Genomic DNA, 144179 nt, shown 5'->3' with positions numbered 1-144179 from the left:
CCTGGTGTGTGCTGTCCTTGACTTTCCCTTCCCTGGTGTGATGTGGTTCACTGTTTTGGGTTTGTGTTATGAGTTGCTTTAGTGTTTAGTTGTGTTGTTTGTTTCTATGTTTTAGACTGGGCTGCCAGGTGTTGTCAATGATAATTAGTAGGGGTATTTAAGTGTGTGTCTTCCTCTCCTCGTTGTGGCGACATACCTCCTGTTTCCACCCCCCGTTCCTGTCCACGTCGTGTTGCACTGTTGTCATTCTAGTAAGTGTTAGCGTTTTGTTGTTTTGTATTGAGAAGTGTTGTAAGGAGTTTCAGTGTGTTATTTGTATTCCACTTGGTTCTCCAGTAAACGTCCCTTCTCCAAGCATCGATCCTCATTTCTGCCTCCATTCCCTCTCTGCAAACTGTGTTCTAACTTTCATTTAGCAACCCCATCGTAACAATGGCACTGCTGTAGCCATATGTGATGATACTCCCAAAGCGCACCCGTCGCCATTTGGCGCTGGCCCGCAAGGAACTGTAGATAGGTGGCCCGGTCCCACCCGCTGTGTGTAGCCAACTCTGGACCCGCTAACCGTGCGGGCAGGGCGTTTCGTGGAGTTGGGACATCGGTCCCTGATACAACCCACGAGGCAATCGCACCCAAGGGGGGACCCCGACAGAAAGGGCAGGTTTGATACGGGAGAAGCTGACATCATACCAGGTGACAAGAGCTCCCCCACTGAACACCCCTCCAGCATGGACCGCTGAGGGGCTGTTCTGCAGCTGGACATGCAAGGTGTGAGGACCCCATGGGTTCCTACACACCGTAGCCCTGCAGTGATATTACTACCACCCAAATCACGCGCGGGCCAGACCACTACCGGGCTCTCCGGAGTGGGAGGCACTAACGTGATACCCGGCCTGGCGAGGGCGAGGTTGGGGAAACCCGCGCTGAGCATTCTTCCGAAGAGGCCTTGAGTCCCCCTGCTGACAACCTTTAAAGGTGACAGACGTAACACCAGGCTCCCCAAATGCAGACGCAGAACGCGTGGCGAGGGAGCTACGTGACAGCACAACATTCTCACGGACAGACCCAGGCTCAGCCATCAACTGGGTGTCAGCCCCTGTCCCCATGAGAAGCGAAACGTGGGGCCGCATGTGCTTCAATGAAGACCTGCGGCCCGCAGCCAAAGGAAACAAATCAGAGCCCCTTTTCCGCTGGTGTTGGGGGAGGGAGTGATCGGAGAGCGGGCTGCACACAGCAGGACGGTGACGGTTTCTTAGGCCGTGCTCATCCAATGTAGCCGATCCCTCGGCCGCCAAGGCTGTCGGCCTTGTGGACACCTGTTGACGTATAGCCCAGTGTTGGTGACAGGTATACACAACTCGGGTTGTTAGGGTCACGTCATTCACAAATGGGTCACGTGGTGTCGTAGTAGTAAAGTCAGCTGTTCACCGGCGTGTTTCTGGGACAGTAACATTGAGGGAGTGAACGGGGAAGTCACACTTTGCTGACCGCACGTACGCTACACTATGATGAATCAAACCGTGACTCATTCTATTTTATGATACTATATGAACTGTTTTAACTACAATAAACTAACCAAACACAGTATCCTGGATCCGTGGTTATGTGGCGAGCGGCGCGTCTGGCAGGTACCATTATTTCCCCGTGTTAGTCTCTCGGTGACTGCAGTATGTTTGGATAGTCACCATACATTTGTCAGCAAAAGCGACACTGAACGAAGGATTGGATCCACGAAAGGTCCCGATAAGTCAGAATTTTTTTGGACGAGGAGCAAAGGAGCAACGCGCGCATGTAAACAATGGGATGATCGCACGCACGCACGCACAAAGGACCGGACCGAGCCAGCATACGTCAACGGATTTGCGGTAATGTAACCCGACCCGTTGCGCAGTGTGGACCCATGTTGGTTCGTTTGGAACTATTTTGAGCTGGTTCTACCGCTGAGTGGAAAACTGTTATTATGCTGAAACACGCTGTGGATGTGTGTGCGCGCCCCGCCGGGCAAAACTTCTATCATGTGTGTGTGACAACAAACAATTAACGTGCGCTGCACTGCACTGCTCTCTTGCTGTGGCTGATATATGTAGCGGGTTTTGCAAATGCATTGGACATTGGAATTGGATTCTCATAACTTGTGATAACTTTCTTGTGTATTCAAAATGAGTGGTTCAAATGTTGGGAAACAGGACAAAGAAAAGAGAAAAATAACTCTCACTGCAAAAGCTCTTGCAAATAAAGTCGAATCACTCCAAATTCAGTTAGAGGCTCATAACAGGCCTACTGAAATGCAGCAGCATGAGGTTGCAGAGGAGGAAAATGAAGAACATGGGGGTGTGGGAAATGTGGAAGTGACGGGGCCTCAGTTGCACAGTACTCGTTATGCTCAAGAGGATGTTCAACCAGGGGACAGCATATCCAACCATAGTAGCAAGAATTATGGTTCAAGATCTTCTAGATCAAAGGTTTCCTCTAATGCATCCACACGTCTCAGAGCCGAGGCCAACATGGCCGCCTTAATGGCTCGGCAAAAGTTGCTTGAACAAAAGCATGCTCTTGAACACCAGGAAGCTCAAATAAAGAAACAAGCAGACATAGCAAGGCATGCTCTACAGCAGTGGTTCCCAACCTTTTTCCCCCCAGGGACCCCCAAACATCTCTGATGAAATTCGCGGACCCCCTCCTAATAAGATACCATAAAATATTTTTTTTTTTTCATTTTAATAACAAACTGCTTATACACAGGCATATGCATCACAATTAGACCCACTATGCTTCTTTGACTTGTGCTTTCAATCAACAAATCTCATCTTGCACCATATGCATTTCAAAATGTTTGGCCAATATTCAAATGCTGTATTCATCCTCTCAAATCAGGCCCTAATGGTGAACGGTTTGCATTTATGGAACAAATCAATGCAACAAATTAAACTAAATATGAGACAGGAAATTCCAATCAGTAGCAGAGAGAATCTGTCCTAGCTGGGTTTAATACCTTTTTTTTGTCATTTTAATAACAAACTGCTTATACACAGGCATATGCATCACAATTAGACCCACTATGCTTCTTTAACTTGTGCCTTCAATCAACAAATCTCATCTTGCACCATATGCATTTCAAAATGTTTGGCCAATATTCAAATCCTGTATTCATCCTCTCAAATCAGTCCCTAATGGTGAACGGTTTGCATTTATGGAACAAATCAATGCAACAAATTAAACTAAATATGAGACAGGAAATTCCAATCAGTAGCAGAGAGAATCTGTCCTAGCTGGGTTTAATACCTTTTTTTTGTCATTTTAATAACAAACTGCTTATACACAGGCATATGCATCATAATTAGACCCACTATGCTTCTTTGACTTGTGCCTTCAATCAACAAATCTAATCTTGCACCATATGTATTTCAAAATTTTGGCCAATATTCAAATCCTGTATTCATCCTCTCAAATCAGGCCCTAATGGTGAACGGTTTGCATTTATGTTGAATGAAGTAAGAATCCACTGCAGTAAAAATATCCTCACCTCGAGTGGTGGTAGTAAGGTTGACTGACATGAGAATGTCCTGCTTCAGATCCTCATTTTCAATATATTGCACATAAACGATGAGCACAGCCACGTCTGCGACAGTTGTAGTTTCATCAAGTTGTATGGCAAATGGACCCTTTCTAAGCTTTTCTGACAGCTGCTGCTCGCAATCACTTGACATCTTATCAATTCGGTCTTTCACTACATTGTTCGAGAGTGGTACTGATTTTAGTTTATCCGCCACCTGTGGGCCGCACAGTTTCTAAACCATTTTGATGCAGGCTGGTTTGATGAGCTGCTCGCCAATATTGTGCGGTTTCTTTGCTTTTGCAATTAAAAGCGAACACTCAAATGAGGCTTCGGTAGCCTTCTGTAAATCACTGCCACCCCTGCTCCACGCTACTCTAACATCAACAGGCTTGTTCGCCTTGAGAGACTGTTCTTTCCTCCGAAAAAAGTCTGGATCCTTCCCAACGGTTTCTGGGTGCTTAGACGCCTGATGTCTCTTCAGCTTGCTGGGCTTCAGGCTCGAGTTTGCCAACTTTTCTCCACAAATCACACACTCAGGTCGTTTGTCTGGTCCCTCAGTGAAGCCCATGGTGATGTAATTTTCGCGATTGCTGTAGGTCCTAACTTTTTTTGCAGATGAGCTGCCGTCATCTCCTTTTCGTTTATCACACATTTTCGCCTCTGGCGGCTGACTGCAGACGAGCCGAGAAAGTTAACTAGCGTGCTAGGCTAGCTACAGAAAGTGATACAGTCAACTGATTCGCGTTTTAGCGGCTACCCGGTAGCCTACTGTTAACGTTCAAAAATCATGTCTAGATGTTTATTTATTTATCTTTATTTTTTATTGTAGTGGAGAGACTATTCATGCTTCTGATGATAAAAAAAAAAAAAAAAAAAAAAATCAAAAAAAAGACCTCAAATCATCTGTGGTCTGGCGGACCCCCTGCGCCCCCTGGCGGACCCCCAGGGGTCCGCGGACCCCAGGTTGGGAATCACTGCTCTACAGGACCAGGAAGCTCATATAAAGAAACAAAAGGAACAACTTCGGTTGGAAATGGACATAGCTGCATCGGCAGCAAGGCTGAATATTCTGAGAACGTCTGGGTCAGGGGTGTGGAGTGCTGCTTCTCGTAAATCGGATGGAATGGAATCCTACTTTGAAAAGGGCCTCAACATTAATGCAGAGACATTTCTATCACACAAGGATGGAAGAGGACAACCTGCATATGTTGAAGGCACACGGCCAAAGCAAAGGCAATATGACGGAGCCAAATACCTCCAGAAGCCCTCAGCACTCACACAGACCCAGACTGTGATCTCAAACGCTACAGGGTACCCAGCGCTCACACGGTCCCAAAGACTACATGGCCTCCATTGTCTTTGCATAAAGACATACAACCTGTTTCCAGGAACAACAGCAGTGAGCAGAACAACATAATGTCTATTATGCAAAAACAAAACGACCTCACTTCCATGTTGGTGCATCAGCAATGCATTGCTTCACTGCCTAAAAGAGACATCCAACCATTTGAAGGTGACCCTCTGCAGTACCATGGCTTTATACAGTCCTTTGAACAGACTATAGAAAGGAGGACTGACAATGCTGTTGATTGCCTGCACTATTTGGATCAATACACCAGGGGGCAGCCTAAACAACTAGTCAAAAGTTGTCAACATATGACTGATGGCACTGGATATGCTACGGCGAAGGCTTTACTCCAGGAACACTTTGGGAACGAGCACGTCATAGCATCCGCTTACATGGACAAAATCTTTGCATCGCCAGCTATTAAGTCGGAGGATGGGAAAGCCTTACAAGCATACAGCCTATTCTTGCGCGGATGCTGCAATGCCATGAAAGACGTACATAATCTATGTGACCTAAATACATCTGCAAACATGCTTGCTGTTATCAAGAAGTTGCCCTACAAGCTGAGGGACAAATGGCGAACAGAAGCATGTAACATCCAGGAAAGACATCGCAAACGTGCTATGTTTACTGATATTGTGATTTTTATTGAGCGGGAAGCGAGAATCGCTACAGACCCTGTATTTGGAGACATACAAGACGCTCCAATGACGGGGGCTTTCAAGGAAAGTGGCAGAGCTAGACCTGTGCCTCGTCTTCAGGCTAGAGGGAGTAGTTTTGCCACAACGTTCTCCACAATTGAAAGGGATGCTCATTGGGAAAACAGAGTTATGGATGGATATGAGGAAACTTGTCTTTTCTGCAAAGAGGGTGGACACACACTGGAGTCATGTACTCTATTGGAGAGGAGAGCTCACAGTGAGAAGATGGAGTTCCTGAAGGAGAATGGAGTTTGCTTTGGATGCTTGTGCACTGGGCACATTAGCAGAGAGTGCAGGGAACGTCTGTTTTGCAGGACATGTGGCTCACGACACCCCAGCTTGCTTCACATCCACTCTAAGGAGAATGGAGATGCAGAGAAAGGCAGGAGCAACTCAGACAGAGCAGTGGACAGAACTCTAGTCGAGATCCATACCGGTGGCCTTACTGGGGCCGGTGATCAATATTGCAAGCTTGCCATCGTACCAGTTAAGGTTAAATCAAGCACAGGTCAAAGGTCAGTGGAAACCTATGCCTTTCTAGACCCAGGGAGCTCAGCGTCCTTCTGCACAATGGGTCTGATGGATAAACTGGGACTATCTGGGAGTAAAACAAGGATCCTTCTACATACCATGGGCCAAGAAAAGGTGGTTGACAGTTGCACTACATCTGACTTGGAAGTCACTGGATTGGACAGTGACCGATACTATAAAATACCAAAAATCTTTGCACAACATCAAATGCCTGTCAATCGAAGTAACATTACACAACAGCAAGATCTGGAAAAATGGCCTCATCTGAAGCATGTTTATCTGCCACAGATAGATGCAGACGTGGAAATGTTGATTGGTCTGAACGTTCCCAGAGCTTTAGAACCACTGGAAGTCATCCGAAGTGTGAATGGAGGGCCATATGCAGTCAATACGATGCTTGGATGGACTGTAAATGGACCAGTTGGAGGAGACGACAGTGTCATGGCAGCGTTCGGAGCTAGTTCTGAAAGCTCGAGCAGCACCAATAAGATGGAGTATAAACGTAAAGCTCATCAGGAGGTGATCGACGAGGCCAAGCAGGAGTTGAAGACACAGAGAGGAGAGAACACATGGCTCCTCCCAGAGCTCGACCAACGTCTTCATCAGATACAGCAGGAGACCATCTTCAAGACCAAGAAGAAGAAAAGGTCAAAAAAGATCAAAAAGGAGAAGAAGAGACAAGAGGAGGAGAAAGCCAAAGCAGAGGCCATCCAACAGGCTGGTCTGCATAAGCTGGAGTTGAACCCATACTGGAAAGATGGAGGGAGTGGTCTTCCCCCAGTGCATAAGACTGGTACTGCAGCACATAAAGCCTCAGTAGAGAATATTGGAGGTGTTGGTTGGTTGAGGAAGAGTTTGAAGAGGATGAAGGAACAAGCGGAGAGAGAACAACGCAGCCTCAGTGACGTGGTGTCTCAGAGATATGGATCCATGGAAAAGTTTCAGAATCGACTTCCAGAAGCTGAGAGAGCAACACATGGAGAAAGGAGGAGAGGAGGAGAAAGAGAGGACAGAGAGAAGAGGATGGAGGAGGAGAGAGGAGGATGGGATGGAGAGAAGAGGATGAGGAGGGACCCCATACAGTACTCCACGAAGTGGAATAAATTCTCAACAGTAGACATCTCGCATACCTGCCACAATTACAGGAACGACAGAACAAGGATCAAGCGGAACTTCATCCCCGGTGACATAGTGCTCAAAAATGGACGATTCCGCACCACGGAATTCCTGAATCATTGGGAGGATTACAGAGACGATGCCAGACAAGATCGGACCTGTGCGAAAGGTCTGGATTAAGACGCGGACCCGCAGCTTTCCCTATAGACCTGTGACAAAGATTTGCCTTCTTCAGGAGTCGACAGTCATGAAGGCTTTGTTTCTTTCTCATGATTTTGGATTATTTTGACTTTTTCGTGACTCTGACGTTTGAATTGACTTGACTTTGGTTGATTTAAGAAGAGTATCAAGACCTTATATCAAGACCTTATGTATGAACTATGAACTCCTTGCGCACAAAAAAAATCGAAAAAAAAGACAAAAAAATTGGAACGAAATTTGTATTGTGGTGTTTTATATTAATTGAAGTATTGGTAATTATTACTGTGAAATGAGATTATGTAATAATTAGGGGCCGGTATGTTGGTGACAGGTATACACAACTCGGGTTGTTAGGGTCACGTCATTCACAAATGGGTCACGTGGTGTCGTAGTAGTAAAGTCAGCTGTTCACCGGCGTGTTTCTGGGACAGTAACGTTGAGGGAGTGAACGGGGAAGTCACACTTTGCTGACCGCACGTACGCTACACTATGATGAATCAAACCGTGACTCATTCTATTTTATGATACTATATGAACTGTTTTAACTACAATAAACTAACCAAACACAGTATCCTGGATCCGTGGTTATGTGGCGAGCGGCGCGTCTGGCAGGTACCATTATTTCCCCGTGTTAGTCTCTCTCTCTCGTGACTGCAGTATGTTTGGATAGTCACCATACACCCAGGGTACCTCAGGCGGGGGAAACATGGCCGCTGGTCGAGGGCCTCGCCATAGTCGCTGACGAGGCCGTGCTCTCACCTCTGGCTGCATGGCGTGAGGCGGTGTGGGGTCCAAGTCAAATAACGCTGGCTCTGCGCTGTCATCATACCTCAATGACCGCTCCTACCAAGTGTCATGGAGAGGGACCCTGTCGGCCACCCGCCCCCTGCGGACGGGTGTCCCCCAGGGCTCGGTTTTAGGACCCCTTCTCTTCTCCCTCTACACTAAATCACTGGGTAACATTATCACGTCTCATGGCTTCTCCTACCATTGTTATGCCGACGATACTCAACTTTTCCTCTTCTTCCCTCCCTCAGATATCCACGTCTCTGAGCGGATCTCGGCCTGTCTGTCCGACATCTCCGCGTGGATGACGACCAACCATCTCAAACTGAACCTAAGCCAAACAGAATTGCTCCACCTGCCGGCCAAATCCTCCCCCCTAACCGACCTTTCAATCACAGTCGAGAATGCAGCTGTGACTGCGTCCCCAACCGCCAAGAACCTTGGTGTTGTCCTCGACGACCAGTTGAACTTCTCTGCTCACATCGCAGCGACGACCAGAACCTGCCGATTTCTCCTGACCAACGTCAGAAGGATCTGCCCCTTCCTGACAAAAGAAGCCACCCAACTCCTCGTCCAATCTCGTCATTTCCCGCCTCGACTACTGCAACGCACTGCTCGCTGGCCTCCTGGCCACTGCCACTAAGCCTCTTCAACTCATTCAGAACGCAGCGGCCTGCCTGATCTCAAACCTACCGAAGTCGGCCCATGTCACCCCACTTCTTAGGGACCTGCACTGGCTCCCCATTGCTGCACGAATCCGCTTCAAGGCCCTCGACCTAGCATACCGTGCGGCAAAGGGAACCGCTCCCGCCTACCTCCGGTCAATGGTCTCTAACTACACACCCTCAAGACCCCTACGCTCTGCATCTTCTGGCCGCCTCAGACCTACTCCTATCCAAGCTCCGGGAGGGTCATCAAAGAGAAGTCGCCTATTCTCAGTCCTTGCCCCACAATGGTGGAATGAACTACCCACCCCAGTTAGGACAGCCGAATCACGTCCAATCTTTCGCCGTCGACTAAAGACGCACTTTTTCAACCATTATCTGAATTAAAAAAATAAAATAAAAATTATCTAACCCTAACTAACCGTACTGTCATGCACTTGTCCTAATAAACTAACCTACACTGTAGCACTCAACACTTTGATGAACATTGTTACTCAGCTGATAGAGGTGTGCCCTTCCTGATGACTTGTCATACAGAACTTGTAAGTCGCTTTGGATAAAAGCATCAGCTAAATGACTAAATGTAAATGTAAATGTCTCCTCTCCTCATAGGACTACAAACAAAATGGCGGCATCATTTCCTCGTGTCTAATTCATCAGGTTTCTGTTGGGATGCGCCAAAATATTTATACACTCATATTTCACTAATAACACTTAAAATCATTGGTAAACAAATGTAGTGCTGAAAATATACACTTTGACTGCTGTTTTGATAGGGTTGATAGGGTCTTTACTCTTAGCTACATTTGAAAAAGAAATGCAACATTAATTAATACGTTCTTTACGTTCTAGTTATGGCATGATATCAATCTTGTACCGGTACCAGACCGCTCTGGCTTAAGTGGTTAAAGTGGGGCGTGAGACCACGAAGGCGAAGACCAAGGGGTCCTCAGTGAGTCCGAGCAGAGCGCTCGCTATACTCATATAACTATGGTTATAGGATAACCGTATGTTATATTATCGTATAGCTTACGCTCTGCTCGTAGTGGAACACAGGAGCTGAGCAGAGCGGAAGCTCGACAAATGTACCCGCTGAGGCCCCCCACAACCATCAAAACCGGGGAGAACCTGAGCCCCCGGACCCCCCTAAAGGGTGACGGGAGGGAATCGGATCCGACTGTGCGAAGAGGGTTTAGCAACTCAAACGCACAGGGTGAGCAGATCATGGGACTTACCTTCACACAGAAGAACCCACGACTACACAGGCGCGCATCCCACATGCCACTATGGAACGAACGGGAAGGGAAAAAAACCTGTTACAATCCCTAACATCACAGGGTCAAGGTCAAGAACCCAACCCCGTGGCAAGGCCGTAGCAGTGGAGCGCGAAGGAGGACCCAGCCCCAGGAACAGCCTGAGGGTCAGGACCCCCCCGGAAAGGGGGCCTGGTGAGGCCAACGATGCCGCAGCATCGAGACCCCACCAGACGGTCACTAGTGACACCACCCCCCACATCGCCAGCATATCGGACAGGGCCCAATCCAAGAGCAGGCCCTTCCCCGCTACAGCACGCCGCCCTGAAGCACTCCACAGAGGCTACACCCCTACAACACAGTGGGGCCAGGCAGCGCACCGGGGAGACAACCCCCAAAGAGGTTGATCTCTCAATCCTGGCAACAGGTCAAAAGCATAACTCGACCTGTGCCCGGAGCACTCTAGACTAGACAGGCGCCTAAGGGGTCTACTGAGAACAGCACCCCGGCGGAAGGGGCGTTCGGTATGCTGTGCACCATGTCGCAGCCTCCACAAAAACCCGACCCCCTAGAGAGGCAGAGGCAGAGAAGGCTGACATGATTGGCAGACGCCATGAAAAGTGCGGGGGCACACTCGCAGGCAGACAGGGTCAAGCTTGGCCTAACCCGACACACCGCTATCAACACACCAGGGAACCAACCACCTCCCTATGTTTAGTTTAACAGGAGGCGGTTTTTCCTTTAACCACCCCAAGAAAAAACTCTGAAACACTACTACGCGTATACACCGGCTATACAGCAGTACAAGCGTTTCAGTTTTCAAGAAGGGGTTAACCTAGGCCAACAGGTCGACGAGAACGAGTCCGGACCTGGGCCCGGCGGACCGGGACGTACACAGGGGTGCCAGAGGGGTACAATAGAACCACCTCGACAACCCCCTCCCAGCCCCGCCAAGCAGGGGAAGAGAGGGGCGAAAAAGAATGGAGAAGGACCAGGCTCCTTAGCACAGCACAAGGTACAACACAATATGGACCAAGCAACAGTGAAGGATAACACGCAGTGACATAACCACGAACACACCTCCATAACATCAAACCCTGCGACGCCCTGGCCAACCCGGCATTTCCCCCCTGAAAAAACACAAAGTCCTTCAGGGTACCAGAACAGCAGATCTGCGTCCCGGCGGACAACGGGTTAACTGACCTGGTCCGGCGCGACCAGAACCAGTCCCGTGTCCTAATCACGCCACCATCCCCGTGTGTCGATCTAAAACATCACAAAGGGCGCCACCATGGCGGTTAGGTGGCCGAGCGGAGATTGCGTTCGTCACCAACCCCGGAGCTGTGAGCTGGATTCGCCTGTTCGAATCCAGCTCACAGCTCCGGGGTTGTCACCAGCTTGGCTGGCCGTCTGCACCAATACAATTGGCTGTATTGGAGGGTGGGAGAAGCTGGCGGGGTGGGTCCGGGTCGTTGTAAACAGCGACTCCTACAGTTCGGTCGGGGCGCCTGCTAAGCGCGGATAGGACTTGAGGGGGATAGTGTGGTCCTCCCACACGCTACGCCCTCTCGATGAGAATCCGCGCTGCCAGGTGAAAAGAAGCGGTGATTGGCTGGACGTGTGTCGGAGGAAGCACGTGGTAGCCTCCACTCTCCCAGATGATCTGACTGTGGGGGGGTAAGTGCGCAGCGACCAGGAAGGGACTGGGAATTGGCATACGACTAACATTGGGATGGGAGAAAATCGGAGGAAAATGGAGGGGGAAAAAAAAAAAAAAAAAAAAGGGCGCCACCAAGACAGTCAGAACATGAATGCACCGCGCCCGGTGGCCCCTCCGCCAATGCTTAGATCTATTCCGTCATCTCCCCCCAGAGATGAACGAGAATTCGTCGAGACTAACCTAGTACACTGGCGCTCGGAAGAGATAAAATCTCCATCCTAGTTGCTCCATAAAAAACGCTGTTTCCATGATGAGCAACCAAGGCGCGCCAGCCCATGCGTGGTTCCACACAGAAGCACCCAGGGCCAGCACTATGTACATGTCGAGACCCAAAACACATCAATGGTAATTCTAACAAGAACCCAGATAACGTTCCCTTCAAGCCACCTGGGACGAGCGGCAGGAAGCTGGCCAAGAGACACAGATATGGGTCCCATATGATGCGTCTGAGGGGGTAAAAAACCTGTCAACCCTGCTCTGTATAAAAGAGAGGAGACAGGGAACCCCCAGAGAGACCTCCCACGTGAGTAATAATTGAAAAGATATATGTAACATTGAGCTACGTGACCAAAAGCTCAATACATATGCAACAGAGCGCAGAGCAGAAAACAAAGTTTCCACGCACCGCATAACTCAATCTTGACAATAACAGCGGTCCACAACATGGAGCCTGAAAAGAACTCACGGAAGCCACACAACCAATAGAAACGCGCCCAGTGACGTACTCTATGGCGGGGGGAATTCCGTGACCCACCTGCCCAAATATGGCGTGGGACCAGGGAACCCCCCCCCCCCCCCCTCTCCCTACCCTGTGACGCGCTGACCCAACAGCGTGACAGGAAGACCGAAGAACAGGAGGTCCAACCCCCTGGCCAATCAGAAAAAAGGGGGGCAGGGTTTATCAGTTCACCCCCTTGTGACCCCATACCCCGGATACAATGAAAACAAACAAGCAGCGATGATACCAGTTTACCTAGCATGCTACATGAAAAAGCGTATATCCACTAGGATAAGCTCAACCATCTGCACGCCAGCCACAGGCGAACACGTCACCCGTGTTTATGTACTTAACCAAGTAAAGAGAAACACAGACGTTTAAAGAGAGGGTCAAAGACCTCGGTACAAGCTACATATATGATTACTTCTGTAGGCTAACACTCTAACCTGGTTGTAGACTCGATGCCATGTTTCCCAAACGTAACAGAATACACACAACCCCCTCAGATAAAAAAGGTAAAGTTCACTCTTACTACTGCAAGAAGAACACAGTCTTCTTCATGATGAGGGAAGACAAGTCTTTCGACCGAGTGCTAGCCACAGGCCTTGCTAAGCACACCAGACCACAGCGACCAGAACAATTTACAAGAAAACTGTCCTACTCTCAAACACACAACCCCACAGGTAGGTGAGGGTTTATACATCGTATCCCCAATATATAGTGAATAAACACACAGTTTGTAACAAAAAACAGTCCCCCACCAGGAGGGCCCTTTTATTTAGTAACAAAAATTATATGTTGGGGAGGGGAAGGGGACAGGGGTAAACAGGGGAGTCACTAGCGGCGCCTGCCGCGTGCAGCGCGGTGTTTGCCCTCACGGGGAGCCGGCCCAGAGGAACGGTTCTGGGAAGCCTGATCACGTCGATCCCTACCGTTCCCTCCAGGCGCGGTGCGGCTGGCTGCGGCGGACGAGACACTCCCTCCACTCCTGGCCTTCATCGCCGAAGGTCCAGTAGCGGCGGCGGTGGTGGCGGAGGCAACGGTCGCGGTCCTCTGCCGGCGTTGCTTTTTCCTTCCATCACCGGTGGCATCGGGTCGGGGGAAATAGGGTTGGAGCATTGAGAGTTCCTCCTCCATCTCTCTGCAGGCTGCTGTCATCAGCTGCATGGCCGACTCGAATAGCCCAGCATCGGAGAGGGGGGCCGTGAGCAGGGGAATCCTCTTCTGTTCCGGCACCCGCACCTGCTCCAGCCAAAGGTGGCGCTGGGATAGAGTGGCCAGGGCGTGCTCCTTCCCGGCGGCTATCGCCTGCAGCTGGGTAAGGTGCAGGATGGCTCCAGCCGCCTGGGCGTGAAGATATTGCTGATGGTCATCCAATACCGACCCGCCCGCCATCATCCCCGACATGTAGCGCGCTAGCTGCGCGATGTTGGAAGTCGCAGCTAGGCTCTGAGTCGCGGCGATGTACACCTGGTCACTCCAATTAGCCATCTGCCTAGCCGATTTCCCTTGGGGAACCGGCTTACGCAACGGCTCCCACACCATTTTGGGACAAAGTATGGATGCCATCGGGCTATCAAGCCAAGGCACCCCGTCCTTTAGCCCCTGGACCAAACCCGCCACCCGCATGACTGGCCCGTAGGCGGGGGTAAGGCCGGTGATGCCTGGCCAGTGATTACCTGTCCCTGTTTCACGTAGGCCTCCATTGATGGGAAGAATGGGCAGACAACGCTTGTCTCTCTCACAGGACGACGTTGCCAGAGATGACCTATCATGTCATCAGGAACAGGTGCAGGCAGAGGCTGCGGCAACGCCACGCCATTAGCGGCTGCGGCGGCCGCCATGAGCTCTGGGAACAAGGCAAGCAACTCCCCTTGCGTACCTCCCTCCACGTCACTCGCGTCCCTCACATACGGGAGGCTGCCATGTCGGGCGCCACCATCCGACGCGGCAGATTGGTGGGCATCTTGTCTCAGGGTCGGAGGTTCTAACCCAACACCGGAGAACAAGGGACCCCAAGGAGACGCAACACTCCCTGCCACACCCCGAGGGGGAGAATGATACGTCTCCACTGGGGCATCGAACAAGAGAGCTCTCGCCCCCTCCATATGATCCTCAGTCTCCATCGGAAATAGAGACGAGGCAAGATAACTCTTGTCCGGCTCCAGCACAACCTCAAAGCCTGGCCGTTCGCCCCTGCAGCTCGCCGCCCTACGACAAGAGCGAGCAGAGGCGAAGAGTCTGCGTCGCAAATCCCCAGCCACCAGAGGAGCTGTCGGCCTGTCGGCCGACTGTCCACTGGCGGTGGAACCAGGGCCGGAACCAGGCCATCTCACGGGAGATGGAGGCTCAGCGACCCCTCGGAGAGGCAAACTCACCACCGGGCGCCGCCCGGGGGCGTATCCGACTGCCACGACCGCGGAGTCAGAGACGCCCCACGATGCACGGAGGACGCGACAATGGAGAAGCGCTGGTGAAGGGTGACGTTGTGAGTGTCCAAACCCTCCGAAGGTGCAAACATTATGTCTTAGCTTTTCTCGTAAATTGGCGAGAGAGAGAAAAATAAGATACAATGTCCACGTAGCTCCTTTCCAACAATTATTTCGGCACTAAACTCAAGTGGTGTATACAGACACTTGTCGTGGTGAAAATAGGGAAGGAGCTGTTAGTATGGCCACGTCCCCACTTATGTAGAGGAGCGGATGAGGGTGTGGCCAGGCGGATGGGTGTGTACATGTGGAGAAATTTTATTCAGAATTAGATTGAAAGGGATAAGGTTCCACTACGAGCAGAGCGTAAGCTATACGATAATATAACTGCGATGCACTTGCTTTTGAGAGTTGTACGGACAATAGGTTGTTTTAAATTATATTTCCCTCTTAGATTATAACCCCCATCTCTGCCCATGACATTTTTTTGTATGTTGCCAGGGACTATATTTTGTGTTAATTTAAACATGAATTGAGTTTGGAAACTGTCATTCTACGAAGTATTGAGATTAGAGGCATCCAGTGCTATAGGAATAGCACTGCACAAGACCGTAGCAGACTACAAAGAGTGACACGTTCAGCCGAACGCACAATTAGAGGGGGGCTTCCCACCCTCCAGAACATTTACAACAAGCGGTGCAAGGGGAAGGCTAAGAGAATTATTAAGGACTCGAGCCACCCGAACAACTGCCTCTTTGAACTGCTGCCGTCAGGCAAGCGATACCGGAGTCTTATGGCGAGCACAGAAAGACTCAGAAGGAGCTTCTATCCCCAGGCCATCAGGCTGCTAAACGAACAATAATCGCTAAACGAACAATAATCACTATGCAACAACCATCAAATGCACACAGCACACACACCCACACGCACACACACACTCACTCAAACAAACAACACACTGCAGCACCCACTCTCCACACTTTAGATCACACAAACACACTTACACTTTATATTTATTGATAAAGGATTTGCACTACAACTCGTACACCTACTGTGAATTGTACCTAAACTGCACCTTGTCCATTTATGCCTTGCACTATATAGTATTGTATATTAGTACACTGCACAGTATTGTATATTGTATGGTAACTACGTCTACGAACATTGTACATATGTCTAAACTGAACACTGTGACCTCTTTTTTTTCTTCTAATTTTTACTATGTTTTTATTTCATACTATCTTGTCATGCACAGTCTCTGGAGCGCAACAGTAAGAAGCATTTTGTACAAAAGTATTCTGTACTTCTGTATGACAACTATTAAAGAAACTTGAAACTTGAAACAGTGCTAGAGCACAGGGAGCAAGGACAGAATCGATCCAAATATTATTTACTGCGGCCCAGAAGGTAAAATCAGTACTCAACTAGGTTGAACACTTGTACCTTGACACCAGAGAATGAACAAAAATCACGTTGCTGTTGTTTCCATTTATCCTTTCCTTTTCTGTTTACTGTTATAATTTGTTGTGATTGTTTCTAAATTGTATTGTATTTTTCTTGGTTATCTTAGATTACTTGGTTATCTAACAAACATAATCATGATTTCTTTTCTAATTAAGAAACGTATGCATCAAGGTTTCCCCCTCTCCTAAAATGTCCATGCAAACCCAGGGGGCTGGGAGGGGGGTTAAGAAGCGACCTGGGCTGTCTCGCAGCCACAGGACCGCCAGAACGGAGGAAAAGACTGTCACAACTGCAACAGGCAGGCTACACAGTATATGAATATACTGACGGACAATCTATACTGAAAAGACACTTTTTATGCCACTGTGTGAATTAATATGAAATGCTGATGTGAATGTCTTTCCTCTGAACTTGTTTGAAAAAAAAGACAAAATAAAAAAGTTGGTCACAAAAAAAAATGAATTGAGTTTAGAATTGAACCAAATCTTATAATTTCTGATTTTTAAACATACAGCTAGAACATGGATTGAGATTCAGACACATCTTAATAGTGGTATTGCACTTCACAGGAATACTCCCTTCCATACCAACCCTGCTTTACCAAAAGCACTTAGAGATGGCATAACCAAGATGTGGCACAATCAGGGAATTACATTTTACTCAGGTCCTTTAAACAGTTATACAGCGCCTTCCACTTCCCAACTACTAATTTCTTTAAATATCTATAGGCCAGACACTTCATAAGTACACTTCAGGGAGGAAGCTCCACTCTCTTAAAGCCTTTCCCCATTGACGATATTCTAAAAGGTGCACACTCCAGAGCCATCCTATATTTAACATAAAATATAATTTTGGCCTTCACTGAAACTAAACCCCTAAACACTAGAATCAAATGGGAGCAGGACTTGGACTGTATTTTTGAAGACAGCGAATGGGAATCGTTATCGTGGAGTTTGCACTATCCTATTCACTCAACATAAACATAATGCAGTTTAACATTATCCATAGAACCTATAATATGCCAGAAAGACGAATGAATTACTTGATCTCAGATCTTTGCCCATGGTGCACAACTGAAACAGGTAGCCTTATTCACATGTTCTGGGACTGTAACAAACTAAAACCTTACTGGGGCTCAATGTGGGAGACTCTCAAAGAGATTACTGGATTTGAGATCCCTTGTACACCTAAATAATTATAGCTTTATTAGGCAACATGTCTGACATCTCTCCTGATAAGAGAAACAAGGTGCGGTTTATCAAATTGGCCATGATTGCTGGTAATAAGTGTATTGCCTTGCTGTGGAAGAGTGTAGATCCTCCCCCTTTATCTACTTGTGGCTTAGTGAAATTTCTTTGTACATGGCATCAGAGAAAATTATGTTCAAAAGAAAACCACATCTCTTTGATAAATGCTGGTCTGGATTTAGGCACTACATAGGAAATATTTCACAGCGGGTTGTACGTTTACTACGTTTACATTTATAGCTGAATTTATATGTATTAATATGTGTAAACATAGAGTTTATTCCACCAAATTGACCATAAATTACCATATTATGGCCAAGTCATACATCTATGGATCGAGCCAAATCTCATCTTTCCAATGGCAAGAGTTCAATCTGGATTTAGTAACACCAGGCGCCCGTCACAGGGCAGCAAAGACCGTGAATGAAATCTACTGTAAGTACAGTTACTTTTTTATAATGTCCATTACTACGCTGTTTTCCCCCCCCCTAGACGTTCACAGAAAGGTAAATAAACAAACTACGTTCTATTTTATGGCAATAACGTTCAGGTTTGTTCGACCCATTAAAAAATTATTTCACGTCAAGCAGCTCCAGCTTCCAACGCGGCTGGCGTGAGCTGAGTAGCTTAGTGTAGTTTTAAGAAGGCATCATTTCCTCGTGTCTAATTCATCAGGTTCCCGCCGGGATGCGCCAAGATATACACTCATATTTCGCTATAACACGTAGTGCTAGAAATATACACTTTGACTGCTGTTTTGGGGTTAGGGTCTTTACTCTTGGCTACATTTGAAAAATAAATCAGTATGACCCAAGTTAGCAAGCATGCTACAACTGGACCAACACACAATGTTTAACTAATTAAATTCACTTGCTAAAATTACTCTTCAGAGATATTTACCATTAGCATGTTCATTTTAGCAAAATCAGATTAGGTGCATAACAGTGGAGGCTGCTGACCAAATTTTTAGGTGAAGCACAAATTATTATATTATATTTATAAAACATCCCCCAATGTGTGTGTCAGTAGTGGCTGGTGAGTTCAAAAATTGGGGAGGACGGGAGATAAAAAAAATTGTAATAAAGAAGTACAGACACAGTGTGGTTATGAAGACAGCAGACAGACACTACAGTTAAAGACAACAGGTAGTAATTTATACCGTTGAGTAACTCTTGACACACACCTCACTTACACACATCACAACAATAGCTTAGTCAAGAAGGCAAATCAAAAACTATTTGTTTACAGCAAGATCAGACCATTTCTCATCCTCACTGTTTCAAACACATCTACATGCAATTTCTTTGCAATTTCATGCAAAAAGAGCTTATAAAATGCATGGTAAATGTCCACCCTGGACTCACCACTGTACTCACAGCTTTACTGCCAAGACACAATAGGCTACAAGTCAGGAAGTATCACCACATGCACTCATTCCAGTACACACACACACACACACACACACACACACAGTATTAACAAACTATACTGCTGTGACGATTTCAATAAAACAGACCATTCTGAGTCAATGGTACAGAAAAACTGTACATTGGAATATTGGTAAACATATCGGTCAATCCCATTGTCCCGTGGGATTATGCCCCCCCCCCCCCCCCCCTCAAATATTAATATTTGATTAGAAACGCAAGCAGGGGGCAAGCTACCCGCTGCCCGCGACATGGTTCTTGGTGTATTAAACAGGCAATGCCACGGCCGGCTATTGAGTTCATATGCCATAAATGTCATGTATGTTGTGTATGTCAAATGTCAAGTTAGACCGCGCTCTCAAGATACGACACTGGGTGCTGAAATCCCATTAAGTATTATATAAAAGAAGCAGTGAAGCCAGACCAGCACTCTCAGGTTAAAAATTTAATGGCAGCCTGAAACAAACATGTTTCGGAATTACATATTCCTTCGTCAGTGTTATAGCTTGCAATGCACTTGCAGTCAAGATAATGGTTATATACACAGGTGGTTAATGACTTGGCAGGAAATTACATCATGGCGCAGGTGTGCCTGAGTCTATTGGTCCTCAATGACAAAAGAAAAGACCTATCAAAATAGAGTCCGTTAGTAAATACAAATTATACAAATATACAACATATAAAAGACATATATAAAAAACACAAAAGCAAAATCAAAAATTGCATTACATTACCATACCAGAAACTTGCTATGTAACATGCCCGTAGTTTATAGGGCTAATTGAGCCCCTATACTTATTTACATACTTTTTTCTTTTTTCTATTAAGCATCAAAGGATAAACATACCTCTTGCATGAAAACAACCACTTGGATTAAACCATAATCTTATAGATAAAAGGTACTTAAAGGAAACAGGTGTAGCAGGGTGGATTATCCCTGCTTCGTGGGAACGGTTGCTGGCAGTCAGGAGGTAGCTGGACACAGTAGAACTCTGTCTGACTGCACCCTCGTCTTTGGGCCTGGGGCGTCGACTGGAGGCTGGTAGTGTGAGTGGATGGGGCCCGGGATTTACCAACCTGGTCTGGTACTCTGGTCTTCCTTCCCTGTCGCAGGGCGGTCAGCAGTACTCCCCAACACGCTCCCACTCCTCCCAGTCGCTCCTTAGACCCTCCCACACCTTGTGACTGAATTGTAATCAAATACTCCGAGTTCCCCCCGCAAGCAGTACCCTCCCTCAATGACCCTAGAAACCTTACAATGAAAAGGGGAGAGTTGGGTAGGAAGAGGTTAATCATATATACGTTACCCACACCAAAAGAGTTAATGCTGGGCACAGGAATGGACACGCACACAGAACCCCATTCAAGTCTTTATATTAATTGTACTGTTCAGTTACAATTATTTAATACTAGTGGTCTACTGGACTGAAGTCCTACTATAGCTCCGGTGTGTAACTCAATACCTCCTAAACACGTATATTATGCACCCACCTCTGGGTTACTATCAGGGATAATATACTTCACTGTGTTTGACTCATCACCCACGTCTGGGTCTGCACCCTGTATAATACCTCAACAGGCTTTAATTATAATGCACCAGGTCTGTAACTTCCCCACTGGGAAGGGTTAATTGAATGGGAAAATATTAATAAACACACATGTTATCACGCTCAAAGAAAAGGAAATAAAACCAAAGTTGTGGGCCCACTAAATACCTTGCAAAAGTCCTATGCTAATACCGGTATATATTGTCTGGGGTTCCCCCTATGAACTGTGGTTGTTAGTGTTCACTTCGCCCGCAGGCCGCACCACACTGTGAAACGTGCAATAGATCCTGGGCACCGAAGCCCTAATGTTACTCTACCAAAATGGCGGCCACGCCGCTCCACCACCGTCCTGGTGGCAAGAAGGCGTCGGACTCTCTCGTCGCAGGTGCTAGCAGGCGGAGCTGTAGCAGAGAGGCAGTGCTGGCTGAGCTGGTGCTGGGCGATGACGACCTCTGCTGGTGATAAAGAACTCCCGTGTCCTGCAGGCAGCCAGGAGCAGGTCTGCTGTAGCACTCCGGTGCAGACAGCTGTTGACGCCGGGCAGACGGCTTGTAGGTCCCGCACGTATCTGGCTCGCACACTATACCGCACACTGTAACTGCTATAACCCGACTACTGTGAACTCAGATATATCATTAGCCGCACGCTATCTATACCGCTCACTGTAACTATTATAACCCGACTGTTAGTGCCTAGCTCTGCACTAATTGTTCATATAATACCGCTGGTACTGCTAGGATATCATATCCACTAGCCAGTACTTCCTATCACCCGTGGGTATCTCACGGGGCACTCCGGCATAACGTCAGCAACGGGGCTATCCAGAGCCCCCCGTTAGCCGTGACTTCTCGTTGTCAAGTTCACTGCCGAAGAGACCGACTTCCGCTGGGCTCCTCCCTTTATCATCTCTCAGCTCTCTCCGCCACTCTCTGCCTGCTACTGCCCCCTGCAGGTCCCGCCTGCCAGTCACACAAGGGGAGGATGGGGAATAGAGTAATGTCATTTATAAACCATCTTCCAGTGATAGAAGAAGGGGACGCTTGTATCATTGTTCGTGTGAATATCAATGAACCTAGTTAGAATGTCTTTGTGTACAAAAGGGATACAAAACACCAGTCAGCAGTTCTGAATAATATACCATATTTTCCAGACTGCTACACAGGTTAAAACGTTTTCTTCATTCATTCCTCTAGGTTCTATGCAATCAAACAGGTGAATATAATAACATTCCCGTTGTAACAGTAACTTGTGTCTGTCTCCCCCTCTCGCGGGCCTGTGGACTAACTCAAGTCCCATGTATCTGAGATCGTTAACGGTATGTTTACACCTGGAAAAGTGTCTAGCTACTGACTACTTTATATCAGAATTTCTCACTGAACACTTATGTTCACTGATTCTTGTTTTAAAGGCTCTGGTTGTCTTCCCCACATAAGAAAAATCACACAGGGGGAGCTCCAGTAGCTCACCACGTACCGCGAGTGCCATTTCGGCGCCGGGGACAACCGTGCTCGTCACGGATCTGGGGTTTAGCGAGTTCGAATCCCGGACTGCAGCCGTGCCTTTCCCAGAGTGTCTTCCCCCCCATCTGAACCCTTTCAGCCTGTTTCTGTCGGTCATCCTTGACCAGAATAAATGCGATAAACGTATAAAAGAGCCAGGGGAATGGTCAAAGTTTAAAAAAAAAATTAAAATAAAATCACACAGGCATTTTAGTAGATACACAAGATTGGATGAATTACACGTGATACGCCCTTTAACAGGTATTTTTTTGTTCGTTTTCGGGTGCGTGTAAAATTTCTCTTTGATCATGCCTTGACACTGTACACAGGCTTGACAAGGAAAATTTCCATCAGGGATATTCGACAAAATAAAATTAGGTTTCCTTACGGGCAAGTCGGTTTTAACTAATAGGTTGGATAAATTCGCTTGTCTTTTATAAAAGTAATTAGGCGAATGTTGAAACGCTGTCCCTATTATTGGATCCGACTGTAGAATATGCCAATATTTATTGACAATGCTCCGTATGCCTCTCGTAATGGGGCTAAAAGTGGACACGAAAGATACTTTGTCTGTGTTTTCTTTTTTCTTTTTGGGGATAAACAACGAGGCCCTATCGATCAGATTGGTTTTATTCAGGGATTTACGTGTCAAATCGACACTATAGCCTCTGTCATGAAAACTGCTTCTTAGAACTTCTGCTTGTGCAGTAAATCTATCTTCAGTGTCGCAAATTCTCCTATAACGGAGTATTTGGCTGAAAGGTAGACTATTTTTCAAGGCAGGAGTGTGGTAACTGGAATAATGTAAGAACGAGTTACGGTCTGTCTCCTTTTTGAAGACCTCTGTATGTAAAGAAATACCATCCGGGGCTTTCTTGATCAAAACATCTAGGAAAGGTAGAGTATGTATATCAGACTTGAATGTAAACTTTATAGTTTCTCTGCAGGTGTTCAGGTACTCAAAGAAGGCATCAAGATCAGACGATGTACCAGACCAAATAAAGAACATAATCGATATATCTCATATAGGATTTGACGAATTTCTCAAACGGGTTATTATTAAAAATTTGGTCAGACTCATACTTGGACATGTACAGATTGGCTAGGTTCACAGCGGCTGGGGAGCCCATGCTGAGGCCTCTGTTTTGCAAGTAGTATTTATCTTGGAATCTAAAATAATTCCGAGTTAGTACTAGGTCGGCTAGATTAACTAGCGCTTCTGTGGAGGGGAGTAATTCCTCTCTCGAGTTTAGATAAAAACTCAGTGCGTCCAGCGCGTCAGCATGTGGAATGCTGGGGTATAAACTGACTACATCTATGGTAACTAATAAGTCCAAGGGACTAATATTACAGGTCGAAAGTTTGTTCAAAAAAGTAGTAGTGTCTTTCAAATAACCACGCTGAGAAGAGGCCAAATCCTTAATATGCGAGTCAACAAATTGCGAGATTTTTTCTGTAGCGGAACCTATACCAGAGACGATCGGTCGACCAGGAGGGTTAACCAGATCCTTATGGATCTTCGTTAAAGTGTAAATAATAGGCGTAACCGGGTACTCTACGACCATAAACTTAAATTCATTTTCTGTAATCACCTCTGCCAATCTAAGGCTTTTAAGGGTAGTCTTAATTTCTGCGGAAAATTTAAATACTGGGTCTGTATTTAAAAGGGTATACACCTCAATATCGTTCAATTGTCTATTGATCTCGGATACATACGAACTCTTATTTTTGGAGCACGATTCCGGAACCTTTATCGGCTTTCCTAAAAATTAAATCATCGTTCTTAATGAGATCCTTGAGAGCTGCTGACTCTGATTCTAATAAATTAGGGTAAAGATGGGCTTTGTGACTGGTTTCACATAATTTAAGGACATCAAGTTGTACCAATCTGCAGAATGTCTCCACTGAGGGTGGGTTGAGATGAGGGGTAAACACGCTGCGTGGTTTAAATACCTTTCTTTTGGAACAAAGGGTATCAGGCTCTGTTTCTGGCCTTTCATCAACATCATCACTTATAGGCACATTTTCATTAGTAACATATTGAGTTCTCTTATCACAACCTCTGGCATAAAATGCTTTTAACTTAATGTTTCTAAAAAACTTAAATAACTCCACTTTGGTAGTAAAGGAGTCCGCTTTCCGAGCCGGGACAAACGATAAACCTTTAGAGAGGATATTGTGATGTGGGTCGCTCAAATGTGCATCAGAAATGTTTACTATATTAGAATCAATGTTTATCCCCGGAACCGTGGATTTCTTTCTTTGGCTCCTCGTCTTCCTACCTACGGGATCCCTCGCCGGTCTGGGAGGGAGAGGAGCGTCCTGCTCTGCGTGAAAATTAGACTGGCTTCGAAGAGGGTATCTGCCTTGAGAGGGCGTCTCGTCTGAGCTCGCCGCTGTGGAGGAAGAATCAGAATGCCGTTGTTTATCTCTAGGCTGCCAATTCTGCCTACGGTTCCTGGAGTGGGGATGATGGAGCCATGGATACGCCATTTGCGTTGCGTAGTCTTGCTCATCTCTTCTCCTCTTAGCTCTCTTGTGCAGCTCGATGTCCAATTTGTACTTGTCGAGCTTCTGGTGTACTGACTCGAGCATTTCGGTCAGCTGGTCAGGCGTTAAAACCGTTTTGATTTCAGCCTCTAACGAGGAAAGTTCAGCTCTGACCTTGGCTAATTTGGAGCCTTCGTTATCAATAATCAAGAGCATTAGATCCATGGAGCACTTGTCTAGGATCGAACACCACTTGTCACAAAATTCAGGAGATTCTCTTCCTAGCGTGGGTTCCTTGGAGATGCGCAGGCCCCTCGGAATGATGTCATCCTGCCAGTATTTGGTAAGGGTCGTACCATGGAGCAGGGTACGTGTCTCTCTCTGCCGTAGTCTGGAAAGAGACAAGGCCAGTGCCTCTCTTCCTTTGGGTGGAAATGCCGAACTCTCTGGCACTGGAAATAAGCGACATATTCTGTCGCTATCCACTTTGGAATAAGCATAGCCTTTGTTCTCCATTATTCAGCGTGAGCTGCTAAATATGTAAAAAAAGAGAAAAAAAATAAGGATTGGAGCCGCTGGTCTCAAAAGCTACCAGGGTAGCTATGAATCAAATGTCAAGTTAGACCGCGCTCTCAAGATACGACACTGGGTGCTGAAATCCCATTAAGTATTATATAAAAGAAGCAGTGAAGCCAGACCAGCACTCTCAGGTTCAAAATTGAATGGCACCCTGAAACAAACATGTTTCGGAATTACATATTCCTTCGTCAGTGTTATAGCTTGCAATGCACTTGCAGTCAAGATAATGGTTATATACACAGGTGGTTAATGACTTGGCAGGAAATGACATCACGGCGCAGGTGTGCCTGAGTCTATTGGTCCTCAATGACAAAAGAAAAGACCTATCAAAATAGAGTCTGTTAGTAAATACAAATTATACAAATATACAACATATAAAAGACATATATAAAAAACACAAAAGCAAAAGCAAAAATTGCATTACATTACCATACCAGAAACTTGCGTTGTAACATGCCCGTAGTTTATAGGGCTAATTGAGCCCCTATACTTATTTACATACTTTTTTCTTTTTTCTATTAAGCATCAAAGGATAAACATACCTCTTGCATGAAAACAACCACTTGGATTAAACCATAATCTTATAGATAAAAGGTACTTAAAGGAAACAGGTTAAAACGTTTTCTTCATTCATTCCTCTAGGTTCTATGCAATCAAACGGGTGAATATAATAACATTCCCGTTGTAACAGTAACTTGTGTCTGTCTCCCCCTCTCGCGGGCCTGTGGACTAACTCAAGTCCCATGTATCTGAGATCGTTAACAGTATGTTTACACCTGGAAAAGTGTCTAGCTACTGACGACTTTATATCAGAATTTCCCACTGAACACTTATGTTCACTGATTCTTGTTTTAAAGGCTCTGGTTGTCTTCCCCACATAAGAAAAATCACACAGGCATTTTAGTAGATACACAAGATTGGATGAATTACACGTGATACGCCCTTTAACAGGTATTTTTTTGTTCGTTTTCGGGTGCGTGTAAAATTTCTCTTTGATCATGCCTTGACACTGTACACAGGCTTGACAAGGAAAATTTCCATCAGGGATATTCGACAAAAAATTTGTAGGTTTCCTTACGGGCAAGTCGGTTTTAACTAATAGGTTGGATAAATTCGCTTGTCTTTTATAAAAGTAATTAGGCGAATGTTGAAACGCTGTCCCTATTATTGGATCCGACTGTAGAATATGCCAATATTTATTGACAATGCTCCGTATGCCTCTCGTAATGGGGCTAAAAGTGGACACGAAAGATACTTTGTCTGTGTTTTCTTTTTTCTTTTTGGGGATAAACAACGATCAGATTGGTTTTATTCAGGGCTTTACGTGTCAAATCGACACTATAGCCTCTGTCATGAAAACTGCTTCTTAGAACTTCTGCTTGTGCAGTAAATCTATCTTCAGTGTCGCAAATTCTCCTATAACGGAGTATTTGGCTGAAAGGTAGACTATTTTTCAAGGCAGGAGTGTGGTAACTGGAATAATGTAAGAACGAGTTACGGTCTGTCTCCTTTTTGAAGACCTCTGTATGTAAAGAAATACCATCCAGGGCTTTCTTGATCAAAACATCTAGGAAAGGTAGAGTATGTATATCAGACTTTAATGTAAACTTTATAGTTTCTCTGCAGGTGTTCAGGTACTCAAAGAAGGCATCAAGATCAGACGATGTACCAGACCAAATAAAGAACATATCATTGATATATCTCATATAGGATTTGACGCATTTCTCAAACGGGTTATTATTAAAAATGTGGTCAGACTCATACTTGGACATGTACAGATTGGCTAGGTTCACAGCGGCTGGGGAGCCCATGCTGAGGCCTCTGTTTTGCAAGTAGTATTTATCTTGGAATCTAAAATAATTCCGAGTTAGTACTAGGTCGGCTAGATTAACTAGCGCTTCTGTGGAGGGGAGTAATTCCTCTCTCGAGTTTAGATAAAAACTCAGTGCGTCCAGCGCGTCAGCATGTGGAATGCTGGGGTATAAACTGACTACATCTATGGTAACTAATAAGTCCAAGGGACTAATATTACAGGTCGAAAGTTTGTTAAAAAAAGTAGTAGTGTCTTTCAAATAACCACGCTGAGAAGAGGCCAAATCCTTAATATGCGAGTCAACAAATTGCGAGATTTTTTCTGTAGCGGAACCTATACCAGAGACGATCGGTCGACCAGGAGGGTTAACCAGATCCTTATGGATCTTCGGTAAAGTGTAAATAATAGGCGTAACCGGGTACTCTACGAACATAAACTTAAATTCATTTTCTGTAATCACCTCTGCCAATCTAAGGCTTTTAAGGGTAGTCTTAATTTCCGCGGAAAATTTAAATACTGGGTCTGTATTTAAAAGGGTATAAACCTCAATATCGTTCAATTGTCTATTGATCTCGGATACATACGAACTCTTATTTTGGAGCACGATTCCGGAACCTTTATCGGCTTTCCTAAAAATTAAATCATCGTTCTTATTGGACCGGACTGTTGCACTGTTAATCCTATGCATACGGGAAAAGAAGGCAATCTGACTAAGGCTATTCAAAAAAATTTAAATCCAAGGGATGAACACGTCAGGAATACGCAAGGGGAGAAGGAACATGGGTGGTGGAAATGGTTATTCGCCACATACTGGACTGGTGTACTAATTCGATTTGGAACCATGGTGGGTCTGGTGTTGTTGCTGTTTCTGACTCTAACATGTTGTGTGGTTCCTCTCCTCAAGTCAATGGTCAGGCGCATGGTGGGCTCCGTCGCTGGACAATTTGTTGTGATACCACAAGCAGGACTGACCAAGGACTACGGCACGGACACTGGTGAGTGTGAGAGATTGTTATCTGTGACCAGCAACATACTCACGGAGGATCAGTCCATCTGTCTTGCCGGACTTGAGACGACGGAAGGAGAACAGGTATAGTGACAATAGGATGGCAGCTAATGATGATCTTGCATGGCTAACACATGACTCTAGAGTCTACCGCGGCGGTCGCCAGCCTCAGGTGAGATATTGTTTATAACTGTGATATCCAGACGCAGCAGGAAAATGGGGATATTTCCATGCTGTTCTTACACGGTATGTATTAGGGCGGTTAACATTGGCCGGCTGGAGCGTTGGATATAGTTTTTCCCACGCTGGAATGGAGATGGTGGAACTTTGGCCGGGGTGGGATGTTGTTTGAACTACTTTGCTCAGGCGGGAGATCTTGTTTGGATTACTTGGCGGATGAGGGTCAACGCCATCCACCTCAACGCCACGGGGTCAACGCCATCCACCTCAACGCCACAGGGTCAACGCCATCCACCTCAACGCCACGGGGTCAATGCCATCCACCTCAACGCCACGGGGTCAACGCCATCCACTTCGACGCCGCAGGGTCAACGCCATCCACTTCGACGCCGCAAGGTCAACGCCATCCCCTTCGACCCCTAGGAGATCATCGCCATCCCCCTCGACGACCAGGAGGTCACAACCCCGTCGTCACAACCCCGTTCCCCTCGTCGTCACAACCCCGTTCCCCTCGTCATCACAACCACATTCCCCTCATCAACACAACCGTATTCCCCTCATTGACACAACCGTGTTCACCTCATCAACACAACCGTATTCCCCTCATTGACACAACCGTGTTCACCTCATCAACACAACCGTATTCCCCTCATTGACACAACCGTAGTCACCTCATCGACACAACCGTATTCACCTCATCAACACAACCGTTTCCCCTCGTCATTATTCGTCATCAGGACCCCGTCCCCCTCATCACCATCCCCCACCCCAGAAGTCGTCACAAAACCCCCCTAGTCATCCCCTGACCCTCAGACCACGCAGTTACAGGTAGACACGGCTAGGCATATGCTGATACAGGTTATCGCACATCCCGGAGGACTTCACATTTTATTTCTATGACACTGTCACTAGGCGGATGAACAATTCATGTCCAGAGTGCATTGCGTTTTTTTTAGAAGCCACTCTGGACCATCACTTCAATAGCAATTCCCCAGGGAAGTTTAGACACACACACAGCAGGAAAGATTATGTGGGGAATTCGACCAGGATGAAGACTTGTCTCATACGAACTGTTGGAACATAGTTATGTATGATTTTATGATGTGATACTAATGATTGTCATCATGTTGGTTATTGAAAACTTTTTCCGGGTGGATCCATATGTAGTATGTGTTATTTGCTTGCCATGTTTGGGTCATAGAGGCCACAAAAACAGCATTTTTGACATTACTTGCTTGCCATGTTTAGGTCATAAAGGCCACAAAAACAGCATTTTTGACATTACTTGCTAGCCATGTTTAGGTCATAAAGGCCACAAAAACAGCATTTTTGACATTACTTGCTTGCCATGTTTAGGTCATAAAGGCCACAAAAACAGCATTTTTGACGTTATTTGCTTGCCATAATTTAGGCCATATAGGCCACAAAAACAGCATTTTTCTTGCAATATTTTGTTGTTTCCTATGTCATGTTGATTATCCTGATTGGGGGTGGTTGGGGGTGCCCGTCTGCAAACAGGTCATGTTACTGCTCAAAAACATCTGAGGGTGGTTGGGGAATTTTACCCTGTTTCACAACATCTAACACTTAAAGGTTTTCGCCCCAACTTGCAGATGTGGACCCCCTCTCACTCTGACATAATAAATGAGTAAATTACTTTAAGTGTGAGCGTGAGAATGGTCTGATATTACAATTATATATGATGTGTGGTTTTTAACGTTAATTCTGGTTATGTTTAGTCATATTCTAGGTTTCTATTTTCATAGGATGCTACTACTGACTGAGCTTGATGGATCTTGATGTGTATATTGGAAGGGCGTTTGCAATTTATAAATCCAAATTAGATTGAATGTTTGGGGCTGGACAGCCCCACAGGGGGATTATTATTAATGGGGGGGCCTATAATTCTAATATGTTTTATCATACTCCATTATTCTCAGTCAGAATTTTTTTGTTTTGTTTGGCATTTAATAAGTTTAATTAGTTATGTATTTGGTGCCTAAGAGCACCACAGGAGGGATTATGTCGGAAATTAACGTCAGACTTTAGGCTTATAACATATATAAATATATTAGTTAATTAGGAACATTGCTTAAGTTAAAAGTCATTGATAAATAGGATTACAGTACAATCAGTATCATGGATATCTGAGAACACGGTGGTTTCCTTTGACAGTGAGAGGCTTTTAGGCCAAGGTTAGATGGGCCCCCTTTATCTCCAGAAAGGTGGCTGGTCAGTGCGGGGTGGACGCCTGTGCATTTTCTTGTTACATAACCGAGCTGGATCATATGGGAAAGGACACAGGTGTCTCACACTTGATTGGTCAGCCAGCGAAGGCACCCTAGGTGAGAGAGTATATCAGACCATGTTAGAATAGAGGGAGAGAGCTCCTTGGCCACTCTGCTATACACTGCATTGCTGTCAACAAGCTATCGTGATCCATGGACCACCCGATAATTCATGTAATTATGCTTTCTGATTATTCAATAAATACCATACATGATGTTTGAACTCATTGTCCTGTGTCTAATATTCTATATCCTTTTGTCCTGATTGAGGAACAACCAAATCTGGCTTCCACAATAGTGATCGCTGCCAACTGTACTATCAGTCAATACCTCCCACCTACACCTATCTGCTAACGTAGCCGTAACTACTGTTAAGTCTATAGCAGACTCATTCCCTCTTGCGACATCCACCCTGGTTCCTGTTCCATCATTCAAACATACCAGTTCTTTCCCCTCCAAAAATTCTTCTATCACTTCACCATTTGCATCATTCTTATCTCCCCATAATGAACTATGCGCATTAAAATCCCCACACCAAACTACTTTATCTCCTACCCCTTCCCACATTTCATCTAGCTGTCCCATCTCAATCTGCCTACATGGATTATACAAATTAATAATTTGAATACTGCCCTCTGTAACCCAAACTTCAATACTAATGTACTCCAACTCCCTACCTACTCTCACCTCCCTAAATTGCAACCCTCTCTTTACAAAGGTAACACACCCTCCTCCATTACCCCCCTCCCTATCTCTCCTAACACTAACATATCATTTTATTACAAAGTCTAATGTGCTCTTAAGCCAGGACTCCTGTATGCAAATCACATCTGGTTTGATATTTAGATCTTGAATAAACCCTTTAAACTCCTGACCATTTGCAATTAGACTTCTTGCATTCCATTGCAAAACCACTAGGTTTGACTTGGACCTATCCATGCTGGCAGAGAGGTAGACTCCAGAACTTCACCCATTCTACTGAGGTCTTTATCGATCTTTTCCCAAGACAGGCCACCCAAATCTAGAAATTTACCAGCCCCTTTCACAATGATTTTGATTCTCTCAGATCTACTCTTAGCCTGCTCAGTACAATTGATCACATACGCTATAAACAGCACCAACTTCTCCGGGTTAATCACCCCTTGATCCACCATCCTCTCTGCTTGAATCACTTCTTGCCCCCGTTGGTTTCCCACCTCACTACTTTCCTTCTTATTCTCTAGATCCACTACTTTCACAGCCTCAGCATATGTCAAGTTATTAGCTGCTCTCACCTGTTGCACCACAACCGCCTTTTTACTGACCATACATCCACCATAGCCAGCTGTATGATCCCCACCACAATTACAGCATTTCCTCACTGCACCCTCTTCACACTGTCCATATTCATGATCCCCCCCACACTTTCCACACCTCCGTCTACCTTTACATACTGCGGCCACATGGCCAAACCTCTGACACTTGAAGCATCTAGTAGGTGGCTGGATATATTCATGTACTGTGAAACTCATGAACCCTATCTTTACTCTCTCTGGCAACGTTTTCTCACTGAATTCCACCATCACCGACTTACTTTCCACCCTCACCCCATCTCGCCTTGCCATCAGTCTTTTCACACCCACAACTGTTCCTCCTTTAAGGCTTCTTTGAAGAAAATACATGTCTTCTCCCAGGGGCACCCCTGAGATAACCCCTCTTGCGCCTCGTTCAGCAAACTCTCTCACCTCCTCTATCCCACGCCCGCAAATCATCTTCACTCTCATCATTTTATCCTTCTGTATCTTGTCCTTACACTTTACCAACAACCTTCCATCTCTTAACCGCTTTGCCCACTCGACTTCCCCACACACCTTCTTCACTCACCCAGCTAGCTCCATTACCCCTATATCACTTAACTCAATTCCTTCCTTAAACTTCACTAGTACCTTCAAATTCTCCAAATGCTCAGACTTCTTTCTCACATCCCTACCGTCCTGCATATCCTCCTCATCCTCCTGTTCTTTCCTCTTATTCTCCTCCTGTGCACTGCCTTCCGAACCCTGCTCACGATTCCCTTTACCTTTCCCTTGCATCTTACTGCCATCTATCTGCTCTACTTCACCGTTATCATTTCCCCCTTCCATATCCTACTCATTCCTATCCTAAATCTAATCCAGATCCAGTCACAAATCAGTCTTACCAAATCCGCCACGACTCTCCTCGCACTACCAACCAACAAACTCGCTCTCAGGTGCATTGATTGCTCATCCACCATCCTGACTGTCTATTCTTCTGATAGCAGGTGTTTAATCAAAGATCCCTGCTTTCTAGTGTTGCACAAGGACCAATCTGCATGGGTATGGGCGGGTTCATTTTCCATTGATGGGGATTTGATTGGCTGTTTACCTGCGGTCGCAGGATTAATAACGTTAATGTTAGTTTGGCCAGATAAACAATTAAAATATACTAATTAAATGGTTGGACCTGTGAGATTTGTACTTTGTACTTTGTAGGTCTGCATTTTAAATGTAAGGAGTAAAAAGTATGTATTTTTTCTCTGAAATGTAATGGAGTAAAAGTACAAAGTATACAAACCTAATAATACTCGAGTAAAGTACAAATCCCCCAAAACAGTACTTAAGTATTGTAACGAAGTACAATTACTCAAGTACTTTACACCCCTGGGGAGGGGCCAGTATGGAGTGTAGTGGGGAAGAGAGTGGGGGAGAGGAGTGGAAAGAGGTGGGGAAGAAGAGTAGGGAAAGTGAGGGGAAGGGGAGTAAGAGGAAGAAAGAGAGGGGAGATAGCTTGAGTGGGTCAGAGGATGAGGGTAGAGGAAAGGGTTTTGTACCCTATCACTACACTTCCGCGTTACATTGAAATCGGGGAGGAGATTGCGGGGGGGGGGGGGGGGGGGTCAAATGAATGAATGTGGATGAGAGCCTTGACATTAACTCTTGTGGCTCCCTAAGGATTTCGACAAAAATGAGCCTTGGATCAAAGCCACTACAAAACCACTACACTTCCGCGTTACATTGAAATTGGCCCCAACAACTTTGAAGTTACCTTGATGAAAAGTGATAAATTGCTTCAAAACTGGTAAATAAATGAAAAACAAAACAAAGTCTCCTCTTTACATACAGTATTATGAACTACTTAATGAGTAGAATCTTAGCTTTTTATTGATTTGGACTTGTTGTAGTAGCATAGCAGCTGTTGCTTGTATTCAGATATTAGAGACCACAACCTGGTGTTAATGGAATCTTTAACCACACATCTTTCCAAAGTGCAATTTTAAGGAGCCTTTTAGCTCATGATTACGAAGAGGGAATACTTACTGTAGATATTAGTTTGTTTCTCTGTAACCTAGTTGTATGAATGATTATATACTTAAAATGAAGAAAAGTGAATGTATATATATACACACACATAGTATTGAGTCTTATCTTCAAGTCTTGTTGATGTTTTGCTGCCATCAGCACAAAAGCAGCAGTGAGATAGAGATTAGCATGTAGCCCAGAACATTCTCCATTTTGAACTTGGTCAGTCTGCTGGCACCCATATAGACCACAACATGCCTCAGAATAATGACCAGCATCTAAGAAACAGAGCTCAGAATGTCTTATCAACTTAACACAACCATTGAGGACTCGGTTCAAAACCACAGAATCCTTTTTGGGAATCCACAAATGATGCAAGAGAAAAAAGAAGAAAAAATACCAAGTTAGGAGACTTTGACCTGAACTAGTTGAAAACAAGCTGAGGTCATGTGAACTGTATGAGAGGTTTGCATGTTGGTACTTCAGCATGTTCCCTCCTGACCTTTCAAAGCACATGCAGTGATGGCCTTGTCCGTTTGGATATGTCTGTAAGGAACCGCATGCAGTACTACCAATATGGCAAGAGCAGATTTGCAGCGCAGTGCAACAGTGAGCAGTGAATACAACAGAATTAATTCTCACTCTACTCTTCTCATTTCTCAACATCTGATGTGCTGCAGAGGCAAAGACTTGACCCCTAAATAAGCACATGTATACGAGATGGAACAGGGTTTAGCATCACATCATCTACAGTATTTTCAGCTGAATGGTCATGAAATGCCTAGTAAATCTAACCTCCATGTATTTGCCTTATAAATGCACTTGTACTTTGTCAAGTGGAGCGTGCAGTTGTAATGTTGTTGCATTACGAAAAAGAAAAGAAAAAGTGAAATGTCCCAAATCCCCCAAAACAGTACTTAAGTATTGTAACGAAGTACAATTACTCAAGTACTTTACACCCCTGGGGAGGGGCCAGTATGGAGTGTAGTGGGGAAGAGAGTGGGGGAGAGGAGTGGAAAGAGGTGGGGAAGAAGAGTAGGGAAAGTGAGGGGAAGGGGAGTAAGAGGAAGAAAGAGAGGGGAGATAGCTTGAGTGGGTCAGAGGATGAGGGTAGAGGAAAGGGTTTTGTAGGGTTGAATGTAGTGGTGCGATTTGAGGGAGAAGGCGGAGTTATGGATATAGAGCCGAAACAGCTGTCGAAGCTCATTAAAGCGCAGTTAGGTGAGGTAAGGTACGGGAAGGTTTTGGGGGATGGGAACTTGTTTATAGGGTGTGTAAGTGTAGTGCAGGTAGAGAGGGCAAGGGAAATGAAGAGCATTGGGAAAGTGAAGGTCTGTGGAGTAGGGATAGTAGGGGAGAAAAGGGATGGTGGGTGCAAGGGGGTGATTGGTGGAATTCCAATTAAGGTTAGTATGGATCAGCTGTTAGGGGATTTGAGGAGTGACGAACGTAATGGGAAAGTTAAGAGTGTAGAGAGGATGAAGAGAGGGGCAGAGAAGGAGGAGACAGGGACGATAGTCATTCAGTTTGAGGGTGAGGTTAGTCCGAGAGTGGTATTTTTAGGGTATTTGGCATATAGGGTTAGGGAGTTTGTGCCGACTCCGTTGAGGTGTTACAGGTGCGAGGAGTTTGGACATGTAGCTAAGTGGTGTAGGAAGGGACAGAGATGTGGTAGATGTAGTGGGGAGCATAAGTATGGGGAGTGTGAACAGGGAGTGGAGCCGAGGTGTTGTAGTTGTGGTGGGAAGCATAGTGTAGCGTATTGGGGTTGTGAGGCGATGAAACTAGAGGTAATGGTCCAGCAGGTGCGAAGGGAAGGTAGAATTTCATATGCGGAGGCAGCTAGGAAGGTAGGACAGGGACAGCAAGACAAGGGACAGGGGTTTAGGGAAGGGCAGTTGGCAGTAAGGGTAGTGCAGGAGGATCAGGGAAAGCAAGATAGGGGGCAGGGTTTTAGGATAGGGCATCGGTCGGTAGAGGAAGTTCAGGCGGAGAAAGAGAGGGTGTTTAGGGAGAAGTTGGATATGGTGGCCTTTGTGGCAGGAGTGGTGAATACAACAGCGACGGTTAGCAGTAGGACAGAGAGGACTAGGTTGATAGTTCTAGCAGCAGTGGGACACTTGGGGATGAAGGGGTTGACAGTGGAGGATGTTATGAGAGAGTTAAACAGGGTGGCTGATCGAGTGGCGTTAGAGAAGGGGGGTGTGAGTGAGAGAGTAGGTCAGAGTCAGGCCACGGGGGGCGAAGCATGTATCGTAGAGGGGGAATCAGTCAGGAGGAAGCAGTGTTAGCTGCACGCCATTGGCCGGTGTGGGGGATGAAGGATTCCAGTAGATGGCGGTAGAGTAGAAGGAGGAGAGAATTTGTGAGAAGATCAATCAGTTAGGCAGCAATACGCTGAAAGGTGTCTAGTCTGCCGGAAATCACACGAAGAAGAAGAAGATAGTATCACTACACTTCCGCGGTACATTGAAATCGGGGAGGAGATTGCGGGGGGGGGGGGGGGTCAAATGAATGAATGTGGATGAGAGCCTTGACATTAACTCTTGTGGCTCCCTAAGGATTTCGACAAAAATGAGCCTTGGATCAAAGCCACTACAAAACCACTACACTTCCGCGTTACATTGAAATTGGCCCCAACAACTTTGAAGTTACCTTGATGAAAAGTGATAAATTGCTTCAAAACTGGTAAATAAATGAAAAACAAAACAAAGTCTCCTCTTTACATACAGTATTATGAACTACTTAATGAGTAGAATCTTAGCTTTTTATTGATTTGGACTTGTTGTAGTAGCATAGCAGCTGTTGCTTGTATTCAGATATTAGAGACCACAACCTGGTGTTAATGGAATCTTTAACCACACATCTTTCCAAAGTGCAATTTTAAGGAGCCTTTTAGCTCATGATTACGAAGAGGGAATACTTACTGTAGATATTAGTTTGTTTCTCTGTAACCTAGTTGTATGAATGATTATATACTTAAAATGAAGAAAAGTGAATGTATATATATACACACACATAGTATTGAGTCTTATCTTCAAGTCTTGTTGATGTTTTGCTGCCATCAGCACAAAAGCAGCAGTGAGATAGAGATTAGCATGTAGCCCAGAACATTCTCCATTTTGAACTTGGTCAGTCTGCTGGCACCCATATAGACCGCAACATGCCTCAGAATAATGACCAGCATCTAAGAAACAGAGCTCAGAATGTCTTATCAACTTAACACAACCATTGAGGACTCGGTTCAAAACCACAGAATCCTTTTTGGGAATCCACAAATGATGCAAGAGAAAAAAGAAGAAAAAATACCAAGTTAGGAGACTTTGACCTGAACTAGTTGAAAACAAGCTGAGGTCATGTGAACTGTATGAGAGGTTTGCATGTTGGTACTTCAGCATGTTCCCTCCTGACCTTTCAAAGCACATGCAGTGATGGCCTTGTCCGTTTGGATATGTCTGTAAGGAACCGCATGCAGTACTACCAATATGGCAAGAGCAGATTTGCAGCGCAGTGCAACAGTGAGCAGTGAATACAACAGAATTAATTCTCACTCTGCTCTTCTCATTTCTCAACATCTGATGTGCTGCAGAGGCAAAGACTTGACCCCTAAATAAGCACATGTATACGAGATGGAACAGGGTTTAGCATCACATCATCTACATCTACAGTATGTTCAGCTGAATGGTCATGAAATGCCTAGTAAATCCAACCTCCATGTATTTGCCTTATAAATGCACTTGTACTTTGTCAATTGGAGCGTGCAGTTGTAATGTTGTTGCATTACGAAAAAGAAAAGAAAAAGTGAAATGTCTCTACAAATATGTTGATCTGGACTTATGATGTGCAGCTTATTGTGTGTCTGTCATGCTTTTCCAGAAGGCTATATTTACATTTGAAATCTCAAAAAGCCCTGTGTACTCTTGTTTTGTCCCTACTTAAGTCAAGAGACTAAACTCATTTAAGAGTAGACACATTTCTTTTTTAATCTACCGAAAGGTAAATACCCAAAATATAAAGAAAATAAATCCATTCATAGATTTATGATGTTGCATTAATGCAACTAAGAAAATGAAAGCACTTTACTTTGTCATGTGTTACATGTACCCTATAGTTCACTATTCAATGCCACATTGGTGCATGTGAATGCGACATTGGCTATGATGGAAACACTACTGAAGGTACTACTCAATCTGGTTTCTGGGATAGATGGAATAAAATACAACAATTTACATCATGTGTAACAAACCATGCTTGAGTAGTGTTACTAACATTTGGAAACTTGCATGAGAATTTATTTTATTATTATTTGGGGGTTTTCACTGGGATACCAAGTTGCCAGGTTTGATTGTGTAAACCCTTGCATTTTCTCAGTTGTCTGAATAACACACAAGCCTACCTCTACAGTGCCCCCATTCCCTCCCTCAGTCTGGTAAATATGGAATATATTAGTTGACCTGAGCCAAACATCTATTTCACTCGGTAGTGATTCTCACATGTTCCTGTGTTAAAAGGGGGCAAAGTACTGTATGTCAGTATACATTATTTACACCCAACACATAGAGTAGTGAATGTATGATGAATCGAAAGCTAATGCATTTCTCAAAGAATCCCAAAAGGATTGTGCAGATGTCCAAGTCTTTGTATGTGAAATGAAAATGTTTCCATGTTTGATCTCCTTTTCCATCCCATCCTCTTAGAAGATCTAGCCTAATTTTTCTACACAAGATTTGAACTGAGACTGCCAAAAAAGAATGTATGAAAAAAAACATTCCATCACTTTCTGTCCAATTCTCAGCCAAACAGCCATGTAAATCTACAGTAAATCGATGTACATTATTTCCTAGTTATGAACCATGTTACCAGTCATCGCTTCTATTCAGTTTGAGTGACTGTTGCTCTTTTTGTACTTTGTCCATTTGTAAATAGTTTTTAAATGTTTATACTTGATTTTCCAACTGTATACCATTATGCTACTAAATTAAAATGCCATACCAATGTGAAACTGATTTAACTCCCCAAAACACAAACTCCTAGTATTCTGATGCGTTTTGCCATACAATATAGTGCAATGACATCTCATATTTAATGATAATACCTGCTATTTAATTACAATCACGTATTTGCACCAAGATGTCTGACGGAATGTTATGCACTTAACACTTTGATTGCCTAAGGCTAAATTCATGATATACCATCCGTTGCCAGCTCTATTTAACATGGAGAAGTTCCCCTTCTTTGCAGGGCTATAACTTTTTAAATTCTATTGCTAGATTGCCATTATTAGGGCCCATTCAAGGTCCTATATGTATTGTTCATTGTGTAGCAACGTTAAACTTTTTCATTCACATATTCATAGTAAAATATGGTCTAAAGTATAAGTATGTTTTCATCTCTTTCTGCAGCTTTCTCCAGAACGTGATTTATAGCCCCAAATGCATTATATTGATGATGAAATACAGTTTGGTAGGAATCTGTGCGAGATAAAAAATTTCAATTGGACGTACTTCTAGAAGTTTCTACGTATCATCTGATGATGACCGGATGGGCGGGGGATCGTTTATAATTCCGTGGGCAGCGTTATATCATTCATCTAGTGTGGGTGATATGATCATCAGAGCAGTTTATATCGAACACGTTCAAAAATAACGCTGAATCTTACCGTATCTTCCTCGCGCCGTTGGACGATGAGCGTGGAACTGAAATATTCCTATTATGGGATGTAGAAATACCCGGTCCATTTCCAGGTTGTATAATGGTATATACGTCCAAATCATGTTGTTTATCGAGTTATTGGCAACGGATCGCTATGTATTGTGTCAAGATGGAGTCGCGGGAGCTATAGAGAGTGGCCGGAAGTAATATGGGTGATCAGCACTTCAGCCACATCACTTCCTGTTTGGCGCTTCTGCCGATCGGCCACCAGATGGCGCTCTTGAACCGCTAGAGGATTGAGAGGAGCTCAGACCTGTGTGTGAAGGCTGCAGATGGAAAATATGATTCCGATCACAGATTTTTGAAATATTGATATTAAAGACGAGTTACGGCGTCTTCGGCAACTTGAGCATGGCGGGGAAGGACGCCTAAACTCGTCATTTGGCAACTAAAGTGTTAACATTACAATGAATTACTGCAATTAATTTCCACTGAACATTTTATTCAGAACAAAACAGGCTTAATGTTTGAAATGAGATGGCCAATAAACAATATGTGCTGCATAGGGCTCGGGCGATAAAACGATAACGATATATTTTAATAATCAATAATAAAATATAAAAATAAATTAAAATTAAATAATAAATTTGTATTGTGACGTGCAACAGGGCAGCTTTAAAATCAGACAGTGGACAGACTTGTCAGTTTGAAACCGTCTGTACACAGTAGGCTATGTGTGCTAGCAGAGCTAGTCTCCAGTCGCGAGTCACTGTGCATGTGTGCGTGCATGGTGGTTTGTCCACCAAAAAAGCGCCAAAAGATATAAAAAAAAACTAGCAGAGCCAGAACTGTTCAACCACAGCCACTTTTTTTTGTACTTTCTGTTTCTGAACAGAAACAAACAAAACATGTGTAAAAGTGCTTTAGCGTTGCTGCTAAAGGTAGAATAGGAAGTCATCCAGGTGAATGCTGGGCTGTCTGTGTATGCTCTGCCCCACCAGGAAGGCCAGCTTATGGGCATACTGGCAGGGTGCAGGCACTCGGATGATCCCCTGAAAGACAAAGTATGACTACATTAACCACACACCATTAACATTTAAATCAGAGGTCTCATAAAATTTAGGTGGGCCATTTATAAACAAATTAAGAACAGCCTGGCTAGAGGAAATTCAAGACAAGCCAGCTTACCTGCCAGTTGTAATACATGTGGCAGAGCTTGTAAGTTAGCCGCTGCATGTGGTCAGGCTTCAGACTACTGCTGTCATACACCACATTGTAGTGGGTTGGGGCAACGCATCCAAAGCGCACGGCCTGGCTCACAATGAAGAAGTCATACCTGGGAATTTCAGATTGCAACAGCTATCAATACTTCCATTCCACATAAGGGGATGTTGCAAACTAACATCCTCATTTAGTGAACGTACCACTCTGGACGGGTGACCTCTGTGTCGATGAGGGTCCCAGGGGGAGGGTTGCTCAGCTTGCCATCGATGAGAGCGAAGAACCTGGAGCTGATGCGTTTCTTCACTACCACGACAGTTAGTTTGGGCCTGAGAAGGAGACCAGGTAAAGGTGACTGCAGACTAAACTGCGGCTCCCCATAAGCAATTTAATATGAAATATCAGTGCACACTGCCTATAAAAACCCTTTATTGATTTAGATTTTTGCTGCCAAAGATGGAATTGGGGTTCAGTGAAATTACCTTTATATCAGTTTTATAACCATATATTAAAAACAACTATTCTGGAAAGGTCCATGACGTTAATATTTCATGAAATACTGTATCGTGATAATAACGCAACCATCTATATGCGGTTGAGTGGAGCAGAAACCGCATTCCTAGAGAACAGTTTGGATGTTTATTTACCACGGGTGGTAGGTCTGATCAGTGACAATGATGAAATCGGCCAACAGGGAGGAGGTCCAGCACCTGGCAGCATGGTGTGCAAACAACCTGACCCTCAACATCCTCAGAAGACCAAAGAGCTCATTGTGGATTACCAGAAAACCAAAGGCAGCAGACACAACCCCATATCAGGGACCTCTCACACACCATCCATGCCATGGGCCGTTTGCCCTAGCATGCGCAGGAAGTCTTCCATAATACCATGACCATGCTGAACTCTCAAACCCAACTCCCCCTTCTCATTCATGATCTCTGAACCAGAGACAGCCCACTCCTCTTCCACATTCATGATCTCTGAACCGGAGACTAGCCCACTCCTCTTCCACAGGCTTTAATCCCCCTCACACTCATGGACCTTTCACTGATTTTTTTCTCATATTTATTAGTAGGGATGGCATTTTGCTCATATTTATTAGTAGGGATGGCACCGGTCCGATACTACTGGTCAAATTCACTGGGTCGGATATCGGGAAAAACAGGAAGTATTTTCCTATCCGATACATGGCGTAAAGCGTGCCATCACGCCAACAGTACTAACGCGACAACAACGTTAGCGTTAGCTAAACGTGAGCGCCGCAGTCATGTCAGCTGTGTGGAGTTATTTTAAGCTCAAAGAAGAAAAAGGCAAAACAGCCTGTGTATGCGTGCCACAGTACAGGCCACCGTACGTACTGGGGTCACAGGCAGGTACTAGGGCTGAACGATTAATCGATTTTAAATGATGCAATTAGCAAATTGCTAATAAAAAAAAATTCCACATTTCTTTTCTTTTTTTTTAAATTTATTTAACCAGGAAGACCCATTGAGATACAAGATCTCCTTTGCAAGTTGTTGTTATTGTTGTAGGAACGGTTTGGGAGAGGGAGGTAAGGGGTTTTAGATTGTGTGTTGTGAAGTTTAGACTTCAGAGAGGGAGAGTAAAGTCCACCGGTATCGATTCCCAGGTAAAAAGAAACATTTTCAGGCTCGGTGTCCCGAACGCGTCTCTTCGAATACCAACCGGTTTGTGCGTTTTGCGAATCTGATTGGCCACTGACGTTTCTGGTCATGTGACATGTGCACCAATCGTGTGACGGCAAGTTATTTAGCCGGTTAAGCTTAGGCACTCTTTCGAAGTTGGTTAAGGTTAGAGTTTGTCTTAGAGCATGGCGATAGAACGTCAGCCCTGATTCCAAACTCTAACCTTAACCAACTTCGAAAGAGTCGCCTAAGTGATAAACTAGGCGTTAGGTAGTTTGCTGCTGGTCGGGGCGGAAATGGGCGCGTCACGCGATTGACGTTTCTGGTCATGTGACATGTGCGCCCAGTGGCCAATCAGATTTGCAAAACGCACAAACCGGTTGGTATTCGAATAGACGCGTCCCGAACAGACCCACTGTGTAGGCCAGATGCAAGCCGCATTTTACAATAAACCTCTGTGGGACTGCTTACATTTATTATAATCACAAATGTAATCGCAATCGCAATATCTGTCAGAAAAATCGCAATTAGATTATTTCCCAAAATCGTGCAGCCCTAGCAGGTACGCAGAGTAGACTAGGAGCGGATAATGGTGGACACTCACAAATACAGAGGATTCCATAGCTATAATACAGAACATTATTTTAGTAGAGTAGGATTTGTTTCAGTTTTAGCATGATGTTTTTAGGTTAAACACAGGATTTTGTTTTTAACCTCATTAGCCCGGAGCCCTATTTTCTGAAAATCCGCCTAAAACACATACCTAAGTAAATGGAATATTACTCCACTTCTACAAGGTCCATTTGCAGGTATCTAGGGACATCTATGGACCTCAGTGAATGTATTCCCAGTGTCAGAAATATTGTGTCTATTACTAGGCTTGCTTAGGGCGCTTTCACATATAGTTTTGGCGGACTCGGTGAGATTCGGGGGGTGAAGTTGCAACATTGTTGCATTCTTCATTTGGTTCGGTCTGTATTCACATTGCAATTTGTCAAGTGCACCAAACATTCTGAACAATGTCATACGGTCGAAAAGGGCGCTCGTCTATTGGACACAATAGAGAGTGGAAATGTGTGCACGTGACTGCGAGCCCTAACGTGTGTGCGCGCGCGCGCGTGTGACTGAGAGCCCTCTGGACTACAAGTTTGCCTGGGTTAATGTTTCCATCAGGTGCAGGGCTAAAGAGCTCTGGCGTGAAGTGAAGAGAGAAACATTGTACTAGATACACAGAAATACAGACTCCAGATCAGCGGAGGCGTCACAATTTTCAGTCGGTGGCGGTGCTGGTGATGCCATCTGATGGGTCTCATCTTCGAAAGAATCAACGATATGTTTCAGGCTGGATGTGGGTCTTGTGCCAAGTATAACATCCAGCCAGGTCATCATACCAAGGGGACTCGTCTTTCTCGTCCCCCGAACTCCTACTTTTTCGAAGCAAGTCACAGACTTTAAATAGGCTAATTGTTTTTTCAGCCTGTTATTCGTTTTAACTTCTTTAATTCACATCTCCCTAGTCTGCAACAACGCAACTGCAAGCCAATGCTCCGAGACACACCCACATATTTGTAATTGTTAGGCTATTTGAATCCACCATTTAGGGCTAACGGTGTATTCAAATAGCCTAACAAATCAAATTGAATATGTCTCGGAACATTGGCCCGCAGCCGCACCACCGCAAACCAAAGAAACATGAATCCAAAACGAAGTTTAGCCTATTCAATAGTTTTAGAAGGCTATAGCCAAAGTTGCCTTTTACGCACCACTTAGCCTATATTTTACGCACTGTGTTTAGCCTATTAAATAGTCTAATTGTTTTTTCAGCCCGTTATTCGTTTTAACTTTCAGCCTGTTAATAAATATGTGTCGTTAATTCAGTATTTAACTTCTTGAATTCATATTTATTTAGGCTATGCTAATTAAAAAACACAAATGTTATGGACATCCAATTTAATTCTCTGCTTATTTATTAATATATTGCTGACGCAGTTTTTTTTATTTTGACGTGGCATTGATCCATTGTTTAAACAACTTGTACACCGCAATGTTTTTATGAGTGCCCACAAGTAGCTGTTTAATTTGGTCTTCTGTCCATATTTCTATCAGGGCTTTCACCTCGTCATTCGCCCACGTCTGTCCACGAGACATGTTTACCGCGTGCTTGTTTTGCAGTGAATGCGCGCCGCTGTGTTTTGTGTTTGTTTCCTTCTACCCAAGATGCAGTTTCAGGTCACTTCCTATATTTGGTCCGCGTTTGGTCCGATGAAGTGAACAGAGACCTACGTTTTCAGGTGGACCAGAGTTTGCGTGTTTGGTCCGCACCAGAGTTCGACTGAGCATTCACACCAACCCAAAAACAGCGGACTATCCGAGAAAACGAACTCTGGTACAATAGTCCGGACCAGCTCTGGTGTGAAAGCACCCTTAAATTGCGATGAAACAGAGAATATGAATTATGATTTTTCTTTGCATCTTTGACAGTGAATAACACCATGCTAAAAATGTCCAGCCATGAAATACTGCCACTGAGCTCGTTCAGTACCTTCTTGAGATCACATGTACAAAAAACAAATATTATTATAGAATAGCAAGCTTATGAATGATCGTTCAATTTGGATTTAGTATCACCAAAGGAGGTCCCAACAGTAGGCCTATTAGCATTTTACCCGTTCTCAGTAAATTACTGGAAGAAATTGTGTCTGAGCAAGTCCAGGCCTACTTTTCAGCTAATGACATAACAACTGTACACCAACATGCATACAGGGCAGGTCATTCGACCAGTACTGCTTTGACACAAATGTCTGATAGTTGGCTTTCAGCTATCGATAGTTCAATGCTGGTGGGTGCTATTATGTTAGACTTCAGTGCCGCATTTGATGTGATTGATCACAATCTTTTAATACAAAAACTCATCTGCTATGGTTTTAATAACTCGGCAATTTTATTTTTTAGGAGTTATTTGTCCTCGAGGTCTCAGAGGGTCTATTTTAATGGTGCTTTGTCAGGCAGTAGAGGGTTAGAATGCGGTGTCCCACAGGGGAGTTGCCTGGGGCCCCTCTTATTTTCTATTTTTACTAATGATATGCCTTTTTCTATTCATCAGGCTAGTCTGACTTTATATTCTGATGATTCAACCCTTTATTATGCTGCAGCTACAAACTCTGAGCTCAATCAGGTTTTGGCTGGTGAATTGGACATTTTATATGTCTGGATAAAAACAAATAAGCTGGTGCTTAACATATCAAAAACTGTTTGTATGCTTTTTGGGACCAATCAAAGATTGGCACGTAACCTACATTGGTTCTACAAATTGCAGGTCAACCTATACATCAGGTTGAAAAAACTAAGCTTCTAGGCCTTTGGCTTGATAGTACTTTATCATGGTCTGATCACATAAACAAAACTGTTTTTAAAATGGGTAGAGCTATTGCTACTGCCAGGAAATGTGCACCGTTCCTTCCATTTGCACTGTTTAATCAGATTGTTTGTGCTTTGGTTTTGTGCCACTTGGATTACTGTTCTGTAGTGTGGGCTTCTGCTTCAAAGCAGTCGCTAAATAGGTTACAAGTGGTACAAAATAAGGCAGCAAGACTCGTTCTTGGTTGTTCATATAGGACTAGTGTCTTAGTTGGTGGAGTGTTGAGAAAAGACTTTCTGCCAACCTTTTAATTTGTTTTCATAAAGTGATCACAACCCACAGTCCTAAATATATCACGGATAAAATAATTTACGCCTCAAATGTGCACATGCATTTTACCAGAGGGGCAAGTAGAGGGCAGATTATTCTACCCCATACAAATACTAACAGTATGCAAAGAACAGTTTTATATAGGGCTATCAGGGCATGGAATTATCTTCCAAGTGACATACGTGACATAAGAGGTGTAGCAAGCTTCAAAAATAAATTAAAATCTTACATGTAGCCAATATTGACAATGCTGAGATATGCAATATGTTACCGTTGATGTACATATTTAGATATAATATGTTTGTGTGTTAATGTTGTTGTGGTTCCTCGGTTGGTACGTCTTGCTATGTTGTGTTTCCTTATTTGGTATGTCTTGCTATGTTTTAATTGTATTATGTTTTAATTGCAATGTATATGTTGTAATGTTTTAATGTTGTCTCGGACCCCAGGAAGACTAGTTGACGTCTTGGCGTCAGCTAATGGGGATACTTTGCTAATAAACAAATAAACAAACCAGGTGTGCATAAGAACAGATAATGAAATCTACTGTATGTACAGTGGGTTTCTTATTCTTGCCAGAGTGCCACCATTTTGTAACTGAATTTAAATCCGATTGTTGCTAAATGCTCAAAATAGGGGAGACAAACTAACTGCAATATATGCCAATAACGTTCAGTTTTGTGGTATATTATCCCGAGTAATAAGAGATATTTAAAAAATGCATACAGAACCCATTTGCTCTTTTTTACCTAGAGGCCTCTGAGAAGTGCATTTTTGAAAAATTCCAACGCTCATTGAAAGCTCTGGATGTCCTCTTCAAAATGGCTTAAAAAAATCAAATAAAACTACAATTACCGGCGGTCAATTTCTTTAAATGGCGGACTTTCGTGATCACAACAGAAAAACTAAAACTAAAATCTATCTAATAACACTTTAACCTATTGGTAAACTAACGTATTGATGATAATATACATTATAACTGCTGTTGTGACATGCTTATGTTTATACTTTAATACGTTTGACAAAAGAAATTATAATTTTGTCAGACAGTCTGCAGAGCTTGATTTATGACGTGATGTCATTTGCGGTCCGCCGGCGGACAACACGGGCTAAAGAGGTTAAGCCGATACTCAAGGCTGTGATATTGGTATCGCTATCGGACATGAAAAAGTGGTGTCGTGCCATCCCTATTTATTAGTCATCATGCCTAAACTAATGTCAAAACCCCACTGTTGACCTCGGGGCCTCAAGGCAACTGCAATAGGAAATAAACTGGCATTTACAATGTTGTAGTAAAACAGGTCAGATTTTGCTCTCCTTCCAGACATACTCATTGTCGTATTCGATTTATATAGAATAATCTTCAGGACGAGGAGATTGCATTTAGATATTTATTCAAAGGTAAGTACTCGTTAAGCATGAGTGTAACTCCATCCACGGCTGGCAGCCAACTGGCTGTCAGGACCCCTTGTCAGGTATACATAATAGGAAGGTGCGCCTGGTGCGCCTGTCGTAAATGATATATTCAAAGCATGAATATTACACATCCTCCTTCTTTTAAAGAAAGCTTTATAAGCTATGAACAAAATTGAAATAAAGAAAGGTTGTGCAATACTCTGTAAGAGTTTCTTTGTAAACAATAACAAGTGCGTTACCTGTGTCAGGACCAGGCAATGTAAACAGGTAGGATTAATATGTTAAACATAAAAGATTCATGTATCAAGGTATTACAGTTCGTATTGTGTGCCCTCTTATTCTGGAAAGTCTGCTTTAATATTTGAATACTTCAGCTGTGAAAAGGTATGTATTCATGGCTTATTTGGTCGTGTGTCTCAACACTCTTACCATATGCAGTTCTTATTTGTAGAATTAGCTTGCTAACAAAATGGGAAAATATCGACAATTAAGCAAGGTAAGTAGGTCATAGATTCAACACATATAGTAAGTCATCATTTCAGCATACATTAATATTTTGTTACATTTCACCACCCCCTTTTTTTTTTTTTTTTTTTCATTGGGGTAAATGGTGTTATAATAGGGCAGCGATCCGCCTGCACCCTGTACATTTATAGGTCTAAAATGTCCCGAGGCTTCACTGCTCGGCCGGATCTGGTGTAGTATGAAGCTGAGTTCTCTTCTGAGTCCTCTGACAGTTCAGGGTCGTTGGTCTCCGGCGGTTGATAGACGCTCTCTGGACTTGGCATACCGTCGCTGTCCTGGAAGTGTTCCTCTTTTGTGTCCCTCAGGTGCCTGCGGTTGCGGCGGTATTCGCGTCCATCTTGGGTGCGAACGTGGTATGACCGTGCAGTGTCGGCTGGTTGTATGACTACTGCTGGCCTCCAGCGTCCATGTTCTTATAGCCTGACAGATTCACCACAATGTAGTGGGGGCAGCGGTCTAGCTGACCTGTCATAGTATTTCTTCTGGTGCTGTTGTCTCTGCACTCGCTTGTCATGTCCATCTTTGGGGCTTACTACCCCTGGCCGCAGCTGTTGGTTGGTGCTCGGGAGGGTTGAGCGTAGCCTGCGGCTCATCAACAGCTGTGCCGGCGATTTGAAGTTGTCGACTGGGGTGTTACGATATTCCAGGAGGCTTAGGTACGGGTCTCTTCCGTCTGCCTTAGCCTTGTCCATGAGTGATTTTGCCGTCTTCACAGTTCTCTCCGCTAGTCCGTTGCTTTGCGGATAGTGTGGGCTTGACGTGACGTGTGTAAACTCCCATGACTTGGCGAATGCCTCGAACTCTTTAGACTTGTATTGTGGTCCGTTGTCTGAGACTATGGTCTCTGGGACGCCATGCCTGGCACAGGCTGCCTTTAGCTTGTGGACAACAGCTGCCGATGTGGTGCTGTGAAGTCTGTCTAGTTCGAAGAATCTGCTGTAGTAGTCGACGGTCACAACATAGTCCTGGTTGTTCCAGTTAAAGAGATCTGTCCCTACGACCTGCCAGGGGCGGTCTGGGATACGATGAGGCATCATGGGCTCCTTGGTGTTTGATGGGCGGCGCTCTTGGCATATTGAGCACTTCTCCACGACTTGCTCTATATGTCTACCCATTCCAGGCCAGAACATGATGTCTCGTGCTCTCAGTTTGCATTTTTCCATTCCCATGTGGCCTGCATGGATCTTGATCAGCATCTCTCCTCTGAGGCTGGTAGGGATGACCATTTTCTCCCCTTTGAAAATTATTCCATTCGTTTTGGATAGTTCATCTCGGTGATTCCAGTATTCGGTGATGTTCTGGGGGCATTGTTTTCTTTCCTCAGGCCATCCCTCCAGGATAGCCTGGCTGAGCAGCTTTAGCTGTGTGTCATTGTCTGTTGTTTCTCTGATCTCCTGTAGCCTGTCGTCGTGTACAGGTAAGCTGTTGTATACCATGTGTACCTGAAGGTCCATCCCTTCACTGAGACCGTCGTCGTGAGAGGTGAGTGATTTCCTGGACAGCGTGTCGGCTACTGGGATGTCTTTCCCAGGGCGGTGCACGATCGTGAAGTTGTACTTGTGTAGTTGCAGTATCATCCTCTGTAACCGCGGTGGGGCTGCGGCGATCGGCTTCTTCATGATCGACTCCAGGGGCTTGTGGTCAGATTGCACCATAACATGGCGACCGTAGGCATATTGGTGGAAGCGTTTGAATCCATAAAGGACTGCGTACATCTCCTTTTCGATTTGTGCGTAGTTGACCTCGCTGTCCGTGAGTGATCTGGATGCGTAGCTAATGGGCCTTCCTTCCTGCATCAGCACAGCACCCAGACCATACTTTGATGCGTCCACTTGTAAGCTGAGCTCCTTATCTGGGTCAAAGTAGATGAGGACTGGCCCAGGTTCACTGGTAAGTATGTCTTTCATCTTTTGGAATGCAGCGTCGTGCTGCGCGTCCCACAGGAACTCATTTGATTGTTTAAGCAGCTGTCTCATGGGTGCGTTGATCTCGGAGAGGCTCGGGGCGAACTTCGCCAGATAGTTGACCATGCCTAGCACGGTCTCCAGTTCTGCACGGCTCTTTGGCGCCTCCATCTCCTTGATGGCAGCTATCTTGCCTGGGTCAGGCTTCATGCCGTCAGCTGAAAGGATGTGCCCGAAGTAACTCACTTCGGTGGCTCCGATGGTGCACTTGTCTGCGTTGAGCCGAACGCCTCTCTCCCGTGATCTCACCAACATTGCATGTAGGTTCTTATCGTGTTCTTCTCTGGTCGCGCCATATACAAGGATGTCGTCTACTATAGCTGCTACTCCGTTCAGTCCCTCGTATGTCTCGTCGATTTTTCGTTGGAACTCGTCCTGGGCAGAAGCGAGCCCAAATGGTAATCGTAGGAATCTGTATCGTCCAAACGGTGTGTTGAACGTCGTCAGCTTCGATGATTCTGTGGAGAGCTTGATGGACCAGTATCCCGACCTTGCATCCAGTACGCTGAAATAGCGTGCGCCTGTTAGTCTGGGTGTGATGTCCTCTAGTGTCGGCAGAGGGTAGTGCGGGCGCTTGATAGCCTTGTTTAGCTCCTTAGGATCCAAACATAGTCTGAGCTTGCCTGTGCGTGGTTTCTCCACAATGACCAGTGCACTGACCCACTCCGTTGGTTCGATGACTCTAGCGATGATCTGTGTGTCTTCCATACTCTGTAGCTCCTTCTTTAGTCAGCCACGCAGGGCGATCGGTGTCCTTCTCAGTGGGCAGACTACTGGCGTGGCGTCTGGGTCTATATGGATGTGACACTCTCCTGGGAATAGTCCTATCCCTTTAAACACGTCGTGGTATTCTTCCATGATGGTCTGTTTATCTGTGTGTGCATTTACTGACAACACTAGTTTAATGAGGTCCATATTCAGGCATGCCTGTAAACCTAGAACTGGGGGTGCCTGAGTGTCTACTATGTAAAAGTCTAACAACATGCCACGCTCTTTGTATTTACACTTTAATGTGCATGTGCCCTTTACCACTAGCTTCTCTCCACCATATCCTGTCAGTCTGCGTGAAGTAGGCTGTATTTTGCGTTTATCTTGTAAACTGTGATACTCTCTCAAAGGAATTACATTTACTTGTGCACCTGTGTCTAGCTTAAATTTAAGCTCTGTGCCCTGTTTTCCTACTTGTATGTCTGCGAACGCTTGTTCTGTTGCATCAAATCGTCTGTCTGTCACGGTGTCTACATACAGTTCGTCTGACTCTTCTCCTGACTCAGAGCGCATGCTAATCTCGTGTACTGACTTTTTCTGGAAACTACCGGCCCTGCAGACTTTGGCAAAGTGGTTCCATTTTCCACACTTTGTGCACTGTTTCCCCCTAGCTACACAGTTATCCCCTTCCTTGTGAGCTCTACCCCCACAGTATCCACAGTTCTTACGTGTGTCTGTGTCGCTCGCTCTGTTCGCTCCCTCTGTCCACTCTGCTCTGGGGCGATATCTCTGTGCGCTATACTTCTGTTCATGTCTGTGTACCTCGTGCACGAGCTGCTCCTGCGCGCTGCTCGTGGCGCCAGTAAAGCTCTTTATCTGTGATTGTGCTAGCTCGTGGGCTCTAGCTATATCTACCGCTTTGTCTAACGACAAGTCTGATCCAACGTTTAATAGTTTCTCTCTTACTTTTGCTGAGTGTATGCCAAACACAATGCGGTCTCTAACCATCTCATCATTGTTCACATATGCACAGTCCTTCACGAGTAGTTTCAATGCAGTGACAAATTGTTCAAATGACTCGCTAGGTTGCTGGGTTTTCTCATGGAATTTGTACCTAGCGAAAATCGTTTTCCTCCTTGGAAGTACATATGCTTCGAAATTGTCATAGTAGCTCTTCAATACCTTTGCTTCATCTGCACTGAGAGTCCATGTGTTGTGAATGTCTCTCCCTCTTTCTCCGCTCCACAGTAGCAGGTAGCTACATTTCTCGTCCTCTCCTTTCTTCTTGAGTGGGCCCGAAAACATTAGCTCTGCATGCTGCCTGAACTTCTTCCATTCTCCCGGTAAGTCCAGAGAATCCCAATTCATCCGTGGCGACGGGACTCCGTTGATATCCATGTTCATCCCACTTCTGACACCATGTCGTATTCGATTTATATAGAATAATCTTCAGGACGAGGAGATTGCATTTAGATATTTATTCAAAGGTAAGTACTCGTTAAGCATGAGTGTAACTCCATCCACGGCTGGCAGCCAACTGGCTGTCAGGACCCCTTGTCAGGTATACATAATAGGAAGGTGCGCCTGGCGCGCCTGTCGTAAATGATATATTCAAAGCATGAATATTACACTCATAGTCGCTCCCCATGGTCTTGATGGAGTCCAGGATCTGGGGGACCTCGTAGTTGACGACACTCTGCAACATGCCGTCCCCCACTCCGTCTCTGTACACTATGATGCGTGACGGCAGAGTGTTGTTGTACTTGAGGTAGTCTTTCAGAGCATCTGGGAACAAAATAAATAAATTAAGTAAAATGTTGGTTTATTTCTGCGGTCCTGATTAATATAGCTAACTGGGTGAAAATGCTCATGGGCGGGCGCCCAAGTGGCGAACCACGTAACGCGCTGCGTCGCGGCTGACCCGGGTTCGATTCCCGGACCCGGAACTCTTGACCCGAGCGCGGTGTGGCTCCAGCCCCTCGCGCGCCACCGCGGCTCCCAACTCCCCTCTCCCTCACGGGGAGAGGCGGGGGGGATTCGAAGTCTCCTCTCTGGTCGTGCGCCGTTCACGCGGTGTCGCGGGCAGGGGTGGTAGCGCCCGGCAGTTACCCCCCCGACCCTTTCTTCTTATTATTATTATTATTATTATAAAAAACAGCTGTGATGCGGTATTCAGCTTAACTCTGCGGTGGGCGTGATGTAACAGCGATACCGCGGTAATGCGGTAACCGCGGCAGCTCTACACCCGTAGCCAACTGGCGCTGGTCCACCAGGAACCGAAGATATGTGGCCTGGTCCCTCCCGCTGTGCGTTGCCAACCCTGGACTCGCCAACCGCGCGAGCAGTGTCTCGCGGAGCCAGGATATCGCACCCTGACTCTACCAACGAGGCAATCGCACCCAAGGGGGGACCCCGACAGAAATACGGGGAGAGCGGCCATCACCCCTGGTGACAGGCTCCCCCGCTGAGCATCTTCCCGGCATAAACTGCAGAGGACAGCCTGCTCTGCAGCTGGACATGCAAGGTGTGTGGTCCCCACGCTGCCCGATAGGGTGAGTCCCTACACACCGTAGCCCTGTAGTGATATTACTAACACCCAAATCACACGTGCCTGACTGACCACCGCCGGTCTTCCGGTCGGGGGAGGCAATAACGTAATACCCGGCCTGGCGAGGGCAGGGCTGGGGGAACCCACGCTGCGACCTCCTGGGCCTAGAGTTCCCCCTCTGACCATTTTTTAGAGACAGGGAACCCTGCTCCGTCGACAGACACAACACCAGACTCACCAAACACAGACGCAGGACGTGTGGTGTGGGAGCCGCTTGACAGCACAGCATTCTCATACAGACCCAGGCCTAGCTAGCAACTGGGTGTCAGCCCCCGTCTCCATGAGAAGTGAAATGTGGGGCAGCTTGCGCTTCACTGGAAGAACACGGCCCGCAGCCAAAGGGGACAAATCAGAGCCCTGTGTCCCGTAGTGTAGCGAGGGGGGGGGGGGGGGGGGGGGGGGGGAGTAACCGGAGAGCGTGCTAGACATAGCTAGATGGCAACGGTTTTTTAGGGCGTGCCCATCTAATGTAGCCGATCCCTCGGCCGCCGAGGCTGTCGGCCTTGTTTTCTTTGTGCCCAGGGTATCTCAGGCGGGGGAAACAGTGTCCGGTTGCTGGTTAGCTCCGTTAGCGTGCAGTATATCAAGACCAGCCATTGGAATATTGTTTTCTAAATTGGGGAGGCTTTTAATCGTCAAGGTAAGAGGATTTTAAGTCATGGTATCCATAAACTTTTTTTTTTTTTTTTTCACTTTTTTGTTTATTATACTTTTTTGAGGACATAGAAATTATAAGTATATGTCTGTATATATACATTATTGTATTGTCATTGTCCACATAGAACAGATAACAACATTAAACAGAAGAAAATAAAATAAAAAAATAAAACAGAGTTCAAAAGTAAATAATAATACAAACAAACACTGACTTGGTCGCCCGACAGTCGTCTCAAACGTATATACATAGTATATCAAATATATAGCACATGTTTAGGTACCCAAATATGCTTCTCCAATGTATATCCGGTATATCAAATAACTCACGTTGAATTAACGTTCACACAGATGAATACCAACAAGCAGCATACAAATTGTTATTCTGGAATAGTATGGAACTGTACATCATCCACAAGTACAAGGAATGAACCCCACGTTTTCTTGAACATAGATGAAGAACCTCTCAGAGTGCATCTTATCTTTTCAAGTTTGATAAAGTATAGTATGTCTCTAATCCAGTGAAGGTGAGTGGGGGGAGCAGCGGACTTCCATTTAAACAGAATCAGCCGCCTGGCCAGTAGAGTGGTAAATGCCACAACGTGTGCTTTGTGCTTTGAAAGTGATAACATAGGTGGGGAGTATCCAAAAAGCGCTGTCAATACATTTGGTTCAAGATTTGTCTCAATACTTCCCGAGATGGTTTCAAAAATATTTGTCCAATACCTGTGCAAGGAGGGGCATGTCCAAAACATGTGAGTATATGTGGCTGGGGCCGAATGACATCTATCACATATAGGATCGATATCTTCATACATTTTGGCTAATCTGACTTTCGTCAGGTGTACTCGATGAACAATTTTGCATTGTATCAGCCCGTGTCTTGCACAAATAGAAGAAGAATGAACAAGACGTAGAATGTCAACCCAAATGTCATCCGAGATCTCCTCCTCTAAATCCTCCTCCCATTTACTTTTAATATTGTGTATTGTGGTTGGACATAAGGAGAGAATGAGATTGTACATAGTCGATATCATGCCCTTGATGGAAGACATCAGGGTTAAAAAGGAGTCGATGGGTGTTACCTCTGGAAGGTTGGGAAATATAGGGTTAATGCTACAGACATAGCTACGAATCTGTAGATACCGAAAGAAATGTCGGCTATGGATTGAATATTTCTCTGATAATTGCTGAAAGGAGGCAAAAACATTATCTATATACAGGTCACCTAGTGTTTTAATACCGAGTGAGGCCCATAAGGAGAATGCTCCATCCATCAATGAGGGGTGAAATAAAGGGTTAGCTGCTATCGGGGCCAAGTGGGATAGAGTTTTAAACCCAAAGTGGCGTCTGAATTGATTCCAAATTCTGAATGTAGTTTTAACGATTATATTTTTGAAGTAGGGGGCCAATGGAGAACTAATGGGGGCATGTATAAGTCCGGTTAGTGAAGCAGGTTTGACAGATGAGGCTTCGATGTCAACCCACATAGGGCACACCAGAGGTTTGTCTGACTGTAGCCATTGCTGTATGATTCTGAGATTGGCTGCCCAATAGTAGGCTCTGAAGTTAGGTAGAGCCATGCCACCCAGAGATCTACTCCTTTGTAATAGAGCTTTACTAATTCTGGGAACTTTGTTATTCCAAATAAATTTGGACACTAGGCTGTCAATTTTTTTGAAAGAATGAGTGGGGAAGAAAGATAGGCAGGCACTGGACAAGATAAGAAAACCTTGGGAGAGAGTTCATCTTAACGCAATTGATACGTGCAGCAAGAGAGAGAGGTAATAATGACCAACGTTCAAAATCTTCCTGAAATCGAGTCAGTAGAGAGCCAAAATTAAATTTGAATAGGTCCCCAAATGTATCCCTAATTTGGATACCGAGATATTTGAAGCCATGGGGGGAAATTTTCAATGGGAAGTTATGCAGTGGATAACTTCGAGCTTCTGCATTCAATGGAAGAAGTTCACTTTTGTCTAAATTTAGTTTATACCCTGAAATACGGCCAAATCGGGTGAATATGTCAAGTGCAGCTGGAATAGATGTGGAGATGTCAGACACGTATAGAAGCAGGTCATCTGCATATAGGGAGGTCCTCTGTTCAACACCCCCTCTGATTATACCTTTTATACGAAGGTCTGATCGAAGTGCGATGGCCAACGGTTCAATGGCAACATCGAACAGGAGTGGGCTCAAATTGCAACCCTGTCTCGTGGAGCGGTGTAGATGGAACTGTGCTGAACGTGTGTTGTTAGTCCTTACTGAGGCAGTGGGAGAGGTGTAAAGTAATTTCACCCAAGCTACAAAGTTATCCCCCAGTCCAAACTTTTTCAATGTGTCGAAAAGATATCCCCACTCCACACGGTCAAAAGCTTTGGCCGCATCTAGTGAGATGACAGCCTCCGGGCTAGTTGTGGAGGAAGGGCTATATATAACATTAAAGAGACGTCTAATGTTGGAAAATGAATATCTGTTCTGGATAAAACCTGTTTGGTCTGGAGATATGATAGTGGGAAGGACAGGTTCTAAGCGCATAGCTAAGAGCTTTGATAGAAGCTTTAAATCTACCATCAACTGACTGACAGGACGATAACTTCCACAGGATAGGAGGTCTTTATCTTTTTTTAGCAACAGAGAAATCGAGGCTTGAGTAAGGGATGGGGGTAACTTAAGTGACCTAAATTAATCTGCATACATGTCAATTAAAATGGGTGCCAGTTTATCAAAGAATTTCCTGTAGAACTCTATAGGGTAACCATCTAGTTTCAAGTTTCTCAAGTTTCTTTAATAGTTGTCATACAGAAGTACAGAATACTTTTATACAAAATGCTTCTTACTGTTGCGCTCCAGAGACTGTGCAAGACAAGATAAGTATGAAATAAAATAACATAGTAAAATTAAAAGTAAAAAAAAATGAGGTCACAGTGTTCAGTTTAGACATATGTACAATGTTCGATGCAGAATAGACGTAGTTACCATACAATATACAATACTGTGCAGTGTACTAATATACAATACTATATAGTGCAAGGCAGAAATGGAGAAATGGGACGAGGTGCAATTTAGGTACAATTCACAGTAGGTGTACGAGTTGTAGTGCAAATCCTTTATCAATAAATATAAAGTGTAAGTGTGTTTGTGTGATCTAAAGTGTGGAGAGTGGGTGCTGCAGTGTGTTGTTTGTTTGAGTGAGTGTGTGCGTGTGGGTGTGTGTTCTGTGTGCATTTGATGGTTGTTGCATAGTGATTATTGTTCGTTTAGCAGCCTGATGGCCTGGGGATAGAAGCTTCTTCTGAGTCTTTCTGTGCTCGCCTTAAGACTCCGGTATCGCTTGCCTGACCGCAGCAGTTCAAAGAGGCAGTTGTTCGGGTGGCTCGAGCCCCGGACACTTCCCTGTTTGCATAGAGTAGGCGGCCTCTCTGAGCTCATCTATCGTGACTGGTCCCTCCAGCCCTGTGGCAGCCTCCGGGTTTATCTGTGGTATATCCAATGAATTAAAAAAATTATCATAGGCAGAAGGGTCAGAGGTTTGTTCAGATGTATATAAGGAGGAATAAAAGTTTTTAAATTCTTCATTAATTAGCTTGGGATCCGTAGTTAAACCATTGGTTGTCTGGATTTGAGGGATCTGATGTGAGTCGTAACTTATGGGCCAATAATTTATTAGACTTGTCTCCATGCTCATAGTACGTCTGTCTGGATTTAATCATTAGATCCTCCATGTAAGCAGAGGAGAGGACATCAAATTTAGCTTGGAGGGAGAGACGTTCTTTATAGACATCCGGGGATGGTTGAGTAGCATGTATGTTATCTAATTGACTAATCTGCTTAGTCAAGTCACTCATCTGTCTTTTTCTAACCTTCCTTTCATAGGCGCTATATGAGATTATCTCACCCCTCAGATATGCCTTCAATGTCTCCCACAGTAAAGATGCTGAAATCTCAGGGGTCTTATTGGTTGATATAAAAAAATCGATTTGGTTGTGTATGAAATTAACTAAATTCTCATTTGACAATAAACGGCAATTTAGGCGCCAGGGAGGTGGCAAGTTGTTATATTCCTGGAAGCACAACTCCAGAAGCACTGGAGCATGATCCGACAATACGATCGCTTCATAAGAGCAGGAGTGTAGTGATGGGATGAGTCGATTATCAATCAGAAAAAAGTCAATACGAGAATAAGTTTGATGAACATGTGAAAAGAAAGAATATGGTCTTCCTTGTGGGTTTAAAAATCGCCAGGGGTCAGAGACCTTGAATTCATTCATAAAGGCATGAATGATTTTGGCAGATCTTGAAGGTACACTATTCCTGGGTGATGAGCGATCTAATCTAGGATTAATCCAGACATTGTGGTCTCCACCCTGAATCAGATAATGTGTTGACATATCAGGTATCCTGGCAAACAGTGTTTGAAAAAAGTTCTCATTGTCCCAATTGGGGCCGTATACATTAGCCAGAATTACTGGTACATCATACAGCCGTCCTATAACTATCACAAATCTCCCGCCAGGATCTGAGATAATATCGGAGTAAACAAAGTTGACAGATTTATGGATTAGAATGGCTACCCCTCTGGATTTCCCTTGAAATGACGAATGATAAACCTGACCCACCCATCTCCTCTTTAATTTGATATGATCCGTTCCCTTTAAGTGGGTCTCTTGAAGGAAAGCAATGTTAGCGCCAAGATGTTGAAGATGATGTATCACTTTACTACATTTGATCGGTTGATTTAGGCCTCTGCAATTCCAGCTGCAAAACCTAAGTACACCTCCCGACCGCTGTGCTGATCTAGGTTGGGTCATAATACCGGCAAGATAATGAATAGATGTGCTGGGTACACCGCAAATGAGAAACACTGAAAACAATAAAATAAAACTGCAATAGGGCGACCAAGCCAAGTACACAAAAATAAAAAAGAACTGATAGACAACATTACTCCCCCTTCCCTCCTCCCTCCTCCCCCCTCTCCCTTCCCTCCTCCCCCCTCCCCCCTCACGCCGAAGCATCTCCCGCTGAGATACGCGTGTGGTGTGGTGCCCGGAGCTCCTGCCCTCTCCCGAGTTTCGTGGTCTCTGTCCAGCAGAGAGATTTTTACAACTTTTTGAACTAAACCTATAAACTGAAGCTATGGCATCAGACATGGCCACAAGTAAATGTCTCAAATTTAGCAGATGGACTTTATATGAACTAATAACTGCAATAAAGTGCATATACGTATTGCACGTGTGCCTGCGTTAATGCTGCACTTACACACCTGAAATGGGCTTTGAGTGAAAATAATAAGTGTGTGCACCTCCTGTCCATGCATAAAGAAAAGAAAAAAAAAAAAAAAAGCTTTAGATGAAATAGTAAATGTAGTATTCATACCAACGCAGTGAATGGGCTAGGGGAACTATTTTACTATTTCTTTCACTATTTGGGCACTTTTACACAATTCCTGTGAGTCTATGAAATATTTTTTTTATTCATCGTTTTTGTATTTCTAATCAAGTCCTCAAAAACAGCATTTTTCAAACCTCAAGATCTCGAGCCGTTTTGAGCCTGGGCTCCTAAACCACTGCGCAGCGGCGTCGTCGCCTGAACATTAACATGCAGCGGGTGTCTCTCTGTCATCACATATCGCGCACATTTTCAAATGACTCAGTTCAGTGAGGGTGAATATTGTGAGAGGAGAATTGGAAGAATGCGCCAATAAGAGAATTTTGAGACATAGATCATATTAATATAAGTTCACATAGCTAGGAAACAATGCTAAACACTCAAAAAGGCCATTTATAAGATAGTTCCCCTTTAAGCGAGATCATATTAAATGCATGCGTATGTGCTGCACCTATCTGTGCAGTAAGTAGGCTTTTTAGGAGAAATAATAATAAATGCATACGTACTGTGTGTTCGCACATACACACACACATGCCTGTCCAGGAATGTATGTGTACTCACACACATTCATATAGCCATGTGCATGCAAACAAGCCTAGTACCACACTAATTGTCAAAAATTCATGTTCTTGGAGAGCTAACGAAAAAAAAAGCGAACAAGCTGCAATAATAATAATAATAATAATAATAATAATATACAGTAGTGAAGATGGTCATGATAATAATAATGACAATAATAATAATAACACTAAGCAAAACACGTTACATTAAAGTATGTTGCGTGACTCACTTGATAGAGTTTGCATACTTTGATTAAGTGTCTCGAAAAAAAGCGAATAACAAGCTGCAATAATAATAATAATAATAATAATAAAAGAAAATAAATAAAAAAAAGACAGTAGTGAAGATGATCATGATAATGGTAATAATAATAATGACAATAATAACACTAAACAAAACCTGCTATATTAAAGTATGGCAAGAGGCTTGACGAGCGAAACTAAACCAATACAGCTGCACTGTATTAATCAACAAGCTACTGCACAGCATAACCAAATTGACTGCTCTAATTCAACACAGTAGATCATTAATTAAATATATTAATATAAATATTCAGTAGGCTCCTATGCAGTTCTTTAGTGATCGATTATCCTCCAATAATAGTAGGCATAGCATTGGTGAAATAATAATGAAGTAAATAGAAAAGACAGTTCAAATGTTCAGAGATACATAACCAATTGACTGCTCTAATTCAACACCGTAGATCATTAATTAGATATAAATATGGCTATGGGCAAATGTCTATGGGTGGGGAAAAAAATTAAGTAAAGAGAAGTTCAAATGTTCATAGAACAGTCACTTATCTTGATCCGTTGGTTGTCATCTTAAGTGTTCAACAGTTGCTGGGCCGCTTTTATTAGTTTTCTGATGAAGATTGTTCTGCTTGAGAAACAAATCAGCGTCCTCTTTTGAATGACACATCACCTGCTTGACTGCTTCCCTTTGAAGTCGATCTGTAATGATGTGGGCCATCGCATTCTATAGACAATGCCATTGTCTTGTAGGGCTGTTTTGGCCTCAAGAAACATCTCCTTTCTCATCTTTTGAATGGCCGGTGGGATGTCCTGAAAGATTTGGATTTTGGCACCTTCAAATGTGAGGGACCGCTTATAGCCAGTTGTTGAATTTTATTCTTCTCTTGGAGACGGAGAAAGCGAACCCAAACATTACGAGGCGGGCGGCCTGCAGGTGGACGTGTGTTCGGGGCCCGGTGCGCTGTTTGTAGCTCGATGCGCCTCGGGAGCGCGTCAGGGCCGAACAGGTTCGAGAAGAACGTCTCGAAAAATGCGGTTGGGTCGGGACCTTCTCTCCCCTCGGGAAGGCCGTGGATTTTAAGGTTAAACCTTCTGCTGCGATTTTCCAGGTCGATATTCCTCTCCGTCAGCCAGGTATGATATTTCGTTTTCTAATTTGTGGAGTCGGCTGTCAGCTTGTTGGGTGTGGTCCTCCACGTCGCTGACGCGCTGTTCCATAGTATCGACTCTTGTTGTCAACAGTGTTGCGTTGTTATTATGGACTGAGCCGGCACGCAGGATAATGACGCCGCGCGCACGCGCATATGTTCCCTCGCGCACAATAATACACTTTGTTTGTATAGCCTTTCATACAGAAACTGCAGCTCAAAGTGCTTCACAACAGAAGAAAGACATAAGGCATAAAATGAGCACATAAAGTGCAGACATATAAAATCAGTTTTTCACATTAGGATCTAACATCCCAACAGGCAACCTTGTTTATGGTTTGATTCAGTTTTAATATAAATAATAAAAATAAAGAGAAGATTAATTAATTATCTACTCAGTCCCAAAGTTTGTGATGTAGATATGGAATGTCCCGGGTTGCTGCTGTTTGCAGAGTGTGTTGTTGTCCGGGGGTGAGTGGTGGTGGGTGGGGGGTTGAATCAAAACAGTTGTCAATTCGGAATTGACGGCTGTTTTGATTTGGCCCTTCGTTCGCCGTCGTTCACCTTTGGACGGCGGTGCACTCTGTGGGCAGCGGCAACTTGGGACGTTCCATATTTACATCACAAAGAGTCCCCTGCGTGGTTGAAGACACCAGCCTATAGCGGCTATTGTTATGATAATGCGAGGTAGCGCCGGGGCCCGGGAGGCAGGTAAACACAACGAGCCAAGTCGAGCGCAGCGCGTTCTCGCGAGCGCGTGCATGTGCGTGCACGCGCTTCTGCTCAAATCTTTAATACTCAGTGAGGTAGCACACCGTGCTACCCCGTCCCATGAACAACGCATGCCTGGTTGTCAAACCTGTCAGCTTTCCATCCATGGCTGTCAATGCAGATTGGATTTGATCCACTTGTTTGGCGATTTTGTTAGAGACATCAGTCCCGTCTTTAATAGCCTTCATTAGGTCACCTAGATTTAATTCCGCTGAGTCTGTCATGACTGTTGGCGGCGTGTGACGTATGCGTCGTCTTGGCTGTATGTCTACAAGCGTGTCGGGAGGGCCTTGGCTCCGTAGTCCTTTACTCATTTAATAAATGACATTTAAATTAAATCCGACAATAAACGAAATGTCTAAGCAGACAGGGCGGTTTCAGTGTAAAAGTGGCATTCGTCAATTCTTTAGGCAAGCATTAAGTTGCTATAATAAGATTGGCATCGGGAGCACAGGGAGCGTGCGACTACTCTAGCACTGCATCTCGGCAGTCTTAAACTTAAATCGGTTCGGATCCTTTGAATGAATGAGAATGTAAACAAACACGGCTTCACGTAGAAATCACCGACTGCGCCCAGAGACTCGAGTGGTTAGGCAAAAAATAGTTCAGAGTATATTTGCTTAGAAAACGTAATTGTCGAATTCAATAATTTTTTATTTCTCCACGTGGTAAATACACTGGTCACAACATGTTTACAGGAACGTTTTGGAGTTGTATTTGGAGTGTATTTCGTGACTGTAGGGCACTGTAGGGAACGTCAGGCTCTAACTCCGCCCCACTTCCAGTGATGAAGCTAAGCTACGCTAACGGAGCGACTGTTCCCTAAGCCTAATGCAATAATGCATGCACAGAGACAAAAAAGGTATGCATCTTCTTGTCTAACTCCAGGGAACATGTTAAATAAGCTAATTTCCCAAAATGTTGGAGTTTTCCTTGTGCATGCCTAACAATGGGGGAAACCGCTGGGGATTGGTGTCAGTTTTGATACATCATGTTTAAAGCCATATAATTTTACCTGTTTACTATTTAAAAAAAAAAATTCTACCCATGATTAACAGTAATAGTATAATCTCAATATATCTCTCAACATATTACTCATATTTATGAATTATAACCACTCAAACCTGTGTTTGTTTGATAGAACGTGTTTTTTCATCGAAAAAAACGGATAAATGTTGTTTTTGACCATATTTCCAATATTTATTTTTGATAAATACCAATTAGAAATATCTCGACGAATTACCTCTGAATACGAATAAAAAAAAATATTAAAGATTCGATGACTAGTTCGGCCAGAAACGGCGTTGAGGCGAAACGTTAATAAGTGCTCAACTGACTGCGGGCGAACCGAAAAAAACGGATAAATGTAGTTTTTGACCATATTTCCCATTTTTTTTTGATAAATACCAATTAGAAATATCTCGACGAATTACCTCTGAATACGAATCAAAAAAAATATTAAAGATTCGATGACTAGTTCGGCCAGAAACGGCGTTGAGGCGAAACGTTACCAAGTTCTCAACTGACCTAAATATGGTGCAGGCGCTTCCATGTGTTGCGGCGGCAGGGATCTTGGGCTCGCCTCGGTGGTGGGACGAGAACCAGACCTGATCCGTCCAGGACACTTCCTCGTTGGCGCGCGCCGGCTATGGGGGTCTTGTTTTTCGGCGTGTGGCGCGCTGTGGACTGCGCGGTCCGGTTCGCCTCTGGTTCTGTCTTGAAAATCCACTCGCTCCCCCCCCCCACCACCACAAAACCTGTGTGCGGAGTTTCAATGACCGGCAGCCCGCCACAGCCTAATTCACCTCCCCCTGAATTTTGGCAAAGTTATCTGTGGAGCGATGACGCCACCATGAGTTTTACATCGGTAACAGCACATCCCGGCAATTACAAGGTCCTTATCTCGTGGAATATGCAAAGGATGGCAAGATATATCGAGAATTGAACGAATAAGAGCAGATTAAAAAATGCTTAAAAATGCCGTTTTAACGTTGAAGTGGATGGGAGTAGAAAAAGTAACTAGGGGTGAACGAGTCACTAAATCTGTAACTATTTTTCTAGAGTGTTTCATGTTATAAGCTTTTCACACAATGAACATATATGTAAAATTAAGATATTTACCCAATACATCACCCGGTCGTCTCACGAGACAACAAGCAGTATTAACAGTTTGAGTGCCAGCCTCCGTGTCCTATTTACCCCGTTGCGTGCCACTACCCACTTCAATGACAGAGCTCTCATATTTGCAAACGCATAAACTATATCTTAAATTATGGCTATGTGTCTAATATGGCCGTCGCTTATCAATGACTTGTTTGCAGTCAAAATTGTCGAAACGGATTATTATTATTTTCTTTTTTTAATCGGTTAATTTCCATTTTATACCATTTTGAAAAACGCTTGTTTTTTTTAAAGTTTCAGGAAAAAAATAAAGATTCTGTGATAAACGCCCTTTACTGGAATACACAAAACACATTGTAATTTTTCTGCCTATTTATGAACCGTTTTCAAATAAACGCTAGATTATCGATAGTATGTGTACTTATGCACGCTATAGAAGCGGGCTGAAAAATCGATTATCTTATTTCCTGATCGCCAGTGGTGGTCCCACGCCGACTCAGCAGTTTTCTGAGCAGAAGTACGCGCACGGACGTGCATGCGCGCACACAAAAATGCGTTCACAACTTTCACTCGACTCGTCCGCGCCGTGCGCCAAGTACCCGGCACTTAACTATCACCTAGTCTTTGCATAATAATAGGATACCAATAGCATAACAAAGAAAGAGAAGTGCAAAACCAAAATACAAGCCCTGTACCAATTGGTGGGGGTTTGCTTGAGCTGTGGAACCAAATGGTCCCGACTGGAAGTATGAGACATTTCGTTGTGCTTCAGAAGGAAACTTAATTCAATTAAAGGGGCTATGCGTTATAAATGTCATTTTTCAGTCTCTAGCATTGTATTATAGTAATAGGAGTTCGTATCAATGTGTTTTTGGGCCTAAATACTATATTGACGAATTCCTCAGCTACAGCCCATCCCCTGTTTGCCTCTAGTAAATCAGGTCATGTTGATTTGACGAGCTGGGCAACGTCACAGGGCGCTGTTTATAGCGCACGGTGATGTGATTGGCTCTGTGGTTTTAGTAATGCCCGCCTCCATTCTTCGACAGACAGAGCTCTCGGGACTCGGGAGCGATCGCTAGCTAGTTAGCACCAGCCGGGGCCGGCGTTAGCAACCGGGGGCGTCGCGGAGCATTCAGCCTGCTGGCTACCTAGATCCACTTCAACCAGCGTCGCGGAGCATTCAGCCTGCTGGCTACACAGCTTGTCGGTGTGCTAATAGCCTCTGCAAGCTAACGGTAGCTGGCTCCAGGCTATTAGCACATCGACAAGCTGCTGGAGCTCCCGACGCTCGGCTGGTTGAAGTGGATCTAGGAATGCTCCGCGACGCTCCCGGTTGCTATCATGTGCAGGTCCTCTTCTCAGACCTGTGTACTGCACACGCATCATGCAAGCTACACATCGCTGCATGTTGATCAATGGTGGCCCACTCGGTGCATCACAGTGGGATACTATTGTGCTAACAACAACCGCGGTGTCCGGCTTGTCGGCCGGCATGAGTGCTCGATTTAAAATGGTTCTCTCCTCTTTGTATACCTTTGTCCTCACAAGTATTCTGCCAGGGAACTTATGGATACGACAATAGTAGTAGTTATAAGGTGTTTGATCATTGTGTCGTTGTACATATTGTGTATACACCGTTAGAAGCTAACGTAGCTTAGCTTGGTAGCTATTGTGCTAACAACATACCCCGACGTCTAGCTTGTTAGCCGGCATGAATGCCCGATTTAAAATGGTTCTCTCCTCTTCGTATACCTTTTTCCTCACAATTATTCTGCCAGGGAACTTATGGACACGACAATAGTAGTAGTTATAAGGTGTTTGAGCTTGTAACGTTAGTTAGCTCATAGCTATCGTTTGAGCTTGTAACGTTAGTTAGCTCATAGCTCTCGTGTACCACGATAGCTATGAGCTAACTAACGTTACAAGCTCAAACACCTTATAACTACTACTATTGTCGTGTCCATATACTTGTGAGGACAAAGGTATACAAAGAGGAGAGAACCATTTTAAATCGGGTATTCATGCCGGCTAACAAGCTAGACGTCGCAGCATGTTGTTAGCACAATAGTAGCCCACTGTGATGCACCGAGTGGGCTACTATTGATCAACATGCAGCGACATGTAGCTTGCATGGTGCAGTGCTTTGCTACAATATTGTATCTACAATTACATTTAAAACATTGTTTGTTTTTCAACCATATCTGTTGACAATATAATTTCTTTATATATTGAAGGCTACATCCTGCTACCTTTTTCAGCTTCTCTATTTCAAGGCAATATTTACAAAAACCAAACTAAAACTAGTAATTTCCTATACAAACATGTTTCCTACTATTTATGCATAATAATCATATGTTTTGTGCGCACGCGAGGGAACATGTATGCGTGGGAGCGTGCGCGCACATGGAGTCATTTAAAAGCGTACAGGCAGTTCTGATATTACAACTGCTCCCCTGCTGATCACACACGCGCATATGGCACACGCTGATATATAGGTGAAAATAGCTCTGATTATACCAAGACTGGTAAAATAGATTCCTTACCTCAGATCAGATGTTCTCCAAAAAGATTATTCCAATTCCTGATCGCCATTCCAAATATCGATCGCGTTTATTGATCAAACGCTGGGTACACATTCTCCGCTGTGCTGGTGGTGGGCGATTACTTGGATCGTCTCCGGTTACTTGTCCGACAAGTAAAATGTGGAAGCAGGACTTTTTTTTTTTCTCCATGAGTTTCATTCAGTCTAATCCAATGGGGTGCAGTACCATCTGGAGCGGTATTTTCCCAATTCGAGCTCAGAGAGAGTGCCAGTGGTAACGTGAGGCTAGATTGATGAAATATGAATGGAAATCACTAATAAAAAAAAACGATAAAAAAACGGCATATCTCGTTCCTGGCACTCAACGGTTGGCATGAAATAACTAATTATGCCGTGGCTGGCACTCAAAAGTGTTAAACACGCTAGTAATGCCTGCCAGCACAGGTCCTACCTGGGCGCGACGTGGCTCGACTGCCAAACGCCACGCGAAGTCCATCGGTCCGCTGTCAAACTACGAGGAAAACCCAGGATAGGACCGCCGTGCTGTCTGGACGTGCCAAGAAGGTGCCGGGGGCTGGCATACTCCTGGCGAAAGCCCAACATTGCGTAATTTCTCCCTACGCTTCATAACAAAATTCCACCTGTTCGCAAGTGCACATGCGCAGCTTCCGCATTTGGAAAAGAATAAGGAAGGATGAGGGCATGACCACTTCCTGCCTGTTATAGGAGCACGCAGGGGAGTGGCGTGGTCACGTACAAGTGGGTGCATGTGTTTTGGTTTCCGTGGCACAGTACTGTAGGTGCTGGAGATAATGATATCTCAGAAGGCAGAGCGAGACGCGATGTCAGTAGTGAAATATAACTGTACCAAATCGAAAAGAGTGACCCCAAAACCGTGATATATGAACCAAACCATGAGTTTTGTGAAGCGTTCCACCCCTACCCTACATACCTCGAAACATAAGTAAAATAGTTCCCCTTGATTAGTAAATTTTTTTATTAAATAAAGCTTACCTTGCAGAGCCAACTTCAGTCCATCAATTATCTCCTGTCCTTTGTCCTGCAGGACACACTTGGAGAACCACCTGTTGAGCAAAACACATATCAAGCCCCGCCCTCTTTTCCTTCATCCTCCAATCACAATGGCTGCTACAGTTGTGATTGGAGGAACGAAAAAAAGACGGCAGCGTTTGCAAGCCAACCGGCGGGTAGTGATATGCAGCACAGCGTAGCTCTCAGCACGTCGATTCAGTAATGTAGAATGGATGCAGGTTATTCACTACACTGTAGTAGACACCAACCTAGTCATGCCCTGGTTGAGACTGGCCACCAAAGCTCCGATGGACCTCTTCCCAGCAGCAGTGTCATGGTAGCAGTCAATGCCCACAATCATCAGATGCTTCAGCTACAGAAAAAAGGAGTTACATTAAAAAATTTGACCTCTCAAACCCTGCCCTCTTTTCCCAATCACAGCTGTTGCTTCTGTCTTTGATTGGAGGATAAAAAGAAAAAGAGGGCAGTTTGAGATTGGCAGTTAAGGAACACGCTAACATTTGGGGAAATTAGCTTACAGTCTTCTCCAGAGACACAATAAGATAGATACCAGTTTCCTCTGTACGTTCAGTAGAAAGCTATCTGGCTGCATGTTAGCCTAGCTTACCACAATGAATGGAAGCGGACATGGCCGGTTAGCCTTTGGGAGAGGTGTTAGTTGGACAATGCCTAGGCTAACCGGCCATGGCCACTTCCATTCATTGTGCTAAGCTAGGCTAACGTGCAGCCAGATAGCCTTCTAGGCTAACGTGCAGCCAGATAGCCTTCTAATCTAGTGAATGCACAGAGAGGAAACTATCCATCTTCTTGTCTCTCTCTGGAGAAGACGATAAACTAATTTCCCCAAATGGTTTTTTTAAGTGTCTTTTAAGTGTGACGCATAAAACTGTATAAACATTACAAAATGCAGCTTAAGTTTGTTTGGGCGCACTGACTCCAACATTGTTGCCGACAAAACACATGAAACATTTATTACCCACATCACTCTGGGAGAGTTATGAGCTTCAAGCTGCACTATGATTGTCTGTGCTTTAGTTGAAAAGGCACTTCACCAAAAAAAAAAAAAAAATAACTATGTAGATTTATTTTGTACATAATCTCAACACATCCAAAAACCAGGGTTTAAAGCAAAAAAAATATCTCCTGAGGGAACTTTTTTCAGGCCAAGTCATATTCTTACTTTAACCTCCACTGTATATATTTTTTTAATAGCGTTAGCGTTTTAACCTCTTCCACCCGTGCGGTCCATCGGCGGACCACAAATGACATCACGATCACGTCATAAATCAATCTCTCCAGACTGTTTGACAAAAGTATTGTTTTATTTATAGTTTTATTTTTCAAACGTATTCAAGTATAAACATCATAACCATGTCACAACCGCATTTATAATGTATATTATCATCAATACGTTAGTTTACCAATAGGTTAAAGTGTTATTATTAGATAGATTTTCATTTGTGTTGTATAGTTCGCGAAAGTCGACCATTTTGGAAAATTTTAACGTCGCCCATTTTGTAGAGGACACAGACCTTTCGATGAGCATTGGAATTTTTCCGAACGACACTTCCCAAAAGCCTCTATGGGGTTTCAAGCAAATTACTTCTGTATGAATTTTTTTAATAACTTATTTGTTATGGTTTGTAACCGACCCCAATCGCACAACACAAGACAGGTATGATGGTTTGCCAAGAAACAGATATTTATTGAGAGACAGGGAAAAAGGACACTGTCCCTTTAAGGGAGAACACAAATACAGGAATATAACAAGAGGGGAAAAACTAGGTGCCTTTAAGAGGCGGGCAGGAAAAGGGAACACTAAGGGAAGGTTAATGAACGCTAGGGGAAAACATTAAAGGAACGCTAAACATTAAAGGAACAGAGGAACTAGAGACTAGGAGAAGTCGGGACAAGGAGAGCTAGGGAACAGGAGAACTGGGGACTAGGAGAACTAGGGACAAGGAACTAGGTGGAACTAGAAGGGGAGAACTTGGGACCAGGAACTAGGTGGAACTAGAAAGGGGAGAACTAGGGACAGAGGGGAACGAGGCCCGCGGAGGCGGGCTGGGGAACAGGGAGGAAACTGGGGACAGAGACCCGCGGAGGCGGGCTGGGGACAGGGAGGAACTGGGGACTGGTGGGAAAACATCTGGGCCGCTCTGCAGAACAGAGGAGAGGGTTAATATTCAAAAGGGAACAAACAGAGCAGATGCAGAACAGTCCAAACAAGCAAAGTAACAAAGTAATAATATCTTCGTGTGGCAAACACACAGGGGGAGATGTAATGTCCAAAAATACTATCTAAGTGAGAACTAAAACAGAGTGGGAGATGAAATGTCCAAACTACTAACTAAGTGAGAACTAAAGGAGGCAATACGCTGGGTGAGTGACATCACAATCAAAACTCACCCAGGCGTATGCGTAATGGTACAGGAACAGCAGCGAGACGGGGGCAAGAGGCACTACGCTGGGTGAGTGACATCACAATCAAAACTCACCCAGGCGTATGCGTAATGGTACAGGAAACAGCAGCGGGAACGGGGGCAAGAGGCATTACGCTGGGTGAGTGACATCACAATCAAAACTCACCCAGGCGTATGCGTAATGGTACAGGAAACAGCAGCGGGAACGGGGGCAAGAGGCATTTTGCTGGGTGAGTGACATCACAATCAAAACTCACCCAGGCGTATGCGTAATGGTACAGGGACAGCAGCGGGGCGAGGGCATCGCCACCGGGTGGCTGGCTGTCCGAGCCGAGGAACAGAGTGCTGGAACAGTGGCGGTGGCGAGGGTGTCGTCCACCGGGTAGCCGACTGTCGGAGCCGAGGAACAGAGTGCTGGAACAGTGGCGGTGGCGAGGGTGTCGTCCACCGGGTAGCCGCTGTCGGAGCCGAGGAACAGAGTGCTGGAACAGTGGCGGTGGCGAGGGTGTCGTCCACCGGGTAGCCGACTGTCGGAGCCGAGGAACAGAGTGCTGGAACAGTGGCGGTGGCGAGGGTGTCGTCCACCGGGTAGCCGCTGTCGGAGCCGAGGAACAGAGTGCTGGAACAGCGGCGGTGGCGAGGGTGTCGTCCACCGGGTAGCCGCTGTCGGAGCCGAGGAACAGAGTGCTGGAACAGCGGCGGTGGCGAGGGTGTCGTCCACCGGGTAGCCGCTGTCGGAGCCGAGGAACAGAGTGCTGGAACAGCGGCGGTGGCGAGGGTGTCGTCCACCGGGTAGCCGCTGTCGGAGCCGAGGAACAGAGTGGCGCGCCACACCTTGGTGTGCGCGTCGGAACCGAGAGACGCATCGGGGTGCGTCTGCGAGGAGGAGTGTGCCAAGCACGAGGATCCTTGGAAGATGCGCGTTGCGCGCTGGAGACTGGAGAGCGTGCCAAGCCCTTGAAGATGCGCATTGCGCGCTGGTGACTGGAGAGCGTGCCAAGCCCTTGCAGATGCGCGTTGCGCGCTGGTGACTGGAGAGCGTGCCAAGCACGAGGATCCTTGGAAGATGCGCGTTGCGCGCTGGAGACTGGAGAGCGTGCCAAGCCCTTGAAGATGCGCGTTGCGCGCTGGTGACTGGAGAGCGTGCCAAGCCCTTGCAGATGCGCGTTGCGCGCTGGTGACTGGAGAGCGTGCCAAGCCCGAGGGTCCGGGAGATGCGCGTTGGTCTAGATGTGCGTCAGGACGAACAGCTGCGCTGGGGTCTGCAGTGGAGCGCTGGGGTGCCTCCCGTGGAAGTACAGGGAGCGCAGAACAGTCTCCTCCACAGGCTACGGCGACAGCAGACGAAGGCTGGAGCAAAACATCTCAAGGCTGGAGAAATCCATATACAGCATTGGTAGACCAGAGGATCTCCCGAAAGAGTCTAGATGTTAGAGAATATGACTCAGCATGAATACAACACGACCCCACCCGAAACGAGGGGAAGAGCCCTGGTATTTAAAGCCCACAGGGGAACTAATTAGCCTGCCACCACAGGTGCGAGAGGTAATTGATAATAGTCCAGGTGTGGCCACTGAGAGTAAACGAGAGTAAAGAACGAGAGGGTGGGGGCTAGAGAGAGTGAGTGAGAAGGGAATTTCTAACAGTAGGCTTAAAGAAAACAGAGAAAGTTGGTGAGCAGCGGACAAAACCTCACAGTACCCCCCCCTCAACGGGAGCCACCTGGCGACCCAAAACAAATACAGACAGAGTGGCAGGGGGCAAAACAAGACAAAAACAAAAGGTACTGGCCAAGCCAGCAGGGGAAGCCACCACAAGAGTGGGTCTAGCAAAAGAAACAGGGTCGCCGAGGGGTAACTGGAGGAACTGGCCTAGAGGAAACCGGGCCTAGAGGAACCGGGTCAGGAGGAACTGGGTCCAGAGAACTAGTCTAGAGGAACTGGTCTAGAGAACTGGCCTAGAGAACTGGCCAAGAGAACTGGCCTAGAGAACCGGTCTAGAGAACTGGTTTAGAGAACTGGCCTAGAGAACTGGTCTAGAGAACTGGTCTAGAGAACTGGTCTAGAGGAACTGAGGGGCAAGCAGGGTAGCTAAGGGGTAACCATGGTAGCACCGGGAAAGGGCTAGCAGAGGGAAAGGGTAGCTGCCAGGGCACTGATAGCTACAGGGCCTATGCTAGCTGTACTGCTACATCAACATAGAGGCTGCGCTAGCTGCCGAGCTAGGCTAGCAGGGGGAAGGGGTAGCTGCCAAGGCACTGATAGCTACAGGGCCTATGCCAGCTGTACTGCTACATTAACATAGAGGCTGCGCTAGCTGCCGGAGCTAGGCTGGCAGACAGGGCTGGACCAGCATGAGAGAACAAGCTAGCTGGAAGGACAGTCCTAGCTGTGTGAGATAAACTGACCTTGCTAGCTGAAAGGGCAGTCCTAGCAGTGGGAATACTGACCTTGCCAGCTGAAAGGGCAGTCCTAGCAGTGGGATAAACTGACCTTGCTAGCTGAAAAGGCAGTCCTAGCAGTGAGAGATAAACTGACCTTGCTAGCTGAAAAGGCAGTCCTAGCAGTGGGAGATAAACTGACCTTGCTAGCTGAAAGGGCAGTCCTAGCAGTGGGATAAACTACACAAAAAAGTGGAGGCCATGCAGAGGGACCGGGTTAGCTGCTTGGGGCCTGGCTAGCTACAGGGCCTATGCCAGCTGCAAGGCTGCATTAACATAGAGGCTGTGCTAGCAGCCGGGGCTCAGCTAGCAGACTGGGGCTCTGCTGAGGGACAGGGTTAGCTGCCAGGGCATGGCTAGCAACAGGGCCTATGCCAGCAGTAAGGGCTGCATTAACATAGAGGCTGTGCTAGCCGCCGAGGCAAAGCTAGCAGACAGGGCCATGCTGGTAGTAGAGGCCTAACAAGCTGCAGGGGGGTCAAACAGGGCTAAGAGGGGAGCTAAACAGGGCTAACAGGGAAGCAAATGGGGGAGTCAACAGGCTAACCGGGGAGCTAACCGGGGAGACCAACAAGCTAACAGGGGAGCTAACAGGCTAACAAGGAAGCTAGAGGGGAGCTAGAGGGAACAAGAAAAAAAAAAGGCAAACTCAACATACACCGTCTGTGCTGGCTGGGGTCGTCGATTTGGTGGGGTCGTACTGTTATGGTTTGTAACCGACCCCAATCGCACAACACAAGACAGGTATGATGGTTTGCCAAGAAACAGATATTTATTGAGAGACAGGGAAAAAGGACACTGTCCCTTTAAGGGAGAACACAAATACAGGAATATAACAAGAGGGGAAAAACTAGGTGCCTTTAAGAGGCGGGCAGGAAAAGGGAACACTAAGGGAAGGTTAATGAACGCTAGGGGAAAACATTAAAGGAACGCTAAACATTAAAGGAACAGAGGAACTAGAGACTAGGAGAAGTCGGGACAAGGAGAGCTAGGGAACAGGAGAACTGGGGACTAGGAGAACTAGGGACAAGGAACTAGGTGGAACTAGAAGGGGAGAACTTGGGACCAGGAACTAGGTGGAACTAGAAAGGGGAGAACTAGGGACAGAGGGGAACGAGGCCCGCGGAGGCGGGCTGGGGAACAGGGAGGAAACTGGGGACAGAGACCCGCGGAGGCGGGCTGGGGACAGGGAGGAACTGGGGACTGGTGGGAAAACATCTGGGCCGCTCTGCAGAACAGAGGAGAGGGTTAATATTCAAAAGGGAACAAACAGAGCAGATGCAGAACAGTCCAAACAAGCAAAGTAACAAAGTAATAATATCTTCGTGTGGCAAACACACAGGGGGAGATGTAATGTCCAAAAATACTATCTAAGTGAGAACTAAAACAGAGTGGGAGATGAAATGTCCAAACTACTAACTAAGTGAGAACTAAAGGAGGCAATACGCTGGGTGAGTGACATCACAATCAAAACTCACCCAGGCGTATGCGTAATGGTACAGGAACAGCAGCGAGACGGGGGCAAGAGGCACTACGCTGGGTGAGTGACATCACAATCAAAACTCACCCAGGCGTATGCGTAATGGTACAGGAAACAGCAGCGGGAACGGGGGCAAGAGGCATTACGCTGGGTGAGTGACATCACAATCAAAACTCACCCAGGCGTATGCGTAATGGTACAGGAAACAGCAGCGGGAACGGGGGCAAGAGGCATTACGCTGGGTGAGTGACATCACAATCAAAACTCACCCAGGCGTATGCGTAATGGTACAGGGACAGCAGCGGGGCGAGGGCATCGCCACCGGGTGGCTGGCTGTCCGAGCCGAGGAACAGAGTGCTGGAACAGTGGCGGTGGCGAGGGTGTCGTCCACCGGGTAGCCGACTGTCGGAGCCGAGGAACAGAGTGCTGGAACAGTGGCGGTGGCGAGGGTGTCGTCCACCGGGTAACCGCTGTCGGAGCCGAGGAACAGAGTGCTGGAACAGTGGCGGTGGCGAGGGTGTCGTCCACCGGGTAGCCGACTGTCGGAGCCGAGGAACAGAGTGCTGGAACAGTGGCGGTGGCGAGGGTGTCGTCCACCGGGTAGCCGCTGTCGGAGCCGAGGAACAGAGTGCTGGAACAGCGGCGGTGGCGAGGGTGTCGTCCACCGGGTAGCCGCTGTCGGAGCCGAGGAACAGAGTGCTGGAACAGCGGCGGTGGCGAGGGTGTCGTCCACCGGGTAGCCGCTGTCGGAGCCGAGGAACAGAGTGCTGGAACAGCGGCGGTGGCGAGGGTGTCGTCCACCGGGTAGCCGCTGTCGGAGCCGAGGAACAGAGTGGCGTGCCACACCTTGGTGTGCGCGTCGGAACCGAGAGACGCATCGGGGTGCGTCTGCGAGGAGGAGTGTGCCAAGCACGAGGATCCTTGGAAGATGCGCGTTGCGCTAGGGCGGGCCATACTTTTTTTTTTTTGGAAAATCAATCGAGTGGGGTGTCTAAAATATGTGTTTTTTTGTGGGGAATTCAAATATGGGATTCTTTTTCTAATCGGATAACTCCTACCTACATTGTTTTGGGTTTCAAAATGGCCGATTTGACCATTTTTCACCCCTTGGCCATACATGGATGCCAACATGAATCTGAAGGAAATCCTAACATGCAAGGTGTCTAAATGATGTGTTTCTTAATGGGGAATTCAAATATGAGTTCATTTTTGGGATAGGATAACTCTAACCTACATCATTTTGGATTTCAAAATGGCAGATTTTACCATTTTTCACCCCTTGGCCATACATGGATGCCAACATGAATCTGAAGGAAATCCTAACATGCAAGGTGTCTAAATGATGTGTTTCTTAATGGGGAATTCAAATATGAGGTAATTCTTGGGATTGGATAAATATAACATGCATAATTTTGGATTTCAAAATGGCTGATTTTACCATTTGAACCCATTGGTATTGTATTACAAAATTGCAAAGATAAAAAATATATGGGAAATCATTTATAATGACAAAGCCATCAAATGTATTAACAAGTGAACTGTATATAACTGGATACAACTCCAAAGATCAATAATAATAATAATACTAACAATAATAAATTGTATTTGTAATGCACACAAACACCTAAGTGCTAAATCTCGATCTCCTGACTTCTTGAACTTTGCCAGGTTCCAATATCTTGATTGGACTCATTCTTGGATGGCAAGATCTCCTACTGTACTGCTTTAGCCACCAACCTACAAACACAAACTTAAAGTCAACGTCAGCCATAAATAGGTGAGCTCTTTCCAGAACTACTCAGCAAAAACCTCTGTAACCATTTAAACAAACATCTCAATGTATTGAGAAAATCCATGGGGCTCCATCAATCCTCTATCTTCTTAAATTTGATCAGGTTGCACAAGTCCTGCTTGGATTCATTCTTGGACATCAGCCTCCTGCTGGTCTCCTGAGCCCTGATCCCTCCATCCCTTTTTTCTTGTGAAAAGTACTTAGCAGAGGCTTCAGTCACCATTTTAACAACCCTCTCGATGCTTTGTGTGTGGCAAGGCCAGTCGAGAACCTCCATGGGGGTGTTGATTAAGTTCTTCACCTCGGAGGTGCTTAGGGAGCAGGTGAGAGTTGGCTCTGACAAATCTTCTGACCAGCTGATTAAGCCACCAATGCTGGAAGCGTCACTATTGATGTGAGGTGTTCTTCTGATCCTGAAGGAGGAGTCTCCCAGCTGAGTGTCTGGATCCCCCTCTCCCCTGATGGCCAGGATTCTCTCCAACCCCTCAATTCTCTCTTTTTGATCCTCAGAGCACAGCAGTGTTTGGAGGATGGCTTCACTGTGGGCATACCAAGCAGATCTTCTCACAGTTGGCATCACAACATCCAGCACCTCCTTCCTCTGAGACTTGAGGCAGTCCAGCTGAAACAGGATGTGCCTAGGCCCTTCGATCCAGGAGTGCTTGACCTTCATGTTGAACCAACATGGATAATACACTCCAATGATGAATTCCACAATGCATTGTAGATTATTCAGGTTCTTTCTTTTAAGTTGATGCTTTGACACCCAGAGCCTGAGGAGTCTGTTTGCTGTGGTGAGCCAGCGGCTGTGGTTTACCGGTCCAATCTCCAGCAGAGCCAGCCTTGCAGAAAGCACTCCATCCCTGATTGCACAGACCAGCTTATAGCCATAGTGTTGATCAGTTGAGAGATCTTGAATGATCTTCTCAGGCAGCTTGATCAGCGGAGGGCCAAGAAAGATCCTGGTGAAGTTAGGATTGATCTCCAAGTCTGTAACAGAATCAAGGAGCTGTCCTATTGGCCCAGACAATTTGTTGTCTGACAGAGTAGCCCCATCAACTTCAACAATGAGACGGCGCAGTGGAAGTTCACCAGTGTTCAGGTTGCACACCAACCAGACCAGCTTTCTCCCCAGGTGCAGCTCCAGCTTCCGCATTACACCTGCCTTCACTCCAGTGTTGACATTGGTCGAGTCTCCTCCAATGGCCCACAAGGTCTTATCAGAACCTCTCTCTTTCAGCCAGGCAAACAGGACCTTAGCAATCTTCTCTGCATGGGACTCCTCTTTAGTTGCTTTCTCTGGTGTAAAGTGGAACAGATAGTTGCTGCCAGGCTCACTAGCAACACTATAGTGTTCTTCCTTGATCTTTGCAGGAAAAGATTGGTCACTGCCCTCAGCTTCCATCATCACATTGGTCATGTCAATCCGCCCATCAAAGAGGATACAGGAGATCCCCCCCTCCTCCCTGCACTTCTCCTCAAACTCTTCCCCCAGCTCTTGCATCAACTTTTCTTGTGCTCTCTTAACCTTGTTCTTATCAATCACTTTACTTGTGTCATCTTCTAAGATGAGTCCTGCATCAATCAGAGCTGCAGTTGCTATAGCTGCAGTTGGCCTTAGACCTATGCCATACCTTACACTAGCAAGGGCGATGTTTGGAATCTCATCATAATTTTTCCGTAGCTTTGCTGAAGCTGCAGGGTCAGTTTCAGGAATGAGCTCAACTTCAGGGACTGTAAGGAAGCTCTCAACATCCTTCCTGGCAACCTTGTCTGCTGCTGCAAAGCTTTCTTCTTTGCCCCTTCTCCTTTTCTCTGCCTTCTTTTCCATCCCCTGCCTTTCCAATGTTTTAAGAAGATAGAGGATTGATGGAGCCCCATGGATTTTCTCAATACATTGAGACGTTTGTTAAAATGGTTACAGAGGTTTCTGCTGAGTAGTTCTGGAAAGAGCTCACCTATTTATGGCTGACGTTGACTTTAAGTTTGTGTTTGTAGGTTGGTGGCTAAAGCAGTACAGTAGGAGATCTTGCCATCCAAGAATGAGTCCAATCAAGATATTGGAACCTGGCAAAGTTCAAGAAGTCAGGAGATCGAGATTTAGCACTTAGGTGTTTGTGTGCATTACAAATACAATTTATTATTGTTAGTATTATTATTATTGATCTTTGGAGTTGTATCCAGTTATATACAGTTCACTTGTTAATACATTTGATGGCTTTGTCATTATAAATGATTTCCCATATATTTTTTATCTTTGCAATTTTGTAATACAATACCAATGGGTTCAAATGGTAAAATCAGCCATTTTGAAATCCAAAATTATGCAGGTTATATTTATCCTATCCCAAAAATGACCTCATATTTGAATTCCCCATTAAGAAACACATCATTTAGACACCTTGCATGTTAGGATTTCCTTCAGATACATGTTGGCATCCATGTATGGCCAAGGGGTGAAAAATGGTAAAATCAGCCATTTTGAAATCCAAAATGATGTAGGTTAGAGTTATCCTATCCCAAAAATGTACTCATATTTGAATTCCCCATTAAGAAACACATCATTTAGACACCTTGCATGTTAGGATTTCCTTCAGATTCATGTTGGCATCTATGTATGGCCAAGGGGTGAAAAATTGTCAAATCGGCCATTTTGAAATCCAAAACAATGTAGGTAGGAGTTATCCGATTAGAAAAATAATCCCATATTTGAATTCCCCACAAAAAAACACATATTTTAGACACCCCACTCGATTGATTTTCCAAAAAAAAAAAAGTATGGCCCGCCCTAGCGTTGCGCGCTGGAGACTGGAGAGCGTGCCAAGCCCTTGAAGATGCGCATTGCGCGCTGGTGACTGGAGAGCGTGCCAAGCCCTTGCAGATGCGCGTTGCGCGCTGGTGACTGGAGAGCGTGCCAAGCACGAGGATCCTTGGAAGATGCGCGTTGCGCGCTGGAGACTGGAGAGCGTGCCAAGCCCTTGAAGATGCGCGTTGCGCGCTGGTGACTGGAGAGCGTGCCAAGCCCTTGCAGATGCGCGTTGCGCGCTGGTGACTGGAGAGCGTGCCAAGCCCGAGGGTCCGGGAGATGCGCGTTGGTCTAGATGTGCGTCAGGACGAACAGCTGCGCTGGGGTCTGCAGTGGAGCGCTGGGGTGCCTCCCGTGGAAGTACTGGGAGCGCAGAACAGTCTCCTCCACAGGCTACGGCGACAGCAGACGAAGGCTGGAGCAAAACATCTCAAGGCTGGAGAAATCCATATACAGCATTGGTAGACCAGAGGATCTCCCGAAAGAGTCTAGATGTTAGAGAATATGACTCAGCATGAATACAACACGACCCCACCCGAAACGAGGGGAAGAGCCCTGGTATTTAAAGCCCACAGGGGAACTAATTAGCCTGCCACCACAGGTGCGAGAGGTAATTGATAATAGTCCAGGTGTGGCCACTGAGAGTAAACGAGAGTAAAGAACGAGAGGGTGGGGGCTAGAGAGAGTGAGTGAGAAGGGAATTTCTAACAGTAGGCTTAAAGAAAACAGAGAAAGTTGGTGAGCAGCGGACAAAACCTCACATTATTATTCGGGATAATAAACCACACAACTTAACACTTTGATCGCCATGGTTAAATTCATAATTTACCATCCCTAGCCAGCTCTATTTGTCTATGGAGAAGTTCCCCTTCTTTGCAGGGCTATAACTTTTTAAATTGTATTGCTAAATTGACATTATTATGGCCCATTCAATGTCCTATATCTATTGTTCAGGGTGTAGCAACGTTATACTTTTTCATTCACATATTCATACTAAAATACGGTCTAAAGTATAAGTATGTTTTTATCGTTTTCTGCAGCTTTCTCCAGAACTTGATTTATAGCCCTAAATGCATTATATTGATGATCAAATACAGTTTGGTAGGAATCTGTGCGAGATAAAAAATTCCAACTGGATGTGCTTCTAGGAATTACTACGTATGATCTGATGTTGACCGGATGGGCGGGGGGTCGTTTATAATTCCGTGGGCAACGTTATATCATTCATCTAGTGTGGGTGATATGATCATCAGAGCAGTTTATATGGAACACGTTAAAAAAAAACGCTGAATCTTACCGTATCTTCCTCACCCCGTGGGGCGTGGAGCAGAGATATTCCTATTATGGGATGTAGAAATACCCGATCCATTTCCAGGTTATATAATTGTATATACGTCCAAATCATGTTGTTTATCGAGTTATTTGCACCGATCGGTGTTCACTGTGTCAAGATGGAGTCCCTCTAACGATAGCGAGTGCCCGGACGAAATATGGGTGAGCACCACTTCATCCACAGATCACTTCCTGTTGGGCGATCTGCCGATCGGCCACCAGATGGCGCTCTTGAACCGTTAGAGAGTTGAGTGGGACTCAGCAGTATATCTCAGGTCCCCGGGGCAGAAATATGATTTCGATCACAGATTTTTGAAATATTGATATCAAAGACGTGTTACGGCGTCTTCGGCAGAATGAGCATGGCGGGGAATGACGAGTTTCGGCGTCTCCGGCGATTAAAGTGTTAACGTTATTGACATATTGAAGCGCAGTTAGTTTCTCTTCCCTATTTTTAGCATGTAGCAACAATTAGATTTGAAATTAGTTAAAAAATTGTGGCACCCTGATAAAAATAAAAAAGCTACTGTACATACAGTAGATTTCATTATCCGTTCTTATGCACGCCCGGTGATACTAAATCCAAATTGAACTTTGGCATTTGAAATATAAGATTTGGCACGAATTGGCTATAATAAGATCATTTATAAGCCTGCTATTATATATTCTATAATAATATTTCAATTTGCATTGGTCCGGAAGGGAGAATTCAGTAGTGTATCTACAAAACCTTCCGTTTAATCATATTCCCTTTATTAATTTCCTTAGATTTTTTTGTACACATGATCTCAAGAAGGTACTGAACGAGATTAGTGGCAGTCTTTCATGTCTGGTCATTATTAGCATGGTGTTATTGACCGTCAAAGATGCAAAGAAAAATCATAATTCATATTCTCCTTTGTTTCATCACAATTTAAGCAAGCCTAGTAATACACAATATGTCTGCACTGGGAATACATTCACTGTTGTAGAGCCTACCGTCCTGACCGTGACTATAGACCACTGTGTTGTAGCCTACTGTCCTGACTGTGACTATAGACCACTGTGTTGTAGCCTACTGTCCTGACCGACTATAGACCACTGTGTTGTAGAGCCTACTGTCCTGACTGTGTTGTAGCCTACTGTCCTGACTGACTATAGACCACTGCGTTGTAGAGCCTACTGTCCTGACTGTGACTACAGACCACTGTGTTGTAGAGCCTACTGTCCTGACTGTGACTATAGACCACTGTAGTGTTGTAGAGCCTACTGTCCCGACTGTGACTATAGACCACTGTGTTGTAGCCTACTGTCCTGACTGTGACTATAGACTACTGTAGTGTTGTAGAGCCTACTGTCCCGACTGTGACTATAGACCACTGTGTTGTAGAGCCTACTGTCCTGACTGTGACTATAGACCACTGTGTTGTAGCCTACTGTCCTAACTGTGACTATATACTACTGTGTTGTAGCCTACCGTCCTGACTCTGCGAGTCTTGTGGCTAGCTTCTGATTGATGGCGAGCTAGCACCCTTTTCCCATTACTGCCATACTGTAATTTCCTATGGCATACATTGCAAAAACACACCTGGCTCTTTTAGTTTTTTACACCATGAACTAAAAAGGCTCATCATACCCCGTTTCGTAGAGCCAAGCCCATCTCCATTTATTTATCACGCTTTTATCTACCTCCGACACATCGGAGCCTTCAGCATTACTAGCTCAACCGTAATCAAGTTTCAGCGCTCATACGGGCTCCGATGAGTATCAGAGGTAGATCAACACGTGAGAAATAAGTTGTGTTTGGTTTGGGGTTTGTCCGCTAAAGTAGGCCTAATGCAGGATTTGTGCACATGTGTTTTCTGACATAGCCCAATGATGTGAATGCGTTTCTGCTACTGGATCTACCTGCCTGTTCACTGTCTGTATGCTCAAGGTCGATCGGACCAAGTTTAAAAGAATAAAAGTGATTAAATCTATTACTTTTGTCCTGTAACATTTATATGTTTAAAGATAATGTAGCGTATATCAGCCTATGATTTATGGTAAAGTCAATTCCACGGGGGTGCGTCATGTAAAAAACATCTCCTGACTGAACTCTATTTTTCAGGCAAAGTCATATTCGTATTTTAACCTCCACTGTATATTTTTATTTAATAGCGCTAGCTAAAAGGAAAAGACAACCCGTATCAGGGTCTGACAGCACTACAATTACATTTTCATATAGACTCAACGGTAGAGCCGTCGCGCTGCCGCTAACCGTTCGATAAGCTTTGTGGTCGTGGCATAAATTTGTCAATAAATCCATTTAGTTAGATCCAACACTGTCAGAAATGTATCTTTCAGACGACGAACTATTAGCGTACTCCTGTCTCTTGAGTCGCTGCGTGGCCTGTGTCCATTATTGTTCGCCAATATCAGTCCGCACACCCAAACACCAATGACTCTGCTTGGCGCGGCAGGAAAAAAAATCCCTTTTTCCTCATGTTTGAAGCTGCTGATTGGCTACAAATCATATTATACCAGGTAACCAATTGACGGAAAATCTGTCACGACTCTGAATCAAATTGACGGAAATCAGTCTCAAGACGGAGCAAAAAAAACTTTTTTTTTTTATCCCATTTTTCTATATTTTCTCCCATCCCAATTTCGTATCATCCAATTCAACCCTCCCCTGTCACGAACGCTGTTTCTTGCCTCCCACAAGCCGGCTGCAATGTGGACTAAGTCATACATAGCACAAGTCCCCTCCGGTACTTGAGGTAACAGCAGTCGCATCTTTTCACCTGCGCAGCTCGATCTCTCAGTGGCGAGGAGTAACGCGTGGGAGGCTCACGCTGCCCCCGACACTTCCTGATTCTACTGCGCAGGCGCACCAACCGACCTGTAGGAGTCGCTGTCCACAACGCCCGATCCCCACCCATCAGTTTCCCACCCCCTAATACGGCCAATGTGTATTAGTACGGACGACCAGCTAAACTGAAAGCAAATGTGGAGCGCTGGGCTCGAACAGGCAAGCCCAGCGTCTCCAGATTTTATGGCGAGCGCCTTGCCCACTACGCCACGTAGCCGCCCAATCCCTGAAAAACAGTTATGCACACATTCATTTAGTTTCGACTGTTATTGAGTAATGAGTTGAATATGGCCTCCAGTGATGTCATCAGGAACATTGAATCCTTGTTGTTAACCTCTTACGCATACGTTCCCACGAGCACTTGCGTGCGTCTACCGGCTTGGGGCTGCATTTCTCGCCAAACATATATACCGTTCGAAACATCCATTTGCCACGGTTCAAATGCCACCTCACTCAACCAATTTCGTGCCTGTTCTCGAGTTACATGACGATATGTCAGGTGAGTGTCTTTTTACAGGCCGCACGTTATGATGACCACGACGGACTGTATACGCTCCAGAACTGACCAATGACCGCTGATGGCGAAAATGATGGTCAGCGTTGTAGCCAACGAGTGTCCGCTTCCAACGATACCCGACGTGGGGGGGTGCGAATATAGTAACTAGGTGACAGTTGCTCATACCTGACCGCTGATGGCGAAAATGATGGTCAGCGTTGTAGCCAACGAGTGTCCACTTCCAACGATACCCGACGTGGGGGGGGGTGCGAATATAGTAACTAGGTGACAGTTGCTCATACCTCTATGCTGGAATAATGGAATCTGGAATCTTGCAACCACTAAAGAAAAATGTGAGTACACAAGTTCAACTCAAGTTCAAACCTCTGTTACTCGATTTCATTAGCACTAAAAGTGATTATCCTTTTTTGCATTAGTAACTTCAGAATGTGATCTTTAAAAAGAGACCAGGCTCATGCATGTGCTATAAGTATAAAGCTATGCTTTGCAAAAAAAGTATGCAGTCCTCAAGTTCAAGTAAACCACGTTTCAATAAGGTAGCAGTCTCTTTAACACTTCCTGTGCCGTTCACGTAGTTCTACGTTTCTGTGGCCCGATGGTTGAGTGCCGTTAACACGGAACCCCGTTGCATGCCACCACCCACTTCAATGACAGAGCTCTCATATTTGCGAACGCATAAACTATATCTTAAATTATGGCTGTGTCTAATATGGCCGTCGCTTATCAATGACTTGTTTGCAGTCAACATTGTCGAAACGGATTGTTTTTTAATCTGTTAATTTCCTTTTTATACCATTTTGAAAAACGCTCGTTTTTTGAAAGTTTCAGAAAAAAATAAAGGTTCTGTGATAAACGCCCTTTACTGGAATACACAAAACACGTTGTCATTTTTCGGCCTATTTATGAATCGTTTTCAAAAATGCTAGATTATCGATAGTATATGTGTACTTATGCACGCTATAGAAGCGGGCTGAAAAATCAATTATCTTATTTCCTGATCGCACACACATACACATATGGCACACGCTGATATATAGGTGAAAATAGCTCCGATTATCCCAAGACTGGTAAAATAGATTCCTTACCTCAGATCAGATGTTCTCCAAAAGGATTATTCCAATTCCTGATCGCCATTCCAAATATCGATCGCGTTTATTGATCCAACGCTGGGTACTGGAAACACACATTCTCTGCTGTTCTGGTGGTGGGCGATTACTTGGATCGTCTCCGGTTACTTGTCTGACAAGTAAAATGTGGAAGCAGGACTTTTTTCTCCATGCGTTTCATTCAATCCAATTCAAAGGGGTGCAGTACCATCCGGAGAGACGATAGGGGGCGGTATTTTCCCTGTTCGAGTTCAGACACATCCCCACTGGTAACGTGAGGCTAGATTGATGAAAGATTTATGAAAATCGCTACGATTAAAAACGAGATCTCTCATCGGCTGGCACTCAAAGTGTTAACGTAGATCTACGTTTTTGTCTCCATTTCTTTTATTCACTATTGCCATTCATAATTCAACGAGGCACCTTGTGCATGCTGTTCTGAGTGTGTCTGAGATTGCAGACGGTCAATACCGCCCTCTAACGCCTTGGGGCCGCTATTGCACTCCATTAGAAACCATGTATTTTTTTTTCTGGGCCGAGCTGAGCCGTGTGGGCAGGGTTTAAATACTCCGACAGGACGAGCGGTCACCACCATACATCAACGAGGCTGCCCCCACCCTTCGTTCATATGCAATGCCGAATAACGTGGCACGGACTCCCGCGACCAGTACTTCAAATGGCGATCAGATAATTGGATTTTCCTTTGCATTACATCAGAGACAAGGTAAGAACACTATATATCCAATCTTGCATTGATCTGATATTTCTTTCTCCCGCGATTGAAGCTGTCTGTGTGTGTGCCGTTGGTGGCGCGCAGGAGGTCCAAGCCCCATTTCATTCTTGCATGAGGAGACATAACTATAATCTAGATTGATATCCGGATGATTAGATAATCAGGCGAAGAATGACAACGTGATAACTAGGGATGGGTACCTTTCACATTTGAACCGATACCGGTACCTGTGAATCGATACCGGTACCCAACGGTACCTTTTTTCTGTACTTTAGTCTCAAGAAATTTAATTTACCTACCTCAGTCGCAAAAAAAAAATCCAAACTTCAAATAACTACAATTTCGACAGTTTTCGGCTTGTCATTGCTCCGACTGCTTTGTTGTTGAATCAAGTCAAATCCAAGGTAAGCATATATTGTGCGTGTGAACGTTGACATGAAAAGAAAAAAGTAAAAAAAAATATATTTTTTAAAAAAAAATTCGGTTTCTCACTTCATTCGATACTCGGTAGTACCGACGTGTTTCGGTTCGGTACCTCAAAAGTACCGAATTCGGTACCCATCCCTAGTGATAACTGGATTTCGCTAAAGGGCTATTTTCGCGTCTTTTCCTGTGATTACTCAGAAGCACCCAAACTATACTCATTCAAAACGGTATAAAACGTAAATGTATGGATGAAAAAACAATCTGTTTTTGCATGTTAACCAGAAGCAACTCACTGACAATTGACAATGGGTGTTATTAGATCCATAGCTATATTTCATATAGTTTAAGCACTCGCAAACACGGCCGTCTCTCCATTGAACAGAGTGATGGGAGACAACGGCTCAATTCCCGGAAGGGGCGTGGCACTAAATGTGTTAAGACAAGGTATTACTTGTTGTTATATATATATATATATATATATACATATACACACACCTCATGTCATTCAGCTGTAATTAACACTTTAGTTGCCAAAGGACGAGTTTAGGCGTCCTTCCCCGCCATGATCAAGTTGCCGAAGACGCCGTAACTCGTATTTGATATCAATATTTCAAAAATCTGTGATCGGAATCATATTTTCCATCCGCAGCCTTCACACACAGTTCAGAGCTCCTCTCAATCCTCTAGCGGTTCAAGAGCGCCATCTGGTGGCCGATCGGCAGAAGCGCCAAACAGGAAGTGATGTGGCTGAAGTGCTGATCACCCATATTACTTCCGGCCACTCTGTTAGGGTTTGTAACCGACCTCAAGCGCAACGGCACAGAGAGAGTTGTTTCAGAGTTAGCCAAAGCAAGGGCGTATTTATTTTCAGAGTTACAAGATTGAATTAAGTTGAGCAACCGAACAAACGGGGAATCTGGCATGTGAAGATTGTTGCGGCTCTGCAGATTCTCCCAGTAGGTGGTGGTGAGGAATTAGCTTGTGACGTCTGAAGCCGCTCTGCAGATCCTCCCAGCTTTCACTCCCGGTGGAAACGGAGAGAGAGAGAAATCTGAGTTAGCCCAGCGCACAACAGAAACAGAGAGGTGACTGATCCAATAAATATCCAAGTGACTTGATCCTCGGTGTACCACACACAGTTAGCAGAGTCCAGAGAAAAAACAATACGGTAATCCAAAGTGTAAATCCAACACAAAAAATAGGTGAGAACAGTATAAACAAAAACGGGATCTCTTCGGTGTTTCACAAACACACAAAAAACTGGTGATCCAAAAAGAACTGTTTCCAAAAACTCACCAGAGCGCAACGCGTAAAGCGGGCAGATAGCGAGGCGCAGCTCCGAACGGGGAATCAGGTTCTCCACAGGGATTCTTCACGAAAGTCCTGGAGAGCAACAGACAGGGAACAGCGACGGGGAAGACAGGCAAATGCAGGAGTTATTCAAAACGATCCAACATCGATAGTAGGGGGATCAGGGTATATAAAGCCACAGGGCGCTGATTACAAGCTGTGACAGCTGCGGGATGAAATTGATCATTGCTCCAGAAGCGTGTGGTGGGGAGAGCACCAATCAACACGGCACTTTACAGGAACGGAGCGTGTGGCGGGGAATGCAATTAATCAACAAAGTACCTTAAAGGAATGGAGCGTGTGGGTGGGGAGCGGACCAAACCTCACACACTCTCTATAGCTCCCGCGACTCCATCTTGACACAATACATAGCGATCCGTTGCCAATAACTCGATAAACAACATGATTTGGACGTATATACCATTATACAACCTGGAAATGGACCGGGTATTTTTACATCCCATAATGGAAAACTGTCTACCCCACGCTGATCGCCCAACGGCCCGCGGAGACTGGGGTGAGTTTTAGCGTGTAATATTTCCGTGTTCGATACTAACTGATCTGATGAACATATGTCCCACATTAGATGAATGGTATAACGCTGCCCACGGAATTATAAACGCCCCCTCGCCCCTCCGGTCAACATCAGATGACGTGTAGTAACTTCCAGAAGTACTTCCAGTTGGAATTTTTTATATCGCGCCGATTGCTATCAAACTGTATTTCATCATCAATATAATGCATTTGGGGCTATAAATCACGTTCTGGAGAAAGCTGCAGAAAGAGATGAAAACATACTTATACTTTAGATCATATTTTAGTATGAATATGTGAATGAAAAGGTTTAACGTTGCTACACCATGAACAATACATATAGGACCTTGAATGGGCCCTAATAATGGCAATCTAGCAATAGAATTTAAACAGTTATAGCCCTGCAAAGAAGGGGAACTTCTCCATGTTAAATAGAGCTGGCAACAGATGGTATATCATGAATTTAGCCTTAGGCAATCAAAGTGTTAATACAACACAATGATCCATTGTCCAATGACATCACTGGTGGCCATATTAAAACTAATATATCCTCAATTAACATAAAAATGTATGAATGTATGCAACACCGTTTGTGAGATTATGTGCAAAATCAATCAGCCTAATTTACCTTCTCAAGCCCGTTTTCTATATCCTCCAATCACAGCTGTTGCTTCCCTTGTTCGAGAGAAGCAAATTGTGATTGGAGGATCAGGAAATAGGGTGGGTCTTGATATGTCTATTGTAACAGCACAACTTACAGGGATTTCCACGCTCCACAGTTCTCCTCCCATCTTGCAAGCCATCTGCAGTGCGATCTTGGTAGCCACAGTCATGAGGGCTGCACGCTTGCCAAGGGTGCGGGCCAGCACACACTGGCTGGGGGTGGGACACTCCACACAGAGGTACTTCTTCACACTGTCATACTTATCCTTCCTGTTGCTGGGGAGAATCACTACCACCTAATGAAGAGAACCAACTAGTTCACCTACAGTTATGGTTTAAAGCATTAGGTTCTTATTACAGCCATAGTATGTTCAGTGAGTTAAAGGGTTGCAAAACATCAGGAATATTCTAAATGTGGACATTTTCTATGGGAATAAAATGGAAATATAGGAGTTATTTGATATATTTACCTTGTCATATGCAGATAGAAACATAAGCCTTTTACTATATATCATAAGCAGATATAATGTAAGGCAAAACCTTTTAATAGAAATATATGAATTTTTATTATGAGTTTAAATTTGTATACATTGTATTGGAGCGCTCTACACATGGGAGAATGCACTGTACATGCAGAGGGTTGCAAATCATCACAATTATAAGCAAAGATGCATTTCATTTGAATGAATAAAGAAACTAAAAAGTACAGGCTTTATGGGGCAATCTGTGACTAACCATTTGGGTGTCTTGTTTCACGTTTTGCTGCAGGGCCCTCAACAGTGACTCCTGCCGATCTTCATACTCAACACTAGATACAGATAATACAATTAGGAAATATCTATCCATCCTTCCAGTTGTAAACTTGAGACTATATGGGCAACACTTATAGAGCAATGGTACCCAAACAATACATCTGCTACCAGGCCACAAGGAAATTATATGATTTGGATATTTAAAAAATATATATAATAATAATAATTTAACAACCACAAACAACTGAATAATAAAGTGTAACCTAAGTGTTATGATGTATAAATGAAATGAGATCCAGTTTTTTTTTCTTAATTTGAGAAAAACTAGAAAAAAGGTCATGGGTACAAGACGATGTACATAGGGCAAGGATACAATTCACTTTTAAATGCTGTTTCTTATTGAAAAGAAAAATCGGATCCAATATTTATGGCTTAAAACCAATTTTTGACAAGTAGTTATACTGTACTTTAGATAAAAAAAATTATAGATTGTTTAAGGAATTCCAGGCCTCGATTTCCCCCCCAAAATCAAGCACTTTAAGCACTTAAATGACCTTGTGCGAACCCTGCGCCTGGTCAACGTTAGCATGGTGTAAATTCATTACAATTTACTCAAGCATAGTAACAGACAATATTTCTGACACTGAATACATTCCCCGATAGCTGTCCCTAGATACCAAGAACATGCACATGGACCTGGAAGTGGAGCAATCTTCCATTTACTTGGGTGTGTACTTTTAGGCGAAAATATGGCTAGGGCTTAAGAGTTTAAAAGTACGAGTGCTGACTCAGTGGCCTGGTCCTAGGAAGCCATGGGCAGGAACTTTTTTCATCCACTGATGGTCATAGTAGCAGGTAAATCTAAAAATCCACCAAACACCAACTATTTTACCAGACTCAGAACAGTATCTCCAAATGACGTTTACCACCAAACACTTTTTTTTAAACCAGCATTTGGCTGGAGGCTGGTTGTAATTCTCCACCCTGAAACCGATCCTATAGCTTAGAGAAACTCTGTCTTGGACTGAGAACTCACATGACAGCCTTGCCCATGCGGATGCCCAGAGGCCCTGAGACCTTGTGGAGAGTCTCATGGAGGGCATGAGCCTCGCCGGCATAGCGGTCGGTGTAGAACAGGAACCAGCTCGTCAGTGGCCGGGAGCTTATCAGAGGCATCCCACGCATCTCCTTGGACCAGTCGGCAGTCCGTGGATTGTAATCATACTAGGACACACACAAAAATTCCATCTCGTCATTTCTTTTATGCCATTTTTGGGACACACACGTCTAAATCGTAGTCCTAATCGTTTTTTATTGCAGCTTGTAGCAGAGCAACCGTTACCTGGATAGGATAAAAGTATTCATTCTAAGCAATGGGCCCATTCTAGATGTCCTTTTCAGGGATAATAAAAATAAATTGTAATGTTTTCTTACAAATGTTCTTGCTGTGGTGGGCTGCCACAGATTGACTATCATCATTGCTAATGCCTTTTTAACCATAATTTTCCATATTTCTTCAACCATAATTAATATCGATTCTTTGGACAATGATACAATATTTGCTGATATCACAAAGTCTGCCACGATACGATACGATTCAATTCAGGTGCCTGCGATCGATATGAGATATTATATGCCCATTTAACACAATCAGTAACATTTAGATCAACTCAAAATATTATTTAACATTTATTTTTTAGCTCTTCCAGACATTTAAATGAAAAACAATCTATTGTTTTTAATACAAATAGACCTGTTCTGTAATGTGCCACGTTTTGATATATTGAGCTTTAAACTTTAATTAAACATTTTGGAACCTAAAACCCCTCCCCTCCCTCTCCCAAAACGTTCCTACAACAATTTATTTTATGTTGCATGATCATGTATACATTTATTATGTATTCAATTCTTTTATGTTCAGTAAATACTATCAAACTCCTCTGACCTCATGTCTTTCCAAAGACCAGAGATGGGACGCGAACGCGCACACAAACAAAAAGGGAGAATGCCGTGCCCGCCCCCATTTGCAACCAAATAGGCACACTCTGTAGCCCTGCTGTAACGTCTCTTCACGCACAGGCGTTTCACATGCTACTGCTGTTGGGCATATAAGAGACTCCCCATGGAATTTTCAAAATAAGAGTATCGATATGAACCGATCTTTTTACATTGCATCGATGCTATTGGATCATTGATAATTAGATCGATGTATCGATCTGGATCGATGCATCGTCCCACCCCTACTAATCACTATCATTTTATATACCGAACGGGATCCCTGGGTAATCCTCTCTGCAGGGAGGACTCTGCCGGTCAGACTCAGAAGTTTGTTGTCAAAGTTAAGTCCCCAAGTGTTCAACTCCGCCTGTGCTTCAGCATTTCTGCAAAAAAGTTTGAGGATCATTCAGTACCAAATCACAAGTCCACAGACATATTGATATTTCTCTATCAAAGCTCAAGTCATATAGTTTCAAACCATTTAGTCCATGGGAACCTCCCAATGTGACTCACTTGTGCATGCTGCCGACGAATCTGTTGAGGCGTGACTCCCTCTGTTCCGGTTCCAGTTTGGTGTGGGTGGCCAAGTCCTTCATGATGGTGAAGTCGGCACGCATCTTATCGGTCAACCCTGTGGGGTAAAAGAATATAGTGGATATACAGATTACGGTTTAAAATCTTGTCATCTAAGGAATGACCCAGAAACACTTAACCTCTTCCACCCGACGGGACCGGTACCTGCCCCAAAATGACATCACATCATAAATCAGTCTCTCTAGACTGTGACATAATTAGCGGGTTTTTTTCCTAACGTATTCAAGAGTAAACATCATAACCATATCACAACATCAGTCAGTGTATATATTCAGCAATAGTTTGTTTACCAATAAAGTGTTATTAGTGAGATGTGTTGTTGTGATCGCGGATATCCACCATTTTGAATTAGCGGCCGTCGCTGAATGATGGAAAATGTAGTAATTTTGAGAAGAGGACATCCAGAACTTTCAATGAGCGTTGGAATTTTTCCGAACAGTTAACTACACTTCCTGGCAGATTCTGTGGGGGTTCAAAGTTCAGCGTTCTGAATGAATTATATCAATAACTGTTATTATTCGGCATACGCCACAAAAGGTAACGTTTGACAAATATTGAAACGCAGTTAGTTTCTCCTCCCTATTGTTGGCATGTAGCAACAATTAGATCTGAAATTAGTTTCAAAATGGTTGCACTGTGGTGAAAATAAAAAAGTACAGTAAATTACAGTAGATATCATTATCTGTTCTTATGCACGCCTGGTGATACTAAATCCAAATTGAACTCTGGCATTTGAAAAATAATGTATATATATATAAATGTGCGAATTGGCTATAATAAGGTAATTTATAAGCCTCCAAATAATATTTCAAATGCATTGGTCCGGATGGGAGAATTCAGTACTGTATCTACAGAACCTTCTGTTTAATCATCTTCCCTTTATTAATTTCCTTCGATTTTTTTGTACACATGATCTCAAGAAGGTACTGAACGAGATCAGTGGCAGTTTTTTAAGTTTGGTCATTATTATCATGGTGTTATATTCACTGTCAAAGACACAAAGAAAAATCATAATTCATATTCTCCTTTGTTTCATCACAATTTAAACAAGCCTAGTAATAGACACAATATTTCTGACACTGAATACATTCCCTGAGGTCCATAGATGTACCTAGATACCAAGAATACGCAAATGGACCTTGTAGAAATGGAGCAATATTCCATTTACCTAAGTATATATTTTAGGCGGATTTTCACCACGGGTGGAACAGGTTAACCCCTAGCCATATTTTCTGAAAATTCGCCTAAAAATACATACCCAAGTAAATAGATGACTGCTCCACTTCTACAAGGACAATTTGCATGTTCTTGGTATCTAGGGACATCTATGGATCTCAGGGAATGTATTCTTAGCATCAGAAATATTTTGTCGAACCAAAGGAGAATATCAATTCTTTTTTTCCCCTCTTCTTTGACTGTGAATAACACCATGCTAAAATTGACCAGACATGAAACATTGCCACTGAGCTCATTCAGCACCTACTTGAGATCACGTGAACAAGAAATCTAAGCAAATGAATAAAGGGCAGATGATTTACAGGAGGTTTTGTAGATACAGTACTGAATTCTGCTATCCGGACACATGCAGTTTGAAATATGAATATAGAATATCAGGCCTATAAATTACCTTATTATGGCCAAGTCACACATCTATGGATCGTGCCAAATCTCCCCTTTACAATGGCAGAGTTCAATCTAGATTTTGTACCACTAGGCGCCCGACAGGGCAGCAAAGACAGTTAATGAAATCTACCGTTAAGTAGTTATTTTTATATAATGTAAATTTCTCCACCATTTTTCATCAGATTGCAACACGTTTTTTTGCTAGACGTTCACAGAAAGGTAAAGAAACTAACTTTGTTCTATTTTATGGCAATAATGTTCAGGTTTGTTCCACCCGTGAGATATGATACCGAAAATCACTGACAGGGGATGATTGACAGGGGCTGGCCTGAGCTGGGAAGTGTAGTTTTATGAAATTCTTGCAACAACCTATCCATAGTATTGCAGACATCCTGGCAGGCAAACGGGAGTCGATTGCACCACGTCTTATAAAGTGCAAACTATTCCTAGTTATAGACAGTGTAAGTATTTACTAAATCAAGATTTAGTCATTACTAAATCCCAATGGGTTGCACCACACTAGTTATAATTACGTAGAGCTTAGTAACTACTAAATATTTATACATAGCCCTAAGGTGGTGTAAATCGTAAATGGTGAATTTATATAGCACTTTTATCCAAAGCGCTTTACAATTTGTTCCTCACATTTTACCCATTCACACACCGACGGCGGAGGCAACCATTAAGGTGCCAACCTGCTCATTGGGAGAAATTAGGGGTTAAGTGTCTTGCTCAAGGACACTTAGAAACCAGTGAATCAATCTGCGTGTCAATCAGTGATGTCCAGGAATCGAATCGGGAACCTCCGGATTATCAGACGACTGCTCTACCTCCCAAGACAGTCGTGTAAGTTATAATTTATACAAAAATAACCATGCCATAACCATGTATATATATAAAAATATGACCATCATTATATAATCGTAAACACTTATCTACGTATCTGAGAAAGCTTACACACTATAGTGGCTGGCTTGAGAGATGGACCTGAGATACTTTAGCTAGCTAGCTATGTTAACGTTAGCTATAGCTAGCTAGCCAAAGCCACGCCAGTTAAAATTGGTAGCTAATGTTACATCGATAACGGTGTTGAGTGTTTCAGACGGCAAGGATGTTAATTAATTAGCTTGCAATCTTACCATTTGCTGCTGCTAATGTTAGCTAGAGACAGTAGTGTTAATGTAGCAAACTTTACTAGGGGTTTAGTAAAGAATTTTCTTGAATTTAGTAATCCCTTAAAACAAACTGGTGCAATCCAGTCCATGTGATCATATAACAGGCAATACTAATAAACGACAACCGTGGCCATAGAGCTGCGTTCATGGCATTGCTTGACGATAATTAATTAATACATTGAAATGTGTTAAAACATAAGGAGGTGAGCTCTGAGTGAATTGGTACCTGTGAGGTAGCAGAACTCTGGCACAAGCAGGGCGGGTCCAGGAGGAGCAGCACCAGCAGGTCCAAGCTTCTTCACATGGCTGACGAGCAGTACCTGTTGTTTATCAGTGACGTCCAGGCCATATTGCTGGAAGGCAGATAACAATAACAATGATACATTGTCATAGATGTGAAGTAGGGGTGTAGCAATCGCAATGAATCGATCCTAAGGTGACGATTCAACTGCATCGATTTGAAATAGATTATTTTTAATAGGTCGATTTTGTATTGACCTATAGTCCATTCATGCTGAGTGAATCAGTTCCCCCAGCAACATTTGTGTATTCAACATTTTTGGGGGGAATTAACTGACTTAGACTAAATCAATCTGTAAAATGTATAGCAGTTGTAGTGGTTAATGTGTTCATTTTCAATAATCCATCAAAATAATGCTTTGAACCAATACCTTGATAGGATTTAATTGCATATGTTGTTATTGCCGACTGATTTCAGTACCTTCACATTTGTATACACATTCCACACAAAAAAGTACCATATACAATGTTTACTTGATTCAGGATCAATTCATTCATGTTGGATTGAAACCTAATGATTAGAGTGCAGAGTGGGGTTGAGCCGTTGAGGGCATCTGAAACTCTGGTTTGTCATAATCTTCTATACAAAGTAAATCATTGAGTTGGCAGCCTTTTCATGTAGTAATTAAAAAAAATCCAATTGGGATTTTCCGAAAGAATAATTTTTTTTATGAATGAGAAAATTCATGTTTTATCAGAGGTTCATACAACACGCCCCCCACAACAACTCCGGCTACACATTTCATCCAGTACAACAAAACCTACGGTCTTGTAGTATTCCGTGAAGGAGATCTCAGAGGCTCCCCTCGTGAATGTGTTGTTGGGAGTCTGGTCCCACACGATGTCATCGATCCTGTAGGTCTTGTTGTTATACCTGAGGGGAGAAAATGTGGTAACCCTAATAAGGAAACTTTTAACATTTACATTTAGTCATTGATCGGACCGGACCCTTGGGGAATTCTGGCATTATAGCAGCATGGGGGAGGTATGATCTACTAGAATGGTACAGTATGTGTCAAAAAAAAGCTGAGGGGGCAGAGGAAGGCTAACGGTGACTTCTCTTGTGTAGACGGACACTGGTGTAAGATATTCTACATCACGACCATCAGATACAGAAAGATTGACAAGGAATACATTGATTTCATCGCTTAGTTGCAGCATTTTTCATCCCATATAAGTTGCTGGGGGATGGAACGCAATCAATAGTGTCAGACTTTAGCATAATTGGCTTAATCACCTGGAACCACAACACAGCACGATAATGATATACTTAAGCATTAAATGCATGGAGTCAAATGTCTAGTCATCATGCTGTCCCTGTGCACTATATGTAGTCCTATGTCCACTATACCACGTATCTGTAAGGATGTTTAGAGAACAAATGCATCAAGGCTTTATACATGCTCAGAGGGGAAGCTGTTAGATGCCAACTAGATGACGCATGCGTGCGCACACACACACACGCATTCCGATGTAGGTCTCACTTAGTCAGAAACAATGAGACCAATCAGCTCCTTGGTGCAGGCCTCGCTGAAGCGCTGGCCCCCATGATGCTGCCTCAGGTTAACCATGATGGTGAGCACCGTCTCACTGCGCAACACCTTGTGGGTCACATCAGTACACATCATGATGCCCGACTCAGACTGGAAAATGGTGCTGGTGAAGCCTGGCCAGATGGTCAACCTGGTGAAACACAGTGAACCAATTGCAGGGTTTACACAATATACTGTATACAGATCGATTTTCAAAAGGAACGTAAAGCAGGACATGGGCAAAAAACAGATGGATGCACTTTGACCTCTGCTCTTGGCCCAACACTTGAGCCATTCAGCTTGGCTTGTGTCGGTTATTATAGTTTAATGCATGCACAATGGATGATGCTTTCAATATTTCCAAACAAGGTTCTATTATGTATTTATTACAGTAGTTTTAATTTGCTCTTCAAAACATTTATTGATACTATGGCGTTTTCAGCTTTTATCCCCTTGCAGGACAGCATTTAAAAAACAATGAGAAGTTTCTTTCGGGTGGCTTCTGAAAGCGTTCCCCAGGTGTTGGCTGGTCACGGGGCGCTAAATGCACAAACCAGATAGTATTAGAGCCATATGAAATCCGCGTTCACGGAATCTACAAATAAAAATGGAATAGACTGTAAACGTGGAATATTGCAGAATTTGCCGTAATCTGGACTGAAATTCCATGTTCGGGAGAACATGGTACAAAGCAAACACAAGGGTACATGTCAAAATACTTCCCAAAGGTCAGTGAATACCACGATCACAACACCAGAGGGAGCTCCACAAATCATGTAAAACCCAGATTCGGCTCAAACAAGGGACTAAACACGTTTCGCAACTATGCCACATCAATGTGGAACGCCCTACCTAAAGCTGTAAAGGAATGTGAATCACTACCCACTTTCAAAAACACTCTCAAAAAACACCTATGTGAGACTGCAATTCGAAACTGGCCCCTACAAATGTCCTAACCTAGTTGTACAGTAAATAACCAAGTAAGGCTTTGTCAGTATTCCAATGTACAGTGTAAAATGTGTGTGTGTCCCCTACCCAACCCCCCCCCCCCCCCCCCCCCCCCCACCTCCAATGTACAGCCCTCACCCAACCCACCCAACCCCACCCCACCCATCCAACCTCCTCCAATGTACAGTTTCTACGCCAAATGTATATACACTCCTTTTCTGGACACTTTTGTATCACAAACAGTACTGTATTTGCAAATCTGATATGTCATAAATGTATAGATGTAGCAGTACTGTCTATCTGTATGTCATGTATGTCATATATGTTATGATGAATTGAAAATGGGGGACCCTGATGTAAACAAGACGAAAGTCTTTCTCTGGTCTGCATCCCCTTAACAATTGTATGTATAGAGCTGTACTGTACTGTACCCATTCTGCAATCTGTTAATAAACTTTTCAATCAATCAATCAAAACCGGGGACGCTACAACACGCAGCAATATCCAAGCGTCTAGCTGCTTCAGTGTTAACGTTAACGTCGCAAGAAATTCCACACTAAGCCCTAAATTCAGAGCAGCGCAGTATCCTAATGACTTTTATATGACCGGCGATAAGGTGTTTTGTCAACATGTTTGTCAACATACCGTGGACTGGCAAAACATGTGCGAAGATCACTCTCCAAAAGCCATGTCAGGATAACGGGAAAACACTGTGCTTCCCAACACACACCAGCACTCTAACAGTGATCCCTGGTGATCACAATAGATCCAGCTAGAGGGCGAGGCTAATCATTGACACTATTGTGATTAAATAGCTATGTAACATTAGGACATAGGACTATAGATGGAAATGATAGCTTCTTGCTAAATCTGGTGCACCAATCTATTTGTTTAATGCAAATTATTGTCAGTACACACTGTCCTTTATAAACAAAATAAACTAAAGGTGCCTAAATTATGCATTACTATATTTCATCACAATAGAATAGATATAGCTAGGCTACTTACATTGTGATAATGTCAGTAGTAGCTAGCTGTATCTATTATTTATACTTGAATATTTTGCATTTTTATTTTGTCACATTATTTGAAAAATATTGTGTAAAATTGAATCTGATTTGCAGCACTTAAAAACATTAAATGGACTGTTATATCTTAAATTGTGGACATCAGGGATGTGATTGCGCCTTAAGAAAAAAAACTGAACATTTTCTAAACAATCCTTCCTGAACATTTTCTAAACAATAATTTATATATATATATATATACACTCCATTTGAATAAATGAACACATTTTATTTGTATAACTGTTCACAGGGAAGAGGAAGGTGGGAGAGGTAAGGGACAAAGAAAATGTATCAAATATATCAGTGTCCCCCTAAAAAATTTAAAGGGGGTCATCTTGACCCCTCCCAAGTCATCCTGGCTCAAACACTAACGTTAGGACCTTATCTTTTCTTCTTTGCAACCAGATTGTGCAACACCTGTAACCGCCTCCTCTCGAAGTCTTGCCTACTGCGAAGGGCTGCAGTTGGACTAATGGACTCTTTTGCTCTCAAGTCGATTTTGAGAATGAAGGTGGTGACATTTCTCCATCTCAGCTTCTTGGTTCTTGGTTGGCTTCTGTACCTCATGCTTGAGAGTTTGATGTTTCTACAGAGCTTCACATTAACTGGACAATGCTTGCTCTCCCTTGAGTAGTGTTGAGTGGCAGACTGCGGCACTGCTTGCAAGTAACCTTCCCTGGTTGGTCAGTTTTACAAAAGCAATCCAGTGTTAGTGTGTTTCCTATTGTGTTGACGTCTTTACAGCATCTCACGCCACTCAACAAAACTGCTAACATTATCGATAGCCAATGAAAATCTGTTATGCAAGAATAGCAGGTCTGATAAATGTTGCTTTTGCGTTTCACTTAGAACAGGTGGGAAAATAATCAAAACATATAAAAAAAATATATATATATATATTTTTTTTTATTGTGATTTTAGGTCAGAAAAACCGGAAATGGAGTTAAAAAAGGAAAAATCACATCCCCAATGTATTCATTCCCACTTATTAGACACTATTTCTGACATACAGAATTCTGAAATATTAAAACTGAAAAAAAGGAATTTGGAAAAAGAATTGATGGAATTTGGGGAAAAATCTAACTGATTTCATATGGCTCTTCTACCAGATAGCCAACGTTCTTTTGAAAATAGATTCCAAAAACACAAGCGTAGATTGGGTACCACTTGCGTTATTTTCTAAATGTCCTGGATTTGAAGATTTTGGTTGGTGAACGCAGTAAATTATGTCAACTAGGCCACAATCCTGAAGCTGAAGATTATTCTTACTAACAAATATCACAATATGTCAAATGACAGCAAGTCTAAAACCTATTTTTGTTCAATTCCCAAATTAATTTCCTTTATTTTCCCACAATTTGCACTGGAACCCCGTAATGTGAGAACCTGCGAATAGTCGACTAATCGGTCGAAAGGAGCCGTAGTCGACTGCCAAACTCTTAGTCAAATGCATTTTTATACATTTAAAAAATATATATTTAATCATTCTTTCCAAAAGCAAAGAGGCCTAGAAGCGTGGCTAACTCTAAAGGCGCACATACCAGCGAGGCTAACTGCCTAAGAAAACGGGCACAGAGGCACTGAAAGAGGATTTCACACACTAGACGACATATCAAGATGTATCCATCAGTGGACCAATTGCATGCTTTCGCAGAGGACAAGAAGCCTTTAGTCGACTTCTTCAGACATTAAGCACCCCCCACAGCCAGGGCTCCAGAGTGCGACCGAAAATCAGTTCAGTGAGACTTAATGTTTTCCCTTGTCGCACTGGTGCTCCAAGGTCCCTGTCTGTCTGTCTGTCTGTCTGTCTGTCTGTCTGTCTGTCTGTCTGTCTGTCTGTCTGTGTACCGGTCCCGAAATGACATCTGGTCATAAATCAATATTTTTTAGACTGTTGTATAAAAGTAGCGATTATAAATTTTTCAAAACGACACTTCCTGTAAATTTCTATGGGGTTCAAGGTTCAATGTTCTGTATGGATTATTTCAATAACTTGTTAATATTCGGGATAATTCTACCACAAAAGGTAACGTTTTTTGACAAATATTGAAACGCAGTTAGTTTCGCCTCCCTATTGTTAGCATGTACCAACAATTACATCTGAAATTAGTTTCAAAATGGTTGCACTGGTGAAAATAAAAAAGTACAGTAGATTACAGTAGATTTCATTATCCGTTCTTATGCACGCCTGGTGATACTAAATCCAAATTGAACTCAGGCATTTGAAAGATAATATATGTACCGGTATATATATTAGTGCTGTCAATAGAAAAAAATTAACTAATTAATCTCACAATTTTCTGTAATTAATCTAGATTAAAAATAGCATTTTTCTACTTGTAACAGATATTTTACCTGAGTAAAATCATGGAATTAATGTAAAATCAACACAAAGAAAGTATATTTAGATTCAAAGACTATTTTAATAGCTTTCTTTGAATAATTTCTCTCCTGTGAAATACAAATGTTCAACAAAACCATCAACATTGACTCAGCTAGACGCCTTTCTTATATCCGCGGCGCTAAAATTGAAGATTTTTCACTCAATTTATTTTAATGCTTTAAATCATTTCAATTAATCTCCAAAGTTAAAGCATTAACTTTGACAGCCCTAATATATATATATAAATGTGCGAATTGGCTATAATAAGGTAATTTATAAGCCTCCTATTCTATAATAATATTTCAAACTGCATTGGTCCAGATGGGAGAATTCAGTACTGTATCTACAGAACCTTCCGTTTAATCATCTTCCCTTTATTAATTTCCTTAGATTTTTTGTACACATGATCTCAAGAAGGTACTGAATGAGATCAGTGGCAGTTTTTAATGTTTGGTCATTATTAGCATTAGGGGTGGGAATCACCAGTTTCATCACGATACGATATTGATTCTTTGGACAACGATACGATATTTTCCGATATCACAAAGTCTGCCACGATACAATACGATTAGATTCGGCGAATGTGAAAACGCCATGTAATAAGAGACGATATTATATGCCCATTTAACACAATCAGTAACATTTAAATCAACAAAAAAAAGGCAATGGAAATATCATTTGACATTTTTATTTTTGAGCTCTTCCAGACATTTAAATGAAAAACAATCTATTGTTTTTAATACAAATAGACCTCCTGTTCACTGTTTTTGGTTAGTTTCTTTTCTCTCTCTCGATATTAATATCCTATTCACTGTCAGAGCTGTATTTTGGCTGGAAAAGGCATATTGGGAGTCCGAAGGTGCAGTACCGGCCAGATCCTGGTAGTGGGTCTATCTCGAGAATGCAGTAACCCCCCCTCCTTCCCAGTCCCTAGTGGACCTCTGCTGTTCTCTCTATATGGCTCTGATCAGCTTAGCTATTAGTTTACGCTAACGCAACGTTAATTTCGGTATTTAACGTGACGTGGGCATAAAGGAATGGCAAGGATGCAAAGCATGTTAGATGCATTTGACCCGTTGTGGGGGGAAAAACAACAGGCACTTATTTCGGGTTGCAAAATAGGCGGACTCTGAAGCAATGCTGTCTAACGTTAACACCGCTACTGAGCTACTGTTGTGGCGGCCGGGCGGATATGCATTGCTCACCAGGGGATTTTCAAAATAAGAGTATCGCAATATGAATCGATCTTTTTACGTTGCATCGATCCTATTTGATAATTGATAATAGATCGATATATCGATCTGGATCGATGTATCGTCCCACCCCTAATTAGCATGGTGTTATTCACTGTCAAAGATGCAAAGAAAAATCATAATTCATATTCTCCTTTGTTTCATCACAATTTAAGCAAGCCTAGTAATAGACACAACATTTCTGACACTGTGAATACATTCCCTGAGGTCCATAGAAGATGTCCCTAGATACCAAGAATATGCAAATGGCCTTGTAGATGTGGAGCAATATTCCATTTACCTAGGTATACATTTTAGGCGGATTTTCTGAAAATATTCAATTGGTGGAACAGGTTAAGGGGATGCAGACCAGAGAAAGACGTCCGTCTTGTTTACATCAGGGTCCCCCATTTTCAATTCATAGTGACATTTATGACATACAACATACAGGTATACAGTACTGTTACATTTGTGACATAAGATATGCAAATATACAGTACTGTTACCCATAGATGCTAACAGAGAATATATACATATGATGGGGAGGAGACTGTACATTAGGAGGGGGTGGGAGAAAAGATATACATACAGTGGGGAGAAAATATATACATACGGTTGGGAGGAGATGGTCTATTAGGAGGGGGTAGGGGGTTTGGACATTTTCTGTGGTCAGTTTCTTGCAGCCTCCCGTAGGTAGCTCTTTAACACATTGGTTGCCAGCCGGATATGGCGATTTATCACTTGGATGCCACCACGTTAATCAATGGGAGCACATTTGCGAACGCATAAACTATATCTTAAATGATGGCTATGTGTCTAATACACCCGTCGCTTATCAATGACTTGCTTGCAGTCAACATGTACGAAACCAGGGAACAAAATTAACTTTTTGACTTACCAGCCATTTGGCTGGTAGATTTGAAAAACTACCAGCCAGGCAGATTTTTTACCAGCCAAAAATTATAAATAGCATTTTAGTATATCGCCATGTGTTATTATTACTATATAATACTCTCATATGGTATTTTCAATTAATATCATAAACAACATAAGGAATATTAGCATAATTTTGAGTGGACTGAAGGAAGGAGTCAGCGTTAATAGTTTTAAATGCAAATAATTTATTGAAACATAGAAGTGGGGTCGGGAGGGACACACACACTGTTTCAACTCACCACTCCCGCATCATATTGTAGTCTAGTCTGTCTTCAAACTTCCACTCCTCTCGAAACTTTTTTATATTTGAATATCAACATTATCTGTCCATCCTCAGTAATCCTCAGTTTACTATAATATACTCCTGTCCAGTGGTGCAGTCGTAATATGGGCCAAGGCCAAACGCCACGTGCACGCGCGCCCTCGCGCCCGCGTGCACACGCGCGCGCATACATGTCTCTCCTCTTTCATGAGGTGGAGCTGGGGACGAGACGGGCGGTCTTTTGTCACATAACACACGCCCAACACTCCACACATACGCACACACACACGCACACACACACAGTCTAGGAGGTGATAAGTGCCGGCCGGGGTATATGGCGCGACAAGTCATTTTTGTGTCATCGCGCCGTATAGGCACCCCGGCTGGCACTTATCACCTAGACTTTGCATAATAATAGGATGCGCGCACTTCTGCCTCAGTGACGAAGCCTAAACGTCGTTTGACCGCGTATGCCCACCACTGCACCCCTGCTCCTGTCCTGAGTCCTGACTAGTGATTTCATCGTCTTTCCAAACGCACACACACACAGAGAAAGGGAGAGTGCCCCCCCCCCCTTTCCCTTTCCTCAGTCCACACTGTCTGCTGTTCACTATGGCTCTGCCTCTGATCAGGATTAACTTGTTAGTTTACGCTAACGTAACGTTCATTTCTGGCGATGTGGGCATAAAGGAATGGCGACGATGCAACGCATGTTAGATGCATTTGACCCGTTGTGAGAAGAAAAAAACACCACAGACTTATTTCGGCTCGCAAAATAGGGGCACTGCTGTGTAGCGCTGCTCGGCTTTATATATATGATATGAACTACACGCCAGGTGGCGGGCAGACCTCTCATTGTTAGTCGCCAAACCTTAAATCTGCCCGCCATTGGCGGTTGGCGGGTACTTATTTTGTTCCCTGTACGAAACTGATTGTTTTTTCATCAGTACATTTCCGTTTTATACCGCTTTGAATACGAGTATAGTTTCAGAGAGTTCTAGTCATTTCTGAGAAATTCCGCGAAAATAACCATTTACTGGAATACACAAAACACGTCGTCATTTTCCGGCTGATTTATGAATAGTTTTCAAATAAACGCTAGATTATCGAGAGTATTTGTGTTCTTATGCACGATACAAAGCGGGCTGAAAAATCATTTATTTGTGCCGCGCTCAGCGCCTAACGCCACACACACACGTTGTGAAATCTGTGAAAAACAACTCTGATTAACCCAAAACTGGTAACATAGATTCCTTACCTCAGATCAGATGTTCTGCAAAAAGATGACTCCAATTCCTGATCGCCATTCCAAATATTGATCGCGTTTATTGATCCAACGTTATAGTCCGAGACGCATAATCCGAGCTGCTTCCAGCCTCGCCAATGACTCTGGTAACACGACACTGCTTGCCAGAGATAGGAAAATCCTGGACCGGAGTATTTCTCTGATGCACTTTTTCACTCAACCCAATCCAATGATGTGCATTACCATCCGGGAGATGATAGGGTGGCGGTATTTGCCCTTTTCGAGCTCAGAGCCATTCCCAATGATAATGTCAGGCTGGATGGATGAAAAATGTATGGATATGCTAATAAAAGAAATAACGATTAAATAACGAGAAATCTCGTTATTGGCAACCAACGCATGGCGGCCAACAACGAGATTTCTCATTGTTGGCAACCAATGTGTTAAGAGCGGTTTTGAATTGCGAAATGTGTCTAGTCCCTTGTTTGTGCCGAATCTGGGTTGCACATGATTTGTGGAACTCCCTCTGGTGTTGTGGGCGTGGTATTCAGACCTTTCGGAAGTATTTTGATATGTACATGGGTACCTGTGTGGTCGTGTAGTGTATCTTGTAGACCAGGCCCATTGCAAGTTGCTGTGTCTACTCTAAGCCATCCTAGGTAGTCAAAGTGAGCAGGGGTGAGGTGGGTTCTAGGAGTAAGGTCAAGTAGTAGTCTGACCAGTTTGTTTTGTGATGTTTGTAATCTTGTTTTTAGCACCTTTGAGGTGCAAGCATAGTCGTAGTACCCTTGAATGAGGTGTAGTGGTTACGTTATTGCTGTTTCCGGCCGGTCCACCATCTTGAAAACACAATATATTTGCCCATTGCCCATTTCTAAATTGTCTCATTTAAAACAAATAAAGCATCAACATTTGCATGGTGTACCTTTCTGTGCGTATTCATCCACAATCTATAGCTCAACATGAAAATATTCACAATTAATTGTAAAAAAAAATTTAAAAAATAAAAATTGTATTTCAACAAAAAATTCTTAACAAATAATGTTAGTGATAGAAGGGAACTCATTTTGTGCAAAAATGGAAAGCTTTCCAATGTTCATGAGGTAGAATTGTTACAATAGCCGATAATCCATTTTCCCAATGATAAATGGCTATACGGGTGGACCTCGCCGGCGGTCCAAAGTGACGTCAAACTACACCTCCCTATTTAGGAGCAAATTGTTTGCATGATGAAAAACGATTGTTCGAACATCCGTTCGAAAAACCCTGGCGAATGTTCGAATCCCAAAAACAGACTTGGGGACAGCTCTAACTGGAGCTGAGCTGAATATGTTAAAATAGACATAGAAAAGTGAAGGATTGTACTTTGTGAGCCAACTGTAATACAATGTTATTTTTTACATCATTTACATAACATCTTAATAAATTACTAATGTGTATGGGAACTGACAAAAAAGGTAATGGTAAAGGTAACGCTTAAAATGTATTATTGCAGCGGCAAAAGGCGCCGTGAATTTTTTTGGGTGCACCTAAATGATGTGCTGGTGCACCTAAATTCAAAAGTTAGGCGCACTGGTGCAACCAATGTAAAAGGTTAGTCTGGAGCCCTGCCCACAGCCCAAATGGAATGCATGGGGGCCGGGGGGGTTAAGTCGACTACCGACAAATTTCGGCCAAAAAAAGTCGACTATACAAATCCTTAGTCGGGGACAGGCCTAGTCAGTATAGCTAGTGTGAGTGGAGACACGTTGGTGAAACAGACCTGTGTTGTGGGATGTTGAGTGGATCATCAGGGTGGTAGTAGTTGCGTCCAATCCAGTGGCGTAGGGGAGGCCCCCGCCGACCCCGCGGTGCGGGGGGGCCACAGAGCTTAGGGGGCCACGCCCCCACTGTAGACTCTCCTCTTAGATTTCGTAACGGGCGCAGACCGCAGACAGTGTGAAGAGCCCAGTATGGTTCTCTGGGGCTGCAGCTGGATGCATCTCGCGCAGAGGGCGGGCCCCCCACCCCCCCTCCCCTCCCTGCTATGATTTGCTCACCTGCGATAGGGCTAGGCTGATAACTATGTTCATTGGCAGCGTTCAAAACACAGCGGGAAGCAAGCGCCAGTAAAAATGCCGCAAATATCCAAGCGGAACAGGAGACGGCAAAACTATGAAAAAGAACATCATTGTTCGTTCCAGCAGGCAGCAAAGGTAGACTGACTCTAACGTTACTGAAGAATGCATCGGCAGTAAGCTCCCAGTCCCCACCCAGGCCGGCCGCATGCACCACTATCAACACGCCGGTCCCCCGGTCAGCTCCGCGTCGAGTCCAGGCAGACAGACAGCCCAGCCAGGCGGCGGCCCCCAGCCACGCTACAGCCGCCCAGACAGGTTAGAATAATATAACGTTTTATTCGCCATAACCAGTACGAGTAGCCTACAGGTTACATTGGAACTGGAAAATCGAATCCGTTAATTTTTTAGTACATGGTTCGCGAGTGCTCCCACAGCTAGAGACCCTCTGCCCCGGGTCGCTCCTCACCCTGACTGTCTCCAGGTGAACAGCAGCTAGAGAGCTCTCCCACGGGCGCGCCGTGATTCCGATCCGCGTGAAAATATGCACGGCCATAGAGGAGACCGTGGGACACCTTTTTGCAACCGAATATGTGTCTCGAATTTGCTCCCACGCGGCGAAAAAAAAAGCTAAAATGTCTCTCTTATTTAGGGGAGTGGGCGGGGCCTCATGGTCTGAGCTGCGGGGGGCGCGTGTAGCTTATTCCCAGCGGAAGAGTGCGTCGCGTTTCTCTGATTGGCCATGACGCCCATGTGACCGCGGCAGCGCGAGAGAGCTGCAGCGCGGAAATAGGCTGTCTATTGCCATTCTCTAAGACAAACTCTAACCTTAACCAGCTCCTTAACAGCGCCTAAACTTAACCCTTCTAACCTTAACCAACTCCGAAACAATGCCTAACCTTAACCTTAACCAACTCCGAAACAATGCCTAACCTTAACCATAACCAACTCCGAAAGAATATTGCCATTCTCTAAGACAAACTCTAACCTTAACCAGCTCCTTAACAGCGCCTAAACTTAACCCTTCTAACCTTAAACAACTCCGAAACAATGCCTAACCTTAACCATAACCAACTCCGAAACAATGCTTAAAGTTAACATGCCTAAACTTAACCGGCGAAAGAATGCACGTTAAAAAAAAAAAAATTGAAGGGAATCGAACTTGTCACCAACAGACCGCAGGATCCACAGCACGGCGGCATACCAGTTGAGCTAAGCTTCGAATGAAAAACATCTGGGATTACGGCTACATAATGCCGCAAGCTCTGCCGCGGGGCGTGTCGCAGCCAATCAGGGAAAATGCGGAAGCACTCGGCAGCACTCTTCCGCTGGGAATAAAGAATAGGCGCGGGGGGGGGGGGCCTCGACATATTGCACAACGCCACTGCTAGCACACTCTCAGGAGCAAAACAGAAAGAAGCATTTCAAACTTGAACTATGGAGTTGCTCAGTGGCCAATGGTGTCAACTGTGGTTGTACTGGGCAGCTCCCAGGTGTGAATGGAACTGTGTGAATAGGCTTGTTCGAGATGGGATAGGCGGACGCAGATCTGCGCAGGTTTTACTACGGCCTCGCCAAATGCGTTGCATGACGGTTAGAATGTTGTCCGACTTGCTCTGAAAATCTGACGAGACGAGGCGCAGAACTCTCGCAGGAGCGAGCCACGCACAGCCTTCAGAGCGAGGCTCCACAGTACCTCTCAGCCGGCTGCTCCCGGCTGGGAAGCGACTTGCTACGGTCGCGCAAAGCGCCTATTGGCTCAGAAAGGTGGTCAGTCACCAGCCACGTGACAGCCAGGGAGTTATGAGACGTTTGATTGATTGATTGAAAACTTTATTATGTTATGCGTTATCATCATATCATCATGATAAACTTCAAGCTGTCAGACACAACATACACACATGCGTTGTCTGTTTTGCCTCAATATTGTATATATAATTCTGTTTTGCCTCAATATACACACATATATATTGATGCAAAACAGAATTATTCAGCAGTGTGTTGTGTGTGCGTGCGGCCAGGAGCGCGCAACAAGATGGTATACATTATTATGGTATATGAATAGTATATTCCACTATAGCAGTGCATGGTGTGCTGCCTGTACATTTGAATCTGATCTAATTTAGCACACGGCCATCGCATTATAATGAGCTGGACAGGTGTGTAATGTGTGTGTGGTGACGTGAAAGCGTATCTGCCATGCGAGACTAGGCGAGAGGCTCTTGTGAAATTCTTCTTCTTCTTCTAAATGGTGTTTTACGGCGGACGGCTACCAAAATTGGGGCATTTACCGCCACCTACCGACCCGGAAATCACGCCAGTCGCGTCTCTACAATTCGTAGCCGCATTTCTGCAGACCCCTCTCTGATTGGTTGAACTCATTGAACAACCAATCAGAGAGGGGTCTGCAGAAATGGGAGGGGTCTGCAAAAATGGAGTTCAACCAATCAGAGAGGGGTCTGCAGAAATGCGGCTACGAATTGTAGAGACGCGGGCCAGTCTTCCATTCTCCCCTCTTCTTTTCTTCTTCAATGGTTTAATGTCAGATTGCGACCACAAAAGGTGCATACCGCCACCTACTGTACAATCCATTCAACCCCCTAACACACAAAACAAAACCAAAACCCATCCCTAACATCACCACCCTATCCAAACCTAATCTATGAGTCACTCATTGCCTCCTGTGGGCTGACTCTGACCTTCCTGAACACTCACCACCCCCTTCCCTAACTCTCTTACTTGATCACTCACAACAACCTTCTTCCCTAACTCCCTTGATACTTGCCCCATTGTCAACCCCTTCATACCCATGTCTAGTACTGCTGCTTCAACTACTAACTTTAACCTCTCTGTCCTACTGCTAACCATCACTATTGTATTCACTACTCTTGTCACAAATGCCACTATCTCCAACTTCTCCCCCCACACCCTCTCTTTCTCCTCTTGTACTTCCTCTACTGACAAATGCCCTTTTCTAAACCCCTGATCCACACCTTGCTTCCCCTGATCCTCCTGCACTACCCTTACTGCCAAATGCCCTTCTCCTTCCTTACCTTGCTTTCCCTGTCCTACCTTCCTAACTGCCTCTGCATACGAAATCCTATCATCCCTTCTCACTCTCACCACAAATGGGGGACCCTGGTGTAAACAAGACGAAAGTCTTTCTCTGGTCTGCATCCCCTTAACAATTGTGTGTATTGAGCTGTACTGTATTGTACCCATTCTGCAATCTGTTAATAAAGTTTTCAATCAATCAATCAATCAAAACTCTCTGAACCTCAACCTCCCTCTTCATCACCTCACAACCCCTAAACGCTACACTATGCTCCCCACCACAACTACAACACATCAGCTTCACTCCCTCTCCACACTTCCCATATTCATGCTCCCCGCCACACCTAGCACACCTCTGTCCCTTCTTACATGAAACAGCTATATGGCCAAACCCCTGACACCTATAACACCTAAGAGGACTCTGAACAAATTCCCTAACCCTAAACATCCTATACCCTACAAACACTACACTAGGAACAACCTTACCCTCAAACTTAATCACTACCGTCTCCGTCTCTATCCTATCTGCTCCCCTCTTCATCCTTTCTGCACTCTTAACTATGCCATTACGCCCGTCCCTCCCTAATTCTTCCACCAGCTGCTCTACGCTAACCTCGACCGGTACCCCAGCTATCACTCCCTTACATCCCCCCCCCCTCTTCTCCCCTACTCTCACTACCTCACTTATACCCACTCCACCAATGCTCCTCATCTTCCTAGCCAACTCCACCTGCCCTACACTTACACACCCTATGGCCAGATTCCCATCTCCCAAAACTCTAGCATACTTTACCTCTCCTAACTGCTTACCTACGAGTTTGGGCAACTCGAACAACCCCAATTTACTCACTCCCCCCTCCCCCTCAAACCTAACCACTACATGAATCACTTCCACAACAACCTTGTCTCTACCCTCACCATCTGATCCACTCGAGCTATCCCCCCTACCCTTTTTCCTCTTCACCCCCTTCCCCCCACTATCCCTGCTCCTCTTCTCCACCTTACTCCACCCTTCTCCCCCGCTCTCACCCCCCGTACCACACTCCATACTGTCATCATCCGACCCCTTTCCCATGCCACAGCCGTTCCCTACCGCACCGCCACCTCCGCTCCCCCTACCCTCCTCATCTCCCATCGCTAAAACTCACTCCCTCAGGGAGCAGCAAGGCGGACATACCCATCGGCTCATTCTCTTCATATCCGTCAAACGTGACCCTGCAGTCTTCACCCTTGATCCAGGAAACAAACCCCAGATACACCTTGCCATCCCCGGGGTACACAGCACGACAGCGGGAGCCCACCCCCCATGCTAGAGCCTCCTCCAAGCCTGCCTACTGCAAATCAATATGATTTGTCGACCATGTCACGGCTTATTGTGGTCTGCATCCCCTGAGCTGTACTGTATTGTACCCATTCTGCAATCTGTTAATAAAGTTTTCAATCACACGGACAATAAATATAATGTCTAAATGAAATGCACAAAACAAAAAATGTATGTATCATAACGTTACCCTGGTATAGATCTGTATGCATGTATTTATTCATAACGTTATACATATTCGTTCACGTTAGATTGTGCATGGCTTTTACATTGAAAAATTTACTTGTCACGTGGTTCCGTTCTCCATTCTTCACATCAAAAACGAAAAACGAACTATCAAAACGTACACGGCCCATTATTGACTAGTTTTTTTCATTTGATTCTGATACCAAAATACGAAAAACGGGTCCGTATTTCAGTTTTCCCCCGTTTTTTCGAGTTTGGTTTCAAACGGAAATAGGAAACACCTCGTATTTCCGTCTCCCCCCCCGTTTTTTCGTATTTCCGTTTGAAACTAAAAACGAACTATCAAAACGTCCGTGTACGTTTTGATAGTTCGTTTTTTGTTTCAAAAGGAAAAACGAAAAAACGAAAAAAAAACGGAAATACGAGGTGTTTCCTATTTCCGTTTGAAACCAAACTCGAAAAAACGGGGAAAAACTGAAATACGGACCTGTTTTTCGTATTTTGGTATCAGAATCAAATGAAAAAAACGAGTCAATAATGGGCCGTGTAGGGCCGTGTACGTTTTGATAGTTCGTTTTTCGTTTTTGATGTGAAGAATGGAGAACGGAACCACGTGACAAGTACATTTTTCAATGTAAAAGCCATGCACAATCTAACGTGAACGAATATGTATAACGTTATGAATAAATACATGCATACAGATCTATACCAGGGTAACGTTATGATACATACATTTTTTGTTTTGTGCATTTCATTTAGACATTATATTTATTGTCCGTGTGATTGAAAACTTTATTAACAGATTGCAGAATGGGTACAACAGTACAGCTCAATACACACAATTGTTAAGGGGATGCAGACCACAATAAGCCGTGACATGGTCGACAAATCATATTGATTTGCAGTAGGCAGGCTTTTTATTTGATCAACAGAAAAATAATCATAACTATACATTATAATCTAGGTATTTTGGCGCATTAGTATAGCCTCCGGTATTTCATCAGTGCAATACATATGCCTAATTTCTATGCGCAATTTGTACACGTCCATCGTTACTTCTGTGTATTCTAACATGCAGTAAAATATTACATGGACTTTGTTAACTGTGTAAATACACGTACACTACAGTAAAGTGTGGAAAAACATACAATCTAAAACTATACTTACAGAAACTGACCAGCAGGTGTTGCACTGTCAATTATTATTATTATTATGCCATATAATTATGGCATCACTCACCCAAATGTGCTTTCTTTTTCCTCAGAAATTTCATAATGTAGGCTATTTGGTCTAAAGACTGAGTTTCCACTGTGCTGTATGCCTTTGGAAGATACTCTCCCAATTCTAGGGAGATCTCATGTATTTATTCTCCCTAGTAATGAACAATTTATTCAACATTGCACATACTTTCAATAGCAAAAACACCATAACAATAACATGAATTTACATAAATTAACCACCAACGTGTGAGCTTCTGCCGGGAAGCACTGGAGCTGGACTACAAAAATGCACATAGGCTATTGTATATTGTACATTAAAAACACCCCAAACGCACAAATGAGGTAAAATCAATGGAAGCCCACTGGCATATTTATTGACAAGTCAAAAGAACCATATTCTGAAATACATTAAACTACATGCTTGTGTGTTCTACAACAGCGTGGTGAAAAAAGGAACTAATAAATTAACAGTTTTCTTGCACGCACTCAAAAGAATAAAAAGAGGAGCAGGGACGACAGGATCATGACAGTTGTCTATCAACTTCCAGGGCGGCTAAGTGGCGCAGTGAGCAAGGCGCTCGCCACTAACGGGGTGGGAAAGCTGGTGGGTGGGGATCGGACGTTGCCTACAGGTCGGTTGGTGCGCCTGTACAGCAGAATCAGGAAGTAACGGGGGCAGCGTGAGCCTCCCACGCGTTACTCCTCGCCACTGAGAGATCGCGCTGTACAGGTGAAAAGATGCGACAGCTGCCTCCTCATGTACCGGAGGGGACACGTGATGCAAGGCTTGGTCCTCACTGCAGCCGACCAGTGGGAGGCATAGTCTAGCAACGTTCAAGACAGGGGAGGGGAGAATTGAAGGGAGAATTGGCGAGGCGAAATTGGGATGGGAGAAAAATAGAAAAATGAGAAAAAGTGGATAAAAAAAAATCTATCAGCTTCCGGAGAAGGGTGGTCACATGAGGGTTAATAGAGCTTTGTTTCTTTCCCCTTGAGCCTTTCTCCGGGTTGATGCCCAAGAAGCACCTGTTAATAAGAAAAGATATGTTTCAGTTTTAAATACTCATGTATTGCAGGCAGCATTGATCAAGGTGTTGATCACCTGTATCTTTTCCCACACCACACCAGAATAGAAGAGAATATAAATACTTTAATCATTCAGAGGGAAATTTGGCACTACAAATCTATATATACCCGTTCCTAGTGTTTGCCTAGACACAGACATAGCATTATTAGCAAGAGCATGACTGATGGTAAATATGGTAAGTGTTACAAAGGATCAGATTAAACCGAATATATATATTTATTGATTGATATATATTGCATAGTATTTGTATATCGTTTGATATCCCTTGTATATTCCTTGTACATATACACGGAATATCCCTTTAGCCTAGTGCAGACCATGGTATTTCATTCTCCTATTGGACAGCGGTCCACAGGCGCCGGGGCCGTGCCTCCAGAGTCAGGTTCAAAGCCACCGTCAAGACATGTCTGTACATGCCCGGCCTTGCCCAGGGATACGAGACAGAAATGAGGTTGGCACTAGATTGTTCGCTGTGCATATAAATATGGCGCAGGTGAATACAGAAGTAGAGTTACCCAATAAGTTGAAGCCTCACCCACGATACTCCGTGCGGTGAAGTATGGCCTGTTTGGCCCCAAAATAGAGCATTGAGACCGCGTGCGAATTAATAACTGAATTGTCAGAGTTTGGCGCTATACCGTCGAGTGCGACATATTTCTATTAAGTCAGTAATAGTCTATTTGTGTATAGTGTATCGTGCGGCTAAAGTTCTACAGTGACCAGCATCACCAACGCTTCCTCGTATCAGCTAGAGTGCTTATCCAGGCTGGGCTGCTTTCATGGCGCTTTCACCCGAGGAGACCTAGACGAGAACCGTGTGGACATGTACACTGGATTAATCTACCCGACGACTACATAGCCCTTTGCGGCTGGATTATATTTGTTTTGGTCCTGTGATTTATGGAGCGGAGAATCGCCGACGCCTACACGTGTGGGATTTACCCTGTGAGGAGCCAGGTCGAGTCTGCGCCTCAGAGAGCCTGAGGCCGGCTAGCTTTCTTCACTGTGGAGCTACAGTCTACGGAGAACAGCTGTATTCGTCTGTGGATCAAGAGACTATTGCACCGTCTCCTGTACTTGGGAGTCTCCTTAGTCATCGTTGACCAGACTCTCTACTACCGACAGATCCTCTACCCCTGCTGGCTTACAACCGGGGGGACCCTTCCAGTATCTCCCGCTATATATTACTAGTGTACCATAGATATAATTCCCTAAGATTCAGGTTGTATAATTACCTCCTGCGTAACCAGAGAATGGACATTCATTATTGATTTGCCTACGCACATTCCTTTGCCTTATAAGCGCATCCAAAGTAAAATACAGAGAAGTATATTATGTACCTTTTGCTGCAATAAATACTTGATTACACCTTTGTGTGGAACCGATTCATTGTGGGAAGTGTTCATCATATTTATATATCATGTACTGTATGGCCAGTAATTAAAGTACATAAAGCGGTAGTGGTTTAATGATACCATACTTATCAATACAGTCAGGGAATTGTACCCCTCAGTTACAGTAAGTATGGTAATATGCAGTACACAGAATGGAATAACTTAGCTAGCTTGGATGATGTTGATCATCCTATCAAGCTAGCTAATGCTGTCCTTAACGTGAATGAATGAATGAATGAATGAATGAATGAATGAATGAATGAATGAATGAATGAATGAATGAATGAATGAATGAATGAAAACTTTATTTAACAGATTGCAGAATGGGTACAATACAGTACGGCTCAATACATACAATTGTTAAGGGGATGCAGACCTGAGAAAGACGTTTGTCTTGTTTCCATCAGGGTCCCCCATTTTCAATTCATATAGACATTTATGACATACATAACATACATGACATTTATGGCATAGGGACATATAGGTATTTAGTACTGATACATTTGTGACATAGGCGGTATTCAAATATACAGTACTGTTACCCCTAGATCCTGACAGAGTATATACATATGATGGGGAGGGGACTGTACATTAGGAGGGGGTGGGTGGGTGGGAGGGGAATATACATACGGCGGGGAGGGAATATGTATATTCTAAAGACACACTTAATGTAGTTTCATTAAAACAAACACATTATTAGTGTTGCAATAAAACAGTTGGTAAGCATGCACACATGTTATGAAACACGGATAAGTGCATGCAATAGCAACTGAACATTTTAAAAGATTGTAAATAGAGCTGATGGCGGATCTATTTGAGGCATGGGGCGACGCAGAGAGGGTCGCATCCTCCCGGTCATCATCACGGGACGTCCACCACGAGACAGCCATATGGGACAAGCGTTACAGTTTGCGTGATTGTGATAGGCGGACATAGCAATAGATAGATGTGGTAAGCAAAAATCTGAATAGAATAGATTTGAAATCTTTATTCCGAACGTTTTACGATGTAAAATATAAAATCATAACAAATCATTGATCTCTATGAAATGGATTTTTTTTTATAATAAACTAAACATAACTCAATTTTTACATGTTCGAAAAGGAATAGGAAGAAGTACACTTATTTAATCCTACCCCTTTTCCACTACTCAAATGAGATATATGTAGTAAGCATATTATGTGAATAGAATAGAAGTACTTAACCCAGCAATGAACTCAATTAACTAAACGTCTAAACCACATTGACAGACCATGGACAGAAGACGGTATGAAGCTGATCCATGGCCTCGGTGGTGCACATAACCAGTGTGGGGGTAGAACAGTCACTGCAATCTTGGCCAAGACCCAGAGACATCCACCACCTTGGCCAACACTACGAGACAACCACTCTCAGAGAGATGGGGAGGGGGGGGTTATTGAGTTCCCATGTTTGTAGTGGGCGGAGATGGAGCAATAAATACATGTAGTGGGCATATGCATAAATGGCGACAGTAGAATCAAAGTATAAGAAAATTGTGAAATTAAGTAATAGATAGAACTACTGCAAGGGACATGTTGAGAGGGCTGTATGCTGGATAACAACCATACTTTCAAACATGTAACCTGACAATTCCACTTGCAGCAGCAACACTGCTCCTAAATTATATGTATACTGCCGGCCTCCATACAGCAAAAAAAGAATCATTCTGGCAGGCGTTACAGCAGCCAAGAAATATTGATAGCCATGAGGTGGAAACACACAGGAGTGGAATGAGTTGCCTTTGACCACCAAACAAAGCTTGAACCTGATAGATTGAACATTTTATTAACAGATTGCAGAATGGGTACAATACAGTACAGCTCAATACACACAATTGTTAAGGGGATGCAGACCAGAGAAAGACTTTCGTCTTGTTTACATCAGGGTCCCCCATTTTCAATTAATCATAACATATATGACATAGATAGTAGGGATGGGCATTTTAAAGAAAAATCCAGATCGATTGATCGCATGCTATACTCGAGTGATCGTGTATTACTCGAAAAAACAAAAAAATATAAATTTAATCTTTTCTTTTTTACCTAATTTTGTTCATTCACGTATACCGTATGTTTAAGGAAACCAACAAACAGTTATAATCTTACACATACATGTGAAACAAATATATAAAAATATATTTTTTTAATATTTTCTTTTTCCATAAAAATTATTAATTTAAGATCGATTTTTCTCATAGCTACGAGTAATCGATTACTCACGCCCATCCCTAACATAGACAGTACTGCTACATCTATACATTTATGACATACCAGATTTACAAATACAGTACCGTTTGTGATACAAAAAGAGTTTAAAAAAAGAAAAAAAAAGAAGAGTATATACATTTGACGAAGAAACTACATTGGAGGAGGTGGGGTGGGTTGGGTAGGTGGGGTGGGGTAACTGTACATTGGAGGTGGTTGGGCGGGGGGGGGGGGTAACTGTACATTGGATTATCGACAACCTTACTTGGTCCAAGAAGAGGGTCTTGTGTATTACTGGGTTAGGACATTTACTGTACATTGGAGGGGGTTGTGTTAGGATATTTACAGGGGCCAGTTTCTAATTCTATACTAACTTGTATAGTTTCACGGTGAACGTTAGGAAATGGCTCCTAGAAAATGTCCCAGAGTAACTAAGGAAGGTTCTAGTTTTAATGTAGTGTAGTTTTAGTGTGTCTGTACATATTTTATTAATAATGTTGTATTTTACTTTTAGCAATATACTGTAGGCTGATGATATTATGTGTAATACATGTTTATGTATGTGCTGCTGAGACCAAGGACCACAGTGGAAATAAGTCTGTGACTTTTTGTGCCATCCTTGAAATAGGCCAGGGGTGGCCAACCCGCGGCTCGCAGCTCTTCCATCCATAAAAAAATAGAAAATAATAATAATTTTTTTTCACGTCATTCATAAGGACATAGAATAAACATTTACAATATTTTTTTTAAATGGTCCATTGGCATGTTCTTGGGATCTGAATCTAGGGACATAATAGATCAGTGTCAGAAATAGTGTGTCTGTTACTAGGCTTGAGTAAATTGTAATGAACCAAAGGAGAATATCAATTCTATTTAATTTTTTTTATCTTTGACTGTGAATAACACCATGCTAAAATTGACCAGACCTGAAAAATCTAAGCAAATGAATAAAGGGAAGATTATTAAACAGAAGGTTTTGTAGATACAGTACTGAATTCTGCCATCTTTTTTATAATGTAAATTTCTCCACCATTTTTCATCGTATTGCAACACCGTTTTTTGCAAGACGTTCACAAAAAGGTAGAGAAACTAACTGCGTTCTGTCTTATGGCAATAACGTTCAAGTTTGTGGGAGATAATCCCCAAAAATAAGAGAAATAAAAAAGTAAGTCAGATGATTGACAGGGGCTGGTGTGAGCTGGGTAGGGTAGTTTTTCGAAATTCGAAAGCCCTGAGTCTCTTCCTTCAAAAGACTACACTCACTTTTGGCTGTGCCACTTCTTCCTGTCAATATGCGCCGGTTTCCGACTCAATGCCCTGAGATTTCTATAATCTTATATTTCACTAATAACAGTTAAAATAATTGGTAAACAAACGTCATGCTGAAAATATACACTTTTACTGTATATCTCGGGCTTAAGAGGTTAACCCTGTGAGGCCCAAATTAAAAAGACATTAGCAACTTCAGAGGCCAGAGGGTGGGACATATGAAACACATTTACTATCAAATAGCATTGTGAGGCTGAACAACAGGACCAATTCACTATAGGCCTACATGTGCTTAACATTTTTTAAATAAACACTTTTTTTAAATTTTAATTTTTTTATTTCTCTCTCCAATTTTCTGTTTTTCTCCCCGTCCCAATTTAGTCATGCCAATTCCCCCCCCCCCTACCTGGCTGCTGTATGCATGTTCTCCTACGAGTCGGTACAAGGGCATCCCGAAGCTGACCGCGCGCTTCCTCCGATACGTGTGGCGACTGCCAGTGACGTCTTTTCACTTGGCAGCGAGGACTCTCATTGGTGAAGTGTAACGCGTGGGAGGGCATGCTGAGCAAGCGCAGATACCTGACATGTAGGCGTCGCTGTCCACAACGCCAGATTCCCACCCACCAGATTCCCACCCCCTAATACTGCTAATTGTATTAGTATGAACGACCAGCCAAGCTGGTAGCAACGCCGAGAGCTGGGCTCAAACCCAGCATCTCCTGCGTTGGTGACAAGCACAATCTCCGCTACGCCACCTGACCGCCCTATAAGCATAATTTTTTTAAATGGCTAAAAGTGATTTTGTAATTTTGCAACCGTGGGTCTCACAGGGTACTTTTAACCCTGTGAGGCCCAAATAAAAAAGACATTAGCAACTTCAGAGGCCAGAGGGTGAGACCTATAAACACATGAAGGGTGCCGTGACTGAAAAAAAAGGTTGAGAAACGCTGGTATATGGTGTGGCTCTTTGTGGTACCACAGTAATTTTTGTGGCTCTTAGTCTCTGACTGGTTGGCCACCCCTGAAATAGGCTCTCAATGCTGAGAATGTCTCCTTGTAATGTCAATCAGGCTTTTGAGCCCAGATTTAAACGGCTCTGGCTGATTGTTTACAGCATTGTCCAACAGTATGGTCACATCAGGGTACTGCAGAGCAAATTCTCTCTGTGCAGCTTCCTGGTGGTGGAGGGGCCTGCCTGTTGGTCCTGAGGCCGTGGTCTGGGGGACATGAGGAAGAGGTGGTGGAGGGGCCTGCCTGTTGGTCCTGAGGCCGTGGTCTGGGGGACATGAGGAAGAAGTGGTGGAGGGGCCTGCCTGTTGGTCCTGAGGCCGTGGTCTGGGGGACATGAGGAAGAAGTGGTGGAGGGGCCTGCCTGTTGGTCCTGAGGCCGTGGTCTGGGGGACATGAGGAAGAAGTGGTGGAGGGGCCTGCCTGTTGGTCCTGAGGCCGTGGTCTGGGGGACATGAGGAAGAGGTGGTGGAGGGGCCTGCCTGTTGGTCCTGAGGCCGTGGTCTGGGGGACATGAGGAAGAAGTGGTGGAGGGGCCTGCCTGTTGGTCCTGAGGCCGTGGTCTGGGGGACATGAGGAAGAGGTGGTGGAGGGGCCTGCCTGTTGGTCCTGAGGCCATGGTCTGGGGGACATGAGGAAGAAGTGGTGGAGGGGCCTGCCTGTTGGTCCTGAGGCCGTGGTCTGGGGGACATGAGGAAGAAGTGGTGGAGGGGCCTGCCTGTTGGTCCTGAGGCCGTGGTCTGGGGGACATGAGGAAGAAGTGGTGGAGGGGCCTGCCTGTTGGTCCTGAGGCCGTGGTCTGGGGGACATGAGGAAGAAGTGGTGGAGGGGCCTGCCTGTTGGTCCTGAGGCCGTGGTCTGGGGGACATGAGGAAGAAGTGGTGGAGGGGCCTGCCTGTTGGTCCTGAGGCCGTGGTCTGGGGGACATGAGGAAGAGGTGGTGGAGGGGCCTGCCTGTTGGTCCTGAGGCCGTGGTCTGGGGGACATGAGGAAGAAGTGGTGGAGGGGCCTGCCTGTTGGTCCTGAGGCCGTGGTCTGGGGGACATGAGGAAGAGGTGGTGGAGGGGCCTGCCTGTTGGTCCTCCGGCACGGAGAAGGTGAAGGGCTGTCCTTGTCCCACCTGCTGCTGGAGGGACAGTGCCATCGGTGGAGGCAGAGGCTGGGCGGAGGCGCTCGGAGCAGGCATGACCCCCAGTCCCTGCTTCTGCCATGCAGAGAACCTGTCACACAAACACAAAGCACAAACATGTGTTAGCATTCATCTCCTCATAATGCAGACAATCACATTATGTACATTTGACCATGTGAAAATGTTACACCACAGCATACTGTATATACAATAATATATCTTACCACTGTGATAGGGTCCTTTTATTCAGCTCACTGGGGCAGGGGGTGGAGGCCAATTGAGCAGGGGGTGGGCCTGTACTTCCATGGCTACAAGGGGAAATTAAATACAAGGGGGAAAAAGGCTATAGATTTATTTTCAATACCTGAAATGAAAACTAAACATGCAAAGACATTTGGTTATGAGCTCTTGCAAAGCAGTGGGAGTAGGGAAGTGGTTATGAAGACAGCAGACACTACAGTGGAGACAACAAGCACTAGTACACAGTCAGACACACAGTGTGGTTATGAAGACAGCAGACACTACAGTGAAGACAACAAGCACTAGTACACAGTCAGACACACAGTGTGGTTATGAAGACAGCAGACACTACAGTGAAGACAACTAGCACTAGTACACAGTCGGACACACAGTGTGGTTATGAAGACTAGGGGCAATTGAAAAATCTAATTTCTCTCTATCTTAAGAACATTCACTTATACAAAAACAGACTGAACAGATATATATAACAGACCTGCTGGGGCAGCGGACTGAGAGCAGGGGACACAAACAGGCTGGATAAGATGGTCAAGAAGGCCAGTAGCGTGGTTGGGGTGGAGCTGGACTCTAGCGAGGGTGGCGGAGAGGAGGAGCCTTGCTAAGCTCCAGGCCATCAGGGAAAACCCCTCCCACCCACTATACAGAGCTCTTGCAAAGCAGTGGGAGTAGGGAAGTGGTTATGAAGACAGCAGACACTACAGTGGAGACAACTAGCACTAGTACAGTCAGACACACAGTGTGGTTATGAAGACAGCAGACACTACAGTGGAGACAACTAGCACTAGTACAGTCAGACACACAGTGTGGTTATGAAGACAGCAGACACTACAGTGGAGACAACAAGCACTAGTACACAGTCAGACACACAGTGTGGTTATGAAGACAGCAGACACTACAGTGAAGACAACAAGCACTAGTACACAGTCAGACACACAGTGTGGTTATGAAGACAGCAGACACTACAGCAGACCAGGCTGCAGAAACAAATTAGTGGGGGGGCATACAATGTTCTCGGGGGGGCACAATGGTTTTTCAACACAGGTTCCCTTTTATACGTTTCAGCTGGGACAGCGGCGCTGTGGCTTGCTTGGCGCTGCCCACGGTGCTGAACTAAACAGCAGAGAGGCAATTGAAAAATCTAATTTCTCTCTATCTTAAGAACATTCACTTATACAAAAACAGACTGAACAGATATATATAACAGACCTGCTGGGGCAGCGGACTGAGAGCAGGGGACACAAACAGGCTGGATAAGATGGTCAAGAAGGCCAGTAGCATGGTTGGGGTGGAGCTGGACTCTAGCGAGGGTGGCGGAGAGGAGGAGCCTTGCTAAGCTCCAGGCCATCAGGGAAAACCCCTCCCACCCACTATACAGACTTGGCTGACAGGAGGAGCATGTTATAGGCTCACACTACCTAAATGCAGCACTGAACAGCACAGGAAGTCCTTCATTCCGACAGCCATCAGACTATACAATGCATCACTGTGCCTCACTGAGCACAGAGTGACAGTTACCATCTTCCTGGACTCTTACTTTTTAAACAGCACTGTGCAATATTACACCTACTGTAGACTTCAGTATATTTTTACTGTATCTTTTATTCTATTTTTATTCTATTTCATTTTATTCTATTCTCTATTTGTTTTGTTATTCTTATTCGTGACTTGTACTGTCTAAATGTTTAATGTTGAGTGATTTGCAGTGTCAAATTTCCCTCAGGATAATACATTTCTATTCTATTCTATTCTATATCTTTGAAAAGTCTCCATTTATTCAACACTTCTGAATTCACTGACAAACTGAACTGAACTGACAAAAATAAGGTGCATAAAAAAAGCAAACAAAATTCCTCCACAGGCTACTCACCATCATTAGTAGAGCGGCAAGCGGCGTTTGGGGACAGAGTGAAATCTTCTTAAAACACTGCCCCTCCACTCATTCCTGAACTTTTTTGTTAAGTCCTTCTCAAATGCCAACTAATTAAATTGGCCTTGCGTCGATGAAGCATACTAAGGCGATGTTCTTGAGGGTCCGAAAACGAATTATCACAGAAAAGGGGGGGGGGGGGGGGGGGCGGAGGTGTGCCAAATCTGTCAGTTACCTAACAAGGCAGAAGGGTTTAAAAAATTCAATTCAAGGGCACTAGGTGGCACTAGGTTTCTTCTCTGACCCATCCCCAGTGATAACACAGGCTGCCGGCATGTCTTTATGAATGGAAATATCGAATAAAAGAAACAACGATGAAAACCCGACTATACTCTGGTCCTTATACTTAGATCCTAATATGAAAATGATGGGTCCGGCTGTGTTTCTTCAGGTTAGATAACTTACTGAAGCTCCTCCCAGACTGCTCACACTGGTGGGACTTCTCTCCTGTGTGTGTCAGCATGTGGACCTTCAGGTGACCTACCTGACTGAAGACCCTCCCACACTGTTTACACTGGGGGGGGCATCAGTCTTGTGTGGATCCGGCGGTGTTTCTTCAGGTGACTTACCTTACTGAAGCCCCTCCCACACTCTTCACACTGGTGGGGCTTCTCTCCACTGTGGGTCAGCACTCCCTCCCTACTCACCTCCCTCACCTCCTCTGCCTGGTCCCCCTTCATGCGGCCCGAGGTGCGTTCCCTCCAGACGCCGCCGGACGTGCCGCCGGCCCTGGCTCCGGACGGGGGTCTGGAACAAATGTGTAAAAGGTTGTGTCAGAATAAGATCAAGTGGGGGTGTTAAACTGTCGTGAACGATTCATCTCTTGAACGCTCTTATGCTGACAGCTGACGTCATATCGGTCAGCTGGTGCTAATAAAGGGTTATCGCTGGCTCACGCGTGGGCTTCAGTCAGTAGGCTTAATTTAAAGCTTGTTCGAGATGGGATAGGCGGACGCAGATCTGCACAGGTTTTACTACGGCCTCGCCAAGCGCGTTGCATGACGGTTAGAATGTTGTCAGATTTGCTCTGAAAGTCTGACGAGGCGAGGCGCGGAACTCCCGCGGGAGCGAGCCGCGCGCAGCCTTCAGAGCGAGGCTCCACAGTACCTCTCAGCCCAATAGGGTCCAGCTGCAGACTCGGAGCCTCGAGGTCCAGAATGGTACTTCCGCCCTGCCACAGGACTATTAGTCCTGTGACAGGGCTATGCGCTGATTGGCGGAAAGTACGGAAGTATCTCGAAGTACGTCTGACGTATCTCGAATTACGTCTGACGTTTCTCTACGTTAGCGAAATTAAATGTTGTATTCATAAAATAATATAAAATCAGCAGCATGGGGAGGGCCGGGGGGAGGGGAGGTACAGGTAGTAGAAGACATAGAGGTACAGGTCACATAATTATAGTACAGTGGAGAAGTAAAAATAGAATAAAAAGGCAGTGTAAACAATTATACAATATTATTAACTCTAATAATAACACGCCTCGCGGGTTCATTATAATACGAGAGCCGTGGGTCTGCATTGTATAGAGCGGATCCCCCGGCCGTATTCAAGCGCTGGAGCGCTTTGCGATGGATCAAACTGTATTAGTAGTAATAATAGTAGTTGGCTAGTTTGCGCGCTTCTGGCCACCTCCCGCAGTGCGCGCATACACACATACTGTCTGTAGCTATACAGTACGTGCAAAATTAATTGTCAAGAGCCAATCGCACAGGTTGCCTCATTTCATCTGGCTCTGCAAATAGATCTAGAGTCTGAATATCATATATAGCTGCTGATGATCTCTCTCGAGTCAAATCCATTCTGAGAACGGAATGCAGTGCCCGCGACGAGGGTCTTGATTGATTGAAAATTGTATTAACAGATCATGCTGGACCTACAAAAGGCCTTTGACACTGTCAATCACTCCATTCTTGATTGAACATTTTATTAACAGATTGCAGAATGGGTACAGTACAGTACAGCTCAATACACACAATTGTTAAGGGGATGCAGACCAGAGAAAGACTTTCGCCTTGGGGGGGGGGGGGGGGGGGGGGGTCGGGTAGGAGGGGTGGGGGACACTGTACACAACAGTACAGGAATGAGAAACAGTACTGTACTGTTGTTTATACTCTGCTCCTGTGTTGTAACCCAACCCCCTCCAATGTACAGTAAATGACCAAGTATGGTTGTCAATATTCCTCCAATGTACGGTTTTTGCTTGTACAGTTGTACAGTGTCCAAACCCCCCACCCACCCCTCCTACCCCCCCCCCCCCCCCCCAACCACCTCCAATGTACAGTCCCCCCCCCCCACCTACCCAACCTCCTCCAATGTACAGTTTCTACGTCAAATGTATATACTCTCTTTTCTGGACTCTTTTTGTATCACAAACAATACTGTATTTGCAAATCTGGTATGTCATAAATGTATAGATGTAGCAGTACTGTCTATCTGTATGTTGTGTATGTCATATGTTATGATGAATTGAAAATGGGGGACCCTGATGTAAACAAGACAAAAGTATTTCTCTGGTCTGCATCCCCTTAACAATTGTGTGTATTGAGCTGTACTGTACTGTACCCATTCTGCAATCTGTTAATAAAATGTTCAATCAAGAATGGAGTGATTGACAGTGTCAAAGGCCTTTTGTAGGTCCAGCATGATCTGTTAATACAATTTTCAATCAATCAATCAATCAATCAATCAATCAAGACCCTCGTCGCGGGCACTGCATTCCGTTCTCAGAATGGATTTGACTCGAGAGAGATCATCAGCAGCTATATATGATATTCAGACTCTAGATCTATTTGCAGAGCCAGATGAGATGAGGCAACCTGTGCGATTGGCTCTTGACAATTAATTTTGCACGTACTGTATAGCTACAGACAGTATGTGTGTATGCGCGCACTGTGGGAGGTGGCCAGAAGCGCGCAACTAGCCAACTACTATTATTACTACTAATACAGTTTGATCCATCGCAAAGCGCTCCAGCGCTTGAATACGGCCGGGGGATCCGCTCTATACAATGCAGACCCACGGCTCTCGTATTATAATGACCCGCGAGGCGTGTTATTATTAGAGTTAATAATATTGTATATTGTTTACACTGCCTTTTTATTCTATTTTTACTTCTCCACTGTACTATAATTATGTGACCTGTACCTCTATGTCTTCTACTACCTGTACCTCCCCTCCCCCCGGCCCTCCCCATGCTGCTGATTTTATATTATTTTATGAATACAACATTTAATGTTCGCTAACGTAGAGAAACGTCAGACGTAATTCGAGATACGTCAGACGTACTTCGAGATACTTCCGTACACGTCAGACGTAATTCGAGATACGTCAGACGTACTTCGAGATACTTCCGTACTTTCCGCCAATCAGCGCATAGCCCTGTCACAGGACTAATAGTCCTGTGGCAGGGCGGAAGTACCAATCTGGACCTCGAGGCTCCGAGGTTGCAGCTCGACCCTACTCCAAATCGGACAACATTCTAACCGTCATGCAACGCGCTTGGCGAGGCCGTAGTAAAACCTGCGCAGATCTGCGTCCGCCTATCCCATCTTGAACAAGCCTACTATCAACTGAACTGATGACGTTGACGGCCGTTAGCATAGTGACGTTAGCTCTTAGGCTAGCTCGTTATTAGCTATCTATAACATTAAACATTATCCAACATGTTTAAAATAGTTTAAAATACCGCGACAGCCCTAAATTATAACGTATATTATATTTAGCTCCCAAATGTAAAATAAATGTAACTCACGTTTCCACAGATAAACGACATCTTGCTTGAGAAATAATCCAATCTGTTGTCAGTCAGGTGGTTCAGTTCTGTTGCAAAAGGCTGGTGTTATTCAGTTCCGTTGAAGGTTCTGAATACTAGAATGAGTTCTGTATCGTTAGTGGCTTAGCTTGGCATCACTACTGCACTATCTCGCGTACGTGCACGCGTACTGAATAAACCACAAATGTACCTCTAATACCAGTATTAGTCTGACCACACCCCTCATCAGCTTACCTTCATAAGCAGGTGTGTGGTCACCTGCTCTCCTCCTTCTCGCTTTCACCACAAGGAAGAAGTGCCTCGGTAGATCCCCACACTTGACACCATGATGGAAGAAATTGGATTAGGAACAGCTTGGGAAACAAGGATACGTTGACATCATATCTTTATTTTCTCTCTCACTATTTTCGAGAAAATACGGCGATATTGTCTTCGTACTGGAGTGTCTAGAAGATGATGATCATTCTAAAAACCCTCCACCGGTTTTCGTATTGGGAGCACGCCGCTGCATGCTTCTCAACTGCAGTTCCTTGCTGTGTTTGTTGGGGTGAAACCTGTCAGGCCACAGCTGAACTGTCGGACATGCCGCTGTTGTGAGGAGCGGTGCGTTCCAGGTTGGGTGAGTAGTGTTTGCTGGCGGGCTCCACTTGTCTGTTAGTGCTATGGGGGCTACTTGACAAAGTTTATGGAAACCGGCCCCAGGCTAGGGTCCTTTGTTTAGCCGCCTAGGCGACAGAAGGCCTTGGTCTGGAGACCATTATAGTTTTAACTAGTGGGCCGCGACCATTGACACTGGTGATCCCTGTGTGTTCTGGACGAGTGGATTCTCTCTGTCACCGTGTTAAGACCCCATCTTTCATATCCAAATGAGAGTATTCCTTCACGAGGGGATATGTGCATGTAATGTGCGATAGCGGCAGATTCATGTTCGAAGTCAGCTACACAGGCCAGTTGGTACTGTGCTGATTCCGCCGGATGTTCACCGTTGTGAAGCGGTGTTGACGTCTTGTTTTCTCTTTTCTCTTAAAAAGTGAGGAGAGGTTCAGAACGGCGGCCTGTCTGGGTGAGTGTTATGTCATTGTTTACATGTTCGTAGCTTACGGTTAGCCAGTCAGCTGTTAACTGCTGCGTTAGCCTGCTGGATCGCTGCATGGCCTGCTTAAGGCCTACTGTTAGCCAGTCAGCTGTTAGCTGCGGGGCTAGCATGTCGTGGTCGCTGGGTAAACGTTAGCTTGCTGCTGGGGCCATGGCTGGCGCGGGGTAGCTTAGCTTCTCGCGCGCCGCCGGAGCTCGCTTCTGATCGCCGTTGGCTTGATGCTATTCTGTTGAACGTGCTTTGATTTTAACATGTTTTACACTCTTGACCGCGACGTCATCCTTGACAGGGGATGTTTCGTCGACCCTGCCCTGAGCCTGGACGGGGATTGCGTCAACAAAGAGGACTGTAGCGACTGGTTGGAGCGGCGACGCTGCCCGGATCGAACAACACAGGTCGGCTGTGTTCTACGGTGTCTTGTGACTGCACTTCGCTGATCTGCGTTCCGGGTAGGTACGGGGTTGGCCAGACCTCATAACACGTCTTCTGGTTTTACTTTGCTAAATGTATTGTGAATAACGGTGTTTTTTCCCAAAACGTGTGTTGTCGCAATGCATTTAGGATACGTTGCGGGTTATGTGTGAGCTGTTTTTGTCACTGGCAGTTAGCTTCTCCGTGCAGATCGTGATGTGTTGATCTGGTTGTTGTGTGAGAAACATCATGGTGTTTATGTGTACCGTGTACTCACTACTAAGGCAACTAACCTATGAAGCTATGCTTGGTGACAAGTGAGTAAAAGAATGTTCTTTCTCAGACTGTAATGACAATGAACAGTGTGTTCACACATTAACAGGTTTTCCTGTTTTAACTGGCCGTATTGAGGGTAAAATAGGAGGATTGTGTTTTCCCCCCCGGTTCCCTGGGGACTTTATCACCTCCTATCAGACATGTTGTGCATTAATTGTGTCTTTTGTGTGGTAGGGATACGATGTAACTCTTAGCTTGATTGCTGAGGTTGTGCTAAATCTGCTGGAGAAACTTATTTCCTAAAGGGAAATTGGTTTGGTTGCTGTCATGTGTGCTTAGCAAGGCCTGTGGTCGATACTAATCAAGAATGATGTATTCTCTCATTGTGAAAAAAACGGCGTTCCTCTGTTGAGTGTTTTTGCCATTTTTTGTAGGTGATGATGGGTTGTGTGTGTCATGTGACCTACAACTGGGTTGTACTGGCCACAGAAGCACATGTGTATGTTGGACCGGGGTTCTTAGAGCCCTCTCTATTCTGTGTTTTTCCTTAGTAAAAATCAGATAGCAGGTTAGCTCATGCGCTGTGTGGAGCTGTGAAACGCTTCATAGAGCTGACTATGACTGTGTCATATTCTCTTTTTGTCGTTACGTCGTATCATGGGTGTGGGGTCGTAAAGGGGTGAACTGGTAACCTTTCCTCTCCCCATTGTTCTGTCGGTCAGGGGTACACCCCCTGTCCTTCAAGGTTCCCGTCACGTGGCGGTTCGGCACGTTACGGGGGGGGGGGGGGGGGGGGAGGGAGTTCCTGGTCCCACGGCCTGGTATATTGGGCGTGTGCACCGCAGGAATTCCCCCGCCATAGAGTACGTCACCGTGCGCGTCTCTGTTGGTAGGACTTCCGTGTGCTGTTCAGGTCCATGTGATGGATCTGTTTTCAGGGGGGGTGGTCAGGGCTCCTCCTCACCAAGCGCCTATTCAGGCCTTCTGTGAGTTCGGACTCCTTCTTCCATGTGAGGAAGCCTCCATCAGAGTACAGAGCCTTCCTCCTCAGATTGTCAAAGTGAGTGGACCCTCTAGAAGGGTCCTTTTCTATTGTATGTATATTCGATTCAATTCGTTTGTTGAGTGTGTATGGGTTCAGTGCCTCTTCCCCGGAGGCCCTAAAACCAGTTTTTTACATGGCTCAAGGTGCAATATATTCTTTTCAATCTGTACAGCTCGCGTGGGAAGTCTCTCTGGGGATCCCTGTCTCTTTCCTATGGGAGGGTGGTGGGGTGTAAAAATGTGAACATTTTTTACCCCGGCTGTGTAGACTGGGATACATACTGTTGATGCTTCCTTCTTTCTATTCCAGAAGTGTTGGAGTTAGGGAGTGTCACACCCCTCTTGTCGTTCCCCTGGGCGCCTTGGGGATTCAATGACAGGTCTAAATAGCCTGTTCATTGATGGGGGTGTGTCCCGACGCACGTATAGTGCTAGCTCGCTGTAAACAGGCGATTGACTGGCACGCCTTGGTTGCTTGTGGTTGAAACAGCGTTTTTATAAAGCAACTGAGATGGGGGTTTTTCCTCTTCCGACGACCACATCCCATGACCTGGGTGGGTTGTCGACGGATTCTCGTTCATGTCTGGGGGATGATGACGGGATGGATCTGAACATATGTAGTGGGGTCTCACGCCCTTGGGGTGGGCCACCAGGCGCGGTTCGTCCGAACGTCTGGGTGGCGCCTTCTTTTCATGTTAAGATCAACACGCATATCTGCCCTTCTCCTGGAGTAGGCATGTCGGCGTGGTTAGGGCACGGGACTGGTTCTGGTCACGCTGGTCCAGATCAGTTGAACCCGTTGTCCGCCGGGGATGCAGATCTGCTGTTCTGGTACCCTGAGGGACTTGGGCTTTTTTCAGGGGGAAAAATGCCAGGTCGGTCTGGGTGTCACAGGGTTAAGCGCTATGGAGACCCTGGTTGGGTATGTTTTTACTCAGCACTGTCGTCATGGCTTACAGCCATGCCATTCTGTACGCGCTCGATCTCGTCGGATCTCGGCCGCTACACAGGTTGGTCCTGGTTAGTACTTGGTTGGGAGACCGCCGGGGAATACCAGGTACGGTGTGCTTAGGGGCTGGTTCTCCATTATTTTTCGCTCCTCTCTCACGCATGGCGAAGAGGGGCCTGTGGGGGTGGTTTTTTGACCTCCTCTGGTGACCCTGTGCTTCCCGTACCGCCAGGCCCGGTCCGAAGTGATGTTTGCGACCCGTAGGCCTGGGTTAACCCTTTTTGGAAACTGAAACACTTGTACTGCGGTATAGCCGGTGTATGCCCGCAGGTGTGTTTTGGAGTTTTTTCTTGGGGGGTTATAGGAACAACCACCGCATTGGGTAACACCGGGGTGGTTGATTCCCTGGTGTGTTGGAGCAGTGTCAACTCCCGGGTTCACCGTTTGAGGGTGCCCCTGCACGTTCATGACGTCTGCCAATCGTGTCAGCCTTCTCTGCCTCGACCCCTCTGGGTGGGGGTTTTTAAATGGAGGCTTGGTCATGCAACACCGCCAGCTTACGCTCCTTCCGCCGGGGCGGCTGTGTTCAGCTGTCCCCTCTGGCGCCTGTCTCGTCCGCAGTCTCCAGGCTAGGGTTAACAGCCTGTTGCCTGGTTTTTCCCCGGTGCGCTGCCTGCTTCCGTTGGTTAACCTTTTTGTGTGCTTACGGCCATGCTGACTGCCTGTTCTGCAGGGTCAGTGTGCCAGGCGGTGTACTATTGGGGGGACGGGGCCCGCTCGGCTTACGGCCATACCAACCTGGGCACGCCCGATCTCGTCCGATCTCGGAAGCTAAGCAGGTTCTGGCCTGGTTAGTACTTGGATGGGATTCCGCCTGGGAATACCAGGTGCAGTAACTGAGGGGCCTTTGTCCGAATACGCTGGCGATGTGGGGGGCGGGGCACTGCGTGCCCACCTGGTGGGGTCTTGATGCTGGCATCATGGACTTCTCCGGGCCCCCATTCCAGGGAGTCCAGTCCTTTTGGTGGGTCTGGGTTTTCCTTCGCGCTCCGCTGCTACGGCCTTGCCACGGGGTTGGGTTTGCCCTTGGCCCCGTGATTCTGGGGGCAGTAACGAGGTTGTTCCTCCGTTCGTTCCCGGGTGGCATGCGGGTTGTGCGTGTGTGTAGTCGTGGGGTCAAGCCACGGTCTGCTCACCCTGTGCGTTAAGTTGCTTGAGTGCCTCTTCGCACGGTCGGGTCCGTCGCCTTCCCGTGAAGCCTCTAATAGGGGGGATACCCTCCATTAGGGGGGGTCGGGGGGGCTCGGCCCTCCCTGTTCTGATGGTTTTGGGGGGCTGTCAGCGGGGTGTATTTGTCAGCCAAGTGGCTCCGCTTGGCCTCCCTTGTGCAGTAGTGATGCCAAGCTAAGCCACTAACGATACAGAACGTTAGGTTATGACTATAACCAAGTTCTGTTAGTTAGGGGCGATGCTTGGCATCAGACGGCCGCTGCAGCCCTTGTCCTCACCTTGTGGTGAAAGCTTGGGAAGGAGGAGAGCAGGTGACCACACACCTGCTTATGAAGGTAAGCTGATGAGGGGTGTGGTCAGACTAATACTGGTATTAGAGGTACATTTGTGGTTTATTCAGTACGCGTGCACGTACGCGAGATAGTGCAGTAGTGATGCCAAGCATCGCCCCTAACTAACAGAACTTGGTTATAGTCATAACCTAACGTTAACGTTGACACTTTTATATAAACACTTCGCAAAGCCACGCCCCTAAATTCGCGTCATATTCGATCACGTGAGGATGGCTGCGTACCTGACGTAACCTCGTTCATTGGCTGTTCGGATCATAGATATATCTATGGTTCGGATGCCTATTAATTTAAAATGCTTGACGTCAACTCTTACGTAGAGCATTTTAAATTGGCATCCGAACAGCCAATCACGACACGGCGTTCATGAAAAACGATGGATGTGTACAAATTGCGCATAGAAATTAGGCATATGTATTGCACTGATGAAATACCGGAGGCTACTAAATAATGCGCCAAAATACCTAGATTATAATGTATAGTTACGATTATTTTTCTGTTGATCAAATAAAAAGCCTGCCTACTGCAAATCAATATGATTTGTCGACCATGTCACGGCTTATTGTGGTCTGCATCCCCTGAGCTGTACTGTATTGTACCCATTCTGCAATCTGTTAATAAAGTTTTCAATCACACGGACAATAAATATAATGTCTAAATGAAATGCACAAAACAAAAAATGTATGTATCATAACGTTACCCTGGTATAGATCTGTATGCATGTATTTATTCATAACGTTATACATATTCGTTCACGTTAGATTGTGCATGGCTTTTACATTGAAAAATGTACTTGTCACGTGGTTCCGTTCTCCATTCTTCACATCAAAAACGAAAAACGAACTATCAAAACGTACACGGCCCTACACGGCCCATTATTGACTCGTTTTTTTCATTTGATTCTGATACCAAAATACGAAAAACAGGTCCGTATTTCAGTTTTTCCCCGTTTTTTCGAGTTTGGTTTCAAACGGAAATAGGAAACACCTCGTATTTCCGTTTTTTTTCGTTTTTCCTTTTGAAACGAAAAACGAACTATCAAAACGTACACGGACCCTGATTGGTCTGACCACTCCCGCTTGATTGGTTACTTTGCCGTATATGTAAAGAGTCATTGGGTGTATCACCAATCAATCTTCAAAAAGCCGGTATTGTAGGCGGGACTTTGCTATTATTTTGCACTTGTAGCTTTCTTCAAGATGGCGGAGCTAGTAGGAGAGGTGTACTGCGGCGCTTCTAGAAAAAAATGATTTAGCAAGGTAGCTATACATCCAAGTACAGAAACTATTGCCAGTTATATTGGTGAGTATTCATATAAAGATACCGGTACTTTATTAATTCGGGCTACGTAGCAATTGATAAAGGCTCTGCAAACTATCTAGCTCATACTGATGGGAGATGATGGTTCGCTTACAACATTAGCACGTTAGCCGTAGCAATTTATGATGTTGATCATGATGATGATGATGATGATGATGATGATGATGGGCGCCGCGCTGTGCCGCTGGCTGCAGTCGAGTCAGATGCATGCCCATATTGTAAGTTAGCTAGCTAAAGTAATTCGGCTAACTATTCGGTTGTTATTGCGTAGTGAACGTTAGCGAGGCAACGTATAGTCGTCGAAGACGGGGCTTCTAGCTCTGCAGCTAAAGAACCCCCCCCCCAAGAACTGAAGACTGGTCAAATGCACACAGCGGTAAATACTGCTTTTAACATTCATGGAGCCTTACTGTTGACTAATTCACATTGACTCTCACTTGTCACGCCCCTCTCTTCCAGCTCTCAGAGGACCACAGTGGAGGATGATCAGTGCCTAAGATCCCACATAAGCTGAATGCATTGTGATTTCCAATAATTGAGACAGTGATTCTAAAAGCTGTCTACATTAATGAAAAGAACAATGTAGTCAGCTTAGCATATTCAACACTGGTACATGGGTCAATTCAGGGATGGTCTTCTGCATGCATTTTTTTTACATTTTAAACCAAGCAAAGGGACGTCGCCAGACTGATAGAATAGATCTCACTCACTTCAAGAAATAGTTGGTTATTTAGTGAAAATGGAAATAGATGATATTTTACCCCCCCTCCCCTTGGAGCCGCCTGAGGATTTGAGCACCAGCCAGGCACCTCCACCACCTCCCCTGCAAACGTCCAGTGACGCAGAGGAAATGGACGTTAGCTCTGGTGGTGATGGACACACGCACACCCCAGCAGAGGAAGAACTGTCCGTAACCTTCTGTAGTCATCTCTCAGACAACGTCCAACCTAGCCCCCAGTGTCCTAGGACAGGCCGCCACGCTCCCTCTGTCACCAAGTTCCTACCAGACCTTAAGTTACTCCGAGACGTTAAGATCAGGGTGAGCAGCAGCAGCAACAGCAAGGAGAGGAAGGTTCTGTACACAGGCGTAGGGCAGGAGAGTGGAGGGAAGGCGGGTTTGGATGGCTTGAATGGTGAGTTGCATGGCTCCGCTGAGCAAGGGGCGATGGAGGTAGGGAACGGCACGGGCAGGAGAGGGGACGAGGCAGAGATAGACCAGGAGAACAAGGTAGAGTTTGCCGTGCTGGACGAGCTGGATGACTTCAGCGAGAACTTCCTGGACCATGAAGACGTTGGAGCGCACAATGACTTCAGGTCTGAGGTGCTAGCTCAGCAGGAGCACGCTGGTGATGACGACACCCTGACGTATGCCTACGAGGTATGTCTCGTCTTTGCCCTTTTGCAGAATATATGACATTGTTCACTTGACTTATGTTGTCTCCTTTCATTTGTGTACCACCTATCTAATGTTCTATGGAGAGTGCGAGTGCGGCCCATCCTTTTTTGAGTTCTTGACATACATTTTGGTGTCTTGTTCTGTAAGGAAATTTTATGACGTTCTTTCATATTAACTTGTACTGGTCTTTCTTTTTCCATCCACAGAGTTATAGAGTTAGCTTTTGAATCAATGTTTTGTTTGTTTGGTTCCACAATGTATGACTTTGACCTCCCTCTTCTTCAGAGAAGCAGCAAAAGGCTATACAGGGCTGCTAGGGCTCTGTACCTTCTGCAGAGAAGCAGTTTAAGGCGATGGAGGCTAGACTACTAGGGATGTCCCTTCTGCAGAGAAGCAGTTGGAGGCTATGGAGGCTAGACTACTAGGGATGTCCCTTCTGCAGAGAAGCAGTTGGAGGCTATGGAGGCTAGACTACTACGGATGTCCCTTCTGCAGAGAAGCAGTTTAAGGCAATGGAGGCTAGACTACTAGGGATGTCCCTTCTGCAGAGAAGCAGTTTAAGGCGATGGAGGCTAGACTACTAGACATGTCCCTTCTGCAGAGAAGCAGTTTAAGGCGATGGAGGCTAGACTACTAGGCATGTCCCTTCTGCAGAGAAGCAGTTTAAGGCTATGGAGGCTAGACTACTATGGATGTCCCTTCTGCAGAGAAGCAGTTGGAGGCTAGACTACTATGGATGTCCCTTCTGCAGAGAAGCAGATGGAGGCTAGACTACTAGGGCTCTACCTTCTTCAGAGAAGCATCTGAAGGCTATGGAGGATAGACTATTAGCTTATCATCTTCTCCAGAGAAGGAGACAAGATGGATACCAGTTTCCTCTCTGTGCGTTCAGTAGAAAGCTATCTGGCTGCACGTTAGCCTAGCTTAGCACAATGAATGGAAGCTGACATGACCGGTTAGCCTAGGCATTGTCCAACTAACACCTCTCCCGAAGGCTAACCGGTCATGTCCACTTCCATTCATTGTGCTAAGCTAGGCTAACATGCAGCCAGATGGCTTTCTACTGAACGCACAGAGAGGAAACTGGTATCCATCTTCTTGTCTCTCTCTGGAGAAGACTATGAGCTAATTTCCCAAAATGTTGCCGTGTTCCTTTAACCACTCTTTCTTCCAGGAGGAGTTTGACAATGACGTAGACGCGCTGCTGGAGGAGGGCATGCCGGTTCCCAAAAAGATGCGCATGTCTGGGGACAAGGAGGGCGGGGAAAGTGACCACCCATCAGATGGGGAGGAGGGAGGCGTTCAGCCCATGATGACCAAAATCAAGACCGTCTTGAAGAGTGAGTGATGGATCTGCTGGCATTAACACTTTGAGTGCCAGCCACGAGAAATCTCGTTATTTAATCGTTATTGCTTTTATTAGCGATATCCATTCATTTTTCATCAATCTAGCCTCGCGTTACCATTGGGACTGGCTCTGAGCTCGAACAGGGAAAATACAGCCCCCTATCGTCTCCCGGATGGTAATGCATCCATTGGATTGGACTCAATAGAAATGGATGAGAAAAGAAAACTCCGGAATCCACATTTTACTTATCAGGCATCTATACCCGAGCCGATCCCATTCATTGTAGACATTCAGAACAGCGTGGAATATGTGTTTCGAGTACCCAGCGTTGGATCAATAAAAACGCGATCGATATTTGGAATGGCGATCAGGAATTGGAATAATCTTTTTGGAGAACATCTAATGTGAGGTAAGGAATCTATTTGACCAGTCTTGGGGTAATCAGAGTTTTTTTCCCCCACATATCTCAACGTGTCCCCTATATGTGTGTGTGCGCTGAGCAGGAAATAGATAATAGAATTTTCAGCCTGCTTCTCTAGTGTGCATAAGTACACATATACTATCGATAATCTAGCGTTTATTTGAAAACGATTCATAAATGGGCCGAAAAATGACAATGTGTTTTGTGTATTCTACTAAAGGGCGTTTATCACAGAATCTTTTTTTTTCTGGACATTTCCAAAAACGAGCGTTTTTCAAAATGGTATAAAATGGAAATGTACAGATGAAAACACAATCTGTTTCATACATGTTGACTGCAAGCAAGTCATTGATAAGCGACGGGCGTATTAGACACATAGCCATAATATAGAAATAGCTCCACGAGAATCATGAAATATCGGAAAATCAGTCTCAAACGGCTCGCATTCAAGCGATAAATCGTGCGCTGGCACTCAAAGTGTTAAGAATACCTGTTGTATTATCCGGCCGGTCGTAGGAAAGACTTGGCGGATATATTTTAGGACAGCTGAAGACTTATGTTTGTAATATTTTTTTTTTTTTTTTTTTTTTTTTTAACATGGTACGTAGGCCCTACATACATAGTACATATGAGTACACACATATAGTACACATTGCAGTACACATTATTACAGTATAGTAGACCTGCAGTATATAATAGTATATATAATAGTGTACATATTAGTGTTGTAAAAAATATCGAAAAATCAATACATATCGACTCTGAATATTTAAAAACGGTTTCAATACTCATTTCCTGAAATATTGATATTTAATTATTCATAAAAAAAATTGTATAAGGAAGTTGCATTGTTCATTTCAATACCTATAATAGTACAGTAGTCCCCACACACACATGTGCATTCAGTTAAGTCGGAATATGACTGTAATACAAACAGTTCAGTTTGTCAGGTACATGCAACACAGATTACACAGCGTTTACATCTTTCTGCTTGAGAAAATACCATGTTCTGCATTAAAAATGATTGAAGTGAGATGAACAGTTATTTTTAAATGTGTGATCTAAAGATAAACGATAAACAAATGGTTTTAAAAGTGTTATATTTATCTTCTCTTATAGTACCACAGAGAAGCTGAGGAGAATCAACCAGCAACAAAAGCAAAATTTATTAAAAAGAAAAAAATTACATTTTAAGATTGAACCTTTTTCCCTGTGGTATCAAAAATGGTATCGAATATCGAAGTTCGAAATTCCAGTATCGTGACAACACTAGTACATATATAATGTAATGAGATGTATAATACATGATATATACAATTTAATATAGTACCATAATATAATAGTATATAGTGTAAATAATAGTTTATTATATTCTTTATTCGATTTTTTCTTTATCTTGAAATACAATTATGGCCCTGTTTCATTAAAAACAGTATTCTTTTACTTTTAAAATACAGCTGCAAGGAATATCTTTTTGATTAACTTAAAAATACAGTTTGTGTATATTTCCAATATGTATATACTGTATATCGTGGATGACATGACGTTACAGTAAAAATCCATACCTTTGCATGGATCCATGAATATATACCTTCATATTCAGTACACCTCCCAACCCTAACTCAAGTGATTAAATAAATCCATGTCATAACTAACATTTAAAGTTTTAAATCGAGCACAAAAAAAAACGGTTAAAATACTGATTCTCCAGTTTAGGGAAACAGCTGCTATGACATACAATGATGAAAATTTCCTTTTGAATTTGATGAGTTGTATGGGCGGCCGGGTAGCGCAGCGGACTAAGCGTCTGTCTACCACCACAGAGCCAGTGGGATCGAATCCGGCTGTGGTGCCTCCGGCTTGGCCGACCGTCCATACGAACACAATTGGCAGTGTTAGCGGGTGGGAAACCGGCATGGGTGGGTCCTGGTCGTTGTAAACAGTTCGGTCAAGGCGCCTGCACAGCAAGGGAAGGATCTAGGAGAGGTAGTGTGACCTTCCACACGTTACACTCACCCAGTGAGAGTCTACGCTGCCAGGTGAAAAGAAGCAGTGGGCTGGCTACGCATGTGTCGGAGGAAGCATGCGATAGTCTCCGCCCTCCCAGACCGACGGTAGGGGGTAGAGTGCGCAACGACCAGGAAGGGGGTTGGGAATTGGCATAACGACTAACATTGGGATGGGAGAAAAACGGAAAAAGAAGAGGGAAAAAAGTTGTATTGTTGTATTAATCGATCGATACAAATTTGATGAATTGAATCGGTGAATGTGATTAATTATCCAACATGGGATTTACCACATTATCTATGCAAATATTTATACTTTTTCTTTTTTTTTTTTCATTGCCCAGACCTAGACTATATGTGGACATATTTGTTGTTGTGGTAATGGGGGGGATCTTTAACCCTTTCGCTGCCGCACTACCAAACGGTTAACCCTTTCACTGCCACACAACAGCCGGTTAATCTCATGAGCAGAGAGATGCAGAACGGTGTAATAAGTCGCTCTGTCTGTCTGTTTGTTCTCAGGTCGGGGGCGTCCACCCACTGAGCCGCTACCTGATGGATGGATCATGACATTCCACAACTCTGGCATTCCAGTCTACCTGCACAGAGAGACCAGGGTGGTCAGCTGGTCCAGACCCTACTTCCTGGGAACAGGGAGCATCAGGGTAACTTGGGCTTTCCCCAACCTAGGGACCTGGACCCCATATGGGGGTCCCCTGGGCTGAAAATGGGGTCCCTTTTTTACTTTGGTCCCCCGTGGGAATAACAGTTGTACATTGTCAATACACATGCCTTTTATGATCCATACACACCTTGGTGTGAAGAGGTAGATGTTAATGGTTCCACTAAAAATAATTGTTTTTGTTCACACCTGACTGCCAAGGTGTTAAAATGCTATAGGTTTGAGCTTTCCTCCCCCTTTGGAATGCAGCTTCCATCGCCACTGCACCATTTTAAGGACCTTGCGGGACGTTTCTGTATGTAAATTCAGGTGTAAGAGAACGCTCTTCCAGTTTAACCTCTTAAGCCCTAGCCATATTTTCAGAAAATTCGCCCAAAAATACATAAGTAAATGAAAGATTGCTCCACTTCTACATGACCCATTTGCATGTTCCTGGTATCTAGGGACATCTATGGATCTCAGGGAATGTATTCCCAGTGTCAGAAAGATTGTGTCTGTTACTAGGCTTGAGTAAATTCTAATGAACCAAAGGAGAATATATTAGGGCGAATTTTCTGGAAATATGGCTAGGGCTTAAGAGGTTTTTAAGAGGGTGGGTTCCTAGCATTACACATGTGCTAACCAAAACGCTTACTGGTTCTCCTTGATGTGAGTGAGCAGTGGCTACACTCGTGTAGAGCGAGTAGAAGAGTTTTCTTTTGTGCGGATACACTTCCCGTCACACGTCTCTGGCCCTCGTCCTCTCCCCTGGGCACAGAAACACGACCCTCCCACGAGCAGCATCCCCTGTCTGCACTATAAGAAGTTGAAGGAGCACGAGGCGAGGGAGCTGAACGGGGAGGTGACGCCCACGGCAGAGGTGACGCCCACGGCAGAGGTGACGCCCACGGCAGAGGTGACGCCCGCCGCAGAGGTGTCTCCGGTCAAGCACGGCGACGAGGCGGACGGTGTGGAGAGGATGGACGAGCCGGACTCCACGGCCCAGGAGCAGGAAGACATCCCAGCCACCGGCCTGGCCGAGGACGGCCCCGGAGCCGAGGTTACCCCCGCGGAGCCCCGTCCGGAGGACAAGGAGCCACCCCGTCTCACAATCCACGGAGCCCTGGGGCTGGTCAGAGCCAAGGTGGAGGTGTGCAAGGACGAGTCTATAGGTAAAGCACAGATTATCAGCGTTTGGTCACTGATCTGCTGGTTCTACACTGGCATTGCAGAATTAACTTGTGTTGAAAGAAGTTGTACACTGATATTATTATTTTATTTGCGCCTTTTTTGTTTTGTGTTTTTATCAAATCAAATGTATTTGTATAACCCAAGATCACATGGAATAGCCCCCATGGGCTGTACAAGTTTTCTTGTACAAGTCAAGAAGAAACATCACAATAGAACAAAAACCACCATAAAATTAGTGATGCACGATATATCGGCCGCCGATATAATATCGGTCGATATGGCAGTTTTTTTACACATCGGTATTGGTCCGATATCAAGATAGGGCCGATATATTTTTTTTATATACTTGTTTTGGTCTTTAACACTTTGATTGCCACTCACAAGTTTTCTCGGGTTTACCCCCCGACCGTTGAATGCCACGTCACAAGTATTCTCGTTTTTAATTTTTTTTTAATTAGCGTTCTGAAATCATATTGCATCACGCAAGCCTACCGTTGGAGATCCAGGGACCGCCGGCGCTCAGATGTGAAAAAAGCGCCCCCTATCGTCTCCCAGATGGTAAATCACCCTTTTGGAGTGGACTCAATGAAAGTGAATGGGAGAACGGATTTCTGACTCCACATTTTACTTCTCACTGATGTAACCGGGGTCTACCAGAGTTCATTCTGGAGCCTCTGAGCCACGGCGAATATGTGTTATACTGTACACACAGTGGATTAATACAATTATTATTTTTTCGAATGGCGATCAGAAATTGGAATAAACCATTTGGATACCATCTGACCTCAGGTAAGGAATCTATGTTATCAGTCTTAGGATAATCAGACTCGTTTTCACGGATATATAAGCGTTTATGTGATATGGCTGTTTTGACTGTAAAAGCCATCAGGAAAAAAGAGCAGCGATTATCAGCGCGCGGCACGAGTGTGCGTGCGCACACATATACTATCGATCATCTAGCGTTTATTTGAAAACTATTCATAAATAGGCAGACAAATGACCGTTCTGGAATATGAAAACGGGTGATTTTCAAAATGCTATCAAACGGGAAATGAAGCGATTAATCTGCCTTGACAATGTTGACTGGAAAATGATTCTTTGATAAGCGACGGGCAGATTAGACACATAGCCATAATTTTAAACAGATTAGGCGATATTAACGTTAACATTGGAGTGGATGGTGGCATGCAAGGGGGTAAAAAGGAAAACACGGCGTGGCAGTGAAAGTGTTAATAGTTTCAAAATATCAGTCATTTCTGAAAATAAGTTACAAAGGTACAAAAAAAAGCATTTTGGAAAATAGCTCTTTATTTGATTGTATAGAAAACACTTTTTTATGATAGAGATATCGACATTGGTAAATATCGGTATCGGCCAGAACAGCAATGGCCAGAACAGCAATATTAACACTTTCAGTGCCACGGACAACATAACTCGTTTTATTAGCCCCCCCACTGAGTGCCACGGACGACAAATATTGTTTTATTAGCGATCTGAAATCATATTTCATCAACCGAGTCTCCCGTTGGTACAACAGCCCCTACAGGAGCTCAGAATGGAAAAAGCGCCCCCTATCGTCTATCCCTGTGTAACTGCCATCAACCGGAAACCTCTCAACAGGGTCGTTAAGATCAGCGGCAAGATAATTGGGAAGGACCAGGAGCCACTCCGCAGCATCCACAAGAAACGGACAGTTAAAAAGGCCTCCCAAATAGTTGTAGATATAAACACACACACCCTTCACACCCATTACAAACTAATGCCCTCAGGCCGTCGATACAGAGCTTCATCCCTGAACAAAAGGGGCTTAGGTAGCTTCGTGCCAACCTCCATCAGACTGCTGAACACCTAGGTCTGGTGGAGGCCGGACCACCCCCCCCCTACTTAAAATAGACTCCCCCTTCCACATACTATGTACCTGTACTACTATTATTTATTATTTATATACATGCAGAACTGCTCCACATGGTTTTTAATATATCATGCTTTAAGTACTGTAGTTTTAATGTAGTTGGTGTTTTTTTTTTATATAGTGGTCTTTTTATTGTAGTTTTAAACAATTGTTTTTTTATATATAGTGGTGAGTGTCTATGTATTGTGACTGTATGTTTGTCTTTCAACCACTGCACAAATGAAGTTCCAAAAGGAAAATAAAGTAATTTGAAGTTGAAGTGAAGTTGAAAATCTAGCGTTTATTTGAAAACTATTCATAAATAGGCCGAAAAATTTGTATTCTAGTAAATGTCTTATCGTGGAATCTTTATATTTTCCTTGAAAACGAGGGCTTTTCAAAATGCTATAAAACGAAAATGAACCGATAAAAAAACAATCCGCTTCGACAATGTTTTTTTTTTTTTTATCTACTTTTTCTCTCATCCCAATTTTCGTATCGTCCAATTCTACCCTCCCCTGTCTCCAACGCTGTTAGCCCATGCCTCCCACAAGCCGGCTGCAATGTGGACTAAGCCTTACATCACGTGTCCCCTCCGGTACTCAAGGAAGCAGCAGTCGCATCTTTTCACCTGCACAGCGCGATCTCTCAGCGTCGGGGGTCTGCGTTTGGAGGGCACGCCGCCCCCGTCGCTTCCTGATTCTGCTGCGCAGGCGCACCAACCGACCTGTAGGAGTCGCTGTCCACAACGGCCGATCCCCACCCATCAGCTTCCCACCCCCTAATACTGCCAATTGTATTAGTATGAACGACCAGCCAAGCTGATAGCAATGCGGAGAGCTGGGCTCGAACCCAGCGTCTCCTGCATTGGTGGTGAGCGCCTTGCCCACTGCACCACCTAGCCGCCCCCCCGCTTCGACAATGTTGACTGGAAAATGAGTCATTGATAAGCAACGGGCAGATTAGACACATAGCCATAATTTAAAACATAGATTAGGCGTTTTTAAGCTAACATTGAAGTGGATGGTGGCATTCAACGGGTAAATCAAGGTTAAGCAATGGCTCTGAAAGTGTTAATATCGGTTATCGGTATCGGCCACAATTTTCACATCGGTGCATCACTACATAAAATCCAAATATATATATAACGTTTATGTCCTGAAATCATTTGAATGTATGTAACGACACTGTGCAGTGTTCTTAATTGTCAAATACATTCATAAATTCATAAATTTGTTCCTCCGTCGACCCCCCTCTCCCAGACATTGAAGAGTTCCGTGGTTACCTAGAGAAGTGTTTTGACTTTGAGCAAGTGACTGTGAAGAAGTTCCGTACCTGGGCAGAGCGCAGGCAGTTCAACCGGGACATGAAGAGGAAACAGGCCGAGTCGGAGAGGCCCATCCTGCCTGCCAACCAGAAGCTCATCACACTCTCGGTCCAAGACGCCCCCACGAAGAAAGGTAATCGCAGCATCTGTAATGAGACGTTCTTCGCAAACCTGTGTTTGCGGAGGGCCTCCTAAGTTCACACACACGGACATGTCCAGTCTACAAATGTGTTGCAAATGCATATTATACTCGTAGTTTTAACACTGCCTTTGGCTTTAGTGTGTTGTCTCACTATTTTGTCGTTGTCTCATTATTTTCAGAGTTTGTCATCAACCCCAATGGAAAATCTGAAGTTTGCATCCTACATGAATATATGCAACGTGTTCTAAAGGTCCGACCCGTTTACAACTTTTTTGAATGTGGTAAGTTTCCTTCTCTTTAAAATTCGGTATTGGTGTTTTTGACGTGAGTCTTTCTTGCCATGATGGGACTTAATACCCAACAGTTGAAATGATAAACTCCTTAAAGGAACACGCCAACTTTTTTGGAAATTAGCTTATTTGCCATCTACCCTGGAGTTAGACAAGCGGATACATACCCTTTTCTTCTCTGTGCATGCATTAGGCTTGGGGAACAGATTCACTGTTAGCCTAACTTAGCGTCATTAACTGGAAGTAGGTGTGCCAGTGTAGCCTAGTTCCCATCACGAAATATACTCCAAATACAACTCCAAAACTTTCCTGTAAACATATTGTGACCTGTGTATTTACCGTGGAGAAATAAATAAAAAGAAATTACACATTTTCGTTTTCTAAGCAGATATAACTTGGCTTTTGAGGTGAGCAGTGGTTCAGCATATATCAGTATATATTTGCTTAGAAAACGAAAATGTCTTTTTTGTTGTTGTAAATACACAGGTCACAACATGTTTACAGGAACATTTTGGAGTGTATTTCCTGACTGTTGGGAATTAGGCTACACTGGCACACCTACTTCCAGTGAATGACGCTAAGCTAGGCTAACGGAGCGGATGTTCCCTAAGCCTAATGCATGCACAGAGAAGAAAGGGGTATGTATCTGCTTG

At 44.6% G+C, this 144179-nt stretch overlaps 2 protein-coding genes across 3 annotated transcripts in view; one reads left to right on the top strand and one right to left on the bottom strand.

Moving 5' to 3' along the window:
* Positions 1–40450: 40450 nt before the first annotated feature.
* LOC311223333 (piwi-like protein 1) lies at positions 40451–120077 on the bottom strand (the record flags this gene model as incomplete). The annotated part of the gene is given in 17 exon segments (XM_084308125.1): positions 40451–40567; positions 40704–40851; positions 40940–41065; positions 52315–52468; positions 67748–67818; positions 68035–68138; positions 88317–88517; positions 88957–89029; positions 90010–90197; positions 91240–91354; positions 91485–91602; positions 94590–94716; positions 95429–95537; positions 96148–96155; positions 96157–96346; positions 106032–106172; positions 119278–120077. Coding segments are annotated over 17 exon segments (2790 nt in total).
* Positions 120078–132734: 12657 nt separating this feature from the next.
* The window catches only part of dgcr8 (DGCR8 microprocessor complex subunit), a 19744-nt gene continuing 8299 nt past the window's right edge, over positions 132735–144179 (top strand). The window contains exons 1-7 of one of the 2 annotated variants that reach the window (XM_084338173.1): positions 132735–132835; positions 133313–134231; positions 135424–135589; positions 138547–138689; positions 139464–139857; positions 143030–143227; positions 143416–143517. In XM_084338173.1, coding sequence (XP_084194299.1) covers positions 133593–134231; positions 135424–135589; positions 138547–138689; positions 139464–139857; positions 143030–143227; positions 143416–143517 — 1642 coding nt within the window. In that variant the 5' untranslated portion in view covers positions 132735–132835; positions 133313–133592. The remainder of the gene's footprint in view (positions 132836–133312; positions 134232–135423; positions 135590–138546; positions 138690–139463; positions 139858–143029; positions 143228–143415; positions 143518–144179) is intronic. The other variant, XM_084338174.1, reaches the window with a different exon arrangement.

The sequence above is a fragment of the Notolepis coatsorum genome, assembly GCF_963971535.1.
Source record: "Notolepis coatsorum genome assembly, chromosome: 2".
Lineage (NCBI taxonomy): Eukaryota > Metazoa > Chordata > Actinopteri > Aulopiformes > Paralepididae > Notolepis > Notolepis coatsorum.
This window is presented reverse-complemented; position numbering and strand designations above follow the sequence as displayed.